This window comes from Peromyscus leucopus, chromosome 11 (assembly GCF_004664715.2).
Source record: "Peromyscus leucopus breed LL Stock chromosome 11, UCI_PerLeu_2.1, whole genome shotgun sequence".
Classification (NCBI taxonomy): Eukaryota; Metazoa; Chordata; class Mammalia; order Rodentia; family Cricetidae; genus Peromyscus; species Peromyscus leucopus.
The window spans coordinates 49,679,268-49,801,163 of NC_051072.1; the positions used below are offsets into that span (position 1 = coordinate 49,679,268).

A 121,896-nucleotide genomic window follows, 5' to 3' on the forward strand; every position below is an offset into this window, starting at 1 on the left:
AGTCCAATGCTGTTGTTTGATTGTACTCCCTTGGGGGGCCCACCACCAAGCTCCCAAATAAATCACACACAGAGGATATTCTTTTTTTTATGATTTGATTTTATTTTATGTGCACTGGTGTCTTTCCTTCATGTATGTCTGTGTGAAGGTGTGAGATCCCCTGGAAATGGAGTTATAGACAGTTGTGAGCTGCCATGTGGATGCTGGGAATTGAACCTGGGTCCTCTGGGATAACAGCTGGTGCTCTTAACCACTTGGCCATCTCTCCAGCCCCCAGAGGCTTATTCTTAATTATGAATTCCTGGCCTTAGCTTGACTTGTTTCTTGCCAGCTTTCCTTATCTTTAAATTATCCCGTCTACCTTTTGCCTCTGGGCTTTTTCTGTTCTCTTCTATAAATCTTACTCTTATTCTCACTCTGTGACTTGCTGTGTAGCTGGGTGGCTGGCCCTTGGGTCCTCCTCCTTCTCTGGCTGCTGCTTTCTTCTCTCCCAGATTTCTCCTTCTATTTATTCTCTCTGCCTGCCAGCCCTGCCTATTTCTCCTGCTCATTATTGGCCATTCAGCTCTTTATTAGACAGCCACAGTAACACAGCCTCACAGAATTAAACTAATACAACATAAACAAAAGTAACACACCTTAAAATAACATTCTACCACAGTCGTACATCTTGCAGGCAACAGGAAGTCAACTGGGACCCTCGGCAATATCCTGAGCATAGGAAATCCCAAAGCCCACCTCCACAGTGACACATTTCCTCTAACAAGGCCATACCCAACCTCCTAATAGGGCAGATTCCCTATGAGCTTATGGGGGCCAATTACATTCAAACTACCACACCAATGTAATTATGCACTACAATGATCAGAGCATACTCCGAGAAAGAACACAAATTATTTGAACAAGAATGAAAGCTTTCCTTCTTTCTGTTTGGTCCTCAGGAAACACCAGCCACTTGCCTTTAATGGGCACTGTGGAACGGTGACAGGGTTTTCATGCCTCAAATTCCACTTCTCTCGCTGTTCAGTGACCACCAATATGAGCAAAGCCAATCTAAATGACCACTCCCACTTTGGGGCAGCTAGAGGCGAATTTGGTCTCCATTTAGAGTCCTTTCAATCTTCCCTGACAGAAGAGCCCGGGAAAGCATGGCATACATGAGTCACAAGTTGGTCCTTTGACAAACTGCCAATCTACTGACTCCTAAAGAAAGAACAACAGTGAATACTAAGAACAACAAGACTGGCAGCTGAGAAATGTGTAGCTAGAGTTTTCCTGCCTTGCCCACAGTCAGGACAAATCTCTGTCACCCACCAGTCCCACAGCCGCTCAGACCCAACCAAGTAAACACAGAGACTTATATTGCTTACAAACTGTATGGCCGTGGCAGGCTTCTTGTTAACTGTTCTTATAGCTTAAATTAATCCATTTCCATAAATCTATACCTTGCCACGTGGCTGGTGGCTTACCAGCATCTTCACATGCTGCTGGTCATAGCAGCGGCTGGCAGTGACTCTCTGCCTCAGTCTTCTGCTTCCCAGAACTCTCCTCTCTCCTTGTCCCACCTACTTCCTGCCTGGCCACTGGCCAATCAGTGTTTTATTTATTGACCAATCAGAGCAATTTGACATACAGACCATCCCACAGCAGAAATGTGTGGAAAACCAGGCTAAAAATGCAAGGACACACTCGGAGGCAGGCGGATCTCTGTGAGTTCGAGGCCAGCCTGGGATACAGAGCAAGTTCCAGGACAGGCTCCAAAGTTACACAGAGAAACCCTGTCTCAAAAAAAAAAAAAAAAAAAAAAAAAAAAAAAAAAAAAAAAGCGGGGACAAAGCAGGGAATGTGGGTGCACATCTTTAATCCTGGCACCCGAGGAGTGGAGCAAGTGGATCGCTGAGAATCCTGTCTCTTTCTCAACCCCTCCAGACTCCACACACACATAGCATGAAAGAAAAGGAGGGGTGACCCGAGTTATATGCACTTTAGCACCCCAAGGGAAAATTTCACAAAGGAACATTTAATCTCTTTAAAAGTTTTGACAGTTTTGGATACGTGTAGTTACAGCAGCAAGGCCTCGTGGTTCGGTGGAATCGTGTGGGATGCTTGATTATCGGGCCGAATTTCTGGCGGAAACTCCAAACTTTCCTATGACCTGTGCTTGCTCTCTACCAAAACTCAGATTCATTTGAACTACTATACCTGTAGGTAGCTTCATTTAAAAAAAAAAAAAAAATCTGTAAATTTTGCCATCATAATCTCATTTAAAAAATATAAACTTTTCTAGTTAGGCATGGTGTAACACACCTTTAATCCCAGCCCTTCGAGGAGAATCAGGCAAAACTCTGTGAGTTCCAGGCTACAGAGTGAGGACACACACACACATGAACATACACACATGCACACACACATACCTTTCTGGGTAGAATGTCTCCGATCTGTGAATGCTTCTGTTTCATTTATAATTAATTTTGTGCAGAATTATCAGAAGAAGAGGGGCTGGAGAGATGGCTCACGGGTTAAGAGCACTGGCTGCTCTCCCAGAGGCCCTGGAATTCCAGAGGTTCAATTCTCAGCACCCACATGGTGGCTCACAACTATAACTACAGTCCCAGGGGACCTGACATCCTCTTCAGGCCTCGACAGGCACTGCACGCATGTGGTATACAGATAAATATCAAGCAAACAAATAGACACATAAAGTATAAAACAAAACTTTTTAAACATGAACAAATACGGTAATTTATAGATCAATTATATTAAAATCATAAAAAAATGACTTCGATATCCATGGAATTAATTTTAAATTTAATTTTAAAATATTTTATTCCAATGTGAATCTGGTAACTCAAAATTATATGCATCAAAATGCTTTTTTTTTGTCTTAGTCAAACTGAAAAAATGAAACTGTGGCCAAAACCTCACCTTATAGCTTCTGTAAATAGAGTCAAAAATTCAGTTCTAGGAACTGAGAGAGGTGGCCCATGAGCCTTTCATCCCAGAACTTGGGAAGAGAGGCAGGTGGATGTCTGTGAATTTGAGACCAGACTGGTCTACATACCAAGTTCCAGACAGCCAGAGCTACATAATAGTGAGGCCGTGTCTCAAAGAGAGAGAAAAAAAAAATCAATCCTAGGAATTGGAGAGATGGCTTAGCAGTTCCACGAAGAGCACTTAGTGATCTCAAAGAGGACCTGAGTTGGCTTCTAGACCCCACGGGTGGCTCACAGCCATCTGTAACCCTAGGTACAAGAAATCTGAAGCCTTCTTCTGACCGCCTCGGCACCAGGCACACAAGATACACACATGGTATATATACATGCACACATAAAATAAAAAAAATTTTTAAAAAGTTTGCAAAAAAATTCGGGCGGCGGCGGCGGCGGCGGCGCACGCCTTTAATCCCAGCACTCGGGAGGCAGAGGCAGGCGGATCTCTGTGAGTTCGAGTTCCAGGAAAGGCGCAAAGCTACACAGAGAAACCCTGTCTTGAAAAAAAAAAAAAAAAAAAAAAAAGCAAAAACAAAATTCAGTTCTAAGACTAGCAAGACTGCTCATCTGGTAAAGGTGCTTGCCACCAAACCTGACAACTGAATCTGTTCCTGGCCCCACGCGAGTTTGACCCAGTTCTCACGAGTTGTTCTCTGACCTCCAAGACTACAGATGCCCACAGAGACACACTGAATAAGTGTTGTGTCAAAATAGCTTTAGTTCAGTTATATACATTATATGCCTATTCATATAGTAATTGATATATTAAATTAATATATATGAAATATATGTAAAAAGTATTAGATTTACATATTGTATTAAATATATATATAAAAGTATTAGATTTATATATTTAGTTATGTTATATTTTATATATAACATATTGGCATAATATTTATATATTATATTAAATATATAAATCTAACATTTTCTTATATCTTAGTCAAACTAAAAATGAAATGATGGGTCAAGGTGGCACTGAAGGCGAAGAAGTTTCCTGCCCCTCCCAAGGCTGTTGCCAAAGCAAAGGCCTTGAAAGCCAAGTGCTGCTGAGAGCCGTCCACAGCCACAGGAAGAAGATCCACATGTCACCCACCTTCCAGAGACCCAAGACCCCAAAAGAGGCTCCGGAGGCAGCACAAATGCCCTTGAAAGAGAGCCCAGGAGAAACACACTTGAGCACTATGCTGTCGTCAGATTGCCCCAGACCACTAGGTCAGCCATGAAGAAGACAAAAGACAACAAACACACTGTGTTCGTTGTGAATGTCAAGGTCAACAAGCACCAGCGTACGCAGGCTGTGGAGGAACTCCATGACACTGATGTGGCCCAAGTCAATACCCTAACAAGGCCTGCCAGGGAGAAGGAGGCCCGTGTTTGGCAGGCTCCTGATTATGATGCTCTGGATGTTGCCAAGAAAACTGGGATCGTCTAAACTGAGTCCGGCTGGCTAATTCTAAATACCTATGTTTCCACCATAGGAAGGAAGGGAGGGAGAGAGGGAGGGAGGAAGGGAGGGAGGGAGGGAGAAAGGAAGGAAGGAAGAAAGGAAGGAAGGAAGGAAGGAAGGAAGGAAGGAAGGAAGGAAGGAAGGAAGGAAGGAAAAAGAAAGAAAGAAAGAAAGAAAGAAAGAAAGAAAGAAAGAAAGAAAGAAAGAAAGAAAGAAAGAAAGAAAGAAAGAAAGAAAGTTTATTAGTATCAAAAATTCTGGCTTAACCTGCTAGGCATATTAGAAAATCAGAAGTCTCTGAAAAATGATAGTAAGGGCATTTTTTAAAAGGTATAAGTAAGTCTACAGATGAAAAAAGACCTGGAGAATACTGCTGACAAGGAACGCTGAAGAAAAGAATCTGCATGCCTCCACATCTACTGTTAGTCATGTTAGAAATGGCGTCATCTTCAACTGGTGAGTCAGCACCCATTCCAGGCGTAAGAATAATTGCAGGCATTTATCAAGTGACAGTCCCTTTTCAAGCACAGCCTCACCTAATCCTCTCAGCACCACAGGTGAGTATCACTACTGCTCTCACAGTACGGAGGAGGAAACCAAGGTTTTCTAAAGGTGATCGGCACCTCTAAGAAGGCAAAGCTAGGATTCAGTCTACATAGATATTTCTCCAAAGGTGATTGACAATGATCAATAAGAACACAAAAAGAGGTCTGGAAAGATGGCTCAGTGGTTAAGAGGGTGTACTGCTCTTTCAGAGGACCTGAGTTCAATTCCCTGCTCATACATGAGTGCAGCTCACAACAGCCTGTAACTCCAGCTCAAGGACCAACGCCCTCTTCTTGCTCTGGCCTCCACGGGTCCCTGTACATGTACAAATCATGCCATTTTTTCTTTTTCTTTTTTCTTTTCCTGATGCTTATATATTTACTACCAGACATTTCCAGTAGGTATGTGGTGACAAGCCATTTGATTTCATGTGCATTCAACTAATCATTCGTGATATCAGCTGGTTTTCATTATTGAACAGGCCATGAAAACCTAGATAAATCGGCCTTGATCATAGTGTGTAACTCATTTACATGCTATTGAATTCTGTTTGCTAATAATTTGGTAAGAATTTCTGAGCTAATTTTCTTGAGAAAGGGTTGATCCGTAGTTCTCATTTTTGTACTTTGATCCTGGCAACAGAAGAGCAGCTATCTGAAGTGAGTTATGTTTACACTTTCCAGGAGGTGACTGTGTGATGATTGTGCTAATTCTCAAGACTAGAAGGAATCTCCAGTGAAACTACCTGAGAGTTAAGATTTCTTTCCAAAGAGTTTTCAAATTGTGATTTCAATTTCCTTAATAGTTTCAGGCTCTTCAAGATATCTACTTTCTGTTGGGAGGATTATAGTCATTTTTATTGTACGACTGCTTTTACCCATGTTTTGCTTAATGCAACAGTTCTCAACCTTTAGAGGTCACATATTAAATATCCTGCATGTCAGGTATTTACATTATGATTCATAACAGTATCAAAATTACAGTTATAAAATAGCTGGAGCAATGAAATAATTTTATGGTTGGGGGTCACCACAGCAGAGGAACTAATGTATTAAAAGGTCACAGCATTAAGAAGGTTGAGAACTAGCCGGGCGGTGGTGGCGCACGCCTTTAATCCCAGCACTCGGGAGGCAGAGCCAGGTGGATCTCTGTGAGTTCGAGGCCAGCCTGGGCTACCAAGTGAATTCCAGGAAAAGGCGCAAAGCTACACAGAGAAACCCTGTCTCGAAAAACCAAAAAAAAAAAAAAAAAAAAAAAAAAAAAAAAAAAAAAAAAGGTTGAGAACCATTGGCTTAATGTCTTTCTTGGATCCCGTGGTTCCTGTAATCCTTCTTTTACAATTTCCTCTTTAGAGAACGCCATTTAACTTTTTTTTCCCCCCCAGGGTGCTCTTGAGGAGGGTGAAGTGAGAACTATTTAGACAGAAGGATAGAGGGGAGAGACAGATGCACCCACACGGGATGGCTCAGGAGGGCCTGGGTCCTTATCCACCCGGCGCTCCTGTCTCTTCTAAAGGGCTATGTAGAGGAATGCCAAGGGGTGGGCAAAGACCTTTCCCTAGCTCAGCCAAGTGCAGACCCTTCCAATCACCTAGTAACCACGCACATGGTCAAGCAATCCTCTAACGCAGCCCTGCTGGGTAAAGCAAGCTCAGATCTCACTAGGAAACCTCTGTGGGCCCCCACACCACTGGTGACAAATATGTTTTAGTTTCATCTAAGAATGTCTTCACTCATCCCTCCTTCTAAGGACTCTTCTGCTGGTTTTGGGATTTGACTGGTAGGGTTTTTCCTTTTGAGTGAGTTTTTTGGTTTATTTTTCTTTTCTGCACGTGGCAAGATGTGGCATGCCTTCTTTGCGCCTCTAGGGTGGCTGAAACCCCTGTCATTTGGATTCTTCTCCCCTGTGGGGAAGGTGCCATTGCCTGCTGCTTTCCAGATTTCTTTGTTTTTAATTCTCAGAAGTTGAATGATAAGATGTCTTGACATAGATTTCTTTGCATTTATGTAACTTAGGTTGTGTGTGCTTTTTAAAAAAAAATAATAGCTTTATTGAGATATCATTTGTATACCATAAAATTTAGTCTGTTAAAATGTACAATTCAGTAGCTCTTGGTATATTTACAGGGTTGTGAAAACTTCACTATCTAATTTTAGAACTTTCACCACCTCAGAAAGAAACCCTATACTTACGACCTGTCGCTTCATCAACCCGCCTACACCCTTAGCAACCACTAATGTACCTTCTGTTTCTATACTGTTGTCCATGCCAGACATTTCACATAAATACAATCATTCAGTATGTGGTTTTTTTTAAACTGGCTTCCTTTACCTAGCAGCTTTTCAAGTTTCATTCATATTATAACACATTCATATTTAACGTTAATAAAAGTACTTTATTCCTTTTTCAGGGCCAGATAATAGTTGGTTGTATGGAATATATTGTTTACTCACTAGTCAGTTGATAGATTTTTTTTTTCTTTTTCTTTTTTATTTTCTTTCGGAGCTGAGGACCAAACTCAGGGCCTTGCCAGCAAGCGCTCTACCACTGAGCTAAATCCCCAACCCTGGGTTGATAGATACTTCTATTGTTCTATTTTTGAAGTACTTATAGCCACAAGTAATGCTGCTATGAACATTTATGCACAGTTTTTGGGTAGACTATTCTCATGTCAGCTATGAGAATGCTGAGAGACAGAGAGACTGTGCGTTTTTTTAAGGAACTGCTAGACTGTTTCCCAAAGCGACCGCAGCATTTGATAACCCTACTAGCAAGGCCTGGGGGTGCCATCTCCCCCTGTGCTTCCCAATAACATGTGAATTATCATGGTTATCCTACTGGGTATCACGTGGTACCTCCATGTTTTGACTAATAGCTACTGATGCAGAGCTTCTTATCATATTGTTTTACTTCATTTTATTTTTAAAAATTGGGGCTGGGGAGATGGCTCAGAGGTTAAGAGCACTGGCTGTTCTTCCAGAGGTCCTGAGTTCAATTCCCAGCAACCCTGTGGTGGCTCACAACCATCTGTAATGGGATCTGATGCCCTCTTCTGGTATAAGTGAAAATAAAGTATTCATATGCATAAAATAAATAAATATTTTTAAAAATGTATTTCTTGACTAGGTTTGGTGGGAATCACCTTCAGTCTCAGGACTCCTGAGGCATAGGCGTGTGAATCTCTGTGAGTTCGAGGCCAGCCTTGGTCTATAGAGCTAGTTCCAGGACAGCCAGGGTTACACAGAGAAACCCTGTCTCAAAAAACAAAAAAGGAAAAAAGGAAGGAAGGGAGGAAGGGAGGAATAGAGGGAGGGAGGGAGGGAGGAAGGGAGGAAGGAAGGAAGGAAGGAAATGCTCAATTTTCAGCACTTGCAATAGCTCTATGACCAGTTTGGGGTGACTTTTTATACACTATACGATGTACAGAATCAACTGGACTCCTTGGCATCCGTTTACTCAATCACTACAGCACTATTCTTTCAAAAGGCTATTGTGCCTCCATTTAACTATGTCGAGAGCTTTGTTCAAATGTGCTTGCTCAGCTTCTTGAATTATAGGTCTCTATCTTTCAACAGATCTCAGACACTTTCTGCTATTATTTCTTAGAATTTTTTTTATCCTTATCCTTCATTCCTTCCTGAAGTCTGATGATTCCACTATTGGACCATTATTGCGGTCACCCAGTTCCATGACACTGTTTGTTTTGCAGGGTGTTCTTTGTTAGACTGGATAATTTCTTTACCAAGGTCTTTTTTCTTTTTTCTTTTCCCCATCTGTCTCCTCTCTTCTGTAGTTAAATTTGGCCCCATATATTTAGCATGACAATTTCATTTTTCAGCTCTAAAAATTCACTTTAATTTTCTTTATATTTTTCTATTTCTTCATCAAGGCTCTCTCTTTCTCTTTTTATGTTGTTTGGAGACAGTGTCTGACTGGGTAGCCTTGGCTGGCCTCGAACTCACGGAGTTCTACCTGCCTCTGTCTCCTGAGTGCTGGGATTAAATGTGTGGGCCACTCTGCCAGGCTTCTTGTCAGATAATTCTAACATCACTGTATTCTTTTTTAGATAAATCTATTTGTTTTATTTTGTGTATATAAGTGTTTTGCCTGCACGTATGTCTGTGCACCACTTATATACTTGGTGCCCATGGAGGTTAGAAGAAGGTATCAGATCCCCTGAAACAGAAATTATGGGTGGTTGTTAGCCACCAAGTGGGTGCTGGGAATCAAACCTGAGTCCTCTGCAAGAGCAGACGGAGCTCTTAACTGCTGAGTCAGCCCACCGGTGCCACCTCTGTGTTCCTGGCTTGTCATCTATCACCCTCCCTCTCGCCCTGCTTGAGATCCTCTTAGTCCTTGGTGAATATTTTTCTGCTGTATCCACGGTATTTGGGGCATTACACTCCAAGATTTAGGATATTTTAATCTCTCTTTTACCTAGCTTTTTCTGAGAGAGTGTTGGCAAGATGGGGGGGGGGCAGACACTGCATACTACTATCCACCTAAGAGTAGTAATCTAGGCTCTCTTGTTAGGTCTCTGTTGCCATGGCAAAGGGGTGGAAGGTGTGTTAGGTTGGGTTTCTATTGTTATGAAGAGACACCATGACCATGGCAACTCTTATAAAGGAAAACTTTATTTATTTATTTATTTATTTATTTATTTATTTATTTATTTTGGGTTTTTTTTTTGAGACAGGGTTTCTCTGTGTAGCTTTGCGCCTTTCCTGGAACTCACTTTGGAGACCAGGCTGGCCTCGAACTCACAGAAATCCGCCTGCCTCTGCCTCCCAAGTGCTGGGATTAAAGGCGTGTGCCACCACCGCCCAGCATAAAAGAAAACTTTAATTGGGGTGGCTTACAGTTTCAGAGGTTCAGTCTATTATCATCATGACAGGAAGCATGGCGGCGTGCAGGCAGACGTGATGCTGGAGAGGTAGCTAGAGACCTACATCTTGCAGGCAACAAGAAGTCAACTGAGACACTGGATGGTATCCTGAGCACAGGAAACCTCAAAGCCCGCCTCCACAGTGACACACTTCCTCCAACAAGGCCACACCCACTCCAACAAAGCCACACCTCCTAATAGTGCCACTCCTTATGAGATTATGGGGACCAATTACATTCAAACTACCACAGAAGGTATCATAATTTTCTTTGATTTTTGCTGACTTAACCAGTTTTTTCCAAAAGTTTTCTGTATTCTGTGCTGTCCCTTCAGCTGGAGAGAGCAGTGTTTTGATGGAACTTTTCTGTTGTTTTGTGTTTTGGTCTGAGCCATTGGTATTTCTAGCTTGTTGAGTCTTCAGTAAGACCAAAGAAAACCCAGAATTCATCATTATGTCATTCCTTGAGTCCCAAGGTCCCGCTTAGTTTGTTTGTTTTCTACCAGAAGCTGCTGCTTCTGTTTGTTTTCTACGTCATGCCCGGGACTCTCAGATGTACTGAAAAGAGCAGTGAACAGTGTCTGCTTCATCTTCCCAGAAACAGGAGTCGGCGGTGTAGGCCCTTTTTATAAATAGAATTGTATTTTAATTACTAGGAGTTATTAATAGCTCAAAGAACTTTGAAGTTAATCCTTTCCTGCTTAATAATAACTCCTTAATTTATTATTTTTATAAATTAAAGCCTTATATAAGGGTTTGCTTTAAGTAAGAAATACCTATAGATTATTTACATATTCCTAAATGGACTGTAACTGTTCCCTTTCAATACTTTTAAATTCTCCTAAATTATTAGTTAGAAAAGATTTTCCTTAATGTTAACCTGGAGATGTTTCAAAGCAGAAGACAATTCCTTAAGCTGTCTAGTGTTAAATAATGAGGAGTTAAGAAGGGGAGTGGGTACAGGGTCAGATGACAGTATCTTCCCAAAGTATACCTGGAAAAATGGTTCTCAGAAGTATCCTATTTTAAAGCTTGCCTACCTGAAACATTACTTCAGCTCTCTTAGTGAGTTTCTGTATAATACAAGCAATTATTAATTACTAAAGTAAAATAATTTAATAATGTTAATAAAATAATGAATTAGTAATAATTCATTAATAAAATAATTCAAGATAATTCAAATAATTCAAAATAAAATAATGTATTAGTAATAATTGCCTATTAAAGACATTTAGCAAGTTTTGGGCTTCCAGGTCTATTTTTTCCAAAATCACCCCCCACAGGTAAACATGGTCTTTTCATTGACTGATGCCCACCAATATTTTTATCTATTGCCTCATCACGGCCCAGCTACTGCTGTTGAACTCCTCATAGGCTTCATCCTGACTAAGACAGAGAAAGCGCAGCTCGGAGAGCCAGACTAAAAGCATGCAGGAGTGGTAAAGCTGGCTTCTGGAGGCAGGTCGTGGCCTCCTGAGTGTCACAGGTTTTTGATGATGCTGTATTTGACGCAGTAAGCAACTCTTCTTTCCCGAGTGTCTGGTTTCTCACTGTGGTGCCATTTTGTAACTGTTAATGTTCTCCACTTTTACCTTTGTCAACGTTTTCTCCTTAGACAAAAAATAATATAGAAATTAAAGAATATAAAGGTTTTGAGGTTAAAAACGTTTATATACCATCTTAAATTTCAAAGTATGTCATTGAGAAATATCAACAATTCTGCAGTTTTAACACACGAAATGTCAAGAGAAAACATCACTGAGTAGCCATTATCATATGCACAAAGGAAAACCAAAATGACAGGAAAGAAAAATTAAATAAGCCATGTTAATAAGACTTTAATGATGAGTAAGAGTTATTATTTAAAACAGATATTTTTAATTTGTACTAGAGGATAGAGACAATGGCCACCTAGATAAACATCTCTACCCAGAACCATTTTACAGTAACATTTCCATTTCAAGGTTATAAAAGAATAAATTCTTGATTTACCTCATCTCAATTTTATAACATCTGAGAACCAAGTATTTTTTTAAAAGATTTCGAGGGAATAAATCCTTTTACACATACTAATTAATACTCAACCAGTCCCTCCTCCCTTCCAATTAACTTCATTTATTCCCAAAGTACTATTTAGGTGAATTCATATTAATTGCTTAATAGGTCTTATAACTGTCATTAATAGCTAATCTTTCTGATTAGTTTTTTATGTATATGAGTGTTTTGCTGATGTGTATCTGTACACTATGTGTGTGCCTGGTGTCTGAGGAGGTCAGAAGAGGACATTGGATCCCTTGGAACTGGAATTATGAATAGTTATGATCTTCCATGTGGGTTCAGGAATAGAACACAGGTCTTCTGCAAAAACAAAGGCTCTTACCATCTGAACCATCTCTCCAGCCCCTAATCTTTTAGATTTTTAACAATATTGTATTTTTTTTAAAACTCCAGCATTGTAAGATTCAGGTACCACAATCCTGATTTATACAAGTCCCTACTCTACAATGCAATCTTTTAAGTACAAAAATATGACCTGTTTGTATTTTCCTTGCAACAAATTTCCTTGCAGACACACCAAACAGCTCTGGAGAAGGGTTTACATTAAATTGTTTTTCTTAGGAATTGTTTTCTTATTCTTTAAATAAGCCGTCTTAAATATTTAGCATTTCCTAGAATTAGGTACTATAATTTTATATATAAAGTGATGAAGAGCAATCAATAACTGCCTAAACAAAAAGTCTGAGACACTAAGTACTGATGTGAGGATAATTCTCACTGGCAACTCACCTTAGGAAATAAGGAGCACCTTGCTGTGCACATTTACAGTATTCATACCTTTGCAAAAGAAAAAAAAAAGAAACCACCTTTGCAAAAAAAAAAAAGAAAAAAAAAGAAACCACCTTTGCAAGAACACTACTCTATCCAACTTCTATTAAGTTAACATTATAAAATGTTGATATGTATATTTTAGTGGTTTTTGTTTTGTTTTGTTTTTTTGAGACAAGGTTTCTGTGTGTGCTCTTTGCTGTCCTGGAACTCTCTCTGAAGACCAGCCTGTCCTGGAACTCAGCAATAGGCCTGCTTCTGCCTCCCAAGTGCTGGGATTAAAGGGGTGCACCATCACGCCCGGCCACATTTTAATTATTTTAAATACTTTGCATTTCTATGCTCAACTTTCTGATAATAAAAATGATCTTTTAGTCTCAAACTTTGAGCTAAACTAATTGTAATACTAATGAGTATTACAAGAGAAGATTCTTAAGTTCTCAATAAATAAGCCGTCTTAAATATTTAGCATTTCCTAAAATTAGGTACTATAATTTTATATATAAAGTGATGAAGAGCAATCAATAACTGCCTAAACAAAAAGTCTGAGACACTAAGTACTGATGTGAGGATAATTCTCACTGGCAACTCACCTTAGGAAATAAGGAGCACCTTGCTGTGCACATTTACAGTATTCATACAGAGTAAATTTGTACAAAAATAATCGGGTGGGGGAAGGAGAACAATTTGTATCTATTCATTCCCATCATGGCAACTGGGTTTAAAAATGTCTCCCTCTCCCATTTTAAAACATTTTTTTCAGCTTGACATGACAGGACTTTTCTCACGGTGGCTGTCTCAGGCGAGGAGAGCTCATTATTTCCAAGCTCAAGAAACTAGTTTGACATTAGATACCTACCGAGAGAAGTCAACTGAATTTTCTAAATCATTTGGTTGGGTTTATCTAGTGCTAGATCGGCACATCTCCTAAGCCCGTCTGGTACCAAGCGGGCAGCGGGGTCGACCGCCCACATCCATCTGCCTCCCTCGTACCGCGGAAGCTGCAACTGTTCGACTGTGGGTTAGGCGGCCTGTTTGGCTCCGGGGGCTCGGCTGTCACTCGGGGGCGAGAGCAGGGGACACGAGTGTGGCCGGGGCACGTCCCCTCCCTGCCATCTAGGCATTCACACTTCCAGGCCGGGCAGCGGCGGCCGCGGCAGCGACCGAGCCCTAGGCCGGGCCTGCGGGGCCGCGAGGTGGGCGCGGGATCGAGACCGCGGGGTCCGGGCTCGGGGAAACCGCTGCCGTGCGCCGCCCGACGCAGGCCGGCGAGGCCCAGGCCGCAGTGTGTTCCCAGCCCCGCCGCCGTTGCCAAGGCGACCGCCGCCGAAGATTCCCGCGCCGGGCTCCGCCCCCCGGCCAATCGGACCGGCGCTCGCCCGAGCCCAGATTCTCTTTGTTCCGCAGCCATTTCAGGCCCCGGACGGGAGGCAGCGCCGCTTCGGCAGAAGGCCCGAGCGCCGGAGGCCTCTGGGATGGTGTGGGACCGGGTAGGTGGCGTGAGGGTGTGCGTGGCCGGGGCGGAGGGGCGGAAGCGGCCGAGCGAGCTCCGACCCGCCGCCGTGCCGAGGGGGGACCGCGCTCGCCTTGCCGGCTCCCCCGGACCCGGCCCGGCCGTTTGGAGCCCGCCGGCCACGGCGCGGTTCTAAGCCCAACAGCTGCCGCCCCGGGCGCCCTGCGGGACCGGGACGGGACCGGGACGGAGCGGGTGGCGCCCCGGGGGAGGGCGGGAGGGCGGCCCTAGGGCGGGAGGGCGGCTGCCGGAGCGGGCTGGTGCGGTTGCCTGTCAGGCCGCACCGTGCTAGGGCCCGAGAGGTCGCCGGTCTTTGTCCCGGAGCTCACACAACCTCAGCGTCTGCAGCCGGCTGATCCGTCTCCTCCCCCCACCCCCCCCCGAGGGCCTGCTGGCCCCGCGACGTGTTTCCATCGTTTTAATGTTTGTGACTGCGGGTTTTGCTTAGGTGTGTGGGTTTTGCACGTCTCCCCCTTGTCCTGTCCGTACACGCCGCAGGGGACGGCCGCCGAGGAACAGACCCGCCACCGCGATCAAACTGGTTTTAGAAAGGCGGCTTTCTTCCTCTTAGAAATGATCTCGCGTTGTTTAAATTTTTCTTTAATCACGTGGGTTTTGCAGGGATTGTTTACAGTTTCACTTTGTTATGCCAGTCGCAAATCGGCTGCTGTAACTGTAGAAACGAAGTTGGAGGCTGTCCACTAATTGGGAAGGTTGTATGAAGAGGCTTAGTTTGTCCTGCTAAACAGTAATGGCTTCAATGACTAGGAAGCCGTGCTTTTCTCCCTAAAGATGGTTCTTACGTGCAAAATGTCTGGTAAAAATCGGATCGGTGTTTGGAACTGGCTTGTCTGGAATATGCCCATTCAGATGTGTTCATCTTTAGGCTACCAAAAATACCTGCTGGATTTTAAGTCTCCCTGTCGATTTTTTTCATTTAAAAGTGAAAAGAAAGTGTCCTTTAATGAAGTAGCGGAGGATTTGGGCGTTGGGGAGGGGTTATGGTTTCTGTCGTCCCCTTCCTTACCCTGCGTCCCAGTTGTTCTAGAGAATGGCTGTCCCGGGTGAAAACTTGGAACTGCAAAGGGAAAATACTAGTTGAGAGGTTCGGATTTCTTTTAAGATCCTTGATACATACATGGGTGTGGGTGAATAGTGGTTTGGCAATACTGTTTTCACTTGAGTCAGTATAAGCCTATTGCGGTCTGAGTGTTTCGTTTTCCTTTTCTGGAAAGGGGCCTCTGCCTTCCAACAGCCTTCATGTACTTCCATCATCACCCAAGTCAGGACACAGAATTCCTCCCTCTGAAAGACCTGTAACAAATAGTGTTTGTACTTCTACCTCCATTCCTAAAAGCTTTTTGTCGTTACATAATACGAGCAGACTAGATTTTTGGGTAAAAAAAACACATCCTAACTGTGACTATTTCCAGTATCAATATTTGTTATATTCATTGTTTTCATGACTGATTTTTTTCCCTTACTAATATAATGTTAAAGTGATTGTGTGCATTCAGTTTTCTTAAAAAACTAAATGGATTGTGTTGAAATGTGAACAGGTAATATTTAGAGCAATTTCTTGTATTTGTTAACCATATTGGGTTTTGCAGACATTTTTTAGGAAGAGAAATGAGGTTATAAGGAAGCCAAATGAAGTTAGACATGAAAGTGAATTTAACCAGTGTAAACAGAAGAGAGGAACGCAGAGATAGTGGGGACTTCTTTTTCTTTGCCAGGTATACAGAATGTGGTACACAGGGCCCTGGTGGTGCTCATCCCTATTCCCAGCACTTGGGAGGCAGAGGCAGGTGGATTGCTGAGTTCTAGGACAGCCAGGGCAAAACAGAATAAACCTGTCTCAAAAAAAAGTGGTAGATGGTTCCAGAAAGACTTAATCCCTCCTCTCTCTCCCTCTCTTCCACCCTTCCCTACACTGGCTTCCTTGCAAAGGCTGAGGAAGCTGAACTAGTGTGAGTAACTGATGAGGTTTTCAAAATCATGGGGACAGTGCCCCTTCGAAATAGGAAGGGTTGGGTGAGTGCAGTGTTCAGAAGATGAGGTTTTACTCAGCAGTTGTTAGCAAGGGTCTGGCAGGTCAGAGAGGGAGAGGATTCACACTGGGATAGATGGCCTTTAGAGTGGGTCATTTGTGATGGAGCAGGTAGAGCCTAGTGAAGGGAAGTTCTAAGAGTGACTTTGATTGGGTGGTTCTGAGACTTCTAATAGTGTTCTTGAAAGTATTCAGTTGGAGTAATAAGGAAGAATGTTAGCTTTTAATCATCTCCAAGGTCAAATGAAATATTGAAACAGGAAATGAGGGTGAAGATTTCTCTTGGAATTTTTTGTTTGATTTTGTTTGTCTTTTGAGACAAGGTCTCACTGCGTTGCCTTGGCTGTCCTGGAACTCACTTTGTAGACCAAGCTGGCCTCAAACCCACAGAGACCCACCACCTCTGCCCCTACCTCCCACCCCCCAGTGCTGGGATTAAAAGCACACTCCATCACACGTGGCTGTCTTCAAATTTTTTCGTACCAGATCATATGGATAAATTCTCTACCAGATAGGTGGCCACATCTGATTTCCAAAAGACAGTCAGTGACTATGGAACTCCTCACTCAGCACCCAAAGGAAACGTTGCTGTTTTGTGAAGAGCATACGGTTGGAGTCGATAGGTGCCTTTCTAATGATTTGCTCTATGACCTAAGATAAAGCTGTCCTGTGTGGTGGGGACATCAGGAGCAGACACTTTAAGCCAGGCCCTTTGTAATTATCAGTGTAACCTGAAGCAAGTTACAGTGTCTCAGTGTTTTGTCTGATGAGTTATTTTTGAGAACTGAGTTAGGAGAGTAAGCAGTCTTACCCAGCCTGCATGGAGTGAGTGCCCCACGGATCTCCTCTGTTCTCAGCATTGTCATTACCGTGGGGGATTATTTTAGAAAACTAAGAAGTAAACACCAGTCTCAGGACCCTATAACGATTTCTATAAGCCCTTTGGTATATTTCCTTCCAAAATGGGTTTTTGTTTTTGTTTTCCTACAATTGAGATTTTATTACATAAGTAATTTTCTGCTTTTTTAAAAAATTGGTATAAACATTTCTTAAGCTATTTTGTTATTTTGTCTGTTTTTTTAATGATTATATAATGTTTGTGTGAATTTCTCCAAAAGTGTTTCTAATCTCTTATAGTTATATAAGAAACACTGCAATGAACATCTTTGTTCATAAAACAATTACTGCATTTTCTGTATTTCATTATGATACTGAGTGTCATCCCAAGTTCTGGATCTTTTGCTTAAAGCAAGTGTTTTCATGCTAGTGTTTTGAGACAGGGTCCATCACTGTAGCTCTGGCCATCTTGAAACACCCTATGTAGATCAGGCTGGCTTCAGACTCACAGAGATCTGCCTGCCTCTGCCTTCTGAGTGCTGGGATTAAAGGTGTGGGCTACTGTGCCTGGCTCTTGGTGGTGTTTTGACTATATTGTGGCTGTTTGTGTGAGTGCTGATGGGGTTGAACTCACGACCTCATGCAGGCTACACATATTGAAAAAGGATTCAGTTATGCAGGCTGGCCTTGAACTCACTCCAGTCCAGGAAGCCCTTAATCTTAATCCTTTTGTCTTAGCATGTGCTTATAAACCTCTACTATTAGGCCTGCTGGTTTGTTTGTTTTGTCTTAAGACAATTTCTCTTTGTTGCTCAGGTTTAGCCTGTTTGTATCCTTCTGACACCATTATCCTAGTGCTGAGATAAGAGATGTTCACTACTGTGCTAGGCTTGCTTGAGGGAATTTAATAACGGTCCTAAAATAAATAGAAGCAACCTAACATTAATGCACCTACTAATGTGAAATAGAAAGGGGAAGAAAGACTGAACGAATCCCTTTTTCCATTGTTGTATGTCAGGAGTTACCTGTAGACATCTGGTATAGAGTACTTCTTTTACATAATTCTCATCATCATAGTCCTGTTTTATACATGAAAATTACTTCCCTTTAATTGATGCGAGGAGATGAATACACATTTTGCCCAAGGGCTAGATGTACAAGCCTGACCCTGAATCTAGGTCTGCCTAAGTAAAAGATGATATTATTTGTACATTTCTATGTAATAGATATTTTCAAAATGTTATGTATTTAACTACCTGTAGACCATAGGCCACACTGTTAAAATAGTTAGCTGAGTTGAAAGTAATGAATGGTTAAGTTACAAAATTAAACCAGACAGAGCTTAACTTTCCACATTTTAGAAAATGAAAAAAGCAATCTTTCCCTGGATGAACTACAGTATCTATAGATGTGTAGGTAGGTGTGTAGATGCGTAGGTGTCTGAAGTGTAAAGTGAAGGCCAAAAGCATGTGGGGCTCAGCATGCTTACGAATGGTCTCAAACAGATGGGAAAGGGGAACCAAAGAAACCCCAAAGTTGATGAAATTGAGTGACTAAGAGAAGTTTAAAGGCCCATTAAGTAATTGAATTGAAAAATGCACTTGATGAAGCCCATTATGGTGAAATAAATGATAGTTTTAATGGAAAAATAAGCCAGAAAGACTAGAGCTGTTTAACATAAAGAGAATAGAAGATTTTATGCTGGAAGTGAAAGGAACAACCACACACACACACACACACACACACACACACACACACACGTGCTCTTAGTTGCGTTTTTACAGCTGATTAAAACATTAGTAAAATAGTGACGTTACATCCCCTTTATTCCAGGTGCACAGATCACTCCCACTGACACGATCCTTTAGATCTTCTTGTCTTTACTAACGAAAGAAACTATAGGAGAGAAATAATTGAATATTCCAAATTCATGTAGCATTTATGCAAACAAATGCTTAGTAATAGATGGTGCCAACCAAATCCTAAAAAATGAACATAAAGTTACAGAGCCACTATCATTCATGTTTCCATTAGGAATTAACATTTTTTTGAGAAATACCTGAGCTGAGGAGATGGTTCAGTGGGTCAGGTGCTTGCCACGAAAGTGTGAGGGGCTGGGCTTGGATCCCGAGAACACATGTAAAGCCACGTATGGTAGCCTGCATCTGTAATCACCTCTCGGTCCAGAGACAAGGGAGGCAGAGACGGAGACTGCCCAGAACCTTGTTGGCCAGCCGAGTGTACTCAGCAGTGAACAAGGTAGAAGGGGGGGGGGGGGATTGAACCACAGGGTGTCCTCTGATCGTCACACCTGCCCCACCCCAATATTTAAAAAGAGAAGGAAAAATACTTAGTAAACTAAAAATAAGCTGTTTGGCTAGGACATAGGAGAACACGCAAGTTTTGGAAGTCAGTTGATGCAGTAAGCCCTTAGAAGGAGGCTCCCTGGGCTGTGTGCTCAGTTCTAGGACTGGCTATTGTTCGTTGTGTGGAGAACTGTGTACACAGAGAAGTGCCACAGCACAGTTACAGGGTTTCAGGTTTTATGGCATAAACCTGTGCTGACCTCAGGGGCGACTGGCAGGGTCCGTGGAGCGTGGAGAAGGGCTTGAGCTGGGGGAAGTTGGCCTATCCCAGCCTGGGCATTGCCAAGTGCGAAGCAGCTCCAGACATAAAGCTACTAACTGGTGTGACCAGATTTGCCTCAAGGGTTTTGATTGGACAACCGGTCCAACTGAACCCAGGTCTTGAATTGCACTAGAAAGAATGAGATTTTAAAGTGAAAAATGCGGCCAGCCGGGCGGTGGTGTCGCACGCCTTTAATCCCAGCACTGGGGAGGCAGAGGCAGGCGGATCTCTGTGAGTTCAAGCCCAGCCTGGGCTACAGAGTGAGTTCCAGGAAAGGTGCAAAGCTACACAAAGAAACCCTGTCTCGGAAAACCAAAAGAAAAGAAAAATGCTTATTACTTGTGTAAATCATCAAGAACAGAATGGGTTTTTTTTTTTTTTTAAATTATGAAGTACTTAAAAAGGAAAACAATTCAGTTCCTTCCTTTTCTTTCTTCCTCCCTCCCTCTCTACCTTCCTTCCCTCCTTCTCTCTTTTCTCTCTCTCTCTGTGTAGCCCTGGCTTGCCTAGAACTAACTATATAGCCCAGGCTGGCCTTGAACTCACAGAGATCCTCCTGCTCCTGCCTCCCGAGTGCTGGAGTAAAGGTATGTGCCACTCTACCTGGCCCAAGTCCGTTTTTTAGAGGAGGAAACACAGCTGTGTTAGTGAGCAGGGTGGCCTGTCTTACTAAAAGGGACATGGCCAGTGAGTCGGTAAAGTCCCCGTCACACTGGCAGAAGAGCACACAGCGTCTGCAGAAGGCGTCTAGCAGAATTCACACACGGCTAAAGCAGCACGGGTATTTTATTTATTTGTTTACTTACGTATTTTTAGGCAGGGTCTCACTATGTAACCCAGGCCCCAGCCTCAAACACCTCCACATGCCAGAGTGCTGGGGTTAAAGGCGTGAGCTACCACACCCGAAGCAGGTATTTTAAAGCGAAGCCACTTTTGTCCTAGTAGCTTCCATTTTAACAGGGTGGGTAAGTCAGGTGTTGGGACATCTTTGTCAGTAACTGCAGAACCTCCAGGGTCCTTGTCTCCCTTTGTCTTCTGTGTTCCATTCATAAAACTCTAACACAGCTCCACCCCCCCTCCCCGTCCTAACTCTTCTTACCCTTATATTATGCCCTCTGGGACTTACTGTATCTACCAAAAAAAGTTTTAGCATATTCATATTTCTAAGTGTTATTTCTTTTACTTTATGTGTATGAGTGCTTTGCCTGCATGTATGTGTGTGCATGCCCAGCGGAGTGACAGAAGGGTGTGATCCGCCACGTGGGTGCTGGGAATCGAACCTCGGTCCTCTGCAAGAGCAACACAAGCTCTTAATTGTGACGGCAGTTCTCCAGCCCCTCAGTATATTCAGGAACATTCCCTTCTCTCCTTTCACTGTCATCCCGTCCTACCGTCCGCTTCCCTGGCCCCCTCATTTTTCAGGGTCCCCGGTGTATCTCAGGCTGGTCGCAGACGAGGTTCCACTTCCGCCTCTGTGTGCCACCATGGCTGGTGTTTGTTTCCTGTCTTGCTGGGAACTTCCTGCGTTAGTGGGTGGGTTTTGCATGCTCTCCCATAATGTTTCCTAGAAGTGGGAACAGCACCTGGGAGTTCGTTTCTGCTTTTGGGCCCCTCCCTCCAGTCCCCCGCCTCGGGTTCTCTCATGAAGGCCTGCATTCCTGTTTGTTTATGGTGCTGCCTGGTTTTTGTGTGAAGTTGACACAGTGGGTTGGTTGTTCAGCGCCCTGGTGCCTCTTCCGGAGTCTTTTTACCTACACCGGATCAGCCAGTGTGTGCACTTGAGTAGTTCCTGTGCCGTGGTCTGCTAGCCTGTGACCACCACAGCCTGGCTTTGTATTGACCCCCAGGCCCTCACCCCTGCCCGCTGCTGGCTCCAGTGCGCTCTCCGACACCTGTCACGGCCTGCCTGCCAACGCTGTCTTGTTTTCACTCTTTTCCGTTGGAGTTCACTCAGCTTAAATTCCAGGGTTAGCCGTTTGAACCCTCCTTTGGATCCCTTCCTTGTTCTTGGCTTGTTTGGCACAACCAGAGTCCTAAGTTGTGTGCTTCTGCATTTTGTTCACACGCAACCACAAATGACCACAAATCTCAGTCAGGTCGTGGGTGATGCCTGGTGTTCCTCCTTGATTTCCTGCTACTAAATGAGTAGTTCGTGACTTCTCTTACAAACCCGTGTCTCTTTGCCCATCCTCACTCTGAGCCCAGCACCTTGCTGCCTGCTTTCCTAAGACAACTGAAGTAACGTGAAGAGAATTTCCACAGACTCCTGCCGCCACCATGATCCTCCAAGCATCAGGGTTAGTGTGTCCCGTCTCCTGCCTGGGACCTCAGAGTACCCACTACTGTCCACCACGATCCTCCAGACATCAGTGTTAGTGTGTCCCGTTTCCTGCCTGGAACCTCAGAGTACCCATTGCTATTGTCTGCCTTTGTCCTAGATCCGTCATCTTCTGTTTGCTCAAGAACATACATCTTTAGCTTCTCTCCTATAGCATACATTTTGTTCTTTTTTTTTTTTTTTTGGGAAACAGGGTCTTAGTGTAGTCCCCTGGCTAGCCTGGAACTCACTGTGTAGACCAGGCTGACCCTGAACTCACAGAGATCTTTCTGCCTCTGCTTCCCGAGTGCTGGGATTAAAAGTGTGCACCACTATGTCTGGCCCATTTTATTTTCATTAGGGAATCATTTCTCTTAGAAAACAGACGTGTGATTGAAGTCATCTCTCAGTGTTCCTGAAGGATTGTTTCCAGGACACCCCTCCTCCCCCACCAGGATACCAGAGTTCACAGATACACAAATCTCTTTTATAATGTGGCCGAGTATTTGCATAGAACCTACACATACACTCCCATCTTCTTTTAACTATCCTTAGATGACTTGTAATACTGTATGTAAATCCTGTGTAAATGGCTGTTACACTTACTGTCTTGTTTAGGAAATAAGAAAAGTCTGTGTTAGGTTTAGTGGACACAGGTTTTATTTGCCTTCACATCTTCAGTCGGTCTTGGTTGAGTCCATGAATGGAGCTCTCTTGTGTACAGAGGGACATTGTATTGCTCTCTTCGGAAGAACTTGACCCACTTCAACACTTGCTTCTCCGATTTCATTTCCTTGTGGTAGGATCCTTCAGCAGATTGTCTACTACACTTGCTATTACCAAATTTGTTCCTCCAACATTCTACCCATCTCTCTGCTGTCAGGTCGCTGCCTCCGCCAAGTTGGCCGGAGGCTCCTTTGGTATGCCAGTGGTGTTTGCCCTCACTCTCAAGTGTGTGGGCTTTTGTCTCAGCCGTCTCCTCCCCTTTGTCTGGAAACCCTGGCTTCTTTTGTTCCAGGTACCACGCTCCTCGGTGCTCAGTGCCCAGGTACCACGCTCCTCGGTGCTCAGTGCCCAGGTACCACGCTCCTCGGTGCTCAGTGCCCAGGTACCACGCTCCTCGGTGCTCAGTGCCCAGGTACCACGCTTCTCGGTGCTCAGTGCCCGGTGCTCGCTCTGTGATTCTTCCCTGCCCTTTTTCTCACCGATGTCTACTGCCAAGAAGTTATGGCAGGCCGCACTTGTCCATCCGCATTTCTTCTTTCTAGTCTCATGGTTGGAAATGTCTCCTAGATATCAACAATGCCCACATACATGTCTTCAGCTTCTGTTCTGTTTATGTAGCTGTCTGTTCATCATATCTGCCTGAGTGTCTGAGGACAGCTGTTAAACTCGACACGGTCAAGCTCAGCTCCTAAGCTTTCTGCCCAGTGCTGCTCTCCACGGACTTCCTTTTTTTTTTTTTTTTTTTTTTTTTTTTTTTACAAAAAGTAACTGCATCTTCTGAAATTTTGATGTTCTGGACTTCACTTTTTTCTTTCACTCTTCAAATCTGTTCTTTTAGGTCAGTCTGTTTTCTGAATCTTCAAAATACCATGGACGATCTACCCATGCTTCCTCCCACCACCCCCACCCTGGTCCCAGCCACTGCCGCGGTAACCTGCTCACTGACTGCCGTGTGTTACCTCGTAGTCTGCCCTTTCTTCCTGGGCTCTCCTGGCTGTTTTCCAGTTCATTAGCAAAGGAAGGCTGCTGCAGATCATTTCTGCCCTTGCTACTTTTCCATTGTATCTGTGGTAGCTTCTGCTGTGGTCTGAAAAACACATGTGCTTCCAAAACTCATGTAGAGATCCTGACTCCCAAGTGAGTATTCAGAAATGAGGACTTTAGAGGTTAAATTAGGTGAGTCAGGTCTTCATGAATAGGCATAGTGCCCATTATAAAAGAGGCCTGACAGAAAGGTGCCTCTTGTCCCTTTGAGGATACAGCAAAACTGTCTGTGAGCCAGAAAAAAGGCCCTGATAAGATTCCAGCTGTACCTTGATTGTTCACTGCTGAGAGATTGCTACTGTTTTTAAGTTAGCTAATTTAGGATATTTTGTTATAGCAGCCTGTACATACTAAACCATTCCTGACTGACTCTCAGAGCAAAGCTAATCCTCACACTGACCTGTGAAGTTCTGCCTGCCTGATCTGCTCAACCCGTTCCTTTTTCTTCCCCTTACGCCTTCGCTTCACTTCCTACGGCCGCTTTCCCTCCATCCCGCCTGTTAGGTCTCCAGTGTCTGCAGCCTCTCAAATACCTGCTTGGCTGGGTGACTTCACCCCAAGGCTTTGTTCAGATCTTTCTAAAGGGTTGTAAAACAAAGAGCATTCAAGGCATACGGGGCCTGTGATGCCTACAGTTTCTTCGTTTTCTTGATATTGATGGTAGTTCTATTTTCTGATGTGCTGGGCAGTGAAGCCAGGGTCTGGCACGTGATAGGTAAGCAAGCATTCTGTCACTGAGCTATGGTCCCAGCCCTTCAATTGCTCTGTCCCTTTCGGGCCTCTTTTAAAATACATGGCTGTAGGAATCCTAGAATGTGTAGGTACCTAGTAAAATAGCTAAGTGAATAGGTGACTTGCAGTGATTCAAAACTGTTAATAGGTTAAGTGTTTATCGATGAACTAGACTGCATTCATCAATCTATATACAATGACTGGGGAACCTAACGCGCGCTTTGAATGTGTTAACGCACAGAAATAAAGTGCTTCATTATTTCTACATATTTAGATGCACAGAAAAGAACTTTACAAGGATAATACAAAAGTACATTATGATGGTTTTAGGGACTTTGAATTTCATATTGTCTTCTTTTCCTGACAATGAAAAGAGTCATTAATTTTTCATCCCAGGCTATTTTTTTAACAAAGTAAAAGGGAAATAATGAAATAGACACTTCAAAGAATGAAGCAGTGAGAAGAAATAGATTAATAGGCTGGAGAGGAGGGCTGAGGACATTGCCTTCGAAAATGTCACAGTGGTCAGAAATCTGACCGAGAGAAGGAGCCGCCAGCGTGGCAAGGGAACCACAAGAGAACAGATGTGACTAAAACATGGCGAACAAGGTGGACCGTAGTGCCCTTGGAGAAATGCGGCCCGGGTTAGATAACCGCTTTGAAGGCTGTGATAGGAGTGTAAGCCTGTCCATGACTAATTACAGGCTTCACCAGGTCATCATTACTGCTTTATCTCAAGCAGCTATACGGGAGCAAAACGGAGGCCTGGGGATTGCTGTAGCAGGTCATGTTCTTAGAAAGCACCATGTCTGGACCTCCCTGGTAGAGGACTGGGCAGTCTGATTCCGAGCACATTTGAAGGTATATTTGGACAGCCCTGGGGGATTTTAGATGTGGGACAAACAGAAAATCAAGAATGACCTTTTACTATTTTGATCTGAACAACTGGGCAAAAACTAGTGACATTTAGTGATAATAGACAGGAGTGGGAGTAGATTTGAATGGGTTGGAGAAGGAAATCAAGAGTTCTTTTTCAGTCTAGTTTAGAGTGGTAGGTCTCATAGGCAGATTGCAAGGTCCAAGACACTGGAGCTACAAGACTGTCCAAACAGTGCTGCGTATGAGATGGCTATCTAACAGACAAATGGGTATGTCTTACATTGGACATTGGAGTCTAGAATTCAAGTGCTCCTTAATGGCACAGACTGCATGGATTCAATGGACATGGAGCAAAGAAGACAACCTACCGTGTTTGGGGGTAGTGAGCCATCAAAGGAGACCAGCAGGGCAGCCAGCAGGGTAGAAGGGAAACCATGGGGACGTGACGTCACAACTCAGGGAGAACATGGTCACTTCTCTTCTGCACTGTGCTGGAAGGGAGGCCAGAAGTCACCCAGGAATTCTGCCTCAGGAGTGGAGTAAAGAAGGGAGGATGACACTAGGTCACCTTGGAGCATTTCTGCAAATAGAAGGGAGTAGGAAACTTGGGTATGCGTAGGGGTGGGCAGTCTCTTTGTAGTCGTTAGATATTGCATGAAGGAATTATAAATGCACAGGAAAGTTGGTTGCTTATTCCAGTAATATCCTGTACACCACTTGTGGTTTTTCTCCTGTTGATACACAGTCCAGTCCAGACGTTTGTGTTATAGCTAACTGTTAGCACTTTTTAGACAAGAGGAGTTTTTATCTTCTCTTGTCTTGTTTTAAGACAGAACTTTGAGCCAGGTGGTGATGACACATGCCTTTAATCCCAGTACTTGGGAGGCAGAGGCAGTCAGAGCTCTCAGTTCGAGGCCAGCCTGGGCTACAGAGCTAGTTCCAGGACAGCCAGGGCTACATAGAGAAACCCTGTCTCAGAAAACTAAAAGGACAGACAGACACAGAACTTTGGCATTTTACTCTTAAACAGCCCCCATGAGATGTAGGTAGTACTATTAGCTATCTCATTTTATTCTTAGACTTAATCCTACAGTCATTATTTTTCCACAACTGATAAGTGATAGAGTCAGAACTCAGAGCCAAGCAGAGGGAGTGCAGTGTGCGTTTGAGCTCTGTACTGCAATCTTCTCAGACAGTACACAGAAAAAGATGAAAGTCGTTATTGGAAGTGGACAAGGAAATCAAATGTATAGATCAAAGTCAGTGATACTTTAAAAATTTCTAGATCAGGCTGGCGCACGCCTTTAATCCCAGCACTCAGGAGGCAGAGCCAGATCCCTGTGAGTTCAAGGCCAGCCTGGTCTAGAGAGTGAGTTCCAGGAAAGGCTCCAAAGCTACACAGAGAAACCCTGTCTCAAAAAACAAAACAAACAAACAAAATTCTAGATCAGGACCTGGAGAAATGGTTCAGTGGTTAAGAGCCCTGGCTGTGGGTTGGGGAGGCCCTGGATTCGATCCTCATCTCAAAAAAAAAAAAAAAAGCACTGGCTGCTGTTGCAGAGGACCCAGGTTCGGTTCCCAGCATGAGTGGGAGCTCACAACCAGATGTAACTTTAGTTTCAGGATGTCTGACCCCCTCTCTGAACTCTGTGGGCACAGGCATGCATAGACATACATGCAGCCAGAACTCCCATATAAATAAATAAAATAATAAAATTTACATTTCTAGACCTTTAGTGTATTGCTTCTATTTTTAACTTTTTAAAAGATGTATCATTTTTGTTATGTGTTTGAGTGTTTTACCTGCATTATGTCTATTCACTGTGTGTGCCTAGTGCCTACCGAGGTCAGAAGAGGGTGTCCGATCTCCTAGAACTGGAGTTAGGGAAGGGTCCTCTGCAAGAGCCGAGCTAAGTGCTCTTCACCTGTGAGCCATTGCTCCAGCACAGTGCTTCTAATAGAAGACAGTTTACTGTTTCATGCTGTTGAGTTGTGTCAGGCAGGACAGAAGAAACAGCAAGAAAAGTGAAGGTAGTTAAGTTTTGTGTCAGAATATCACATTTTAGCATAAATGATACTTTTCAGTTGTTGATACTAATTGTTTGCTTGGTTTTTGTTTGTTTGTTTTTCGTGCCCTCACGCGCGCGTGTTCTGTGTAACAGTCCAGGTTGTCCTGGAACTGGCTTTGTAGACCAGGCTGGCCTCGAACTTACAGAGATCCACCTGCCTCTGCCTCCTGGGATTAAAGGTGTATACCTTTAAAAGGTGTGTACCAAGAAATTTCTGTAAAATAAAATACTTAGAGTACTCCTCTTGTGCTAAAAGTCAGTTAGTATAGGAACACAATTAAAATCCTGCATCTGAGCCAGGCCTAATGATGCACTCAGGAGGCAGAGACAGGCAGACTGAGTTCCAGGACAGCATGGGCTACGTAGAGAGAATCTGTGTCTAGAAAAAACAAACAAACTAAAACCAAACCAGTAAGCAAAAAACATTTGCTCTGTTGCAATTTGTTTGAGCTCCCAAAGTGCTTTTTGTCTTTGAAGCTGCATCTCAATGTAGAGGCCTGGCTGCCCTATAACTCACTGTGTAGACCAAGCTGGTCTCAAATTCACCATGTGGACTAGTCTGGCCTACATTTCACAGAGATCCTCCTGCTTCGGCTTCCCCTGTCTGGGATTAAAACCGTGAGCCACCATGCCCAGCTCAGCATGACTTTTCCTACTGAATGTGACTTGATTAAGAAATGACCCAAGGCAAGCATAGCCCTGTACCTTTCACAGGAGAACCAAGTTACAGGTAGCTCTCAGTCTTCCCAGAGCATCACTTGCATGACTGAATTAAATAGCAGGTTCTGGAAGGTAGGAGAGGCTTGGAGAATTGCAGTAGCTTGAAGGAACAAAAATGAGGCCAGTTTGGTACATGAATTATAACCATGTTCATTATTTACACCCAGCAAAATATTTTACTTCTAGAAGCTGAAAGGAATATGGTGTTTGGCTACTTTTCAGGTAAAGAAATAAGGCACAAGAGTTAAAATCATTTGTGTAGCATTGCCCCACATTTATTATCAGTGCAGAGAATTGAGAGAGGAGCCTGGAAATGCTAATGCCCTTGCCTTTTTAGATTTTTATTTTTTTTTTTATTTTTTTTTTTTTTTTTTTTTTTTTTTTTTGGTAAACTCTTCACGGCACAGAAGACTTACAGACTGGTGGAGGGAGGCCGTTTGGGTTGAGTCTGGCTGTTGACTCTAGCTCCAGACAGGCTATAGCTGTGAGTTTGGATCACCTTGCCAAATACCATCCCTTTGGCCCAAATCCTTTGCTCAAACAAATAAAGGATGTGGAACAGTGGAGGCCCTGTAAAGGTAGCGGATTTTTCTGGAATCTCGTTTTAGCCTAAACAGTACTGAATCGAGGACCAGCAGAGTGGATGTCAGAGTTTAACTGAGAGGGTGAACGAGGGGCAGGATTAAAAAAAGGAGAGCGCTCCAGAGAAGCCTGCCTTACCTCGTAGGGAACTTTGAGTGTGTATTAACCCAGGCCAAGCACAGTTGCTGCATGTGCCCGCTGCCCCCGGAGGTCATGAATGAGCCTTTGAGTTTGAGGCCAGCCTGGGCAACATGGTGAGATAGCAAGACCTCATCTCCAAAATCCCTATAACCAGGAGTTAAAAAAGATGGCTGCATTTTGCTGACTGCAAGTGTGTGGATCACTTGTTACCTACAGTTACTATTTAAACTAAAGGATTGCTTCATGATGACTTAAGGAGAGATTTGTTGTCCATGCCCCACCCTTCTCTAGGGAGAAGTTTAGGAATTTATTTCGTAAGAAGTGCATTTCTGACTCTAAGAATCAGTTTAGGGTAGTAGAAACAGTGAGTCCTTTGGAGGCCTCTCACTGGACTCAGTGTGTCTACATCTGGGTGTGTAGGCTCCAGTGCTATCTGCCTGCAAGGTGGCAGAGACACCAGGGCTGTGCCCTGGATTCTAAACCAGGGAAAGCACTTGCATGCGCTCCCATCTGTCCTTCTTACCAACGGGCTTCCTTGAGCAGGATCCATCGGCCGCCCTGTTTAAATTGTGAGCGGTTCTCACTTGCTCTTTCGTGAGGTGTTTCTAGTGTCTCAGTGCTCTGGGAACCTCTGCCTTCACAAATGCAACACCGCCAGCTCCTCTTTAGTTAGTTGAAGCTGTAACCTCTGGTTTCTTGTGGTTCATAACTATGTATGTAACGTTTTCTTTAGGATTTATAGTTAGGACTTTTTGGAAAGCTGTTGTAGTTACTCTTACAGAAGTCTCAAAAAACCATTGTAGAATTACAGGCTTTCTCTTCTGGGTGGATTTGTTTGTTTGTTTTGTTTTTAGCTTTCACCTTTTAAGATTTTTCTGTTGGTTCTGTCCGTGTTGTTTGAGTTATCTCTGGGTGTTTTCCTGCATGGCATTTTCACAATTATGCGTCAGTGTCTTGAAAAATTAGGAAATGACTAAAAGATGCTTTTGAAATTCAGTGAAATTGTGGCATTGGTTCTTATGTTAAATTTTGAGCAGTGTTACTATGTCTCTGTGTCTTTACATTTAAGTTGGTCTGAATAGTAATCTCTTCCTGTGATAATATTGTTAAAGTTGGCTCCACACAGCGTTAGAGTGGTTATCACAAGTGAGCTTTTTTTGTTCTCTAAGGAAAAAATAAAGTTTCTGTCCTTTGATGTTGAGACCAGCCCTTCGAGACTTATTTGTTTTATCAATGTTTTGTATGCGTGTGTACTGCTGGTGTGCCTGGCACCTGTAAAGGTCGGAAGAAGGCGGCACCAGATCCCCTAGAACTGGAGTTAGGGATGGCTGTGAGCCACAATGTGAGTTCTGGGAATCGAACCCAGGACAGCTGAGCTATCTCTCTCACTAGCCCCAAAGACTGGACTCTTTAAAGTGTGATAACCTTAAACATTTTTTCACAAAAAACTTAGTAGACTGTATTTCATGCTTTTGTGCCTTTTAAAAAGTTTTATGTTGTCTTTTAGAAATTATTTTTAATTTTTGTTCCAATTTTATTTTTATTTTTCTGTGTCTGGTGTTTTGCCTGCCTATGTGTCTGTGTACCATGTGCGTGCCTGGTGGTGGGGGAGGCCAGAAGAGGGTGTTGGATCCCTGGAACTGAGTCACACACGGAAGGGGCTGAGTGCCACCTGAGTGCTGGCACTCACACCCTGGCTCTCCGGCTCCACCTCCACCTCTGCCTTCCTAACACATTTTCAAAGTGTAACTGAAGCTCCATGACTTAAGTCGCAACTTTGAATGGCAGCATTGTATCATGAGCCAAGGACATTCTCTGGGGTCCCTGCTCTTATATGATTTCCAGTGACTACACTGAGGGAAGATGGATTTTTCACCGCGACCGTTATAAACTCACAATATTAAAAGGTTTTATGGAGAGATAAAGACCTAAAGCTCCTATAACATAACCACTTTGATAATTACTAACTTTTTGTTGTTTCTGTCCTGTCTTTTTCGTGTGTGTGTGTGTGTGTGTGTGTGTGTGTGTGTGTGAGAGAGAGAGAGAGAGAGAGAGACAGAGAGACAGAGAGACAGAGAGACTGGAGTTTCTCTTGTGAACTTTCTTTTACGTCCTGTCTTTGGTTCTAAATGAGTTTTCCAGATAGTTATTTGCGTATTACTCTTATGAGAACATACCAGTTTGTACTGATGGACCATTGCTGGAGACCCTTTCACAGTTTCCCAAATAAGGCATGTGTTTGTCTACCAACTTCACACAGTGCTACCCCGTGGAAGTACAGGAGACGTGAAGGATCCTGAGAAACAAGCAGTGTCCTAGAACGGGCGCGGTAGGGAGAAGCGCCACTGACCTCTCCCTCACCTGGATAAAGTGTTAACGAAGTGAACGTTAGGAGGTCATTGCCCTTCTTCAACACAAAAGTAGAGGGCTTGCCCTTAAATGACTTGGATCTCCAGAACCGGCTTTGAAAACCCGTGCTAGACTGCCGAGGCAAAGACAGGCGGATCCCTGGGGTGCTCTGGCCAGCCAGCCTAGCAGATTGGGCAAGTTCTGGTCACTGAGAGTCTATTTAAAATATATACACAGTAAAGATGGATGGTTCATGAGGAACATTCAAGGTTGTCCAATGGCCTTCATACATTCTTGCAAATATTCATTACACAGGCACATCCATCCATACAAACCGAAGGAAGGAAGAAAGAAAAGTGGATAACAAAGGAATTTTTAGTAGAGGAGGTGCATGCCTTTACTGGCTGCTATCATAATTCTACTCAGTTTCCTCTCTACCTTCTGGATGTATTCATTATACCCAGTACCTCTCGGGGACTTTGATGCTCACTTGCAAATTCACGTTGGTGTACAAGCTAAGGAAATGCATTCCCAAGATGCTCGTGAGCTACCTTGTACCAACTCAACAAACAGGTCCCAGAGAACTGCAAATACTCAGGTGAAGCAAAATCATTTGGGAAAGTTTGTTGCTCATAGTGTTGTATAATCACATGATGAATATGATTTTTTTTTTTTTTTTTTTTTTTTTTCGAGACAGGGTTTCTCTGTGTAGCTTTGCGCCTTTTCTGGAGCTCACTTGGTAGCCCAGGCTGGCCTCGAACTCACAGAGATCCGCCTGGCTCTGCCTCCCGAGTGCTGGGATTAAAGGCGTGCGCCACCACGCCCGGCTTATGAATATGATTATATGATGGATATTTGAATAGTTATTTAGTATTTCTTTCAAGCTAAACTTTTTTTTTCTTTTCAATTGTTTTTGTTTGTTTGTTTTGAGACAGGGTCTCTATGCAGTTCTAACTGTCCTGGAGCAGTCTATGTAGACCAGGCTGGCCTTAAACTCTCAGAGATCCTACCTTCAGTGTGCTGGGATTAAAGACATACGCCTCCATGCCTGCCTCTGGCTATACATTTTTCAAGGAAAAGAAACACATTCCATTAGTTTGAAATCCAGGGTGGGATCTATTTAAGTCAGTCATAGGTTAGAATTACAAAGTAATCAGGAAGCAAGGCATTCCACATGCTCTTGCTCCGTACTTTACATCCCTCTGTGCTGATCCATTCTCTCTGCTTAGACTTTCTGATCTTTGTCATTTTATCTTGGGTGTGGCTACCTCCCTACAAGTTGTGACCTTTTAGCTTAAAACTTTTAGAACTGGCAAGTAGGGCTGGAGAGATGGCTCAGAGGTTAAGAGCACTGGCTGTTCTTCCAGAGGTCCTGAGTTCAATTCCCAGCAACCACATGGTGGCTCACAACCATCTATAATGAGATCTGTTGCCATCTTCTGGCCTGCAGGGACACATGCAAGCAGAACACTGTATACATAATAAATAAATAAATCTTTAAAAAAAAAAAAAAAGCCAGGCGGTGGTGGCACACGCCTTTAATCCCAGCACTCGGGAGGCAGAGGCAGGCAGATCTCTGTGAGTTCGAGGCCAGCCTGGTCTCCAGATCGAGTTCCAGGAAAGGCACAAAGCTACACAGAGAAACTCTGTCTCAGAAAAAAAAAAAAGAACTGGCAAGTGGTTTTAAATCTCTTAGTACTGCCTGATCATCTTCCCAGGAAAGAAAGTTGAATAGAGCTCATCTTTTGTACTAGGATTCATCACATGGAAGGTCATTGTCTGAAGTTTCATCAATTGTGTTTAGGAAATGAGGTCACACAGTAAACTTGGCCATGATTCTCTTCCCTGAGACATGGGCTATAGACTGCTAATTCCTTGAGGAAGGGGCCCATGGCTTTCTGGAGGTGCTTATCAGATGTCAGTGTACCATTCAAACATAAAGGTAGAAAAGGTCACCTAAAACTGCATGTTTTAAAGTCAGAAATAAAATTCTTCCTCTTAATTTGTAATTTTGATTTCTGAGCCTTATTTTTTAAATAAAAGGATTGGCCATGTGTAGGGCTCTTTTTTTTTTTCCCCCTCTCATGGTTAATGTGGTTATTTCAGTTAGATTTTAATTGTTGAATCCAAGTGGGATGAGGGGGATGAATGAGATGTTAAAACAGCCTCTCTACTTGTGAAAGAAACTTCAGTAAGGGTTAGTATTAGGACAATATTCATTTTTTAGAGTCATATACTTATAACCAAATACTTTCTAAGTACTTAGGGTTACTAATTAGGCCAGTATTCAGTTTAGAGTTACACACTCACATTTGGTTAGCATTATCCTGTGTTCAACAGTCTCAAATTTCCTCATATTTTACTCTTTTAGTTTATTAATTTTGGTGGGGGGTTAGAGACAGGGTTTCTCTGCATAGTCCTGGCTGTCCTGAAACTTGCTCTATAGACCTAGCTGTCCTTGAACTCGGAGATCTGCCTGCCTCTGCGTCCCTAGTGTTGGGATTAAAGTGTTCATTACCATACCTGGCCTTAGTTTATTAGCCTTATATTTCTCGTTAAGCTTCATTGTTGTTTTGTTATAGTAAAAGGAAAACAGACTGTCTTAGTTCATGGTCCCAAGTTCTCAGTGACATTAGTCAACGTTGGGTTTACTATTTATGCCCCAGCAACAGGAAAACTCCTGTGATTCCCTGCTGTCCTCCATGCCATTTAGGTGTGCTGCAAATCAGTCTAACAGCAGTTAGGAGGGAATGTCTTCACAGGATGGAACACAAGAGAGAACACAGGAAACAAAGCCAAACTTTCTTTTTTTTTTTTTTTTTTTTGGTTTTTCGAGCCAGGGTTTCTCTGCGTAGCTTTGCGCCTTTCCTGGAGCTCACTTGGTAGCCCAGGCTGGCCTCGAACTCACAGAGATCCGCCTGGCTCTGCCTCCCGAGTGCTGGGATTAAAGGCGTGCGCCACCACCGCCCGGCCAAAGCCAAACTTTCAAGCAAAGTGTTGGCACATCATAAAAATAGGGATGTGTGAACCACTGTATAGTGAGTGATAGAAGTGTGTGTGTTTTACTTTGACAAATTAATAATGTTAAAATAATGTTCAATGTAATTTTTTTTAAAGATTTACTTATTATGTACACAGAAAAAAGGTGCCAGACCTCATTACAGATGGTTGTGAGCCACCATGTGGTTGCTGGGAATTGAACTCAGGTCCTCTGGAAGAGCAGTCAGTGCTCTTAACCTCTGAGCCATCTCTCCAGCCCCAATATAATTTTTTTTAAAAAAGAAAACATATTTGAACACTCGGACTATATAGTACCGCTTTTTGTACTAAAACTTCTAGTTAGGTGGTAACATCTTTTGTTTGATTATATTTTCTGCACATTTCCCCCACTTTTTGACTTTAAAGTTTTCTTGTGATGTATTTTATCTGTCTCTGCAGACTATGAAGATCACCATCAACCAAACCCTGTCTTTTTCTCTTAATTTTTTCAGGCATATTAAACTCCTATCTGATTTAATATTCATCACTTGGTTTCCATGTCTCTGTTTGTTTCTCCTATTCCTCTGCTGTTTTCTCAGTTTTTCTGGTTCTCCGGTATCACCTGTGTGAGCCTGCTGACCCCACTGTAGCAGAAGACTGGGTGGAGCCCTTCCTGGTTTTTTGCTGTGTCTTCATGTGGTTATGGCATGCGGCGGAGTAAGAATGGAAGGGCCAGCAATCCACCTCGACCCTCTCCTAAGCCCTTTTCACCTTCCAAAGACTCGCTCTTGACTGTCCTCTGGAAAGTGGGTTTCAGTGTACATTCAAACCCCAGCAGGGCTCCTCCCCTTTAGATGACAAGTGAAACAGCACGCTCTGTTGAATGTCCTCTGATAACACAAAACTGATGCACATCCTCTTCATCTTACTGTTGCCGATGGTGTAGGTTGGCTTGGGAAATCTTGAGTTTTACTGACAGTTTCAGTAGGCAGTGTAGTGTGAAGCAATGAATGCAGCTGTGGCTCTTTATATCCTTATTTCATCTTTTCATTGGCTCACTTTGCAGATCATTAACTGTGCTCAGAAAGATTCCTGAAAAAGTAAAATCGAGAGAACTGGGGTTATACTCATAGCAGTTAAAGTGTGTGTGTGTGTGTGTGTGTGTGTGTGTGTGTGTGTGTGTGTGTAAATAAGATTCAGCTTAGGAACTAAAACTACAAAACTTGATTTCTGGGCCGGGCGTGGGAGATGGGTCAGCCGTTACCGGTGCTTGCTGCTCTTGTGGAGCCACAGGAGCCCTGGCGTTCAGTCCCCAGACCCACCTGGGGCCTCACAGCTGTAGCTGCAGTTCCAGGGGACCTGATACCCTCTTCTGATCTCGGTGGGCACCAGGCACATGTGTGGGGTACGTACATACAAGCAGATAAAAATCCATATACACAAAAATTAAATAAGTGTGAAAAAGCTTTTAAAGTTAATTTCCTTTGCTGTGTTTTTCTGCTGTGTCTGTCCTGGAGCTGAACATTACTGAGATGCACCCCGTTACGAGTGAGTGTGCCGTTCGTTAGTGAACAGGTGGAAGATTAGGTAAACACCGCTGCTAATCGCATCTCTAACCGCTTACTGTGTTTTAACCATTACTCTTCACACTGCTCTGGCCATTTTCTAATTTAATCCTTGAGAGTGAACACAGCCCTGGGCTCCTTTTTCTGTTTCCTTTGAGATGGTAAGATATGCACCGAATCGATGCACTGTACTTCAGGATAGTTGGGAGATGAGTGCGAACTAGCCAGGCTGTCTGAGAACTTGAGAGCAGTCGAGCAGTGAAGTGGCGTGCTGTCCTCAAGACGGTATGTGGTGGTTAGTTAGCCCATGGGCTGTCTAGTGTTTTCCTAGAGTCAGCTAGTTTTCTGTTTTAGTCTCAGGCATGGCTCACTTGATAAATATGTACAATAGCACCTGTAAAGTATTGGACCCTTCCTTATATTGACTTAACAATTTCAGACGTTTCATGGGAAGAAGAATTGGCCTTTTTTTAAAAATCCTCCTCCTCTTACTAACTCTTACATTTAGTAAGAGCAGTAGCTTACATGATGCTGGTGTGGTTTCATTCGCTCGGTACCAGCACTTTACCAGGCACTATCACTGTCTCTGGCATTTATGCGTGCCAGCATCAAAACCAGTGAGTTAAAATCCAGCAACAGAGGAACGTTTCTTTAAGACAGGCTACCGTTTTTTTTTTTTTTGTTGTTGTTGATTGTACTTACATAATTACCTATGAACCAAAGCAGTATAGTAGAAACATTGAACTCAGAATAGGAAGACATTCCAGCCTGATTCTTTTTTAATATTTATTTTTATTTATGTGCATGAGTGTCCTGACTGAATGCTTGGATGCACATGACATGTGCCTGATACTCTTAAGAGGGTGCTGGAGCGCCTGGAGTTAACAGTTGGGAGCCTCCATGTGACTTTTGGGCACCAAACCCCAATCTTCTGCGAGAGCAGCAAGTGCTCTTAACCATAGAACCTCTCTCTGGCCTCCCAGCTCTGTTCTTTTTTTTTTTTTTCTCTCCGTTTTTTGAGACAGGGTTTCTCTGTGTAGCTTTGCGCCTTTCCTGGAACTCACTTGGTAGCCCAGGCTGGCCTCGAACTCACAGAGATCCGCCTGGCTCTGCCTCCTGAGTGCTGGTATTAAAGGCGTGCGCCACCACCCGGCCCAGCTCAGTTAACACTTAGTAGCTAAGTGACTTTTAGTGAGTTTTAATTTAACATCACTAAGACTAGCTCCTCAATTCAAGTGAGAATTTTGAACAAATCAAATACAAAAGCATTTTGAAATTATTAAAACCTCTTGGCAATAATCAATGTTCTAAAATAAAATTTATAATCATGTTGTTGTAATAGAGGAGAATTTAAAGAAGCTTTTCCCTTAACTCCGTGTCCCAGGGCCTGTGTCCTGTGTCTCATTACAGTAAGCAGTGGCACTAATTCTGTTTAGAGAAACAGCCCTGTGATGTCGCCATGGACGAGCACCGGTACACCCTAGTGACAGACACTGCAGTGCTGGAGGCCTGGAACCCACTCTTTCCTTCTGGTGTCGCGGCCAGGATCGGGGTTACTCACAGGGTGGACTGCCAATCAAGGGCCGTCATTTTGACTTTGGTTGGTTTTACTTGGAATTTGTTAGAAATAAGTACTTTTGTTCTTCCACCCAAAACTGAACTCTTCTAGGTTTCCTTTTCTGCCATTGGGCCTAAGTGCAATTCCTTACCCAGTCTCTGTCACCATTAAATGACAAAGCCTCTGGTATGTCTGCGCTGAAAAGTACAAATTACTTCTTAAGATTTAGTCTCTCCTTCTTCCTCTCCCTTCCCTCTCCTTCCCTCCGTGTGTGTGTGTGTGTGTGTGTGTGTGTGTGTGTGTGTGTGTGTGTGTCTCCACATGTGTGCACAAAGGTTTAGGTGCCTGGGAGGCCAGAAGGCATAGGATCCTCCTGAGCTGGAGTCACAGGTGGTTGTGAGCCACCTGATGTTGGTCCTGGGAGTGGAACCGAGGTCCGCTGCAAGAACAGCACTGTTAACCACTGAACCATCTCTCCAGCTCTGTGGTACAAATTCTTCAGTAACTGAACAGTATGCTCTTAAGTTTTAGTTTCGTTAGCCTTCTGACCGCTAGGTTTCCATATTAACCAGTTAAACCTGCGTCTGTTCTTTTCTTCTGTTTTTGTCCTTTTAGTTCAGAAATCGCTCACTAGAGTAAGAAGCACTGAGCGTTTCCAGAGGTAGACATACTGAGGTCGACTGCTTCTCATCCAGTTGCAAGTCTCTAGTGATTATATGATTGGAGTTCAGAAATCATTGGCTTAAGTTACACAACGATACATGGAGACGGAGACCCACTATGATGGTTATATTTGTTATAGAACTCAACAAGGAACTGCTGTTTTTTTTTTGCAAATGACAAGTATTATCAAAAGTTAAATATAAAGAGACACCAGTCCTATCAGCCTTTTGTTTTGATTAAAGATTAAAAGGTTAAACTCTAAAAAATGAGGCCGATGGGATAGCTCTGTTGGTAAAGTGCCTTACTCTGCAAGCATAAAGACGTGCTTGATCTCCAACACACACACACACACACACACACACACACACACACACACACACACACACACACACACACAGGCAAAAAGCCAGGCATAGGTTACATGCTAACAATCCCGGCACTGGGGAGGCAGAGTGAGTCCCAGGTGGCCGGCCATCCTTGTCTAATTGGTGACAGACCTTGTTTCCTAAAGTGGACAGACAGTCCCTGAGGATGGCCTTCACACACAGAGAAAGGAGCTCTAGACACAAGGTACAGTCCTCAGACCTGAAGTGACTGAACTGGAGAGGGTAGCTTCAGGAGGGCTGCCGAGTTCTCGGTGATAGGTAGGATGGGGAAAGTGTCCCCAGGAGTGTCCACTGCTTGCCCACTGTTAAGTTCTGACGAGTCACACGTGTGGAGTGCCACAGGCAACGGGGTAGGGTGTGTGCTGGCCCTGGTCAGGCAGACCTTGGAATCCTGGCTTTTTGTTTATACTGTCTGTGGCTGGACACACTGCTTTCGTTCTCTTCCGTCCCATCCTCCTGGAAAGTAGAGATAATAATAGTATATATGCATGGAATTAAACACATTTAAACAGCAGTATAAAGCCTGGCACGTGGATTACTGTTATTACTCAGCTCTGTACAGACTTGGGGAGTCATAATTTGGTGTTGAGTAACTCCCTCTGTCCCATATAAATTAAACAGGCTGCATAACCTCTCCCAGCTTCTACCCCTATGTGGTGGATTAGTGCCTGTCTCCTCACACTGTGGTGAATTGGATAAGCGGGAGTCTAAGAAGTGCTTGTGTAGAGATCGGATTGAATTTGGGGGTCAGGCTTTTCTCCCTTGTCACTCAGTCACTGAGACACACCTTTTCATGTCGGTGGCATTTCTAGTGGTCAAAGGTCTTCTGCATGCTGAGAATACATTTATTTAAAGTTCTCTCTCTTCTGCCTATCTTCCAGCACTTTGGCACCAATTAAGTTTGTGCTGCTGGGAAATGAAGATTTTAACTTCTTAGCATGTTTCTTCCAAGTGGCTAATTGAACCATTTATCCTAAGCAGTCAACCAGTCAAGAGTGTTTTAAAACTCATGTGTCTAATACCATGTTAAATAGACTGTCTGGCTGGGAGTGTAGCTCAGTGGTTACAGTACTTGCCTAGGATGCTTGAGGCCCCAGGTTCAGCCTCCCTGACCTCCACCACTGCCCTCTTTGCTGCTTTCCAGTCTAATTGAGCTCAGTTCCTGAACTGGGTTAGATTCGTCCTGAGTTTGGCCTCACCCCCCCGCCCTTCCACCCAGTGGATGTTCTTTTTCCGTCCCATGGATATCTGTTTCCCCTTCCTCCTTGCTCATCATAGCATCCCCCTTCCCCTCCAGGGAAAAGCCAAAGTAAGAGACGTTTACTGCGGGAGTCTATGTCTTAAATTTTTATTCTGCAAATGATTCAGCACGACTCTTAAGCTCTGCTTTGATTCACATGCTTTTTAATGAAAGTAATACATGGTATGCATGTACAACAAGGGGACTTAGTGAAGACTTAGATCTAGAACATTTTTAACTCAGCGATGTCAAAATATCTCCCTTAGACTGATTTTTGAGGTCTGTTCGGATTTTTAACGTAGTAAAGAATGGCTTTACTTTTTCACCTCACACAGAGGCATACAGTATATTATTGTGTGGACTCGTGTGTTTTACAATTGGTTTCCCAGGTCACAGATTGAATTTCTGTTGGAAAGGGCAGCATATCAGGACCTGGACCCTGATTTGATACCAGAGTCCCTTCATGGGTGGTCTTTGTTTAATGTTTGGAGACAGGGATTTGAACTTGTGACCTCCTCCCTCTCCTCAGAACTGGGGTTACAGCACCACCACTCCAGTTTGGGTAGAGTCATAGCCTCGCCATCTCCTTGCTGAGTAACCTTAGGCAAGTGACTTCCCCGTGAGTCAATTTGCTTATCCGTTGCATGTGGTTACTATCAGTACCGTGTCATGAAGTTGTGAAATTTAATTAGTTATCATATGGAAGCACTTAGAAAACTGCTTGGCTCTCAAAAAAAATGTTAGCCACCGCTGTTATTGACACAGTACTCTATTGGGTTTTTGTTGTTTTAGATAGGCTAGCTTTGAACTCACTTGGTGCAGGCTCTGCCTCTGCCTCCTGAATGCTGGGAATAAAGACCAGTACCACCATGACCCACATGTATAGAACAGTGCTTAAGTCTTCTACAGTTCAAGGCCCAAACTTGAACTTCTAGTGGAACATGACTACCCTTCTGACACTGGAACTCCAGGTGAAGTTTGGACAGTTAGGTTTCCTGTGGCTTCTCCTGCTGTCAGCTGTGGCCTGAGGGGTTTGCAAAATCCCTGTGAACATTAGCCAAACAGCATGGAAGTCCAGAGCAGAAGATGGGCATCTTCTTGGTAGGAGGAGCTTTCCGTGAGTTTGCCTTTCCCCGCCTCACGACGCGGCTACAGGCCGTGGGTCCTTAAAGTCCCCCCTCCCCACCCCCCCACCACTGCCAGTCTCCACCCTCCTCACATTTGCTTTGGCTCTTGGTCTGTTAGATCTTAAGTGAAAAATCAGTTCTTGACGGAAGTTCTTTCCCGACCTCACAGCTGGATTAGTATTCTGCTGTCTTAGTCTCGTACTCTTTCCTTGCTGTAGACTTTCCTCACTGACTCGATGCTGCTGACGGGGAATGACGTCATGACTAAGAGATACTCTTCATTTATAGGGTAAGACAGAGTGGTGTTGGATGTTCACTGGGAAGAACTGCCCTAAGCCATCCTGTATGATTGTGAATGTTCTACTAGAACGTCTCATAGAGGTGAAACAAAAATGTGTTTATAGTTTTCAGAGACAATAGCCTTACTCTTATTTACATATACACATGGAACTCTTGGCAAGGTTATTATGTGTACACATAGACACATACTTTTCTAGGAGTAAAACTCAGTGTTGCAGTAGACACACACGTTCCAGTACACACACACACACACACACACACACACACACACACACACACACACACACACACTTTTCTAGGAGTAAAACTGCAGTGTTCCATCCACTAGGGTGATGATGCCATGTTTCCTTTGGAACGCTACCACTACCACACCTTATTTACCTTTGGGGAAGTCCTGTCACTGATGGCCACATGTATCACTTCATGGTGACGCAACATGTAGGTGGGAACTTGTGACTGTTTGGCAAACAGTTGTTTGCATTTTATTGAAATGGAGGAAGAGCTTTGAAGCGATGAGGGAAACATTTCTCTTTCCTAGCAGAATGTATTTGCCTGTTTCCCTTAGCACTCCTTAGTGGACAGTTTGTCCATCTCTCTCATTGAGAACTGTATTTTACTTACCTTTGAGTCTCCAGTGCTCACCATGCATGAGATAATTGCTCAACTTCATGTTTATTCAGTTGAATGAGTAGCAACACAGTAGTATCTAACAAATATTTGTTCACTCAACTTAATGCACCACATGGGTGCTCGGTGCCTGCAGAGGCCAGAAGAGGGCACTGGAGCCCGAGGGACTGGATTTACAGATGGTTTTGAACTGCCATGTGGGTGCTGGGATTCCATTCTTGTTCCTCTAGAAGAGCAGCCAGTGCTCTTAACCAGCCCTATTGGTTAACTTTTTTCCCCCCTTTTTTTGGGATTTTTTTGAGACAGAGTCTCACTATGTAGCTTGTCTTAGAACTCACTATATAGACCAGGCTGGCCTTGAACTCACAGAGATCCATCTGCTCTGCCTCCTGAATGCTGGGATTAAGGCGTGCTATGCCCGGCTATCTGTCTGTCTGTCTGTCTGTCTCTCTCTCTCTCTCTTTCTGTGTGTTGGGGTTTTGCCTTCATGTGTCAATGCACCACTGCATATGAGTGTTGCCTGTGGAGGCCAGAAGACATCAGATTTCTCCAGAACTGGAGGGACAGGCAGTTGTGAGCTGCCATGTGGGTGCTGGGAATGGCGCCTGGATATTTTGGAAGAGTAGCCAGTGCTCTTAACCACTGAGCCATCTCTCCAGCCCCTTGGTTAACTCTGATAACTACTTTTTTTCAAGTCGTTGAGAGTCTGTGCTGAGCATCATCTGTCTATAATCTAATTGAAGTTGGTATACTCCCATTCAGTAGTTGGGAAACTAAGGCTCCGAGGAGTGATTGACTTGCCTAGGTTTCCACAGCATCTTAGTCTTCCTCTCTCAACTAGTTGATTTGTTTATTCATGCTTTTTGGGACAGAGTCTCACTCTGAAGCCTTGACTGGCCTGGAACTCATATGCAAAGCAGACTAACCTTCAGACTGCTTGACTCTAGGTGGCTCTCCAAGAGCTGCCTTTTGGGTTTTTATTTACCATTGGATGTTACTTTTTTTGACACATTTAGGTGTGAGTCTTCAACTATGAAAAAAGTAAGTCATCCAGTAATTATTTAAATGTTAGAAGAAAATCTTTATTACTTTTGATATTCTATTGAATTAACATAAATGTTCTTTAAATAATAAGTGGTTTCTACCTCATGTAAAGCTGGTATGCTTGGTTATCTTGTTATCTAATTGACTCTGAAATGGCTCTGCCTACTCTGAGATATGACTTTGATTTGATCGCTGGTAAACTGAGGTAAGCTCTAGAGATGACAGTGGCAGCTGTGACCCAGTAATGAGAATGAACTTGACGCTGCGACTGCACACTAAGAATGGCTGAAGTGGAAAATTTTACCTGTTTATAATTGCAGTGGTATGCTTTATTATGTTTTGGCAGGTTCTAGTTAGGTAGCCTAGGCTGGCTTTGAACTCTTGATCCTTTTGACTAACCCTCCTGAGTGCTGAGATTATAGGCACAGGCCACCATGCTTTGCTTTGCCACACTTATTAAAAAGTGTTGTAAATCAAATATTTTTGAGAGCCTTTTGTTATAGATAACTTTGATATGGTATTGGAGATCACTTATCAGCGTTGTCTGGTCAAATTAGATATTAATTAGATTTTTTTTGGGGGGGGGGGATGTTTCCCTGTTTAGTGCTGACTGTGCTTGCTCTCACTCTGCAGACCAGGCTGGCCTCTAACTCAGAAGATCTGCCTGCCACTGCCTCCTTAGTGCTGAGATTCAAGTCATGTGCCACCAAACCCAGCTCAAATTAGGGTTTCTCTGTGTAGTTTTGGTGCCTTTCCTGGCTCTCGCTCTGTAGACCAGGCCAGCCTTGAACTCACAGAGATCCGACTGGCTCTGCCTCCCGAGTGCTGGGATTAAAGGCATGTGCCACTACCACTTGGCCAAATTAGATATTCTTTTTTTTTTTTTTTTTTTTTTTTTTGAGACAAGGTTTCTCTGTGTAGCTTTGCGCCTTTCCTGGAACTCACTCTGTAGCCCAGGCTGGCCTCTAACTCACAGAGATCTGCCTGGCTTTGCCTTCCAAGTGCTGGGAATAAAGGTATGCACGACCACCTCCCTGCTAGATATTCTTAATACTAAACTGTTTGGGAAAAAAAATAAAGAGCCATGCATAATGGAGCACATCTTTGAGCCCATCACTCAGGCAGAGAGAGGCAGGCAATCTTTGAGCCAGCCTGGTCTACATAGTGAGTTCTAGGACAGCCAGGCCTACATAGTGAGACCCTGACTCTAAATAAATAAATATCCTGTTTATTTGAATGAAGTGTGGTAATATTCTGATAATGTAGTACATCTTTTGGGAACCACCTTTAGAATGGGTGTGATGACTGCTTTTCTGACTGGGTGACTATTAGCCCCTGGATTTAGTTTTTCATTGAAGAGGCCCTGAGGGAATAAGTAGGCTATTTCATCAGGTGCTAACTACACGCACTGGCCTGGAGTTATGATTGGTGCTATATTATATATGAAAGGTTGTAGAGTTAGTACTAGCGTAGCATGGAGTATTATCTAACAAAGAAGGACTATATGCCTTAGTTATTTTTTTTTCTCGTTGTTGTGATACATTTTCTGATAGAAGCAATATAAAGAAGCAAAGTTGATTTGGTGGAGATAGTCTATTATGGCAGAAAGCCATCCATCATGGTGGGCAAGCATGTCGTCCTGTTGCTCCATAGACTAGGAACGTTCAAAGGAACAGGGAGCAGAGACTAAACAGGAGTCTAAAGGTGGGCGTAAAACCTCTATGCCCACCCCCCACCCCCCCAGTGACCCATTTCCTCCAGAGAAGTGATGCCTCCTAAAGACTTCCAGCACATTCCTCGATAGTATACCATCTGAAATCAAGGGTTCAGACACGTGAGCCTGGGGCCATGTCATATTTCAGCCATAACACTGTATGTAGTAACTGAGACTAGAGAACAGTGGAAAAATAGATCAAATTTAGTATCATTGTCTCAGAGGTAAGCTTGGTGGTGGGAAGAATCAACTTTACTTGTGTGACCATGTTATTTTAGTATAATGTAGTTCTTGCAATTTAATAAAAGCTTTTGAAGTTAGAAAAAAAGCATAGTTTATGATAGAAATTATACTAGGGCTTATTGTGCTAACCAGCATGAGAGACCTCCATCTTGACTGGGTGTGGATCGAGTAGTTGTGTTCACTTGTAGAAGTCCATCTGGTTATATGCTTACAATTTGTACTGTTTTGTGACTTTCAATTAAAAGTTTAAAAAATTTACAGCACAGCAATATAATGGAACACTATATGTTTTAAAATATTTTCTTAAATTAAGTAATATTTAAAGCCAGGGAAGAAATGAGAATTCCTATTACATAATGTAAAAAAAAAAAATACAATGTACGTATTGTAAAACATTACAGTATCAACAGATACTAGGAAAACTGGAATACAAACCTTACTACATCAGTATTTGTTATGTCCGGATGAGTTGTGGGTTGTGGGTTTGGTGTAGTTAGTTGTTTTTGTTGTTGCTGTTCCTTTGGAAGAACAATTGATTTTGTTTGCCCTGTTTAGGAAGCCAATGGAAGATGTTGAGCAATGTCATGTTACAGATAAGAAGCACAAAACAGTGAAGGAGAGAAGGGGAAAACATTTTTTAAAAATGAAGGAAAGGACAAGGTCAGTTAGAGGATTTTAGTACCATCGGGGAAAAATTAACCTGCTAGGACGTGGCTTTACTAACTAAAGTTGTTAAACCATTAATCTAGTAGTAGAGTCGATGAGAATCCTCTCCTTCACCAAGCCTTTCATAGGTTTGCTTATTAAAATTAATTAAGTTAATGCTTTAGTTTTATTGGTTTTGTTCGAGAATTTAATTGTAATGAAACTGTGCCATTGATAACAGTCGCCTCAGTTTGCTGTAGCAGATGCAGCTCACACTTTAATTCCCGGTCTCCACCGATTAACCTTTGCAGTGATGTGCTCAGCTTTAGTGAGGGCAAATAATACACCTCACTAGGTTTTAGAATCAAGTGGAGGGGTGACCGGTGAGAATACTTTACCAGAATTAAACACTACCCCATTGTAAACTACATGATTTTTCTTGTTTTTCCTTCTTCCCACAGCCCTTTGTGGAAGGCAGTTATTTTGTGATGGAATTTATTTCACTTACTGAGTTCCTAAGTTGAGGTGTATGAAAGGATGCATGTTTTCCATCGACGTTCTTCAAAGGTTGCATTTAATGTTTTTGAGGTGTGGTTATGATTGCAAAGCACCCTTAATATTTTATTTGAACGACTAATATAGTTTTTATATTAAGTTGAAGTGCAAGTGCTTTTCTTTTCACTGTTGAGCTGTCAGGGGAGTTACCGGCGTCTCCCCCAGTCCAGTCGCTGTCGTTATTCCACCACGCTTATTTAAAATAACGAGCCGAGTCCGATTTCTACAGGGGCTGCTTTCGCAAGGCTTGCTTTGGAGTAGCCTTCAGTGTACCTAGCCTGGCTGAATGAGTTGGGCTGGACTGAGAGCGCTCCGTGGCACTAGGACCCAGGGGGCTCCCGTGAGCGGATCTTGGGGCCAGATTGCAAATTCGCGGTGACTCAGTCTGGTCGGCTCCTGGCGCTCGAGGCGGCCGCGGCGGCACAGGCACAGCGGACGTTGGCGCGGAGCTGCGGAGCGGTCCGGCCGGGCATCGGGTCCGAGCCTCGGTTGGGGCCGGGGCTGGGCGGCGGCGGCGGCGGGCGGGTGCGCGCGTGGACGCGCGGCGGGCCTGTGCGCGGGACTAACATCTGCTCGTCTCTTCCTGTGTCTGGCTTTATTTGCAGCAAACCAAGATGGAGTATGAGTGGAAACCCGACGAGCAAGGGCTTCAGCAGATCCTGCAGCTGCTCAAGGAGTCCCAGTCTCCAGACACCACCATCCAGAGGACCGTGCAACAAGTATCCTTGCCGTGCGGGGCCTCGCGCCGCCGCCCGCCGCCCCTCCCGCCCGCCCGCCCGCGGCCCCCGCCCGGCCTCGCGCACGCGGCCGCAGCCCGCCAGGCCCGCCGCCGCCTCCGCCGCCGCCGCGTGGGGCTCGGCCGCTGCTTCCGGGCCGCCGCCGGGGAGGCCACACGTGCCGGGCCGCCACGTCCCCGCCGCCGAGCGGGAGCGGCCGGGCCCACACAATGCACGGCGGGGCGGGGGCGCCGGGCCTGCGCGGGGCTGAGCGGCGCGGCGCGGCGCGGCCGGGGGTGGAGCTGGCGCGGGGTTTGAACTGTCGGGAGGGCCCGGGGCTTTCTCCAGCCGCGCCCGAAAGCCTGGCGGCTCGGGAGTGCTCCCGTTACCACCTGTTGCAGGCTTCCCGGCGCTCCAGTGGGGTTTGCGGGGTAAAGCTTTGGCCCAAGGCTGGACTACAGTTACCCCAGGCAGGGCTTACTGTGTGCTGAGTGCCGGGGTAGCGGTCCTATTGCCACAGTTGCAGGGGGAAGGATAGTGCATTTACAGGTGTGCACGGGTGGAGAGCTCCCGCAGGCTCCAGAAAGAAGGAACTCCCAGATCTCAACCAGTTAACCCCTGTTAAGCCCAATCAAGTTAATTCTTTAAGAACTTAAGTCTCCAGTGTTCGCAGCAAATTCTCCTGTTACTGTTTTTAGTAAGCAGCAAAATCACCTAATGGGGAACTTAGTAAATAAAAGCTCCTGGTGTTCGAGCTTATTTCATTTTAAAACACCATAGAGGTGAAGATACTAGAGGATTTCAAAGAAGCACTGCGTTGCTGTAACCTCAGCTCTCCAGTAGATGACTGCTTATGACACGACCCGATTAAAAATGGATGGGATAGTGACTTAGATCTACTTGGATTGTTTCAAAAGACATTTTGTTTGAATGCCTTTGAGACTAGGGAAAATAGTAGTTTGGAGTATAGTGGAGCTTTTATCTGAACCACGATGTAGATTAAGTCTTAATTTGTGTTATCATTAGAAGTTGAAAAATGTCGGTATTGTTATACAAAATAATTGGTTTCTAAAATTAACCAAGTCCAGAATTGCATTGTAATTTCTGTAGGACTAAGTATTTTAATTTCTTGTTTTAAATACCTATTGTATACCAAGTATGGTGCTTGGACCAGTCCAGTAGTCAGTATACAGTTTATACTTTATATTCAGAGCGTATTATGTTCTCTGAGTAAGAACAAATTAATCAAGCATGGTCCTGCCACCTCTGTAACCCCAGCACTTGGGAGACTGAAGGGATTTTAGAGTGCTATCGGTGGCCTGTTCTTTCTGTCTGCTTAGCATAGAGATTTATTCTGTATAGGCTTGAGCACTTTCTGAAAGACTGTTACTTATACAGATACATGGATGTATATATGTGTGTGTTAAGTTGTATGGGAATAAGTCTTTTCAGAAAAATATAGATAAAATTTATTAACATCAGCACACTAAAACAAATAATCCTTGTTTTGCAGAAAGTAGTTAGATTTTGGAGTTTCACTAAGGTATATTTTGCTAGAATTTACATCCTGACCCTAGGCATTTTGAGGCCATTTCTGATGTGTAAAAAGCTTACTTAGTGTACTAGTGTATTGGATGATGGAGATTTCTGTGGTGAAAACACTTTAATCTCTCGGTGCAGTAGAACACTGTAGGCAAGCACATACGTCACTGTCACCTGCCAGTTTATGTCCTCACCTGTCCTCCTGGGATGGAAGAGAATTGATATGACTAACTTTGTAAAGAATTGGTGTGGAGACATGGCCACAAATGGCATTTGGTCCTTTTTAAATTCTAAAGAACTAATGAGTCAAAAAAAAAAAAGAAAGAAAGAAAGAAAAGAAAAGGCTATCTTGCTAATTTCCTCAAAAGCTCTTGAGCTCATTTATTTCTTTAGGATGTTTTCATTATTTTGTCTTTTGTGCTTAAATACTTACTAGGTTAGGATGTTTTAAAGTTATCAACTCTGTTTTTGAAAATGCATTGATTTATTGGGCGTGCATAAGCTTACCTTCACTTATGTCTCATTGAATATATTTGATGCAGTATTTTAGCCATAAGGAACTCAAAGGTTTTGTTTTTTTAACAAGTACTAGTGTGTCGTAAATACCATCAAGTTTGATTTAATAAGTAAATATTCTTAAAAAAAGTGGAAGCCTAAAAATACTGTAAAAAGGATTTTTGATTGTTAGATTTAAAAATGCTTAATTTCTTTCTTTGATTATACAGAGAAGTTTCCTTAACTACTGTTTGTTCTAGAAACTGGAACAACTCAATCAATATCCAGATTTTAACAACTACTTGATTTTTGTTCTTACAAAATTAAAATCTGAAGGTAAGTAGAGCTTGTGTAGCTAATTAACAAAAAGCATCTTTTATCACTATTAAGATCTACATACTGTGAATCATTAATTTCAAAGGATTTCATTTTGCCATCCCATTGATGGATGTCAGATGTCCCGCCTAGAGAGTTTTTACCATTCCAATATTTAGATGGGTAATAAGCATGCTCCTTCTGATTGGGTACTGATAAGTCCCTTCATTATTTGCAGTTGGGAAATGTGTTGTACAGTCTGTCTTGGTGTTTTGATTCATTGTTTGTATATGAGTATAGCAAAGGTTGACTTCTAATAGTATGCAGATTGAATGTAGGGTTTAAAAATTACCTGACTATAGGTGTATATTCATTATAGAAAAAATCCTGAAAACACTTCATCCAATTATTGTCTCTGAACTTTATTCTAATTTATAATTATATACTTTTTTAAAGTTATTAACAACTGGAGTCATTAACTATTACAGTTTTCCTTTTAAGTTATTCCTACATTACTTTAAAACTAACTAGTCTGTTTTTTAAATGACATGGTCTTTGACTGTTCCTAATACATGTCATATGTCCTTCTGGACTTTATTACACAAATTATTTGTTAGCACTGCTTCTTTGTCAGACAATTTACAGGCCGTGGGAAATAAATACGAATAAAACAAATACTGATCATTGCCCTCACTGAGCTCATATTATAGTGAGGCGTGTTCTTTATAACACTGAGTGTTGAATGTCCCTTCCTGGAACACTGCAGACACCTAGATAAGCATTGACCGTTTTCTGGCCTCTGAGTGAGGGCGCTGTCGCTTGTTTGGCAGTGGGTGTTTCAGAAACCATAGTCAAAACAGTGCTTGGGCTGTAGAGGAAGCTGTTGGACTCTGACACTAAGGCAGTTAGCCTGTCCTGCTTCTTTCAGCTGGAAATGCCTGATGGACACCCAGATCCTATAAGATCTCAGCTCTGGTTTCTAGCCCATTACGGAAGTAAAGATTTGATAATTCATTCACACTTTAGTGATTCTTTTGATTTGTTCTCAGATTTCCTAGTTACTTTTGTGGCTTTTGTGATTGAGGGACATAGTAAAAAAGTTAAAACTAAATCTAGGTTTTAAACTAGAAATTGCTTTAGTTAATTTTTAAAATCAGTGATTACTATTCTGCTTTGGTAAATACTTGGGAATATACTTTTTTTCTTAGTATAGAAAAATCAGTTTGTGATCAATAACCGCTTGGCTACAGGTGTAGAGGTGTAGTTCATTTGTAGAGCAGCAACCCCCACACCCCCTCCCACCCCCCTCAGTGCAGGGTTTCTCTGTGTAGCCCTGGCTGTTCTGGAAATCTGTAGACCAGGCTGGCCTCGAACTCAGATTCATCTGCCTCTGCCTCTGCCTCTGCCTCCTAAGTCCTGGGATTAAAGATGTGCTTCGCCTAGCTAAAACACACTTTTTTGTTGTTGTTGATGTTGTTTTGTTTTTCGAGACAGGGTTTCTCTGTGTAGCTTTGCGCCATTCCTGGAACTCACTTGGTAGCCCAGGCTGGCCTCGAACTCACAGAGATCCGCCTGGCTCTGCCTCCCGAGTGTTGGGATTAAAGGTGTGCACCACCACCGCCTGGCGTAAAACACACTTTTTTTTTTTTTTTTTTTTTTTTTAAGATTTATTTATTTATTTATTATGTATACAGCATGTATGACTGCAGGCCAGAAGAGGGCACCAGATCTCATTACAGGTGGTTGTGAGCCACCATGTGGTTGCTGGGAATTGAACTCAGGACCTCCGGAAGAACAGTCAGTGCTCTTAACCTCTGAGCCATCTCTCCAGCCCAAAACACACTTTTTTTAAAGAGCTAAAATATTTATAAATGAGATTCTGCTCTGTAATAATTTTATTTTAAGAATTTAACCTATTTGTGCTCTGTCCTCTATCCTTTCTTACTCTAATCACAAATGAGTTGTTGTAGTATTACATTTTTTTATTTGTTAAGAATTTCTTGGCATACAAAGATACTTTTAAGAAAATACATAATTCAAATAACAGGAAGAAATTAAATTTTAGAGACAGCTAACCCCCCCAACACACACACACACACACACACACACACACACACACACACACACACACACACACACATAGACCTATTAAATTATAAACCCACAAGATACTCACATTTTTTTTTTAATCTAAAGTTTATTTTGGCTATTTCTTAGGCACTCTCTTCAAAGGATATAGTGGGAGTTTTGTATTTGTGTAAAGAATACTTTTTTTTATTTCTTCTTTTGCCACTGATAAATTTATCTCCTTTCAGCCCAGAAGAATGCTATACCTACATTTTCTAAGAAAACCAGCTAGCCTCTACTGGCATTATGGCCACCCACTTTAGAGAAGGAACATAACTTTGTCTTTCAATGAAAATGCTTACTCTTTTTTTTAATGTGTAGCCCAGGCTGGCCTTGAACTTGTGATCCTCCTGGCTCCGCCTCCTTCAGCAAATACTACCGGCAGAAAATGCTTACTCTTTAAAAGATTTATTTTTATGTATGGAGTGTTTTGCCTGCATGTGTGTAGGTATACCACATGCATGTGGTGCTTCTAGAGATCAGAATCCCCCGAAACTGTAGTTACAGATGGTTGTGAGCCCCCATGTGGGTGCTGGGAAATGAGCACAGGTCCTCTTAAGGAGCAGCAGGTGCTCTTAACTGCCATCTCTCCAGCTCCATTATTTAGTAATTTTGTTGTTGAATCATTAAATAAAATTTTTGTTTGTTGAGCTTTCTTTTAAATTATTTGTTGTAGAGGTAGGGTCTCACTCTGTAGCCCTGGAACTCACTGTGTAGATCAGGCTGGCCTCGAACTCAGAAGAGGTGCCTCTGCCTCTATGGTGTTATCTGACCTGAGTAAGATGTTTAGGTTCAGAAGAGGCCTCGGAGATGAGCTAGTCTATTTCTTTACTTTACAGATGAGCAAATCAAGGCCTGATGGTGTAAAGTCCTATTTTAAAGGGTTGGAAGCAATTCATTGGTAGCTTTTTAAATGGAATTTGGACCCAGGAAGTATACTTTAAATGGTTTTGCCTTATGGTTTATTAAAACTCTCCATCTTGTCATACTTAATGTAAAAAACAATACATTTCCTATGAGTAAATAGATACCACTTAAACTAATTATTACTAAATTATTCAGCTGTGGTATTTTCCTTGAGAAAGTTAGATATCTGTTCATTTATTTCATATTACCTTTTCTTTTTGAAACTGGATCTAACTCTAGACAAAGATGATGTTCAGTGAAGTTTTAAACTTAGGATTTAATGTTTTAAGTCGCTCACTGAAGTGCATGCTAACTGGAAATGGAAAGGTGTTTTTAGGCGTTGCCGGAGTGCTCTCAGTTCATGCAGCTGTGGTGATGTGGATAGGCTGTGTGCCACGGAACTGCTTTAGTCCTGAAGATTTTCCTAGTCAGGATTGGGGTGCACCCTGACCGGAACAGTGAGTGACGGGAGCCAAACAGTTGTGCCGCGGTAGCATTTTAATGTGGGCTTTACCCCTTTTTCTTATTTGTGTGTGTTCCTGGCTGCCTGGGTCAGTGTACGCTGTGTATGTGTGGGTGCCTCGATATGTCTCCTGGAGATGGAGTTACAAGTGCTTGTGAGCCGTCCTATGTGACGAGTACCCGTTTTTTGTTTTTTGTTTTTGGTTTTTCGAGACAGGGTTTCTCTGTGTAGCTTTTCACCTTTTCCTGGATCTCAGCACTTGGATCCCAGCACTTGGGAGGCAGAGCCAGGCGGATCTGTGTGAGTTCGAGGCCAGCCTGGTCTCCATAGCGAGTTCCAGGAAAGGCACAAAGCTACACAGAGAAACCCTGTCTCAAAAAACAAAAAAAAAAAAAAAAAAATTGAATACAGTAATGCTTGTGCTAGTGTGGGTGCATTGTGAGCTTTTAGAAGAGGGTAGGTAGCCTGGTATCATCTGTTAGCATTAGCAGTGAATGAAGAGAAGTATGAGCCTCGAACGGCTGAGCTGTCTCTCTTACTCTATCTTGAACGTTTTTGAAAGTCAGTTTATTTTAAATGGTTTGGAAGATTTTTGCTTTACTGTTTCCTCCCAAATAGACAGGTTAAAAAGCATAGCAGTCGTGTTGTGTGAAAGTGATCCTATATATCTTATACATTTGCTCCCTCCCCACTTCTCCCACAACGTGGAAGAATTTTTGAGATTCTCAGGAGTCGTTTTCTTTCAAGGAGACTTTTAGCGTTATCTGAAACATTTCAGATTGCCATGCCTGAATAGTGACATCTGTGACATTGCAGTAATGCCACTAAGCATCTTAAAATGGACTAAACAGTGCCCTACTCCAAAGAATTACTCTGAAAATGTCAGTCGGGCCAAAGTTGAGAAACCCTGAACCATAAATCATAGAGCTGATTTTTGACAATTTGTGATTTTTAAAACAAACTATAATGAAAAGAAGTTGGAATGTTGGAATCAATCCTTGACTATAAATGCTTTTAAAGTGATTGCTATTGGTACATTTTGCAATAAGGATTCTTTTAGAACTCAGTACTGTTGCTGCTCCTTACAGATGAGCCCACAAGATCACTGAGCGGTCTGATCTTGAAGAACAATGTGAAGGCTCATTTCCAGAACTTCCCAAACGGTGTAACGGACTTTATCAAAAGTGAATGTCTAAATAATATTGGTGACTCCTCTCCACTGATCAGAGCCACTGTTGGTAAGTTCTGTTACAGAAAGTTTGTATCCGTTTTGGAATCTTTTAGGAATGGGATGCTCTTTTTGCAGGAATTTTTGTTTATGCGTTTTAAATCCTTATGTCATGTTCACCATTGCAGTCAAAGCTCTGCAACCCCGGGAAGCCAAGGCCGGTGGTGTTGGTGAATCAGTTGGTTAGAGTGGGGTATCAGGGCTGGAATTGGGATGCTGCCGTTTATGCAGGTTATGTGCACTGACATCCCTGTTGTCTGCAATGCCTTGGGTCATTTCTAGTGTCGCTCTGCAGGGACAGAAAGCCTTGTTTCATAGCAACAATAAGTATAGGATTCTAAAGTTTTACTATTGAACTCTAGTTTTACTGGCCGCCTTTGTGTCTGCTCCAACAGCAGGGTTTGGTTTCTTTGCTTTTTAAGTCTTTTCCGTGTTCAGCTTGGTTTCAGCGATTGAAAAACCATTTATGTAGTAGTAAATTAAGATAATTCTAATAGCTGGCATGAGTCACTTTGGGAGCACACCACTGACCGTTCGGTCTGTACACATGTCGGCGGCTCACCACAGAAGTGGCAGCTGCGTGTACTTCATAGAAACCTCCACTGCCGCCGCCTGCCGTGGGTGTAAGAAGCTGTCTTTGACCAGGACCTGGAATGCTGTTGATCTAGCAGGTTGTTTAAATGAACGTCTGTGAAATAGACTCATTTAGTGTTTCTTGTTCTCGGGGGCCCTTAGGTTTATAGTTTGTCTTTTAGGTTTGAGAAGTACTGTTTGTGTTTGTGAGGCTCTTAACTCTCACCAGACATTTCCGTGTTAGAGAGTACCATTATTCTGACTTCGGTTTAAGGAGTATGGTCCATTTGTAATTTGGGGTACAGACTAAGGCTCCGTAGGTCATTCTCATGTGCATCACCAGCTCTTGGCAGTGGTTAAAAAGAGTGGAGCATGCGGTGATTTCTATGTAAAACCTCGGAAGGAAATCCATATACATGTAGTAAAATGGGATTTCAGAAGAAAAGCAGGTTAGTTGGAAGGAAAGGGTGAGATCCAGAAATTCAGTGTGAGATTGTTGGTTCCCTAAGCTCTCGTATCATAACCCTGCCTTTAGTATGTAGTCCAGACTGTAGAATTTGGTATACTAACCTTGGAAGGTTGGAAGTACTGGGGCAGAAGAGTTGCCTTTCAGTGAGTGAAGACTGGATTTCCTTTGCCAACAGCTTTTGACAGTGTTTGGGACCAGGGTTTATTTTAGGATTGATCCCGTGAGGTTCTAGGAATTGAACCCATGGCCTTAGATGCGATAGCCACACACTGCCCTGAGCCTTGTCAAGCTTAGAATTAATTAAATATTACCTTTTGTTTTCTTATTTCAGAATAGAAATACTGTTGATGTCTGTTAATCTGTATTTCTTGATATCATTTCATAAAGTATGTCTGGTTCTTGGGTTTTAGGTCTAGTTTTTATTATGTACTTTGGTATTCAGATTGTGAAAGGCCATTGAAGTTTTTTGCTGCAATCAACAGTTTTTTCATCTAACTTCAGGTGTAACTGCAGTATGTTTCCAAGTGATGTCTAGAATATGATAAAGTAATTATGAGTTCAAAGGTGGGTGTGGGTAGAATAGCTAAGGCAATGATTGGCATGTGTTAAAGACTATGGCAGAAATGGTAATGCGTACGTTTAATTTAGTTCATTGTATTTCTTTACTTTTACAGCTTAAATATTCTTGGGGTTTTGGAATGTTTACATAACGTTTTGTCAGTTGGGCAACCCTTACCAGAATTCACAATGCTATGAAATCTGAGTGTTCTGAGGTAGTCTCACTCCACCTCTGGCTGGCATGGAACTAACTCACTAGATCTCCTTATTTTTGCCCCCTGACTGCTGAGATTGAAGGTGTGGGCCACACCTGGCTAAAAATTTTCAATAATTTAAAAATCTGAAACATTAACTACATAAAGCTATCAACTTGAAATAGATTAGCCAGTTAAATTATCTGCTTTGTGTTATTAATTAAAAATAAAAGACCAGTGAGTGGCGCTTAAAAACATGCAGAGATTTACAGCTGCTCGTGGTGCTGAGGATGAGGATGAGAGATGGTTCAGTCCTCGGCCCAAATAACACAGCTCTGCCACCCTCTCTAAGTTCAGGACACATCACAGGAGAAGCGGGTAGGAAGAAGGGAAGCACTGGAAGCTAGTGAGAAGGGCTTTGAAATGCCATCTTCTGGGCATAGATGGACATCGAATTCACCTGTCCTGGGCCTGCACTAGACTGGCCCTGTGAACAGTTCGTCTTGGGGTCTTGGGTGGAGGAGGGAGGGGTTCATGAGGTCCTACTACCTGCTGGCTTCTGAAGGACTCTGGGAGAGGCGTAGTCATTGTCCTCATTGGTGTGAGCGCTGGTGAATCCACCAAGCTCCAGTGAATAATCTCAAAGGATGGATCGAAAAACAAAGCCCTGAATGTGGAGAAGGAATTGTAGGAAGAAAGAGGGTGTTGAAGAGAATGAGCAATAAGAGGGTGAGGGTGCCAGTAACTAGGGTGTATGAATTGTAAAGAACAACTTTAATAAAAAGAAAAAACCTTCCTCCATTCTCCTCCTGTTTTGTTGGAGAATAAAGGAAGCAGAAGAGTAGGAGGGACTTGAAGAGAGAAGTTACTGGGCGGAACACAGTGTTACAATCACTTAATTGTCCACCGTCCCATGAAGCATTGCCTAGAATTGGGATTTCCTTTTTTATTTGTTTGTTTTCTCAAGTTTTTTTTGCTTCAGGAAAATAAATATGAGCATGTTGTAAAACATCGGTTTCCAAGAAATCTGGGAAAAATTTTTATTATTTCTTAAATTAGTTAATCTTAGTTCACATGAGAAAAGATTTAAAGTACTTTTGGGAACATGTTTTGTAAGTAAAATAGTTTATCTGAAAGGCATTTCTAAGAATCGAAGACCAGATCTTCACTCATCCCCTTGACAGAGAATTCTTGAGGTATGTATAATGGCATACTACATTATCAGTGTATAGGATTTTTATCTAGACAAGCAGTTTCTAACCTCAACTCTTGACATTTTTGGCTAGGTAGTTTTTGGGGTAGAGCTCTTCTGTGGACTGTAAGATGGTAGTCAGCATCTCCAGCTTCCCTTAGGATGCCAGAGCTGCAGAACGCGCTGCTGTGCCCATCCAGTCTTGCCACATTGCCAAATGACCGAGCCTCCTGAGGGCAAGGACCGTTGGCTAATTTTAGATTTCTTGTCACCCAGTACAGTATTATACCGTATTAAGAACTTAGTAAACATTTTAGTTAAAGATTTCTTGCAACTTGAGGCTTACATTTTTTTAAGTTGATGTTGCGATGGGACTTGCCTTCCTTCACTCTCCTGGCTGTAGTGCAGGCATGTGCTCACCGCATCCCAGTTGTCATTTCTTCCTCCTCTTCCTGTTTCTCTAAAGTATTTGTGAAGCTTGTCAAGAAAACGTCTTCGGAAGCTACTTCATTTTAATGATTGTGTGCTGTCTTTCCAGGTATTTTAATTACAACCATAGCCTCCAAGGGAGAACTGCAGAATTGGCCTGATCTCTTACCGAAGCTCTGCAGCCTGCTGGATTCTGAGGATTACAACACCTGTGAGGTAACCCTGCTTGCTTCTTCGGTCTGTCTTTCCATACCACGTGTGAGCCTTCAGGAAACACTTCTGAATTAGACCGCGTCAGAACTCAGAGGCCTAGAGTTAGCTTTGTATTTTGTATTTGTTACCTTTTGGGGGTTTGTTTTGTCTTGTTTGTTTTTCGAGACAGGTTTTTCTCTATGTAGCCCTGGTTGTCCTGGATCTCACTCTGTAGACCAGGCTGGCCTTGAACTCACAGACATCCGCCTGCCTCTGCCTCCCGAGTGCTGGGGTTAAAGGTGTGCGCCACCACCGCCCGGCTATTTGTTACCTTTTCCTGGTTTTCTGGAAATAATATGACAAAAATCTTCACTATGTTTCCTGTAAGGAAATGCTTTGTCTCTCTAAAGTTATTCTTAAATGTTATATGCATGTGATCAGCAGTTGTTTTTACATTTAATCAATTTTTTAAATTTGAATTTTACTTTTTAATTTTATGGGTGGGAGTGTTTTGCCTGCATGTATGAATGTGTGCTGCATGTGTGCCTCGTGCTCTCAAGGTCAGAAGAAGTCCTCAGATTCCCCCATAACGGGTTACAGGTGGTTTTGAACTACTGTGTGGGTGCTCAGAAGCAAGCCTGGGTTCTCTGCAAGAGTGACAGATATTTTTACCTTACTGGTAAGCCTCTCTCCTGCCCCGAAGTTTACCGCACTACCAGACTGTAAATTGTTCTTAGTTTCTCTAAATGACATCCATAAAAGGCACAGACAGTTTTATAGTTCAGTTGGGAGCCTAGCCTTTAACAGCTCAGCCTTCGCTCCAGCCTGCCACAAACATGTTTTAATTATATGTTAATTCTAATCTCTTGATTTTATGTTTTAGTTTCTTAGGTTTTGCATTGTGTGTGTGTGTTGTTACTGTTTTAATTATTTATATGTTGTCACTGTAAAACTTACATTTGGGATAATGAAGAGTATGTTTGGATTTGTGTTTTGAGGCAGTCTCATTGTGACCTTGAACTCTTCTGGTCCTCCTACCTCCCGAAGGCTAGGATTGCAGACATGAGCCACTGTGCCCAGATGCAATTCCTTTCTTATAGTCTCTCAGTGTCGATGAGCACTGTGATATTTGATTTATAGCAAGCAGAATTTACTTATGTATTTGAGACAGTATAGCTCTGGGTGGCCTAGAACTCCTAGAGATCCATCTACCTTTGCTTCTGAGTGATAGGATGAAAGCTGTACTGCCACGTGGGCAGAAACCCATTCTAGATGCTTCAACAGCACACGTCTTGGAGGTGTAAATGAACAAGATGGCGTCAGGTGGTTTTATGACTAGCCTGGTCTGTCTCAAATGGGAGTGACCCTGGAGAGAAGAAAGGGGAACTTGAGAGAGTAGTCTCTTAAGTCACTCTTAAAAATATACCGTCTCAGGCTGGAGAGATGGCTCAGAGATTAAGAGCACTGACTGATCTTCCAAAGGTCCTGAGTTCAATTCCCAGCAACCACATGGTGGCTCACAGCCATCTGTAATGAGATGTGGCGCCCTCTTCTGGCCTGCAGGCACTCTGTATACATAATAAATAAATACATCTTTTTTTTTTTTTTATCTCGGTGTGCTGAAACCCTGGGAACATGCTGACACAGTGTAAACTGTAAAATTGTAAGATGATGTGCTAAAGATGTAGGCTTTCTAGATCATCACACAATAATTCCTAAATGTTTGCTCTTAATGGAAATTTGTTGGTTTGTTGTTTTTGTCTTTTTTGAAAATTTATTCTTCTGCCTGGTGATGGTAGTGGTGCACGCCTTTTAATCCCAGCACTTGGGAGGCAGAAGCAGGTGGATCTCCCAAGGCCAGCCAGAGCTACCCAGAGAAATCCACCCCACCTCCAAAAAAATTTATTATTCTTTATTATTATTTTGGTAGCCAGTTAGTTGAAAATTTTATTGATTGCCACAACAGGAAACAAGTGTACATTTGACTTCAATCATTGGCTTTTAGAAATACAACTTGTTTGTAAAACCTGAATATTCAAATATAGCTATTTTAACATAGCTAAAACCTATAGTAGCTAATACATAAGATTGGTTTTATTTTGTTTTTGGTAAAATTTTAAGTTTGAATTTCAAAATTTAATTTTTGATACATTATAAATTCTAAGAAGAATTTTAGAGCAATTACCTTAAAAGACTCTCTTAGTGTTATTGCTGTGAAGAGACACCATGACCACAGCAACTCTTATAAAGGAAACACTTAATTGGGGTGGCTGGCTTACAGTTTCAGAGGTTCAGTCCATTGTCATCATGGTGGGACATGGCAGCGTGAAGGCAGACATGGTGCTGGAGCTGAGAGTGTTACGTCATGCTGGCAGCAGGAAGTGGACTGAGACACTGGGTGGTGTCCTGAGCATAGGAAACTGAAAGCCCGCCCCCACGGTGACACACTTCCTCTAACAAGGCCACACCTACTCCAACAAAGCCACACCTCCTAATAGTGCCACTTCCTATGAGATTATGGGGCCAGTTACATTCCAAGTACCATAGACACTGTACCTTTTGTTAGCACTTCCATAAACCAAGCGTATTGCAGCCGTGTGTCAAGTTGTTGGTGATGAAAGCAGAAGGAGTAATTAATTGACCTCCTTAGTACATTATAGTATGTGCAAGAATTCTGCATTATCCTCTTCATAAGAAAAATGATTCTGGGAAATAGTCAAGTTGAATCTCCTGTCCTGTTACTATATTATGTTGCCAGGGTCCCAGTATATGGCTTGCATATGATCGTTTTAAAAGTTATTGGTAAGATATTCAAAATGAATGCACTTATAGTGGTTAAATACATTTCTATGAGAATTTATTTTAGCATTTAATAAGATAATTTTAATATGGACTTGATAAAAATATTTCAGTGGAATTAGATATTTCAGATGCTATTTATTACATTCCAGCTAACCAAAAATATTTTCCAATTTTTACTTACTTAATGCTAAGATTTAAATGTATCATTATGGTGATATTTTGATACTCTGAATTAATTTGTTTTAAAGTTTTATAAAGCATGTGGGCTAAGAACATAAATTTGTCTAAATTAGTTGGTAGTCCACACATCTTTGCTTGTTTTGCTTTGTTCCAGTCTTTCTTTGAGGTGAGGTCTTGTATCGTCTAGCCTGGTTTCAAACCAGTGGTTTCCTGTCTCCACCTCTCAAGTGCTAGGATCGCAGAGAAGGTGCTACCTCATCTTCCATTTGTGGTTGTTTTCCATGAATTCTAATATTACAAATGTCTTCCACAGGGAGCCTTTGGTGCCCTTCAGAAGATATGTGAAGACTCTGCGGAGATTTTAGACAGCGATGTTTTAGATCGCCCTCTCAACATCATGATCCCCAAATTTTTACAGTTTTTCAAGCACAGTAGTCCCAAAATAAGGTGTGTATATAGCATGTTTGTGTATAAGCTGATACAAGCCTGACAGACCGTTTAAGACCAAATGTAGTTTGGGAAAATTGTTTAAGTTTTCTGCCCTGTCACATCCAGATACCTTCATCTGTAGCTGGATAATTACAGTTCTTGTAGTGACACGTTGACGTGCCCACGGCCATCGAGGTGAACAGGGTTAGCTGATGTTCTTTGAACTTTTCACCAAGATATCCTCCTCCTTGCCTGCTCCTGTTTCCAAGTTCAGTTCTGTCCTCTCCTTTTCCTTCTCATCCTGTGATAGGTAAACCGACTAAATTGTAATGAAAACCTGCTTTCATGGAGTTGTTAACTCTGTTATTTTAAAGGTTTTATTTACATCTAATTAGAGTCGTTTCAGCACAGCCCCAGAACCTTTCCCTCTGCCCTGAACTGGCACAGCAGGCCTCCCTGGAGGCTCCTGGGTTAGACTGGGCTCGCTCTTCACCTCTGCCATCGCACTTTCTAAGATGACGCCACCATGTGGAGGTCCAATACCATACAAGACGAATTAGCCTTGAGAAAGCTGATGCCATCCGTTCCCCAGCAAGTTAGAAGTGCAGTGTGTTGATGGAAGTATGTGACGTCTCCTCCATTTCCCCGAGCTGTTAAACTTTCTTTGTGGGTGGGTGGTTGATTTCCCTAACTTGTTACTTTGGAAGATGTTGCTGTTTCTGCTGTCAGTTCCTTCAGATTGTTGTTGTTAGTGCTCCTTGTATTTCTATAGAATGAACAGATGTATTGGCATGTAAGTAGGATCCTTGCCTAGAAATAATTGATCACTCAAGGGCAATGGACATCAGTGCCGACTATAGCTGTTAGTTGGGCCTCAGTATTCCATCCCACGGACTGGCTTCAGCTGTGTGACCAGACATGAATTTATTGATTAACTTCTCTGTTGTACAGCTCAGTTTCACTTCAGGCACTTTTTCATCTTGCACTGTATTGGTTTGTGTTGTGCTTGGTGGAAACTTTTCAGTAGCTGTTTGTGGGATAGTGTCACAGGAAGTGCCCCTGTAGAAATAGATGTCACCCTCTGATTTCTGCAAGGACCAGAAAGGACATTGGTGTAGAGGACATCCGCCACCATGAGTTCCGGTACGTTGCCGAAACCCCAGATGCGTGGTCTTCTGGCCAAGCGCCTGCGGGTTCACATTGTTGGCGCGTTCGTTATAGCCCTGGGAGTTGCCGCTTCCTATAAGTTTGGTGTGGCTAAACCCGGAAAGAAGGCATATGCAGATTTCTACAGGCATTATGACTCCATGAAGGACTTTGAAGAGATGAGGAGGGCTGGTATCTTCCAGAGTGCGAAGTGACTTCAGAATGTACAGAATATTTGGATTGCACTCGATAGAAGTTCATTGCTGACCTGTGTTCCTGAACAATGAAACATGAATATGTGGGCTAAGGAGTGGGTTACCTCAATAAACAATTAACAATTATATGGACAGTTAAAAAAAAAAAAGTCACCCTCCATGCGTGTTTACTAGGTAGGGTTTATCCTCTACGGACTCTTCCCTGTTAACACTGTCGCCAGGTGATTGGAGTGCTTATTTATATGCCTCACTTCTAGAAATCTGTTTATATTTGCTCTGCACAGCCTTGACTGACCTGGAGCTCCATGTTTAGACCAGGCTGGCTAGAACTCAAAGAGATCTACCTGCCTCTGCCTCCTGACTGGGATTAAAGGTGTGTGCCACCACGCCTGGCCAGTTTAATTAACAATCTTAATTAAATTTTTTTATTATATATATATATATACCGTGCTTACACTTGACTGCATTTGGTTCCCTTTCTACCGTGTGGTTCCTGAGGATCAAACTCAGATTGTCAGGCTTGGCAGCAGGCACCACTGACTCACCTGTCCCAGAAAACAAGGAGAAACCCATAGAAGTATTTCTTCACTTAGTTTTGTCCATGTTCATTTGATTAAAATTTTAGGTAAAATTCAGCAGCAGAGAAATGTTCCTTTGGTGAATCTTTATTATTAGCCACTTCAAATTGTTTTCAAACTGTTTGCTTTCTTATGTATTTTTTGGGTAAATGAACTTGTCAATTATGTATTTTAGTTGTTTCAAAAATCATCTTTCTAAATATTTGTGTATCGTACTTACAACATCTTACATAGTTTTAACTAGTTCTCTACTCTTTTTCATTTGTTTGTTTGTTTGCATCAATGAACATGGATATGAAAGTATTTGACTTAAAATCTTTTGTGTGTGTGTGTGTACCCAGGAATGGTACAGCTAGCTTATATGGTAGTTTTATTTTTAGTTGTTTGAGGAAACTGTGCTGATTTCCATGGTTGCTGTTCCCATCATCAGCAAAAGCAGTTCCTCTTTCTTGGTATCCTTGCCTGCATTTGTTAGATCTTTTTTTTTTTTTTTTTTAATAGCCATTCCTATGGGTATAAGATGAAATCTCAGTGGACTTTTAACTTACATTTCAGTAAAGTAATGCCTAAAGATGTGGAACACTTTCACATACTGATCATTTTATATTTCTCTGAGAACTTTCTATTCAGTTCATTATCCCATTTAGTGATGGGTTTTTTATTGTTGTTATTTAGTTTTGTGAGTTCTTCATAGATTCTGCACACTGACTTTTGTGTAGTTGTCAGAGATTTTCTCCTTCCTCTCTGTGCTGTGTTCCTCTAGAAGTTTCAGTTTGCAGGTTTTACATTAAGGACTTTGATCCTTTTTTTTCTGTTTTTGTTTTTTTTTTTTTAACGTAAGGTGTGGGTCTATCTAGTTGGTTGTTAGTGTGCAGATACCCAGGTTACAGTGTATGTTTGGGGACCTTGGGTAGCCACAGACAAGCGAGCTGATTTCCAGGCCTGTGTTGTGTTCTGTGGGTGTGGGTGTGGGTGTGTTACTGTGATTCTCGTGTGATTGAGATCAGGTGCTGTGATGCCCCAGCACTGCCGTGTCTGGGGTTGTGTGACTGTCCGCTGTCTTGTGGTTCTGAGTCTGAAGTGTTGGTAAGGTGGTGCCTTTCCTGAGAACTTCCCCTGCTGCTTTCTTGTTTTGTGCCAACACTTGGACCAGCGTGTGTTGTATGAACAAGTTATTGGTGTCAATGCGAGCATTGTAAGTGGCTTTTCTGTTTGGATGTCTGTTTCTAGGTTTAAGGTTTTTTTTTTCTGCTATGATTTTATTGATCGGGTTCTCTCCTGTAAATTTTTGGGTTTGGTTTCTTGGTGGTATTTTGGGGTTCTTGAACATTGTAGTCAGGCTTAGTTTGTTTTTGTTTTTCCTTTGAAAAAAACTTTTCTGTTTGAGTGTAGTGTTTCCTTGACCTTGTCTTTTCCCTTTCTTATTTTAAATAAGATTTATTTTTATTTTACATGCCTGAGTGTTTTGCCTGCATGTATGTCTGTGTGCCGTATGCATGCAGTGCCTGTGGAGACCAGGAGGTCTTGGCTCCCGGACCTGGAGCCATACACAGCTGGGAAGAAGTCCGGGTCTCTGGGAGAGCAGCCAGTGCTCCTGGCCACTCCTTGACCCTTTTCCTACATACCTGATAATTCTTTGTTCTGCTTTGCTGAGTCTTTTGCTAATACTTCCTACTTTTCTTTTTAATTTAGTTTATATGAAACTTTCATTTTCAGAATCTCAGTTGACTTACTGAATTTCTCTTTGGTTTTGCCTTTTTAGCTGCTATATGGCTGAGACTTGCTTACTTCCTCTTCTGCTGCCGGCTCTCCTCTAGATGCTGGTTTGATTTCTTCCTTATGTCACCCGTGTGTTTAGACCCTTGTTGAGGACATTGATCACTTTTTTGCTATTTAACTTTGAGGTCATCTGGCTTCCCGCCCACTCAGTCTAAATTCATTAGTGGAGGTCGGGTCTTTGAGGGAGTCTTGTTGCCTTGCCCTTCCACGTTTCTTGTGTTTCTGTGTTTCAATATGTGCGACTCTTGGTTTAGATACTTCTCCCCGTTTCATTTAGGGATCTTGTTAGGAGGTAGCTTACTTTGGTGGACTCAATCAATTTCCAGTTCCATTTAGTGAGAAGCAAATAAGCTGGGTTTTGTGGTGGTGGTTTTCTTGTTTGTTTATTTTTTCCAGACAGTGTTTCACTGTGTAGTCCTGGCTGTCCTAGAACTTGGTGTGAAGACCAGGCTGACCTCGAACTCACAGAGATCCACCTGTCTCTGCCTCCTGAGTGCTGTATGAAAGGCGTGGAAATAGGAAATTCATTAATGTAGTATGCGTTTCTTGAAAATAAAGAACTAGAATAAGCGTGGAAATGGTCAGGGCATCAGATGGAGGAGGCGAGGACTTGGGAGGTGAGTAAGTAGACAGAAGGGAGAGAGAAGAGCATGGAGATTGTGAAGGGGAAGAGAAAAGAACAGGTAGTTAAAAAAGGAAAAGGATTCTCCAGTAATGAGAAAATATGTGGACAAGAAAGATGAAAGTAAGAAGGGGAATAAAAGAAAACAAAAGCTCTTTCAAAACTACAAAAAGAAGCTGAGTGTGGCAGCACATGCCTTTAATTCCAGCCTCCAAAGAGGCAGAGGCAGGTGAATCTTTGAGTTCAAGGCCATCTGCTCTACATAGGGAATTCCAGGACAGCCAGGGATATACAGAGAAGTCTTCTCTTGCATACAAAGTTTATGAAGATAAACTCACTGGTGTTGGAGAGATGGCTCAGCAGTTAAGAGATTGCACTATATTACAGAGGCCCTGGGTCAAGTCCCCAGGACCAGAAGTTAAGAGCACTCGCTCTGGCAGAGGACCCAGGTTTGGCTCCTAACACTTCTGTGGTGGCTCACAACTCCAGTCTCAGAGGCTCTGATGCCCTTTTCCAACCCCTGCAGGCCTGCACACACATGGTACAGGTACATATGCACGCAGAACATCCATTTGTATAATACAGAGAATTTTTAAAATCTTTAAAACATTCAAAATTTTACTAGAAAAGAAGCAGAGGCTTTAAAAGGATTGCCTGTTGTTGATGGAAATGCTTAAACAAATACATTAAAGATAGTAAAAAATATGAAAAAGTAAAACTACTAAATACAAAAAAGCAAAGGAAGAGCAATAGTGAGGCACTGGTGTGGAGTCTCACTGAGTCTTTGGAAATTGGGGCGTGCCTGGGGTGTGCAGGTTGTGAGAAGGTCAGTTGTGCAGGGGCTCTTGGCTTCCTTACAGTTTATTCTGGTCTGAAGCTTGTGTGAGTGTCTTCACTTTGGTACATTCACTTCGTTGTGTGCCAGGGTCCTGTGCTGGCCACACTTTGCTTTGTAGACTGCACTGAGTGGTTCTCCTGTCTTCCTGAGAGTGTGGGAAACAACCCTGGTGCTGAGATCTGTGCGAGTGGAACTCTTTCCTACTTACACGTCCTGCTAAGTATTACTCACCGTACTGGTGGGGTGGAGCTGTGGGTGTTAGGTAGTCCTCTGGAGCTCTGGCCTTCTGAGTCCATGACAGACAGTTGGCTCCAAAAGTGGTAGGGCACCAAGGGTTAGATTGCCTTTCTCTGTGTTCGTCTCGGCCTGCACTGAGATCTGCTACCTTGACTTGTCGGCATTTGACTGTCAGCTCTCTAAAATTTGACTCCCAGGATTGTCCCTCATTCTGGGGCGATAGCAGGTTGAATTTAGGTTCGTGATTCGTCCCCCCTCCCCCCCACTTCAGTTCTTAAACAGTAGGATGTAGCATCCCTCTCAGGATGCCACTGGGCCTCAGTCCTCTGAGCCATTGGAAACTCCTTCCTACTGCCCATCTGTCCTGGCATAGAGGACATGGTCCTAGCAGGGTCTGTGACTGGGTTTGAGGTTTGCAAGACGCTGGTCCTGTGGGTAGGACTCACCTTTAGGTGCTTTCCCTCTGTCTGCCATAGGCATCATGTGACTGGAGCTGTGTTTGGCTTTATCACACATTTCTAATTACTTTTATTTTTTGAAGTTAGAGTATGATCATATCATTTCCCCCTTCCTTTTTCTCCCTCCAAATCTTCCCATGTATCCCTCCTTGCAGACTTTGAAATTTCATGGCCTCTATTTTTTTTTTTTAATTAATTACTGTTACAGTCTTGTTGGTGAGACATAGGTGTAGCTTCTGATATTCCCAGGAGACACAATCAGCAAACTCCCCAATTCTCTGGCTTTTACAACCTTTCTGCCCCACCTCCTCTTCCAAAAAGTTCCTTGAGCCTTAGGTTATAGGAGTTGCTTATTGATGTATCCCTTGAGATTGGGCTCCACAGCTCTGCATTTTCATTGGTTGTGGTTTTCTGTATGGTCTGTGTCAGTTGAAAAGAGAAGTTTTCCTTGACGAGAGTGAAGACTGCATTTGTCTGTGGGTATAAGGACAAATATTCAGAATGTAGTAGGGTTTATGCTGCCTTAGTAAAGTGGTGGATATAGGTTCTTTCTCAAGATCCGTGAATTCACTAGCCCTAGGTGCACTTGACTGGGTTTCTTCTGGTAAGTACCAGGCATGATTCCCATCTTGTTGACCAGGTCTTAAGTCCAATTAAAGAGCTGTTGGTTACTGCCAAGGTGTGTACCACTACTGCACCCTTAGTAAGGTTGTTGTGCCATGCTGGTTGTTGATAGGCGTCATAGCTGGATAGAACTGTTGGTGGCTTCTCTCCTTTGAAAGCTTGCCTGGTGCCTTCTGGTACCATGAAAACTAGTCCTTCAGAAGACGGTATATGGATCAGTTCCAGCTCAGGGACCTCTGGACCCTGTGTCTGAAATGCATGCTGTTTTCAGCAGCAGGGACTGACTCTCTCCTCTGGGAGCCGCCCACGGGCTCTAGCACTAGCCTGTAATGTGTTACTTGACCTTCTTCTTTCCTTGTCTCTAGTTCTCTCCCTCTCCCTCTATTGTTCCCAGCAGCAGTCGCTTTCTGCTTCCCTGGTCTCTGCGGGAACTCCAGGATATGTGCTCACATCTGAAGATTGGGAGCTAGGAACCTCTGACGGGAGAGAACATGTCACATTTTTCTTTCTGGGTCTGGGTTACCTTACTCAATGTGATCATATTGTAGTCTTTCAAACAGTTCCACTCCCTGGTAACTACATTCAGTTATGTGAGCCTGTGGGCACCGTTCTCGTTCAAACCACCACACAAGCACATTCACTGAACTAATCTCTTCCCTTCCCCAGCATGGTGGCACACACCTTTGATTTCCAAAGGCAGCTAGATCTCTTGAGTTTGAGGCCAACTGTGGCTATACAGTGACACACTGTCTCAAAAAAAAATAGAGTTCCCACTTTGGTTTAAGAATGTCGCCTGTCCGGTGTGAAGTCCATGTGTCTGTCAGTTGGTTTTTTGGGCCCTTGTTTAATGACCATAATGTCATACTGGATTCTAGTCTGTTTCAAAAGTTTGAACTTTTAGCAAATTGCAGTCATTTAAAATGTAGCTTATAAAAGACAGTGGGGAGTGATCACTGTCAACAAGGAGAGTTAGTTAGCCATTGGAAGCCCGTAGGAACACAGGTTTTTACTGCAGTAGTGTAGCAGCTACTGATAGGAGCAGAGTGATCCCAGCGAGGCCAGCTGCCAGCTGGGGAAGATGGTGACTGAAATAATGGAAACTTCATTGCAGAGTTCTAGCTACTCAAAGTGTGGACTAAAGAAAGACTAAATGGTACTTGGCCTAAACTATACAGGCATTCCAAAATGGAACTTGGAATTGAAATATATTTTACTTAGCTTAGGTTTGCTCTGTGCTTACTAAATACTCAAATGCTTCTAAAGCAAGCACTTTTACTTTTTCTTCAATTTAAAAGTATTGTGTTCTGTGGAAGAGAAACTGCACTGTAAAAAAAAAAAAGGTAGTATTTGGGTAAGTGCGGTTTACATACTGTCAAGCAGAACAGTTCAGAAAGTGTGTGGCTGTGTGCCGGGACTGTTGTGCCATCGCTGTGTGATGGCTCCCCGGCTTTGGTTTGTACTGACCGTGTCGTTGACAGTCTCTGGTGATCCCCTCACATCTCCAGAGATGCACGTCAGAGCTCTGACTGCGGGAGCCCGCCTTAACTGTACGCTTGCTTTCTAGGTCGCATGCTGTTGCCTGTGTCAATCAGTTCATCATCAGTCGGACTCAGGCCCTTATGCTGCACATCGATTCCTTCATTGAGGTAAGATTCATCACTGCCCACGTAAGGACTGCCCTGGTGCTGTGGGTTCATTATATAACTAGTTAGTAATTCACAATAGGAAAGTAGTTATTATTGCTGCTGGCGTGAAAATTGGGCACAGTGTGATGAGTTTTTCCTAGCTGGAAATAAAAGCACCCTTTGTGTGATAGGACATTGGAGTGGGGCTGCAGTGCTGCTCATGGGGACATCTGTAGTTCTGTTTACCAGCATGACTACAAGGAATCCTTCCTCAATGGACCATTCAGATTGTATGTGCAAATTGTTTTTCCCAGCTTGTGAGTAATGTTTGAAGCAAGTAAACAAAACAGTAAGACTGGATGAAGTTAACAACCCAGACGACAGACTAGAGGAACCGCTGTGTAATGGTTGACCTTGCTGCAGCCTGCCCATTGCACAGTTGGGGTCTTCAGTGCCCAGACCATTTAGGCTAACTTTCTGTTCCCTTGTAAATGTAGAGGTAGCAAGAGGACTATTAATACTAACTCTTAAATACCAAGTACCATCTTAGTGGGATAAATGCAGAGAGAATAAGATCGTAATATCTGGCCATGATCCATAAACAGTTCCTTTTCAGAACCTCTTGCCTGATAACAGCAACTATAAAAACGGAAATTGCAAGAAGGGGGGGGTCATTTTATGTTTTTTAATAGTTTCTTTGCACACCTGCCTCTGCCACCTTTAATCCCAGCATTTGGGAGGCAGAGGCAGGTGGATCTCTGAGAGTTCCAGGACAGCCAGCAATATACAGAGAGATTCAGTCTCAGAAAATCAAAAGGGAAAAAAAATAGATCTTTGTTTTTGTTTTTAATCTTTATATCACAGTCGTGGTCTTTGGTGGCTGCCACTTCACAGTTTATTTTTTGTTTTATCATCACTTGTTTGTGAGGCAGTTCTGGGGTTGGCGGGATGTTTGTTTGGTTTGGTTTTTTTGAACAAAGTCTTAGGTATCCCGTTCTGGCCTTCAGCTGTCAAGTGCTATACATCAAGCTTTAATTCAGTCTTCAGGTACTCGGTTACCTTAGCATTTCTATTAAAACATTGGGCATTTTAAAGTTGGGGTGAAAATGTGTTTCTTCTCCAACAGAACCTCTTTGCACTGGCTGGTGATGAGGAAGCGGAGGTGAGGAAGAATGTGTGCCGGGCGCTTGTGATGCTGCTTGAAGTCCGGATGGATCGCCTGCTTCCTCATATGCATAACATAGTCGAGGTAACCTGAGCAACGCAAAGCCTCGTGTCTTCCTTCCCCCAAGAGAAATACTTGGCACAAAATGTATAATGTAAAGATAGAGTTTTCTAATTTATAGAACACCTTCCAGGGGAGGGGCATAAAATAGATGGGGTGGTTTTTAAATTGTCAATCCTCTTGGTGGTTTGTCTTTTGTGAGATTTAAGATGTTATAGGAGGAGTTTTAAACATAGAGATAGGTTTTAAGTTTTTTAAACATAGAGATCGGTTTTAATCATGGTATCTAGGAAATTCTCATTAAACATGGTATAGATCAAATTATGGATGTTTGGGGAATATTAGGTGACATATTCTTGAATTGTTGGAGAATAAAACTAAAGATTTGAATTTGTTCTCTTCACATTATCAACAAGATTCGTCTGATTCAGGCTGTATTCAGTACTGCTAGAGGCAAGCTTTCCCATCTGATTTCATATTGCTGAGTGTAGTCATATTCATTTATTACATGGCTTTCCAGGTGCTTTAAGCCTGTGAAGTATATTGTCGAGAGACTCTGGAGAGATGGCACGGTAGTTAGGAGTGCCCTCCGCTCTTGAAGGTGGAGCCTCCACGAACCCTCACCCTTGGAGGCGCACAGCTGCTTGTCATTCCGGGTCAGAGAGGTCCACCCCATCTTCTGGCTTCTGGGTACTTTGTATACGAGGGGCACACTTACAGAGAAGCAGGAGCCCACAAAAATACAAATATGAAATCAACAAATAATGTTTTTAAAGATGTGTTAGAGAAAACCCTGGCATCCACCGTGTGTAGCATCTTCTGTTGTCAGAAGTATAGAAGTGGGCCGGGCAGTGGTGGCTCACGCCTTTATTCCCAGCACTCGGGAGGCAGAGGCAGGCGGATCTTTGTGAGTTCGAGGCCAGCCTGGGCTACCAAGTGAGTTCCAGGAAAGGCGCAAAGCTACACAGAGAAACCCTGTCTCAAAAAACCAAAAAAAAAAAAAAAAAAAAAAGAAGAAGAAGTATAGAAGTGGTGTCTGGAGTCTGTTTTGTTTATGAAGTCAGCTATGATTGGTTGAAAGGTTAGGGTTTGAAGTTAATCAGAAAGTTTAAAATTTTATCACTTGGTGTAGGTCACAGGTGGGGAGCCTAATTTATATCGTTATGTAGTATTTTTTCAGCAATACTCGAAGCCTAGTAATTGATATATAGCGGAGTAGAACAGGTCTATGACAGTTGCTGTATTTTGCCATGCAGTGTGTTTTAGTCCAGAAGAGAGAGTGTATTAGAAATTTGTTGATTGATTTTGATTCCAGTCCCAGGTATACTAGGAAATTCCATGAGTGAATTCAACTTCGTGTGTTCAGAGCACATGATAGATAAAACACCTTGATGAAACTACAAATTGTAGTTAAGGAATGTTAGAGCTAGGTGTGGTGATGCACACCTATAATTCCCTCACTTAGGAGACAGGAGGAGGATCCTAAGTGTGAGGCCGTATGGGCTACATGGTGAGCTCCAGGCTGGCCTAGGATCCATGCTCATCTGCCCTGTCTCCAGAAGATAAAAACAAGGTGGAAAGAAATATAACTTTTTTTCCCAAATTAAAAAAGATTGACTTCTATCACTTTGCATATGGAGAAAAGTATCTACAAGAGACAACTTGCTATTTTAAAATTCATTTTAAGGAAGACATACAGAATTATTTTTGTTTTTCTCTGATTAACATTGACATGTCAGAAAATCCAGCAGTTTCCCATACCCCTGCACAGAAGCAGATCAGTAATGCATACAAATCAGAACTTCATTCTTAAGCAGTGGTTCTTAAGTTTTAGTCTTGTTTAAAAGGCACATGGCTTTAAGAGAGAGAGAGAGAGAGAGAGAGAGAGAGAGAGAGAGAGAGAGAGAGAGAGAGAGAGAGAGAAGTACAGGTTGGAAACCACGATTACAGAGTGTAGGATCAGGACTAAATTACCGTGTACTATCCAGGATAAACTGATGAGTACTATGGATTTCCTTCACAGTACATGCTGCAAAGGACCCAAGACCAAGATGAGAACGTGGCTTTGGAGGCCTGTGAATTCTGGCTGACGTTGGCTGAACAGCCAATTTGCAAAGATGTACTTGTAAGGCATCTGCCTAAGTAAGTGTCAAGTGCTGTTTGTCCTCAGCACACTCCTACTCGCCGTGGAGGGAGCTTCTGAAGAAGTCGGATTTCATTATTGATATGAATAGATTTTCAAGATTACCTTTTCTTAAACTACATGAAAATAGTTTATTCGTGTGTTGGAGGTGGATGCCCAGTTGCCAGAACAGGCATGTGGAGGTCAGAGGATGAACCCTACCTAGACAGAGAAGCATAATTGCAGTGTTTAGTTACTGTTGTAATATTGGAACTTGAGATGAAGGTTTGACTGACCAATATCTCTTAGACCTGTCCCATTCATATTCCTTGAGGTAATAGGAGCAGCAATGTATCACTGGATATGCTCAAAGACTATATTGCCACTGTTATTGGTTTAATTAGCCTACATAAGGTTGTTAAGACAACTTAAAATTCTGTGGGTCTTTAGATCTTTGTTTCATTAATTCTCTCTAGGTTGATTCCTGTGTTAGTGAATGGCATGAAGTACTCAGATATAGACATCATCCTGCTTAAGGTAAGGAAACAGTTCTCTCATTAGGGAGCATAACATCTGTATTGGTGATAAAGCTTTGAATGTGATCACTAGGACATTTATTTAAGGTAGAGCCTGTGGGGTGGAGAGATGGCTCAGAGGTTAAGAGCACTTATTGTTCTTCCAGAGGTCCCGAGTTCAATTCCCAACAACCACATAGTGGCTCACAACCGTCTGTACTGAGATCTGGTGTCCTCTTCTGGCCTGCAATATGTGTATATGTATATAATAAATAAATCTTTAAAAAATTAAAGCTAGACCCTGTGTAAAGACTTCCTGTTACCTGTAATAGGCTACAGATGTTCAAAGTGGAACAAGCATGATCAATTTTTATGGTAGTAAGTTGTACCTTAATTGGTAGTGACATTGGGGTTTTCCTTAATTTACCTTTGACCAAAGCTGTTTGGGGTTTATTTTACTTTTAGTTTGTAATTTATTTTATTTGTTAAGACCATCTTACTCTCTGGGTTTATTTTAAATCTGCTGATCTGAACTTGATATGGGTTATTATTATTGCACCAGCTAGTAGCTGAAAGGGCCTGGGACCTCGCACGTGTCATATACTCTGTTGCCCCTTTCACAGAGACCTCTTTACTGCGGAGGAAGTGGTTTTCTCCCAGGAAGCACACTCCAGAATGCTGTGCATGACCTGTACGGTGTTCTGCTTCCTTCACGTATGTAGGTATGAATAGCTTCAAATGAAGTAGCCACTGAAGGTTTCTGTTTCCATGACAACAGGGTGACGTGGAAGAAGATGAGACAATTCCTGATAGTGAGCAGGACATAAGGCCACGGTTTCATCGCTCCAGGACAGTGGCTCAGCAGCATGAAGAGGATGGAATTGAAGAGGAAGATGACGACGACGATGAGATTGATGATGATGATACCATTTCTGACTGGAATCTGAGTAAGTCGGATGGGGGAAGGAAGCACAGTTCTCACTTGGATAAACTGTTGCTGGTGTGTAATCCATTTCTTGGGAAGCTTGAAGTCAGCCTGAACTAAGTGGTGAGACCTGGTCAAGAAAAGCGTGTAGTAATGTAGTGCGTTTGATCTGTAAATCTGTCCAGTCATCACCGTGTGCGTTAATGTGGATATTTCTGTTACCCCATCCCCACTAGCCATCAGTCTGCCTGTCTAAGGATTGCTGCTCATGAATGGCCCTTCCTGACCAGCTGTGACTTGGCCGCCATGTTGTAGCATGTGCCCATAGTTTTTTCCTGTACCACATATTTTTTCTTTCATCAGTTGGTGGATATGTGTGCAGGTTTTTGTGTGGTCGTGTTTTCAGATCTGTTGGCCAGAGTATCCAGCACATGGTTTGTTGGGTCATGGTGCTCTAACCAGCAGCATGTTTCACCTGGTGGCTGCACATTTTCCCCTCTGCCCCCAGCGGTATCAGCATCTGTTTCTCATTCATCTCTTGTTCTGTTGCCAGTCTAGTGAATGTGACTAGGAATCTTTGATTTTTATTTCCCTTAGAGCATGCTCTGGTGTTTAATAATCATCATATTCATCTTGTTTGTTGGGGTCCCCCCCATTCAGAGTCTCACTATGTAGCCCTGGAGCTTGCTGAATAGACCAGGCTGACCTCGAAATTTCATCACTCCATCTGCCTCTGCTTCCTGAGTATGGAGATTACAGTCATGCACCATTACTATGTCCTGTGCGTTATTACATTCCTTAGAAGGCTTTTCCTGTTTTCCCAATAAGCTTTTATATGTTTGATGTAATTGTCATTAACAATAGGGATCTTCTCCATCATATTCAAAACTTAGAATTGTATTTTAAAGTCCATTGATTTTTTTTTTTCTTCCTCCTCTTACCCATCACCTATGGAACTGGCATTCTAACCTATGTTCTTTTTCATTTTAAGTTTTTATTATTGTTGGCTTGGCTGTTCTCCCTTGTTCTGCCGTTATATCAAGTGACTGGTCCTCTGATGTAGCAAAGTAATTGGATCTACATATCAAGGAAGGCTGCATGCCACTGCCTTGACTTTAGGGTACCACTGTGCCGTTTATTTCCTTGATACAAAGATGCCCTTAGCACCACGGTGTGGTTCCCATGTAGCAAGACTTCAGGACCTTGGCACGTGGCTCTCCTGTTTTGTTTTTGCTTGCTAGCTGGTTTTTAACCTCTGCCCTAGCTCAGGGTTATAATATGCTGATGATGTGCACACAAGTTATGACAATTAGCAGTGTCTCCATACTTTGTTAGATGCCCCTTGCCACAGAAACATCCTGGTAAGGACCTAGCCCTTCTTATTTTCCAAGTGTTGGGATTTCTAATAACTGTATGATTGTCTTGCAATCTCTGTCATTCTGGAGCACATAATTGCTATTCTGCATGTCTAATTTGCTGTGCACTATGCCAAAGGCTTTGTATGCATCTCACATTTAGTCATTCAACAACCTTCCTAGGAAGAGGATTGATAGGTTGGCTTAGATAGATGTTACTGACAATAGGTTTCGTTCAACAATTGCTCACATCCATTTACCTTTACCCTGCCACATGGAAAATCCTATGAGCCTTTTAGGGCTAAAGCCAGATTTCCCAAAAACACCAGATTGTGTATACTTGCTGTTCTTCAGGGTAGCTTCAGCACAGAATTTTTTTTTTGCTCTTTGCCACTGTGCTATTCAGTTGTACAAATTTACCGTGTGTATAATAACTAAGACTTTTTTTAATAGATGAAGTGTTTCTTGTGGGCAACGTAACAGCTTTTATTGTTGTACAAATTTTTGCTATTGACTGAAGTTTGTAATCAACTATTTGCTATCTCTAGTTTACATTGGAAAAAAGTATACGTTATATCTTTGTTATTTTAATTTGATTATCTTGTTAATGAAATCTTAGTTGGTTTATAGTTCCATAGTTACATAAAGAATTTTTCTAAAATATTTTATGTGGTAATGATTTTGTTCCAATTTATGTGGCTAGCTTCCATATAAATGATATGCTTATTGAGCCCAGAAGTGGTGGTGCACTCCTTTAATCCCAGCACTTGGAAGGCCAAGGCAGGCAGATCTCTGTAAGTTCTAGTCCAGCCTGGTCAGCAGAGTTGAGTTTCAGGATAGCCAGGGTTATACACAAAAAAACTTATCTTGAAAAAAAAGGAAGAAGTAGACTTGATTCTAAATTATCTACTGTTAGAGGTGTTAGAGGGCTAGAGAGGTACTATTAGAAGTGTTAAATAGAGGGCTCAGAGGACCTGAGTTCAGTTCCCAGCAACCACATGACAGCTCACAACCATCTGTAATGAGATCTGATGCCCTCTTCTGGCATGCAGGCAGAACACTGTATACATAATAAGTAAATAAATCAGAAAGAAAGAAGGGAAGAAGGAAGAAAGAAGAAAGAAAAAGAAAGAAAGAAATGTTAATTAAACTAAGCTGGTATTTTGTTGTTTTGTTTTTGAGATGGGGGTCTCATGTAGCCCTCTCTGGCCTGGAACTCAGTGTCAAGCAGGCTGGCCTCTGAGAGATGTGCCACTGTAGGCCTGGCCCTGAGTAGAACGCTGTTTTAAGTGTGACTTTATTTTCATCTGTTTGCTTTAAAGTAAGCACATTTTGCCACATACCTTTTACAATAACTGTGACATTCTGGAAGCATTGGATTGTGTAGAACATAAGATTTTTCCACAAAGATAGAAGAATTTGTAATCAAGTACAGAACAAAGTATCTTAATCAAATGTATTTCCTTAGGAAAATGTTCTGCTGCTGCTCTAGACGTTCTCGCGAATGTTTATCGTGATGAGCTCTTGCCACACATTTTACCGCTTCTGAAAGAACTGCTTTTCCATCACGAGTGGGTTGTTAAAGAATCAGGCATCTTGGTTTTAGGAGCAATTGCTGAAGGTAAGTCCAGTTTGAATTACAAAGTTCTTAATAGATACTAATAAGGCTAGGTTATTTAAGGAATTGTTAACTTAGTAAGCGGAAACTTCACTCTGAATTCACATACTACATGCCTCTGCTTTGCAAGACTAATATGTGGTAGACAAGACTATGATCCATTCTGAACTTAAAAGAGATGATTGAATTCAGAAGCCACCTTAATGTAAATCCCTACTAGGTACCACTTATTCTTACAAACAATGACAGACTCACTTCTAATCCCAGCCATATGCTCTACAGATGTTTTTGTTACAGTAAAGGAAACTAAAAGGTAGAAATCTGATGTGTGAAGGCTGTTACTTGGGAAATAGCTTTATTCCCCAGGTAAATCTAGGAAACTTGGTAAAACAAATGTCATTACCCTCTAGAAAGGATTGTTCTTTTGTCCTGTCTTAGCTGTAAATATCTATTCCAAAACATTTTATAGGCATCTTTGAAAAACAGTATTTTCATGACAAAATTTATAATAAAATGTAATTTTAACCTTGTATAAGATACCTAGGAACAATTAACTCTGGTTTGTTATTTTAAATAATTCAGTATCAACTTTTCTGTTTGTAGCACTGGAAATTACTAAATTTTTCTTTATGGATGCTTGTGTCCTTTCTGTATACAGTTGAATTTAGCACTTCTTTTAAAGATTGCTCTTCTCTCCTAGGTTGCATGCAAGGCATGATTCCATACTTGCCCGAGCTCATTCCTCACCTCATTCAGTGCCTCTCTGATAAAAAGGCTCTTGTGCGTTCCATCACCTGCTGGACTCTTAGCCGCTATGCACACTGGGTAGTCAGCCAGCCCCCAGATACATACCTGAAGCCATTAATGACAGAATTGCTGAAGCGTATCCTGGATAGCAACAAGAGAGTACAAGAAGCCGCTTGCAGGTGCGACAATTTGTAACATGGTGTTGATTGTTAAAGTGAGCCTGGTCTTGAACCAGTAGTAGTGTATTGACATCTAACCATCAGTGGAGTGCTTATAACACACAGTGTCGCAGTTATGATGGGAAATTTACTTTTCCTGGGTTCAGTTTTAATAGGACTGATTTGTACCTCTGGGGTCTTTGCACATTATCATATTTTACTTTTTTTTTTTTTTTTTTTTTTTTTTTTTGGCTAAGAAATATTTTTTACTCATGGTTTTGTTGAACAAAATGTGACTTTTAGCTAGACACAAGCCTTTGCTTTCTTATTCTGTCAACTGAAGTGTTCATGGATTCTCAAAGGAATAACAACATTCTAGATAATTCTTCAGTCTATAGTTCCCCTGACTAAGAGGCGTTCAGTCATAATCCCACAGATGGTAGCTTCGCCCCATTGGCTCCTCAGCCAAGCATGTCCTGCAGAATGTCCTGCAGACTTTTGGTGTATCCACAGTGACATTGTGTGCTTGGTGAATCTGTGCCAGTAGCTCTTCTCTTGGATTTAGGGCATTCTTCTCACATCAAAACTATTTGCTTTCATTTCTGCTAGTGTCTGTTTCCTGGAGCAAGGGTGCCTACCATTAAATTTTTAACTCTAAATTCCTTTTATCACTGACCCTTATGTGGGTTTAGGGATCAAACCTCAGATACACATGCCAGGCAAGCACCTGGCCATTGACCTGCCATGTCAGCTTATCAGTAAGTGTTCTGTATGCGTATGTTCACGTGTTTGAGACAGCATCTTTCATTAGCCTACGACTTGCACACTAGGCTTGGCTGGCTTACCAAGTGCCTTCCCAGCTCTGGAATACAAGCAATCACTAATACACTTGGTTTTGTTTTTTATTTTAAATCTAGGTTCTGGAGCTTACACTCCAGATTGCTGCATCCCCAGCACTCTAACGGTACGAATAGTAAACACCAAATAAACTTGATGAGTGGATAAATACAAGGACCAGAAGTCTTAATAGTTTTAGATCTCACCATTGTAGCATGTTAAGGAAGGGGGAGCCAGGCAGTGGTGGTGCACGTTGATCCCAGAGGCAGAGCTCTGAATTTGAGGACAGCCAGGGCTGTTACACAAAAACCCTGTCTCAAAAAAAAAATTTTTTTTTTTAAAGGAAGAGGGCGAGCTGGAGATAAGGCTCAGCGCTTAAGAACACTTAAGGTTCAGTTCCCAGCAGCACATGACAGTTCACCATCATCTGTAACTCCATTTCAGGGGATGAGATACTTAATATTATCCTCAAGAACTCCTTCATGCATGTGGGGCACATACAGACCCAGGCATATACACATAAAAGAATTTATGAGAGAAATGAAAAATATTAAAAACCATTGTAAGCATGTAGACTGAGGCAAGGAGACACACGTGGTGTACTGTATAATGTTGTATGAACAGGAGACTTCATTTCCTGTGTTTCTCTTTTTCATTGTAGTGCCTTTGCAACATTAGAAGAGGAGGCTTGTACAGAGCTTGTCCCATACCTTGCTTACATACTCGATACCCTGGTCTTCGCCTTCAGTAAATACCAGCATAAGAACCTGCTCATCCTGTACGATGCCATAGGGACGCTAGCAGATTCAGTGGGACATCATTTAAACAAGCCAGTAAGCTCTGATGATGACTGCTGGGGGGACATTACAATAAGCTGTGAAAAATACATAGTGTGTATTTCAAAGTGAAGAGACGGAGAAGTGGGAACAGTTAGGTTTTGCTCCTTTGAGAATCTCTTAGGAAAGAGGAAGCAATGGAAAAAGTTGATGGTTAGTGTAGACATTAGCAATAGCATCGCGTCTGGAGGAAAGGGATAAAGACTTCGTACTCTGGGTTTCTACATTTACTTAGTGCCACTTAAGCACTACTTAGCGCTGGCTTCAAAGCTGCTGCGTCTGGACATTGTGCTTTCTTTCCAGAGCACAGCAGGCATTAGGAGTCTACCATGTAAGAGTTAGAATGGGAGTGGTGGATTGAAAATGCCGAAGAGCAGTGCAGAGTGTCTTGTCTGTCTCGGTGTAGACTATGAGGGGAGGCTAAAAGACTTTGAACACAGCTCAGTGCCCCTGCTGACAGCCACTTGATGAGATACGTGGTTCCTGTGGGGAGAGCCTTAACTCACCTGTGTTTTTAAGTTCCCCTCCACGTTGAAGCCAGTCTGTAGGTCTGCTTTGGTGTTGAGGGATAGGTTGTGCTTTATAGCCAGTACCTCTTGTGTGGCTATTGTGAGCACACTGTAAGACAACAGTCACTATAGCATAGGCCACAGCCAGGCCTTCCAACCCCCAAATAGTCTTGGGATTAAAACCTGTGATTTAACAAGTTGTGAATTGTGCTAGATGTGGTGAAACACACTTTTAGTCCCAGCACTTGGAAGGCAGAGGCAAATGGATCTCTGGCTTTGAGGCCAGCTTGGATTACACAGTGAATTCCAGGCCAGCTAGGACTATATAGTGAGACTGTCCTAAAAATAAAAAGAGGAAAAGAAACCCAAGTAATAGATTTTAATGGAATGAGATACTTATACACATTTTCTTTTAGAAAATAAATATGATTACTTTCAATCAGGGTCATATGAATTCAAAAGTGGAAATAGAGTAGAAAAATTTTAAGGAAACTATAAAGTGAAGAATGGGTCTTAAAAGTAGGTTTGTAAAAGTTTAGCACAGTTGCTCCAAATGGGTCCTAATTTTCATGAACTCAAAATGAACTAACTTGTTGACAGAGGACAGTGAAGTTCTGTGTTTTTCATTGTGTAAACAGGAATATATCCAGATGCTGATGCCTCCTCTGATCCAGAAATGGAACATGTTAAAGGATGAAGACAAAGATCTCTTCCCTTTACTTGAGGTATGCTGAGCTGATGATGTTCTATTATTCCAACAGTATAATTCCATCACAGACATGTTCTGAACCAAAATGTGTGTATGTGATATGATAAAGTGTCAATCGTTTCTCAGAACAAATCTCTATCACCGGCCAGTCCCACAGCCACTCAGACTCAACCAAGTAAACACAGAGACTTATATTGTTTAAACTGTTCAGCCTAATGGCTCAGGCTTCTAGCTATCTAGTTCTTACATCTTAAATTAATCCATTTCTATAAATCTATACCTTGCCTCGTGGCTCACTGGCATCTTCACATGCTGCTTGTCATGGCGGCGGCTGGCAGTGACTCCCTCTGCCTTCCTGTTCTCTCCTTCCTCCTCTCTGTTAGTCCCGCCTATACTTCCTGCCTGGCCACTGGCCAATCAGTGTTTTATTTATTGATCAATCAGAGCAATTTGACATATAGACCATCCCACAGCACAGAACAGTTTCCATCGAAATGCTGAGTAGGCACATAACTTGTGTTTTGCAGAATTTTAAAATTTGTTCTTTGGCAATTTCATACATGTATAGAATGTATCTTGGTCGTATTTTACCTAAATTTTCTCTCCCACTCCTAAAACTGCATCCCTGTGCGTCTCTCCCACTTAAATGACCTTTGTTTTGTTTTAAGATGAGGGCTCACTGTGTAGCCCTGGCTGTCCTAAAACTCATTATATACACCAAGCTGGCCTTGAACTCATGGAGATCCCCCTGCTTCTGTCTCCCAGGTGCTGGAATTAAAGGAGTACATTACCATACCTGGTTTTTTGTCTGTTTTGTTTTTGTTTTCTTTTTAAATAACCTATTTAGCCCAATTAATATTGTCTGTATGTATGTCCATGAGTATGGGGCCATCTGCCAGAGCACCGTGCCAGCAGGTATACCCCAAAAGAAAAATTCCTATTCTGTAGTTCAGCAGCCATCAGTAGCTGCTCAATTAGGGGTGGCCTTCATGAGCCCCTCTCCCATCTGTTCTGGAATGTTGACCAGCTTGATCTTGTGCCACTGTGAGGTATGAGTGCAGTGGCCTTGTCGTATCCAGAAGACAGCATTTCAGAGCACTCCTCTGCATCCTCCAGCTCTGTGTTCTCTTTAACCCCTCCTCCATGGTATCGTTCCCTGAACTTGGGGAAGAGGGTATATAGATGTCTCATTTAGGGCTGAACATTCAAAAGTCAGTTATTCTCAGCCCTTGACTGCTTCTCAATGCAAAAAGGTGCTTCTTTGACCAAGGTGAAGCTTAAGGTTAATCTGACTGTAAGTGGAAATAGTTAGGTGTTTTGACAACATATCCACTTAGCAAAAAACAACAGTAGTTTCACTCCGGAGGTCTTTGACCATTTTAACCATGACCATTTGACCAGATATACAGTCTCAAATACAAATTTTCTCCTGTGGAACAAGGCTTTGATTAAATGACAAAGTGGTTGGTTACTCCATGATAGTCATGCCACTGCTGTACCATAGGCACAGTAGTCTGCCTGGCATACTCACTTCCTCACACTCCAAAATCTGTTTTCATGCTCAAGGTGTATGTCATGTTTGTGTATAATTTATACATACCCTATATTCCCTCTGTATAAATCACATCTAGACTGCTTATAATACCTGATGTAATATAAGGTTAATTGTTTTCTGATTGGCTGACAAATTGACAACAAATGAGGTTTGAAAGGATAAACCTGCTGTGATAGCATCATAGAACAGATGCATAAATGACAGACTTTTTAAAATCTGAAAACTTAGTATGTGTGCTTGATTCTTTCTAGTGCCTCTCATCCGTTGCCACAGCCTTGCAGTCTGGTTTCCTTCCGTATTGTGAGCCTGTGTATCAGCGCTGTGTAAACCTAGTACAGAAGACTCTAGCACAAGCCATGGTATATATATATATATCCTTTTTTTTTATTCCTTTTTCTTCCTGTCATAATTTTAGAGATATGTATAATATGTACCCACTTTTTCAGTGTGCAACAACAAAGACGATGTGTTTAATTTCAGCTAAACAATGCTCAACCAGAACAATATGAAGCTCCAGATAAAGATTTTATGATTGTGGCTCTCGACTTACTCAGTGGCCTGGCTGAAGGGCTGGGAGGCAACATCGAGCAGCTGGTAGCCCGAAGTAACATCCTGACATTAATGTATCAGTGCATGCAGGTAAGATTTGGAAGAGTGAGTGAGTTGGAGCCTGCTTCTCTGTGTTACAAGAAGTTAATTTCTTCTTATTTCTCGTAGGATAAAATGCCCGAAGTTCGGCAGAGTTCTTTCGCCTTACTAGGTGATCTGACTAAAGCTTGCTTTCAGCATGTTAAGCCTTGTATAGGTATGAATGTTTTCTGCTTTGGGTGTGTGGGGTATCATATCTGTCCTAATTGTTGTATATTTATTAAAAACAAATTTCACCAAACTACAATTTAACAATCTAATTTGACAGAAATATGTCCCCCCCCCTTTTTTTTCTGTCTCATTGTGTAGCTTTGACTGGCCTAGAGTGAGATCCACCTGCCTCTGCCTCCCAGTGCTGGGATTAAAGGTGTGTGCCACTGCACACAGTAGGAATATGCTTTTAAATCAACTATTTCTGGACTTTAAATAATGTCAACTATAGTATGTTAAGTCATTATGGTTTTAGTTTAATGCTTTCTTATATATAAGTATATATTTTGTTTTGTTTTTCAAGACAGGATTTCTCTGTGTAACAGCTCTAGCTGTTCTGGAACTCTCTCTATAAGCCAAGCCAGATCTCCCTTCCTCTGATCTTCTCCTGAGTGCTAGGATTAAATGCATGCAACACAACTTCCCAGCTTCTAAATTATAAAACTTATTTTTAGGGTTTATTTATTAATCATGTATACATTGTTCTGCCTGCATATATCCCTGCAGGCCAGAAGAGGGCACCAGATCTCATTACAGGTGGTTGTGAGCCATCATGTGGTTGCTGGGAATTTAACTCAGGTCATCTAGAAGAATAGTCAGTGCTTTTAACGGCTGAGCCATCTCTCCAGCCCCTGTAAAACACTCTTAGGAGAAGCTGCTCATGCAAGTGTGTAACAAAGCTCTGTTGTCAGTACATGTTAAACCATGTTTCCCATGTGTTACTGTCCATAGACAAAACGAGTACGGGTATTTTTTAACTCAGTATTTCAGAACTTACCTCTAAAATCTTTCTTGTCATTGTTTTTCATTGTTAAAAAGATCCAGGGTTTTGTCTTGAACTTACTGACATTCTTAGTGTACTGACCGAACCTCTGGTGTTATTTAATAAGCACACCACTGTAGCTAGAGTTTTCCTGCCTTGCCCACAGTCAGGACAAATCTTTATCACTCGCCAGTCCCACAGCCGCTCAGACCCAACCAAGTAAACACAGAGACTTGTATTGCATACAAACTGTATGGCCGTGGCAGGCTTCTTGCTAACTGTTCTTATAGCTTAAATTAATCCATTTCCATGAATCTATCTCATGGCTCGTCGCTTACTGGCATCTTCACATGTAGCTTATCATGGTGGCGGCTGGCAGTGTCTCTGACTCAGCCTTCCACTTCCCAGAATTCTTCTCCTCCTTGTCCCACCTATACTTCCTCCTGCCTGACTACTGGCCAATCAGTGTTTTATTTACTAACCAATCAGAGCAACACATTTTCCATACAGAACATCCCACAGCACACCACCATTCACTATTTGTGAGAAATTAGCAATTAGATCAAGAAACTAAGCTTCCATTCAGTTCCAGGGTTTGGAGTGCAGATTTGTGGGTTCTTCGTTTTAGAGATGGATTTGTGCGCTTTTTTTTTTTTTTTTTTTTTTTTTTATTTAGAGTATTTGTGTTATGTTCATGTGTATGCCGTTATGCATTAAGTGCACTGTGTGCATACACATCCAGGGAGGTCAGAGGACATCGGGATTTCCTGTAGCTAGAGTTAGACAGTTCGAGCCACGTAATGTGGCTGCTGGGAACTGAATATGGGTCCTCTGGAAGAGTAGCAATTGCTTTAAACTGCTTAGCTGTCTCTCTGTCCCAAGTTTTGTACACTTTTTCAGAAGGTACCTGGAAACTAGTTGTCCCTCTTTTTGGTAATGCTACCAACCATGATGGTTACTAAGTAGATAGTGGTTCTCACCCTGGGTCAGTTTTGCTGTCTGGGAATGTTAACAGTATCTAGGGCACAGATACTTGGCACAGGTTAGGTTAGTATTACTGATGTTTGTGTGTATAGACACATACATTCAGGCAAAACACTCCTACACATATAAGATAAAAATAAATGTGGTGGGGAGCTGCTATCTGAATTATGCTTAAGCCTCGTATGAAAGTTCAGTAGCCAGATATTATCTATGTAATTTAAAAAAAATATTACCAACTTTTAAAAAAATTGCATATTTTTATCAATTTTAGAATTGAAACTGTAACATTTGTTTTATGATTAAACAAATTTTTGCCTGGATTTCAGTTTCTATCTAGTAGATTCCTTTAAAAGTGAGAAGTCTGGTGGGGCTGGAGAGATGGCTCAGATTTTAAGAGCACTGGCTGCTCTTCCAGAGGTCCTGAGTTCAATTCTCAGCAACCACATGGTGGCTCACAACCATCTATGATGGGATCTGGTGCCCTCTTCTGGCATGCAGGGATACATGCAGGCAGAACACTGTATACATAATAAATTAATTAACTAGTTAATTAGATTTTTTTTTTTTTTTAGTTAGAAGTCTGCTCTTGACAAATTTACTACATAGCCTTATTTTATTACTTTGTTGTTCTTTTTGTTTTTCCTAGCTGATTTCATGCCAATATTGGGAACAAATCTAAATCCAGAGTTTATTTCAGTCTGCAACAATGCCACCTGGGCAATTGGGGAAATATCAATTCAAATGGGTAAGGTTATTTTACCTCTGAACTATATGTATTTGTAGGTGCCTTGATGATTTTCTCCACTGCTCTATTTTGGTTTGTTTTTAATTTTTTAAGATTCGGAGAGAGTGGGGGGAGGAAGACAACTTGTGTCGTAGTTAGGAAGGAAAAACTGTTTTGTGATGCTGTCTTAACGTTCTCTTCTTGTTCTCTCTTTCTGTGGTGTGACCTAGGTATAGAGATGCAGCCTTACATCCCTATGGTGTTACACCAGCTTGTAGAAATCATTAACAGACCCAACACACCAAAGACGCTGTTAGAGAACACAGGTACCACGTGACTGAAATGTTATGGTGAAGAGAGAATGATTTGCTTCTTAAGTTTACATCGAGATGTGCAGAGAAACCAAAGCAAAGCTCGCTTTGTCAATCCAGCCACTTAGTGTTGTCATGGGTTTTAGTTCTTAGAACAGTGTCTTAGTTTAGCTGTGTTCAGTTGCCAGTTTGTAGGGACATTGGAAAAAGAGTTTTCTACGTATTCTCAAATTCACTGCCCTCTAATATATATATTCTTGCTAAGCTAATCGTTGGGTCATATGATTTTTTTTTTAAATTTTAAATTCAGAAAGGTACTGAGAAAAGTAATGACTTTAAATATATATTTACATATGGCCAAAAACAGTATAATTCAGCAACTAATTGGCTCAAAATGTCATATGTATTTTGTATTTTATCCTAAACTCTTGTTATATCAGGAACGTAAGCAGTTCCTGGTGGGGTTTTTCTTTTTGAGCTGTTCCCCTCCTGCATTTATGTAAAGCATGTTGATGTTAAAGAGTGCCTTCCATACAATAGCACACAGAGGGTGATTGTGTCTCTTTTCCTCCCACCCTCTCTGACAGTTCCAATGAATATTACGTTTGGTCTTTGTTCAGGCACGTCTCTTTTCTTTATATATTGAGGTAATAATTCTAGTAGTTTCTTCATAGTTGAAGTGAGTCCTACCACTCTAACTGGAAAAAGATTAAAATAAGGTTTTCCAAATATGAAAGTTTTCAGAGGCATTTTAATTTGGTATTTTTAAATTATACAGTTTTACTCTCATGAACTGAAGTTTATACTGTTTATTGGTATGGAAGGAAATCTTTTAATTATGGAACAGTTATCTGGCTGATTGGCTGTATGGGTACTGTTTACTTCAAAGTAAATTAGATTTTCTTGTTGAAAAATGTAACAGTCTGTGTAGAATGGTTTCAAAATGTTGGCAGATGTTTTTATCTTCTTAGAATGCAGTACCTATACATGACATTCAGAATGGAATCACTTGGCTATTATAAGAATATTGTTGAACCGAAGGAAACATTCCTATTTATCTTTAAATGTGAATGCATAACTGCAAATAAATGTTGAGTGTAATGTATATTGAAGTTTCTTGTGGGATATCAGCTGGTGGATGTCTTATACTTCCTTCAACAAATTGGCTTTGTTTATCAGATTATACTCCTGGCATGATCATTCCTCAGTAATAATAAAACAGTTGATAATGCCATACAAGTTGATGGACTGAATCAGTATGAGAACCACACGGGACTCATTCAGTTACTTTTGCCCCAAGTGGCTACATACATTACTGACTTCGTTCCTTACCCCAAAGAATGGGCTTTAAACTATTAAAATCACCATGTTTTAGCAATTTACTCTGTTTTCAATATTCCCTGAGGCCAAACCTTAGTCTGCTGTATTTGCTTTTTCCAACTAGTATATCCTACACTGAACTTTTTCAATGGACCATCATCTGCTTTCTCGCATGTTTCATTGGATTGTTCATACTTGCCTGTTTAATGAGAATGTTGCATAGTTTTGTGTCTTTCGAACATAGGTTTTCTTTCTCTTGCTTCATATGAATCTGCTGAATTTTAGTATTATCTGTGTAGTTTGCTTCAAGTAATCCTTAAACATTTTCTTTACCCTCCCAAACCCACCCTTTTTTATGAAAGGTTAACCTGTAAGTTGTTGAGAGAACACCATTAAAGCACCTCGGGGTTTGTTTTCTGTTTGTGTACTTACCGTTGTGTGTAAATGTATTTATATGTATGTACCTTCGAATTGCAAGGTGCAGTTCTGAGTTGCAGCTCCTTCAGCTCTTTGTACATGTCAGGAATTCCTGAATTTTGATGGAGCATGTTTACCCACTTCATTTTTTAATTCTTTTTTAAATTAAATAATGTTCTAGTGCTATGCTATTACCTATTTTGTGTTAGGCCTTTTGTAGCAAAGATTGTTTTTTTCCTATAGTCCATATCACCTGTAATTACAGCGGACTATCTAAATTTCCTCCACTAGAATTTTATCTCGTGGCTAGTGCTGTTAGCCGAGTCATTGGAGGTTTGTCAGAATGGAGTTGGATACACCGGGACAGTGGTTCAGCCCGTTCATCGGGTGTCCGCCTGGCACTTCATGTCTGACCAGGGATTTTGACACCAGCAACAAAGCCCCACTAATTGAGAAAAGTTAACTTAAAAGCTACCAAAATTTGGGTTAAATATCCGTAGGTGATTTTTAAAGGTTGTAAGTACTTATAAAAAGTTGAGAAATTTTGAATTAATGCAGCTCCAGAGATTGGTGTTTGAATGAACTTCATAAATGTAATCACATTTACTGATAATTCTTGGGGAAAGATTTCATATTCTGAAGTTTGGATTGGCTTTGAAGGAAGGTTCTGTAAGCCCACTCACGTTAACCGCTCATCTCTTACCAATCCTGACATTTGGGTGAGCGAGAAACGCACTTGATGGTTTTTGGTGTTCTCTCAATCCTTAGTCCCTTTAATTCCTTTGTTTTCCTTTTTCCAAGAGTATGCTCTATATGTTGCTGCCCCTTCCATCGGGGGTGGTAATGAACAGCACTGGTGAGATCTTATGTTTATTATCATACACAGATTCTGTTGGTTTGTTTCTGAGTTATTTGTTGTTTTCTTTATTTTCTCCTCCCCTTCATTTGCTCATGTCTTGGTTGGCGTTTGGTGGTGTATAACCGTGATTGCGTTACCTTAGCAATAACAATTGGTCGTCTTGGTTACGTTTGTCCTCAAGAGGTGGCCCCCATGCTACAGCAGTTTATAAGACCCTGGTGTGTATTATTCAATCTTTTTTTTTAATTCATTTTTCTTCACTCTTTCTTTCTCTATCTCACTTTTAGATATATTTTCAGTTGGTTACAAAAAAAAAATCACAATCCTTAATCATTGCCAACCATGTGACTAATCTTGTCCTATCAGGTTTGTGAGGTTTTTCAGTAGCATCGTCATGTATATTTATTTTATGTTGTGGCTAACGACTAATTGATGCATGGGATAAGATTGTCACATGCTTGCTGTGTTTAAAAAGCTTGATTATACATAAAAGCATTTAAATATCCACCAGAAAAATTAAGATGCATGCAAATTTTATAAATTTAGGTTCTTGCATTACGTTTCTTTTTTAGAATTAATTTGGATAACTTGAATTGCATTAAATACATGTTTAAATTTGTTCCGTACAAACTCTTACTTGCTTGTTAATGTCAGAGTTACACATCTATACCATAAGTGTATAGTAATAGTTTATAATGTGACAGTACAGCCTGTGTTCTGCTTCTTTCAACTGATAATCTTTCAACTCAAATCATTTTTAGTAGTGTTTAATGGAATACAAGTCATAAAAGAATTTTAAAAAATTAATTTGATAATATACTCTCTTTGGCTCAGGCTGATTAATAGTTTAAGTAAAAAAAACAGCTGTCTATTTTTATAGATTCAGTCTATTAAGAAAATGTGAATTTCACTGTTAGCACTATTGAAATAAGATGGGTGAGACATACAGGAATATGAGAAACTTAAAAGTCAAGCTTTCTGAAAATGTATTATAATCACTATATCTATTGTGGTGCCTATTCCATTAAATACTGTCTATTAGCATTGTGTTGAATCTGCTTTTTACTTTGAATACTAAACTCAGTTCTGTAATTCAATAGGTGTACCTCTCTGAGAAACATAAGAGACAATGAAGAAAAAGATTCAGCATTCCGCGGGATTTGTACCATGATCAGTGTGAATCCCAGTGGCGTAATCCAAGTAAGGTGTTCACAGGGCTTTGTTTTTAATGTACTATGTGCTAAATAACAGATTTGTAATGGAAGACTTTGTAGGCTTTAATTACTGTTTCTTGTGAGTGAACACACACGTACCGTGGCACACTTGGGAAAGTCTGGACAACCTATAGAAGTCAGTTCTCTCCCTCCAGCAGGTCTTAAGGCATGGCAGCACACCTGCTGTTTTTCTCAAGCCTTACTTCATTAAGTTAGATAGTAATGGCAGGCTGGGAGAGGAAGGTTGTATTGTTGTCTTCCGCTGGACCAAGCCTTTTCAGGCACATATAGACCCCATTTATTTACTTTGTACATGCTTTCTGTCTATGGATATCAGTTTACTGAGTTTGAACTTTAAAATAGAATATTGAGTTATTCTTTGAAATTGGTTTGAAAACTTATTTTTATTTTATTTCCTAAGTTTGTGTTATCTTTAAACATTTTTAAAATTATAGTTATAATTTTTAAATATGTATGGATGTTTTGCCTGCATTTATGTTTGTACACCTTGTGTGTGTGTGCCTGATGCCCGTGGAAGCCAGAAGTGGATGTCAGATCCCTTGGAACTGGAGTTACACGTAATTATGAGTGACTGTGTGGGTTCTAGGAATCAACCCCGGGTCCTCTGGAAGAGCAGCCAGTGCTCTCTTAACTGTTGAGCCATCTCTCCAGCCCCTCTCTAGACATTTAATTATTTAGTGACAAGTTTTACATATGGGAGTTCAGTAAAGCTGACAGTTGGCCAGACATAACACAGAAGAGACCATTGAATTCTATACCACAGGCTCGAAATAAAAAACGCATGTGTGGAACCCTAAATTAAATACTCAGTGTTCATTTGTTTGGTTGATTGGTTGGGGTTTTGGTTAATTGGCCGACTCCAAGATCAACTGAGCTCTTAACCCTAAGACCTCTCTCCAGACCCTGGTTGGTTGTTTTGAAATAGGTTCTCACTGTATATGACCTGTGGGTGCTGAGATCTGAATTGAGGTCCTCTTCCAGGCAGCCAGTGCCCTTAACTGCTGGGCCTTCTCTTCAGCCATGAACTTAAAGTTTTAACGTCAAATGTAGATGTTTGGATGACATGAAGGCTCCTAATTTGAATAGAATGAGCTTCATGCAAAAGATGTTTTATTTGTTTACTATTTCAAGATGGTTGTTAAATTTAATTCCCTTTATCTATTTCAAACTAGCATGTAGTATAAATTTAGGTGATTTCAGGTTGTTTACAATCTAATCAGAAGTGTGTTACTGTTGACTTTATCTGGTACTTTCAGACCATTTCTGATGGGTTTGCTTTTGTTTTGTATATTCCAATTTGATATAAGTTACTAGAAGATAATGAGTTAATAGAAATATTAAATAATCACTTCTAATTCCTTAGTGGTCCTAGTTGATTTTAAATGTTTCAGATTTAGCTAAGTCTGTCATGACAAGCTCTGAAGTTTACATAAGTATTTTTACTGAATTTTGTAAATATAGTAGCAACCTAAAATGCCTCTTGCTTGTTACAGGATTTTATATTTTTTTGTGATGCTGTTGCATCATGGATTAACCCAAAAGATGATCTCAGAGACATGTTCTGTAAGGTAACTAATCAGCATTTATGACTGTTAATTCTGAGTTGAAACACTAAAGTTCCTCTTAATTTTGAATTTAGCTTCTTTGGAGCAGTATTGGTTGACTGTGTGACCTAAATTCTTAGCAAAGGATCTGGCTTGATCTTAAGATATGGAACTAGCCGTGCCCATGCCCGTATTCTTCCAATTAATAATACTGGTTCATGTTGTCTCATTGCAATTGTGAAAAATGGCATGAAGTTCTCCAGGTAAATTTGGAATGTAAATTAAAACTTGAACAGAGTAAACCTTCACAGGTGCCCTTCACAGGGATTGAGCCTATGGTGCCTTGTTAGTACTCCCTTCTGATTAATTATAGTTTGTACTTAGCTGTAACAGAGTAAGAAATACAATACTGTTAGATGCTTGAATCACTTGAAATTAGTGACTATATTTACAGTCAGAAACCCAAAGCTTGTACATTTCTAAGTTGAAATAACCCAACATTTTAAAAATAATTATCCATTAGATAGGTTTGACTTTTTAATTTGATATCAGAGATCTCTGGAGTACATCGTGTTGCTAAAGACATTTAGCTTAAAGCATGGAGGTAGTTTTGGTCATCACAAGGTCTAGAGCTTACTTAACAAAGTTTGAGACTTAGTACTTTGAAATGGAAATCATAATTAGCATCAGTAATGCTTGATTTCTAAAGTTATACAGATCTGAGTTTTGTCTTTATTCGTAAGTTAATAGTTTTCATTCTTTGCAGATCCTTCATGGATTTAAAAACCAAGTTGGGGATGAGAATTGGAGGCGGTTCTCCGACCAGTTTCCTCTTCCCTTGAAAGAGCGACTTGCAGCTTTTTATGGTGTTTAATCTAATACACTGAAGCTGCAGTCCCAGAATTAGGGGTAAGTTACAAATTGTAGACATTTTTAGAGTGAAAGTATTTAATGAATACTACAGTCAAATAAATACTACAGTCAAATAATGTCACACACACACACACACACACACACACACACACACACCACCCCACCCCAACCTCCCAGAACCTTAGATAAACAGAATCCTAGTTGGTACACTGGTTTGATTTCTATTTTATCCCCCTTGTTTTGTTTGTTTTCTTTTGCCCTACATGGGCAGCATTCACAGTGGGGGTCTGAAGTGGTTCAGCTTTTTGTGTGTGTGTGTGTGTCCTGGAGCTAAGGACCAAACCCAGGGCCTTGCACTTGCTAGGTAAGCACTCTACCACTGAGCTAAATCCCCAACCCCATGGTTCAGTTTTGATGCCTTACTTTAACAAGAGGCTTTGTGTGTTGTGACCTTTAAGGAAACAAATTTAGAAAATTCTAGAAGTAGACAACATTTAACATCCATTTGTTAAACACCTAGCAGCTACCCAGAATTCTTTGAGCGTTGTTCCTAGCTTTCTCTGGGTTTGAGGAACTAGAGGGCCAAGTGCTTGGGTCCCCATTCTTGATTTCTCCATTCTCAGTGTGGGATTAGCAGTGGTGTTCACTTAGCTCCAGCTCCCTCGTGGTGTTATGTTGAGGATTAAACAGAGTGTGGTATATAGTCACAGAACTTCCTGTGTTTGCCTTGCACACAAAATTGGCTCACTGTTTGGACCAGTATGGTGAGCTAGTATAAATTCTTCAGGTTTTGAGCACGACTTGAGACCTACCTAATGCCAGCCATAGGCCACAGTAAATGTGTAGAAATGTGTCCTATACCAGATTGAAGTTCCCTTCACATCACAAGGAGTTGGAGTGGTTTCTTTTTATTTTTGCTAGCTGTTTGTTTAATCTGAGCATGAAAGACTTCCTTATCCAAGTACCTACCCTAGGAGGGAGTAGAGCTGAGTTTATAGCTGCAGGCTGTCTAGGCCTCTCTGTCTGTTGTTGCACTTGAGTTAGGACTTCTCAGCTTCCGCATTTGAGAAGTGTTGGGTTTCCTTTCTTAGGCCATGAGAATGCAGTAGAGGAGAGTGACTTAGCTTTGAAGAGTCAGCACTGAGCTAGGAAGTCCTAAGTCCTTTGCCAGTCTTTGGGTTCATCACCAAGTAAGAGTTAACTGTGATGATCCCACTTCTGGGATGGGGTAGGAAAGAATTGTCTTCTAGTTAGATTTGAAAGTGGGTCTGCACCTTTTCTTCTTGCTTCTTTGTGCTCACGTGCAGAAGCAGGAGAAAGGAGTTGGTCATACTTCACTGATGGGTCAGTTAACCTCTGAATTCATACGAACATTTACAAGTGTCCACAGTTTGGCCTGAGTGGCTAGTAGTGGTTTTGTAATAGGACCACTATCAGACATTGGATTAACTGTTGCGGTAATCTTACTTGATTTCTTATGTCTGTTTTAACAATTAACAAGTCACATCAGTAAAAATACAATCACCTGAGAATATAGGAAATGACCAGTAAGGTTGAAAGAATGACTAATTACTAACATCAAGAAGATGGGGTGTCAGGAGGCTGGAGAGATGGCTCAGTGGTTAAGAGCACTGGTTGCTCTTCCAGAGGTCCAGAGTTCAATTCCCAACCACAACATCTATAGTGGGATCTGATGCCCTCTTCTGGCATAAAGGTGTACATACAGATAGAGCACTCATACATAAAATAAACAAACAAATCTTTAAAAAAAAAAAAAAAGAAGAAGAAGAAGGAGGGTGTTAAGTTCTATTTTTGGACATTACTGAATATTCTGACCCCAGTAGGGTAAAATTAGAATTTGTTTCCTTAAACATTGGATATATTAGAAAAGTAAGTGATCCTTTAATTCTCTGTAAGGAAAGTGACTATCTTAAATTGTGATGTCACTTTTAAGAAAGTAAAGTGACATTATGCAGGAAATGTTCAGTTTGCATGAGACCCATTCTGCTAAAAGAGGTAAAGATAATAATAACATTACGCAAGGCAGAATTCACCATATGAAGCATTGTACACTGAATGTCCCCAATGTACGTTCACTTTCATATCCAATGCAGGTAACTGTTCAGGCTCAAAAGAAGATACCATGACCTTTGGCAATTTGTCCAATTTCCTATTTTCTTTATAGGTAAAGATAGAATTGTTATTTGACTGGTTTTATGCTCTGTTGGCTCTGAAGGAGAGGCAGGTATTAAAGATAAAACTGGTTTTGTTTTTTGCAGGTCCATCAGTCTTGGAGACTATAAGGGAGCCTCTGCACCCAGGGAAAATGTTACCCTTTACAGGGGGGAAGGGTAAACCAGTAGGGAATACAGTACAATCCCAACCCTACTGGGAGGGGCGGGAGGGAGGTGTTGCCGTCACTGTATTAAGTCGATGTTGGGAAATGTTTTAACATCTGGAGCCTTTGTGGGTGGAAATCTGTCTCCAATTACAACTCTGCACTGGATGTGAAGAAGCAAAAACTATTCAGTCTACTCACAGAACAGTACTTTCTGGAATATTATGGGGAATTGTACCAAAACAAGAACCACATAAACAATGCGTAGGGATAAGGAGGAGGAAAAGCCCATGGTCCACAACAAAGAAACCTAAGAGTGGGACGCTACAGCAGTAAGGAAGCTTTTGCAGTAAAGGTTTTTATATATAAATGTTCCCACATTACGGGGCCTTGTTTTGCATGCTGATGAAGAACTACACAAAACTAAGTTAAAATCAGCTTGCCTCCCCTAGTAGAAGCAGGTTCTTGGAAGTTACAATTGAAGGTACCCCCAAAAAGTTGGAAATAAAACGAAACAAATTTGAACAATGAAGCACCCTGTGAGATGCCAACGAGTCACTCCTTTTACCTTTGCGGGCTGGGCAGGGAGGGAGGAATAAATGGGGTCGGGGTATCAAACTAAAGGTGACATCTAATTTTACATTAAAACGTTAGTGGATATGATTTCATGGTTGTACTTCTTAGATTTAATTTCTAGGCCAACACGTTATCTTAAGGTGCAGTTTAAGGTTCAGGCATGCGCTCTGGCTCATAGTGATTGACAGTGATGTAAATTAGTGGGACCGTAGCATGCTTGCATCACATAGAGTGCAGTTGGTATTCATTGACCTAGGTTGCGCCAGTTTGGGTTGCAGTTTACCAATTCAATAGCCCTGCATTTAAAATTACTTTAAGATTTGTGGATTTTATTTTTATTAAGAATAGAGATATATAAAGTACTGTAGTTTACAGCTAGGCCTTGAAATATCTTTTTAGGATCTGTTAGGAATAAGATTGATATTGTATTGTGTGTAACCTGCACAATGTGGAAAGCTGATATACCTGTGCAAAATCTTTGCCTCTGTGCTGTCAGTGTGGTGTGCTTTCTGCATGGTTATATACTACTAGTGATTTTATCAACTTTCAAATTACATGGTAAAAGATCTGTAAAAGGCTGCATAAATGTTAGTTGGCACATAAAGACAATTGTAGAAGTTGAAACATGATTGCTATATTTCAATGTTTATTCCCACTCAACATATTGCCTCTAAGCTTTCCTTTTTTTTGTTCAAAGCATGATCTTAAAGATATGTTTAAGTTAATGGATGTAATGCAGGGTTCCTACACTGTATTGGCGCATGTTGGTGGCCCTTTGTGCCCTAAGTATATGCACACAGGGTGCAAGTTCAAAGCTACAGAGTGAGAGTTGGTTTGGATCCTCTTCATTTCATTTGTTTGTTTGGCTTTTCTGTTATTTTTTTTTTCCCTCTACTCACATGTATTCCTGTGAATAAATCCTTGTTAAGTTAACCCTTTACTTTTCCTTCCATGTGTATTTTCTTATATACTGTGAATGTGAAGACCCTAACTGGTACACTTGATCTTATGTCCATATGAAAGTGCAAGTCTTTATTAATTTGGATTGCCTAAGCAGTTGTATCCCATGATGATGAAGGAAAATGGAGAGATTTTTCTTTTTAGCTCTGCTGGTCAGAGATAAAGCCACACCTTTCCATTTTTCAATGCTGCATTTTTAATCTGCAACAAAATGTTAAGCCATAACAGCCTTTTTACATTTTAATTTGTCACCTTTGCATTGCAGAATAAATACCGAATAACCATTTTTATAAGCAGTTGCTCCTCTTTGCATGGTTCTGTTCTCTAAAAGTGTTCACTGATACGGCCATTGCACTGAAGTGTGAGCTGTGTGCGTGTGACTTTATAAATACAGTTTCCAAACATTTCACATGCATGGTAGCATGCAAAAAGGTTTTAGTTGTTGTGGATATGTTTGTTTTAACATACTCTTTTACCTTTTTTCTTCTATTTTGGCTTTGCAAATTTCAGTCTATAGAGCCTGAAATAAAACCATCTACAATACCCCCCAATCTTTATTTTAATTTCAAGCTAGACTCAAGGGTGTGTGGCATTTCACCTTTTAGTACAGTTACCTTACTGGGAGCTCAAAATTTGCTACTTGAGTTGGCTTTAAAGCCAGAGCAGAATAGCTGTTTGCTCCTTGGGCTGCAGTGTGCCCTGTAGTGCTTCAGATGCTTTCCAAAGCTTCACATCGGAGATCATAAAAAAGAAACAGCCAGATCCGTCTCTTAACACACATAAGAAAACAAATATAAAAGATTTCAGTCCAGTTACATTGACCCATGGTCCACAATTCTGTATTAGTAAAAGTGGTACTGTCACCTGTCTGATTCAGAATATCTTTTCCATTTGGCAGTTACGCAGCACAAAAACAAACACTATTTAGTTTTATAGTAAGTGGATTTGTTTCTAAATTGAAAAACTATAATAGAAAATTAAGTAAATATGACTGACAACCTAGGGTTAGGGGTATTTTCTTTTCTAATGTAGTTTTATTGTTTCTTCCTAATTTACAGTATATTTCAGACAACATAATATAGCACAGGAATTTGCAGAAGCCATTTAAGTTGGGGTTGTTTTGTTTTGTTTTCTTGAGGTAAACGCTGAGTTAGCATTTGTTGTTTTGATGAAACATAACACATCATGGGATATATAAATATATATAAAAAGCAACCTAATTCTTGTGGTGCAGTCTTGATAGCTTTGAATGTTGACTGAGTGTCTGTGAGAGTGTGAGTCTGTCATTGTTACATTCCAGTGTTTCTGCCTCTTGGCATGCTTAAAGCGCGGCTTCCTCCGCCTGCTCCTTTCACACTAAGATGCGTTAGTGTGCTCAGCTCCAGAGAGAGCCGCCGCTGAGTGATGTAGATTTTCTACTTGAATATTTTTATGTTGTAGGAACCTCAGGAGGTCAGTGTTTACTGTTTTATATATATGCCTTCTTTTCCTGTTTGAGCTTCTCTCTTTGAAGGATTCTAACAGAACAAAAGCTGCTGATCAACCTAAGTTGGAAACAGAAAGTGTGTTTAGTATCATTTAATGCGTACTTGGCGGTCCATGTTACAGCCCATGAATTAGTAAGTGAGCGTAGTGCCACAGCTGTTCATTTATTCAGGAAATACTTTCGCTTTCTGTATTGTCTAATCTTTAATGACTTCATACTGTGTGAGAAAAATCACTTTTGTATTGTTTGTTGGTTATTTCCAAAATAATCAACTTGTAAATATCCTTAGAGCCAGTTCTGATGCTTACATTATTGCTACTTGATTTTGTTATGCAACTTAGATTTCAGATCTTAAAACACTTAACCAAGCCATTACATCTTAAAACAAAACAAGTAGCATACATTTTGTAATTAACATTGATAAACACTGTGATTTTTTTGGTTAAGACTTTTTCATTGATCTGAATTGCTTAAATTGCATATATTGTAAAATAGTCAGATGTATATTTTAAAATAATTTCAACTGACTTTCCTCTTACTGCTTTGTCTACTCAGTTATGAATATTCAGATACAAGTTTTATCTCAGGTGAATATCCTTGTATCATTTTGCTTTGGTGACATGTTTATAAAGAAAGATCATCATACATAATAGTCTTTGGAGGTTTGTGAGTTGTTTTTGTTGTTGTTTTTTTATGTATTTTATTGAGAATCTTCCCAGTTAGTCTGGTATTTTCCCCCCTCCAATTATTCTATCAGACTGGAGGGATACAGAACGCTCTCCACATTTGGTATGCAGATTTATCTGAAAATGAGTCAAGTTTGGTCCTCCCCTTTTCCAGACCCTCAAAATACGAAAGTGGAACCTTTTCTCCCTCCATAAAATTCTGCATAGTTGAAGTGCCAGAGTTAGATTATGTCCTAAACTCTTGTCTCGATTTAACACCTTTGCAGTGAAGGAATGGTTTGCTTCATTTAGTTAATTATGTTCATATTGAATGTATTAACAGATGCCAGAGCAAAAGCATTCTTCCCAAGAGAAGAGTGTGTCCTGCATCCTGCACCCCTAAGTCCTTCCCCTGTTAGTTCTTCGGGTACACTCAGCTTTGCTTATAGAGTTCCTTTTGCAAATATTAAAGGCAGGGAGACACTAATTGTTGCTGCTAGTACTGTTTAATAAAGTGGGCATTGGGATCTCTGAGAAGACGAGGGTAGTGTGGTTACCAGCCTGGCATAATTGAGATGGAAAAGGAGCAGTGTGACCTGTGTTGGTAACAATATTATCTAGTGCTGATACCATGCAGTAGCATTGTATATCCATAGTGCACTTCATAGTGTATTAAATATGGCAGTGCTTCTAAGGCCTCTTTAACGTTAAGTTTCACTTGAAAGTTAGTTTCTCTTACCTGTGTGCTTTCTAGGTGACTGGAAATTAACTTCAGGCTTGATACAGATCTTTTCCCTGTTGGTATTACATATATGTAGATAATTCTCAATGCCTAATTATTATACAGTTGTAAGGTATAAGCTTAATTACAGCAACTGCTTTTGTGGTTTGTATCCCAGAGTGTATTGTGTTGAAATAAAAAGATGCATAGCAGCTGAATGTATGCATGACTTAGAGGGAAGTTAAAACTGGTTTTCTTTTCCCCACCTCTGTACTTTAAAAACTAAGCCAAATCTATTTGCCAATAGTAGATCACTAGTTACAAAGCTAAGGAGTTTTCCTTTTAGTAGGAGTTTTTTTTTTTTTCCGTAACTCACTCCTGCTGTGGCTTGGTACTATGCAGGATTTTCTCTTTACAGGTATAGTCATCTGCTAAACGCCTGCTCTAACACGGTTAGCCTGTAAGGCAATGTCCCCCAGTGTCCACCTCATAAAGGGGTTCCACTATATTTCCCTCCTATCTTTTTGTCACTGCTTTACTATGTGGATATATAACCAAACTGAACTTCATTGATTTTTTTTTATGAAGATTATAATTAGATAATACTATGTAATTAATTTTACTCAATAGATATCATCTTAAGAGATGCTTAAACGTGGTAAATCACTTCATATTATGAACGTTTGACACTTAATATTCATGTTAACATTGGGTGCAATAACTTAATAGTACTTGCTTAGTTATAAATAACTGGATCTTTCTGCTGACAACTTAGGTTGTATGAGTTATGCTTCAAAGCTTTAAATCTGATGTTTCCTCACCTGCCACACTATGTTAGAATGTGTCCTTCAAACATCCTCCCGCAACTTCTCAAACTGTACTAAATTGATATTTCTCGAAGTCTAACTCTGTGCTAACAGATCTTCATTTTAAATAGAATACGGTTTTAATTTTTGATAAGCTGCTGAATTTTAAAGAGAGTTTTTTGGGGCCACCAAATATTTTGGATCATGCAGAGAATATATATTGTACTGTAGTAATTTTGTATTTACATTTGTATGATGTGACATAATAGATGTGAATGTTAACCACTGCTTGACTATGTTAATAAAGTTGTTTGACTATAGACGTTGCACTCTGATTTTTAATGGAAAGAAGTTGTCTTTCTTTGTCCTCTTCTATTTTGTGTCCTAATAGGTTGGGGTGGGGGGTTGGGAGGATTAAAGTGTTGTGTGGCTTTTGTTGTGTTTTGGTTTTGTTTTTCTTTAGCTTACACATTAGTGACCTGTTGTTATCCGAGCAATGTTTTTTTTTTTCTTGGTCATGTACTACAGTAAAAAGAAACTTTTGCATAAATTTTAACTTCACTACTATTAATGCTTTTCAACTCAAGCTAACTGCTTTGCTAAAGGAAATGAATAAAGGTGCCGGAAGCTGTGACGTAAGGAGCTGATGATAGAGAAGACAGTGTGAGTGTCCTGTGGAGGAACTGAGGCTTGTGGTTTGGGAAGTTAACACTTTCGAGTCAGTTCCTCTTCAGGTTTTAATCAGCTAACAGAGTTTTGTGTTGCCAATTAAAATTTAAATATATTGATGCATTCTAGAATTATGTGCATACAAAGCTGTCAAGTGGTCTTTTTAACTCAAGATACAGAACATTTTAGAACAAGAAAGGGCCCGGGGTGAGTCACTGCAGCCCAGAAACTAAAGAAGTGAAGCCTGAGTTTCTTGGCTTTTGTTAAAAATTTTTGAGGTAACACAATTATGTTGACGAGAATGAATTGGAGCTGAGATATAGTGTTCTCTGAAATACCTTGCAGAAGGAGTCCAGGCTTAGGGAGAAAGGATTGTAGGAGCCAGAAGAGTCAAAGACATCACAATCACAAGAAATCGCAGAATCAACTAACCTGGGCTCATAGGAGCTCACAGAGACTGAACCAGGGGGCCTGCATGGGACTGGCCTAGGCCCTCTGCATATATCTTACAGTTGTGTAGCTTGGTCTCTTGTAGGACTCCTAACACCTAGCAGCAGGGCCTGTCTCCGGCTCTTTTACAGGCTTTTGGGACCCTACTCATACTGGGTCACTTTGCCCAGCCTTAATACATGGGGAGGTGCTTAGCCTTACTGAAACTTGATAAGCCATGTTTTGTTGATACTCAGGGGATATAAAAATAAATAAATTGATTAAAGTTTAAAAAAAAAAAGGGGCTCAGGGTGTGGGATTTGGTTGTTGGAGACATCATTTAAATCTACATGATCATTAGTTCAGGATTCTGATTTGCCTCCTAAAGAAATTGTTCCTGGAGATGAAATCTTGACATTTTAGTGAAACTACAGTCTTATCAGTTTTATTCAAATGATTTTGTTGCTCAGTTCATGTGATAGCCATATTGGTAAGTGAGTAAATGAGTCCATTTCTCAGCTGGTGTTTTTGTAATGCATTTATAATCTGACAAAAAAAATTCATGTTATTATTTAGGGCTTGTGGTTAAAATGGCAGTGGAACCGTACAGGTCTTGGCTGGATTTCTGTATTGTGCAGTTGACAGTGGACGCTCCTCTCCCTGCATGTCACTTGGGGTCCTTTATCTCTGCGTCTTGTGTTGGTAAAACTGTAATGACTTCCTGAAATGTCTCTGGATTTACTGCAGCTTGCAGGTCACAGTCTGAAGTTGAATAAACCTCAGGCCTCGGACATTGGTGTGAAGATGGCTACAGTGGCCATCTGGATTTTTGTCCCAGCCACTCAGAGTTCACTCTATACATGTTAGAGCGGTGACCATTTCAGGTATTCCTCTTCGTCATTGTATTGGTGAGTAAGAAGTACAACACACCTGCACTCAGGAGACAGAGGCAGGAGGATCTCTATGAGTTCAAGGCCAGCCAAGTTCCAAGACAGCCAGGACTACATAGAGAGACCCTTTCTCAAGAAAAGAAAAATCCAAATGAGTTTATCAGTAATTTGCTGTTCATACTTTTGAGTACATATAAGTGTGGAGAGTTTCTGTGTTGTTTCTAGGCAGTGTTACATGTATCCAGACTTGTCAGTTGAGGAATGCACGTTAATGTAGCAAATAACACCTGACCTAGTTTACAATTTCTACAGCTGTCCTACTGATGTGCATTCAGATGTTTTTTCTGAGTGAAACGGTGGTGGGTGTTTAGATGCTTGAACACTTAGCATACTTTCACAGTCATCTTTTCGTGAAATTGTTAGGCCCAGAAGTAGCTGTTATAACAAGGTTAGGCTTCAGTTATGATCTGCAGGTCTTCCCAGCCGCAGCACCTTGTGTAGTGTAAAGTTGTGCTAATGGCCTGGGTTTCTAGCTTCAGGAAGCTCTGTGTGTGAAGTGTGCTTTCATAGTGCAGATTTCACAGGTCCTGAGTCTTACGTGTAAAATAGTGGTGGACTGTGCTAGCAAGTGCTAGTGTAAGTGAGGAGCACAGGTGAGGGAGGACTGTGTGGTCATTGGAGCAAAAGTCTGCAAGAGTGAGGCTGTTGATTCTTGGGGAGCTTCTCTCAGGTCAGAGAACAGACAGAGATCTGTGTGATTGATTATGTTTGGATCTCACTTAGTGTCTAGAGCAAGGAGAATGAGAGGAGATCTGAAAAGGAACAGCCAAATGGGAAGAAAACCATAGAACACATTAAAAATGTCCTAGGAAGCTAAGGTGGAAGCAGGTTCGGCGGATGCTGTTGTGGTCAAGGGAGAGTTTGATGAATCAGGATAGTGATGGGGAAGGTGGAAAGTGATTGGATACCTGGGTGTACCTGACGGGGTCATTGGGATTTGACAGTACACTGAATGTGTTGTGGAGGGGAAATCACAAATGGCTCTGCCGACCTTGGCGTGGCAAACAGCCGAAAGGGTGAAACTGCACTTCACTGGAATAGGTTCAAGGTGTCCATGAGAAGTAGAAGGCATTTTTAATGACTGGCTGAAGATGAGCTGGAAATTGGTTTGTAAATGGCAGTTCAAACCATAAAGCTGAAAAACACCTGAGAATGGCAAAGTGGTGGGGGGCTGGGGGGGTGGATGAGATGCCAGATGAAGCATTCCAGCACTGAAGCCCAGAGGTGAGTAAAGAAAACCAGAGAAGGGCTGGAGAGCTGGCTCAGAAGTCAGCACTGGCTGCTCTTCGGAGGTTCTGAGTTCAATTCCCAGCTCTCAGATGGCGGCTCACAACCATCTCTGATGCCATCTTCTGGCACACACACGTAGACAAAACTCAAACATTAAATACATAAATAAGTCTTTAGAACAAAAAAACAGAAGCATGGTTCCTGAAGTGTGGGTGGGGTCAAGTGAGCACACTCACTCAAGAGTATGGAAGGCATTCGTTTTGGCGGGGGTTTTTAGCAGCTATGGAAAAAAGGATACTACCTCCGTCCGGGGATTCTAAGAGACCTTGGCTTTCCATTTTCTCAAGGTCAGATTGGCAAGTGAAGTCTGATTTTCTGAAACTAAATTTAACAATTTAGAAGCTTGTGAAAAGCAAGTTGAAGTAGCCTGAGAACTTTTAACACCATCCTCAGGAGATGTACAATTTTTTAAATCTAAATAAAGTTATTTGAACTGGTGAAGGCAGGCAGAAAGTAAAGGTTACAAGGGTAGAACAACCTTATTTCAGATCTGTGGTAAAGGGATTACTGTTGTGAATCAGTAACTTCACAGAACTGAATCCAGAAACATCGGAACATGAAACTAGTGTACTTCAATCCAATGAATAAAATGGATGATTTGACAAGCTTAGAGCAAAGAAGTTGGGTTCATAATTTCATACGCCACCAGAATTCCAGATAACTCAAAGATTTGAAGATAAGGTACTAAACTTCTTTGGTTTTTCGAGACAGGGTTTCTCTATGTAGTTTTGGTTCCTGTCCTGGACCTCACTCTGTAGACCAAGCTGGCCTCAACTCGGAGAGATCCGCCTGGCTCTGACTGCTGGGATTAAAGACGTGAGCCACCACCACCTGACTTGTACTAAACTTGTCTCTTTTTTTTTTTTTTTTTTTTTTCCCAGAGCTGAGGACCGAACCCAGGGCCTTGCGCTTGCTAGGCAAGCGCTCTACCACTGAGCTAAATCCCCAGCCCCAAATGTGGTTTGGTTTTTGTTTTGTTTTTGTTATTGTTTTTTCAAGACAGGGTTTTTCTGTGTAGCTTTGCACCTTTCCTAGATCTCGCTCTGTAGACCAGGCTGGCCTTGAACTCAGAGATCTGCCTGGTTCTGCCTCCCGAGTGCTGGGATTAAAGGCGAGCGCCACCACTGCCCTGTACTAGACTTTTTAAGTGATTTATTTAAGAAATGATTTATTTTCATATTATGAGTTTTGCCTGTGTGTAACTACACCATGTGGGAGAAGTGCCCTCTAAGGCTAGAGGACAGCATCAGATCCCCTGGATGGGAGTTATGGGTGGCTGTGAGCCACCAAGTGGGTGCTGGGAACTGAACCCTTGGTCCTCTGCAAGGACAGCCAGTATTGTTAGCCGCTGAGCCATCTCAACCGGATATGTTTGTTTAAAATATAATCATAATGTAATTGGCATCTGAGACAACCCTCCCTAAATAGTTGATTTTAGGTATTCTAGTTCTAGGCCAGGCAGTGGTGGTGCACGCCTTTAATTCCAACACTCTGAGTTCGAGGCCAACCTGGCCTACAGAACGAGATCAGGACAGCCAAGGCTACACAGAGAAGCCGTCTCAGAAAAGAAAAAAATTACAGTTCTCGGTGTAAATGCTATGTATGTAACAGTGTTGAGGAAGTAAAGACAAATGTGTTTGTAGATGTTGAATTCAGATGCAGTGCCCATCATCAACCTTCCCCCCCCTTTCCAACTGTACTCTCGTATCCCTGGTAACTCCTCTTTCCCTCACAGATCTCTTGTGTTACCCACCCCACCTCCCTTAAAGCCTCTTTTCCCACACTACCCCACTAAATACTACATACTTGACATCAGAAGCTGGGATCCACCCATAGAAAAAGAATGGAGTTGGGCCTGGATTACCTCACTGTGTATTAAAGAGTTTTCGGCTGTGTATCTTGGGATGATTGTCGAGTTTATTTTCCTTACTGACTGAAGGGGAATTATTGCTTGGGTACTTAATATGCAAGCGGGAGAGTACTGAGTATCTTCACATTCTCTAAATGATAAAAAGAACTTGGCATGCATTGTTAAAGGCATTGTGGGCAGAGCTGAAGCATCCGGTGCTGATGAGGTACCACTGCAGTGGAAGAGGGTCTGCCTTTACTCAGGAGGGCGGAACACTTGGATCCACCAAAGGTGACGCACAAACCTGCTGGAAAACATCATTTCTCTAGAATGCCTACCAAAAACAGCTGCTGCTGTGGATATTGTTCTATATAAATAAAACACTGGTGGCCAATGACCAGGCAGGAGGTAGGTGGGACAAGGAGAGAGGAGAATTCTGGGAAGCGGAAAGCTGGGAGAGAGAGACTGCAGCCACCGCCAGGAGAAGAGCATGTAGAGATGCCGGTAAGCCACCAGCCACATGGCAAGCTATAGATTTATAAAAATGGGTTAATTTAAGATAAAAGAACAGTTAGCAAGAAGCCTGCCACGGCCATACAGTTTATAAGTGATATAAGCGTCTGAGTGATTATTTTATAAGTGGATTGTGGGACTGCGGGGCTTGGGGAACCTGGAGAGAAGCCCTCCAGCTACAAGCTGCATATATATAACCTAAAACAAGACAGGAATTGGAAAATAGGGGGCAGTGTCCTAGTATATAAATTCAACTTCAAAGATAACTTTGAATAGCCATGCATATTTAATACCATGTACTTGCATAGTAAGCTTAAAAACGTTGATGCTTTATAATAAAAACAGACCTACAAGCAGGCAAGTTTATGAAATAATGTGTTAAAATTAGTCAACCCTGCCAGGCAGAGATGATTCATACCTTTAATCCCAGAAAAGGCAGAGGCAGGCAGATCTCCGGAGTTCAAGGCCTGCCTGGTCTACAGCATTAGTCAACTAAATGCTCGTGGAAGTTAAAGAGCATAAAACTGTGTCTAGTTTATTGTTTGTCCACATTTGTTTCCATCCATGGCAAACGAAAATATTTAGCACTTGGTTCTAGACCCACTCTGAAAAGGAAATGGTTGAGGGTTGCTAACTAACTTTTTCTTTTTAATGTATGTGCACTCAAGTACCCAAGGAAGGTCAGAAGAGCTGGAGTGAAGGCAGCTATGCACTGCCAAGTGTAGGTGCTGGGAACTGAACTCGGTCCTCAGCAAGAGCAGTACCGAACTCAGCTGCTGAGTCGTCGTCGTCTTTCCAGCTCCCAAGCAGTTCCATTGGTGGGTTTCTTAATGACCTCGTTTGTTTGTTTGTTTGTTTTTGAGACAAGGTTTCTCTGTGTAACAACCCTAGCTGTCCTGGATCTCACTTTGTAGACCAGGCTGGCCTCCAACTCACAGATCTGCCTGCCTCTGCCTCCCCCTGTCCTGAGATTAAAGGCAATCGCCTCCATGGCCCAGGTACATTATGTTTTAAAGTGACAGCCTTTTAAATGTGTTTGCTTATGGAAGTTCTTAAATTGTAATGCCTTTTGAGACAGGTCCTCACTTTGTAGCCCTGGCTGATCTGTGTAAACCAGGCTGGCCTCAAATTCACAGAGTTCTACCTGCCTCTGCCTCCTGAGTGTTGGGATGAAAGGGTACACCATCACAAGTGGCATTAATAACCCCACATACACACACTATGTATATGGGTATTTTGCCTACATCTATGTGTACCATACCATTTGTGTACTGGGTACCTGTGGAGGCCAGAAGAGGGCATCAGATCCTTGGGCCTGGAGTTAGATGGTTGTGAGCTGTCATGTGGGTGCTGGAAACGGAACCTAGGTCCCCTGGAATAGCAACCAATACCGTCTCTCCAGCCACCATCACCCTCCACACACACACATTAATGCCATTCATGATGTGGGAACTTTGAAGGTGTTTAAGTTCTATTACAGGGTTTCCAATCTCTGATCTAGGCAAGGAAAGCACCTCGGGTAAGATTTCTGGCTGAAGTGTGTCTAACAGTCTCAGGTGCTGCCTTGCTGCTAAGTTGTGGAGCTGACTGAGAGGATCTGACAAAGAAGTAACACACAGCGCCCCACAAGAGAGAAGCATGGATAGTGCTCTGGATGGCTCCTGGAGCATCGTGTATCATAAAATAGTTGCTGAACGAGAGGAAGGACAGGGTGTGAGTGCTTTTTGCATAAGAGCTTGCTTAAGTTTGACAGCTGCACTTCTGTTTCACAGAAGGCAAGCCACCATGGGGCACCAGGATTGGAAGCCACATGATGGAACTTAGCAAAAAAAAAAAAAAAAAAAAAAAAAAAAAAAACGCCATACTGCCACTTGCTCTTAAGTAACCTGTCACCCAAAAAGAGTTCAAGATTCTGTTGGCAAAGGCAATTCTTTTCCTGGTATGCTATAGCCATTTCTAAGCTCTTAACCCTGTCAGGTAGCGGGGCTCGTGACCCAAGGGGAGGACCGCACACAGTATGGAGGTCACTGGGCACCCACTTTCTGACTAGGTCTCAGATTGGGGATTGGGAAGGAAGCTCCGAGGCTGAGTGTCACCTACCAGCCGTCCCCACTGTGTGATAAAGTCTTAGAGGGTCGTCAGCCAAGGGAAGCAACAATGTGATCTCAAGTGGGAGCTGTGTGAATGTATCTTGGCGACTAGCCAAGTGGCATCCGATCATCTTCCTATCAGGTGCCTTGTGAGGCCAGGGAGAGCATGTGGCTCCCTGTTGGTGGTGTCATCCCTGTTATACTGGCGTGTGTTTTAAGTTTTATTTTTACCTCACCTTTCTAGTCTCCTAAAGCTGTCATTTGGTCTTATTTACAAATCTGGTAAAGAGGGGCTGGAGAGATGGCTCAGAGGTTAAGAGCACTGGCTGCTCTTCCAGAGGACCCGGGTTCAATTCCCAGCACCCTCATAGCAGCTCACAACTGTCTGAAACTCCAGTTACAGGGGATCTGACACCTTCACACAAAAGCATGTAAAAAATAATAATCTGGAGGGGTGGAGAGATGGCTCAGAGGTTAGGAGCGCTGGCTGCTTTTCCAGAGGTCTAAACCACACGGTGGCTCACAACCACCTGTAATGAGATCTGGTGCCCTCTTCTGGCCTGCAGGGATACATGCAGGCAGAACACTATATACATAATAAATAAATACATCTTTTTTTAAAAAAAAATCTGGTAAAGAGGAGATAGCGACTTGAAATTTTCTAATGTGCTGGAAGTCCTGATATAATTTTAAGAGCAATATGATGTCCCATTAATAAAGTTTATTTACTACATTTTGCTAAAATAAGATTCTGTTTTATGTGCCTTGTGGTTAAATTCCCGGAGGGGTAGTTGTAGCTTAGCATTACATTGTGTGTATGTTATGTACAAGTCCCTGGGTTCAGCTTCCAGCCCATGGAAGATTTATAGCTCTGTATTGACACTGAGTTATTTCCTGGCACTACATTGTGTCTGTTTCCACCACCACGAGAATCAGCTACTTCTTCAAGGACCCTGAGTTGTTTTTTGTTCATTCATTTGTCTTTTATCTCAACAATTTTAGTAGATTTTATTTATAGGAGAAAACAAGAGCTGGGCAGTGGTGACACTGGCCTTTATTTAAACCAGCATGTGGGAGGCAGAAGCAGGCGGATCTCTGGGTTCGAGGCCAGCCTGGTCTACAGAGTGAGTTCCAGGACAGTCAGGGCTACACAGAGAAACCGTCTTGAAAAAACAAAAGGGGGGGGGGCAAGCTGTGAATCTTAGCAGCTGCCAGGAAAGGAAAATGCAGAGAAAGTCACAGTGGAGGCTGACGGTGAAAAGATCCGGATGTAAGGGAAAAAACATTCTTAGCCTCTGGCCAATACCTAAAAAAGGGGGAAAAGAAATGAAGAGTTGCTTTACTTCATGAGCAGGGTGGTGGCATGCAGAATGTCACAGTGCTTCCTGATGGAAATGTCTGCACTGAGAGAGGCTTCTCCTCACTTTTTTCTTTTTTAGGAAATTGGCATTTAGGTAGTGTTGAGTGTGTTCACTGTTACTGCCATAATTGTTTCTCAGTGGGGAGAAAGGAATTGCATGTACACTGTCTACTGACTGTGAATGTCTACATTTGGCTCTGTGTTACTATATTAAACATAAGCTTCAGGTTGATGTCTTCACCTGTGATCCCTTCTTGTAGCTGGAAGTTTTCCTGTGTCCGTCCGGTCCCACAGCCGCTCAGACCCAAGTAAACACACAGAGGCTTATATTACTTACAAACTATGGTCTAATGGCTCAGGCTTCTCACTAGCTAGCGCTTATAACTTAAATTAACCCATTTCCATTCATCTTTGTTTTGCCATGTGTTCCGTGGCTTACCAGTCTGCTGGCATGTTGTTCTTGGGTCTCTTCTCTGCCTCTCCTTTCTTCTTTCCCTATCTCTCTTGGATCTTCCTGCCTGGCTCTATCCTGCCCTGCCATAGGCCAGTGCAGCTTTATTTATTAGCCAATTGGAGTAACACATTCACAGCTTGCAAAGAGACATCCCACAGCACCTTCTCGTCCTCCTGCTGAATACTGATGGCATTTCTCTGCAAATAATAAACTGGCTCATTATCACCAATGTGTCGTATTATTTATACCACCCTAACAAGAATCTAGTTTTAGACTTGGTTACTATGATGAGCAAACTTACCAACTAAATTACTGTGTTTTCAGACAGTACTTTCTGGACTGAGCCTCCTGATCTCCAGCTGGAGCACCATCTCCCAAGGACCCTTAGGCCTCTCAGCTGCTTTTCACAACATTCTAGTTTATGATGTGTACTTGGAATATATAAACTCATTTGAGTCTGCATTTCATACGTGGATCCCACCTCTCTTGGCTTCCTGATTTTAAAAACCTACAGAGCCAGGCAGTGGTAATGCATGCCTTTTTTTTATCCCAGCACTTGGCAGGCAGAGGTAGGCAGATCTCTGAGTTTGAAGCCAGCCTGGTCTACACAGTGAGTTTCAGGGCAGTCAGGGCTATACAGAGAAACCCTGTCTCAAAAAACAAACAACAACAACAACAAAGAACCGATGTTGCTAGAGTTTTCCTGCCTTGCCCACAGTCAGGACAAATCCCTGTCACCCGCCAGTCCCACAGCCGCTCAGACCCAACCAAGTAAACACAGAGACTTATATTGCTTACAAACTGTATGGCCGTGGCAGGCTTCTTGCTAACTGTTCTTATATCTTAAAGTAACCCATTTCTAGAAATCTATACCTTGCCACGTGGCTCGTGGCTTACCAGCATCTTCACATGCTTCTTGTGCTGGCGGCATCTGGCAGTCAGTCCTTCTGCCTTCCTGTCCTTTTATTTCTCATCTCTGTTAGTCCCGCCTATCCTTCCTGCCTAGCCACAGCCGATCAGGTTTTATTTATTGATCAATCAGAACAACTTGACATACAGACCATCCCCCAGCACAGCCAAGTGCAGACCATCTCAGACACCTGCACTCAGGCCCATGGTCCTAATCATCCTCTATGCGGACCTGCTGGGTAACGCCACAAAGAACCCAAGAAGGGCTCCCACAGGACATACAGAACATCCCACAGCAAACCGATACAGTAAAAGTTCTGATTTTAATTAGGCCAAAACCTCCCAAAATAGTTCCATTACCCAAAATATTCCCCCATATAAGCAATCTCCCCTCGTCCACTGATACCGTGGGCTGTTTTCCACCCTACAGATTGCCTTTGCTAATGTATAGCCAGAATCATATAATAAGTAGCTGTTTAAGTCTGGCTTTCCCTTAACAAAAAACATTTAAGATTTTTCTGTGCTGGTTCTCGGAATCAATGGCTCGTTCCTTTACTGCTAAGTGGTATTCCAGTGTATGAATACACTTCGCCATGATAAAGTACATCTTGGTGGTTTGGGCATCATGAATCAAGCTTCAATAAACCTTTTTGTGTGGCTGAGTTCATTTTAATAAATATTAGTGTGAATATTGTCTTTTAAATGGTTTTTTTTTTTTTTTATGGACAAGTAGATAAGACTTCCTGGACCGTCTGAGGGTAAGTTGGAAGCGCCTCTTTACCAGTAAGTACCTCAGCATGTATGTCCTGACACTGCCGCTTATGTAAACAGAAAAATAAAGCCAAGATCTGATGGGGTATGTCACTCAGAACTGAGGCAGGAGGATTCCAAGCTCTAAGCTGTCTTGGGCTATATATACACTAAGTAATCTCAAAAATTAAAAAGATCAAATTTACAATATTTTCAGGGTTTACTAAGTATCCCTAATATCACAGCAAAAGGAAGCCCCTGGCCACTCACTTGGGTGGCTCTTTCTACTTGCTTTCATATGGAAAGGCTCCTTGGTCTTTCACAGCATTGGCATTTTTTAAAAGGATAAACTCATTACTATATACAACGTAGTGCCATTACAGTTAATTCTTTTCCTTACTGGGTCCAAAAATGTGCATTTGGTGTAGAAAGCATTCTATGAGGAGAACCGGGTGAGTGGACCAGTTAGTAACACCAGCTTTATGCTGCTGACCACGTTTCTCAGATTTGGAATTAACAAGTGTCTTTTAGATTGTACGGATGTCCTGCTTCTTGTCATATTTCCAGGAGTTTGGGGCATTTTTTTGCTTATCATGGCCTGGGATGATTATTGGTGTGTGGATTACCAAAGCATGCTTTTCTACGTATGTTTTTGGTTGATCGCAAAAAGGGGAGGAAGAGAAAACTCAAGATGTACGTTAATATCAAAGCAAGGAACCATCGTGAGCAGCTGCTATAGTCTTGGGGGAAGTGGGTTTTTGTTGTCGAGACAGGATCTCTATAACCCTACTCCTGACTGACTAGCCTCCTGCTCAAAGGGATCTGCCTGCTTCTGCTTCCAGCATGCCTTCATGTGCCACCATCCCTGGCCTGGTTGGCTCTGGCAAAGGAGGACTTCCCAGATATTAGATCCAAATGGCTTCAACAGCTCGTGTGAGATCTGTGGCTGCCCACCTCCATGGGCTTGCTAAACGAGCCTGGGAGGCTCCTCCTTTGACCTGTACGATCATGCCCATTTGGATCCTTGTACTACTGATCACCTTAGACCCTTGCCCCCCAGAACCCTACCTGTTCTCTAGCCCAGGCACCTATGGGCTGTTGCGCTCTAGCCAGTGTGCATGGCCACCCTAAGCCGAACAGTGTATCCCCCAGTTGGAGCTTAGATGGAGCATTCAATAACCTCAATCGAACTATCAGAGTTTCCTCAGAAACATCTTGGCAGCCTTCGGTGGCCCTTCTCAGTTAAAGCATCTTTCAAGATAATGAGCTCTCAGGAAAGCCACTGGTCATGGGAGAGGAGTGACCTCCCGAGACAGAAGGGGAAGTGACTTCTGAAGAAAACAAGTTCAGGCACGCACTAGGACTCCCTTTTGCATTTCCTTCTCTGAATTACATTGAAATCACAGATTTTCTATATATAACAGCACAGAAAAACCAGAAAGAGTACTTCCAGCAAAGAAACGTAAGACAGTTTTGAAAAAAGTACAGAACATGAGAACTGATAGAAAATTCTAGCAGAGCAGGACTTAAACCATGAAACAGAACAGGACAGTTGGTGAAGTAGCTGAAGCCAGCGTCCGTCAGAACCTGGGGCTGCAGAAACTAGCTCCCCTACCAGGCACAGAACAGTAGTTGCTCAGCAGATCTGACTGGGGAGAGGGAGGGAAGCCAGGCCCTTCCTATTCATGTCAGACCTGGCCAGGGGGAAGGAGAGAGGGAGGGAGGGAGGGAGGGAGGGAGGGAGGGAGGCCAGGCTCTTCCCATCCATGTCAGACCTGACCAGTGGGAGGGAGGGAAAGAGGGAGGGAAGGAGGCCAGCCTCTTCCTATCCATGTCAGACCTGACCAGGGGGAAGGAGGGAGGGAGGGAGGCCAGGCTCTTCCCACCCATGCCATTCCGTGATACTGTATGGCTCCGAGGGGAGAGTTCACCTTGTATGGAAATTGGGAAATGCTGCAAACCAGGATGAACCCTCACCCCCAAGCCGGTCATTAAACATTGACCAAACGCCACAGCTCCAGAGCAAACTATGATTGGAGGACAAGGACAATGCCCTGGGCGGTCAGGGAGGACAGACCAAGAAGTCAAGTCACCTACAGCCTGTCCCTCCCCTGACCAAAACTCTGTATTCATAACTGGGTAAACAGTTCCCATTTGAAGTGAGGGTTTCCTGCACCTACAAACAGGGACAGGAAGTAAGGAATCAACAGGCTGGGGGAAGACAGGAGCTTAAAAAAAGAGTACCGAATTCAGGAGCAGTGCAGGGCCACCCTCACATATCAAAAGTTCATGGGAACTGGCACGAACTTTGCATGAAGTACAGCTAAGACCCTGAGGACCACAGAGACCCCGGCACTTGCGTGTTAACTGCACACTGTTCACAACAGCCATGCTGTGGGGCTTAGGCTTGATGCCCATTATCCGCGGATGGACACAGAAAATGTGGCCACAAGGAAGAATTAAAACTATGCCATCTGGAGGGAGATGAGTGGAGAGAACACGTTAAGTGACCCAGATAAGCATGTTTTCTCATGAAATCTATTTAAATCTAGACTTAAGTACATGCATGTATATGTATGCACACGTATATGGTATGAAAGTGTACGGGGCCATAGGGGAGGAAGAAAGCCAGGTGGAGCGGAGAGGAGAGAGGACAATCGGTGCCCGTTTTCTTACGTGCAGAAGTTACACATGACGCAGAAGCAGGAGGGGAACCATTTGGCAGGGAGGACAGGTACCAGCAAGATGGGGGAGGATTGAGAGGGCGGGGCCGAGGGCCAAACGTGAGCAACACACGATGCTGTTATAATGAAAATGTGATCACGGAACCCCTGATTTGCACCCTAACTAAACCTTTTTTTTTTTTAAGCACAAAGCTATCCAAATATTAACAAGACAAAAGAAAAGTTACGTTGTTTCTGCCTCTCAGAAACTAAAGGCCACAAGAATGAGAAGCCAGAAAGCCAGTTTCTTATCTGTAAAAACCTAAGTGGACGGGAGGGCTGCTGACTGGTCACAGACACTGGAAGACCTAAGCTTAGCTGTGGGACTGAGAAGCAGAGTGCAGAGCCAGAAATGAAAAACCAATAGTCTCAGCCCAGCATGGTGGCGCATGCCTTTAATCCCACACTCAGGAGGCAGGGGCAGGCAGATCTCTGTGAGTTCGAGGACAGCCTGGTCTACAGAGTGAGTTCCAGGACAGCCAGGGCTGCATAGAAAGACCCTGTCTTAAACAAACAAACAGAGACCAATGGTCCCATTCTCACACTAGCAGTATGAGGTGTTAGTGGTCAAGACTGTTTGGAGCTAACAAGAAGCTGAGGGAGTAGATTTGAGCAAGAAATAACGCAGATTAATTCTGATTTTTCCAGGAAGTAGCATGCTGTTGATGAGAGAAGAGGAAGGCTGTACTGTGACACATTTGGGTTAACCTCAGAAGCTGCTGAGAAGACAGTCTAACAGAGATGATTCACACAGAGATATGCTGTGAGAAGGAGAATTTCTGCTGAATGGAATCCAACCCTCGCCTCTCTCACAGAACCCCAGAAAACAAATAAGAATGTACCTTCATTTAAATTGCTTTTCAGAATCATAGGAAATACGAAACAATTATTTTTAAAGTGTGTTTTGAGGGGTGAAAAAAAAAGTTCTGGCCCAGTAAATGCCAGACAACACAGGCTCACTGTACAGCAGGTTAAAAAAAGGGCCAAATTGTCATGAATTATTTTTATGAATTAACTTTTTTTTGAGGTTTTTGTTGTTGTTGTTGTTGTTATTTGTTTTTTGTTTTTTGTTTTTTTTTTTTTGTTTTTTTGTTTTTTTTTTTTTTTTGAGACAGGATCTCACTATGTAACCCTAGCTGTCCTGGAATTCACTATGTAGACCAGGCTGGCCTCAAACTCGAAGAGATCTGCCTGCATCTGCCACCCAATTGCTAGGATTAAAGGCATGTACCACACATCTGGTTTATTGATTAACTAGGCCTTAGGTGGTGGCACAGGCCTTGAATCCTAGCACTCATGAAGTAGAAGCAGGTTCTGTGAGTTTGAGGCTACCCTGGTCTACATAGCAACTTCTAGGCTGGCCAGAGCTATTGAGTGAGACCTGTCTCAAAAAACAAAAATAAAATAAACTAGTCTCCATAAAATTCAATTCCATTGAATGAGCACAAAACATGGAGGATTATAATCATGGAGACCAGCCAAATATGTCAGCACATGCTGGTAATCTCAGCACTCAAGAAGCTGAGACTGTTGAATTGTGAGTTCAAGACCAGCCTGGGGTACAAACAAGACCCTGTTTGATAAAAGGGGAGTAGATAAAACATGAAGTCATATTTCTCTCTCTCTCTCTCTTTTTTTTTAAATTAATTAATTTATTATGTATACAGTGTTCTGCCTGTATATATGTCTGTAGGCCAGAAGAGGGCACCAGATCTCATTACAGATGGTTGTGAGCCACCATGTGGTTGCTGGGAATTGAACTCAGGTCCTCTGGAAGAGCAGCCAGTGCTCTTAACCTCTGAGCCATCTCTCCAGCGCCCCCCCCCCATCTCTTTCTTTATTTTTGTTGTTGTTGTTGTTGTTGTTTTCAAGACAGGGTTTCTCTGTGTAGCCTTGGCTGTTCTGAAACTCCCTCTGTAGACCAGGTTGGCCTCGAACTCACAGAGATGGGCCTGCCTCTGCCTCCCAAGTGCTGGGATTAAAGGCGTGCTCCACTACTGCCCAGCTTCATATTTTTCTTTACGTTGATGAAACACGAGGTATCAGAGCCCAGGGAAAACTGGAAAGAAAACGTAAATTTACCAGTGTTAACCAGTGGGACGTCATAGAAAGCAGTGTAGAAATTGTACACAGGTACATAGTCTATAACTTTAAAACATGAAAAACTGTACAAGTTAAAAAAGATTGGAAATAGTTTTTATGAAAGATAAGTTCAGGGGCTGGAGAGATGGCTCAGTGGATAAGAGCACTGATTGTTGCTCTTCCAGAGGACCCAGGTTCAATTCCCAGCACCCACATGGCAGCTCACAACTGTCTCTAACTCCAAGATCTGACGCCCTCACACAGACACATATGCAGGCAAAATACCAATGCAAATTTAAAAAAAAAAAAAAAGATAAGTTCATGAATGCATGATTGGTATCTTTCAATATAAGCAGTTAAGAATACTTAAGATATTCACTTGTTGCCCAGTGGTACTGGTGCATGCCTTTACCCAGCACTGGGGAGGCAGAGGCAGGCAGATCTCTATGAGTTCAAGGCCAGCTTGGTCTACAGAGCTAGTTCTAGAACAGCCAAGGCTACACAAAGAAACCTTGTCTCAGAAAAAAAAAAGATATTCACTTGCTAATTTAAATAAATATAGAATTCAGAAGAACAGTCCAGAAATAAAGACATTGGCTTTATTTCATCATTGACAAACATCTCCTTACCAGAAACAAAAGTCCACACTTCTAAAAGCAGAATAAATGACTAAGTGTCCTTGAATCTCTATGTAGACAGAAGACATCTTACTTGGAATTCCTGCCTTAGCCCTTTACCTTAGGGAGACATCGGCTTCCGTTATCTTAGTACCACTTTGGGGGTGTACCAGGATGGTTTAGTCTACCTTAGCTTGTACAGTGTCACACAATAAAGCATGTGAAACATCTTTAAAAGAGCAGATTTTAATAAATGTTGTTGACTCTTAAGAAAATAGACCAGGAGCTGTAGAGCTGACTCGGTAGTTAAGAGCACTTCTTGTTCTTGCAGAAGGACCCAGGTTCGGTTCTCAGCACACACATGGTGTCTCACAACCATCTTTAACTCTAGCACCAGGAGATCTGACGCCCTGTTCTGACCCTCATTGGCACTGGGCACACATGTGGCACACATACATGCATGTAGGCAAAACATTCACACCTAAATCTTTTAAAATTTCTTTTAAAAAAATAGATAATCTTTTAGTCAGGAAGGTTTATAAGTTAAAAACAATTCAGGCTGGAATGTAAGGATTTGACATTTGAATTATGTATTTTTGTAAGTCTCTGTGTGCATTTATATGGACACAAGAGAAAAGTGCCTGCAAAGGCCAAAAGAGGGTGTCGGGTCCCTTGGAGCTTGAAGTACAATGATTGTGAGCTGCTGGACTCGGGTACTAGGACCCTAACTTGGGTCTTCTGAAAGAGCATTATGTGTCCTTAATCACTAAGTCATCTATCCTAGGCTGGAGTTTAGTAGAAGTCATATGTATTTACTGCTTGGAATAGTAGACTGCTACTAAAATTGAGGATAAAGTATTAAATAATAATTTTTACACAATTGATAACAGCCAAATTGTCATTGAAGTAAAAAAATCAAAATGAAAAAAAAAACTTTTTGTTTGTTTTTAGTGTTCAGAACTGAACCTAGGGTCTTGCGCTTGCTTGGCAAGCTCTACCACTGAGCTACATCCCTAGCCCAGGAAAACATTTTCATTTTAGTTTATTTTCATCATATATCATATACTCATCACCTCACTAGTGATACTTGCATTTTTCATATCAAGCATCCAAACCAGACTCATATGTTTGGTTACACCACTAACCTTTAACCCCAGGGCTACCACCATTTTTTTTTTAACATCCGGGTAAAATTTCCCCTTTAAATGTTAAAGCTCATCTGTTTCTAACTTTGTAGTACATTGACACAAAGCAAAACTTAGAAGGCACAAGAGTCAATCTCCTTTTTTAGACTGTGTAGCCCACTGTGAGACTGGGTCTCACTGTGTAGCTCTGGCTACTGTGGAACTCACTGTGTACGCCAGGCTGGTTTTGAACTTACAGAGAACTATCCATCTGCTTCTGCCTCTTGAGCGCTGGGATTAAAGGCCTGTCACACCCCACCTGACAAAGACTTCAAAAATTTTTTTAATTCTGTATATATGTGGAGTCCAGAAGAGTGCATCAGATCTGGAGCAGGAGTTATAAGGTGCTATGAGCCACTTGCTGTGTGTGCTGGGAACCACACCCCAGTCCAGTGGAAGAGCAGCACACACTCTTAACCACCGAGCCATCTCTCCAGCCCCTCGTGTAGTCCTGGCTGTCCTGGAACTCACTCTGTAGCCCAGGCTGGCCTCGAACTCACAGAGATCTGCCTGCCTTTGTCTCCCTAGTGCTGGGATCAAAGGTGTGTGCCACCGCGCTCAGCCTGCCATGGTTTTCCTACTGAAGATGTGGCGCATCTTGAATCTAGTGGTGTGCTGGGGATGTTTAACGCCCTGCCATCATGTACTCCTATAACCTATTTTTCACATCACAGCAAGATGGACCTTCTAAGCATTCGGTCATGACATTCCTTTACTGAAAACCCTCTGATGACCAAGGCTCTTGGAGCCTTATCAGAAGAGTTCTTCCAGGCCCTCGGTCCTCTAACCCCGGCCTTATTCTCTGCCTCATTCGCTCTAACTTACACTTGCTTTTCTGCCTGGCAGGTTCTTACAGACCCCACAAACTCTCTCCTCCTCTCTCTTCCTATAGGTTCCACATGGACACACTCTCGGAAACGGCTCCCTTGTTCCCTGTTCTTAACAGTGTTAACTGCTTTCATCGATGTGTTGATTACAATGCAGGTACCATTCTCAGAGTTTTACATGTTTTGATTCATTATAGCAACTCTTTGAAGTAGGTACTATTATCCCTACTTTACAGCTGAGCAACTTGAGTCAGACACGTGGTTAAGCAATCCTCCTAAGGTCAGAGAGCTCGTAAATGGCAGCCTGGATATTAACCCCGGGCAGTTTCATTTTAGAACCATTCCGATATGGTCCCTCATTTGTCCTTTAAAAAACAAAACAAAGCAAAAGCTTATCATTGCAGCGAAGGGGGCTAAACTGAGGTCCTCACATGTACTAGGCATGTGCTCTACCACTGACCCCATTACAAAACCCCCCAACCCCCCCCCACACCCCAACACCCTTTTGGAGGCAGGTCTGCACTAGGGAGACAGAGGCAGGCAGATCTCTGAGTTCGGGGTCAACCTGCTCTGCAGAGAGAGTTCCAGGACAGCCAGGGCTACACATAAACCCTGTCTTTTAAAACAAAACAAAACAAAACAACAACAAAAAAGGAAGGAAGGAAGGAAGGAAGGAAGGAAGGAAGGAAGGAAGGAAGGAAGGAAGGAAGGAAGGAAGGAAGGAAGGAAGGAAGGAAAAGAAAAAGGGTGCACAACATTCCTGGCCTACATTACTTTTTATTTGAAAATTATATATTTATCATAGATGTACAGTGTGGAAAGACTAACATGCATTATCTCACATACTTATTTTCATGTGTGTAGGAAGAACAATTAAAATCTATTCCTGGGCTTGGGAGTTGTAGCACACTTGCCTAACGTGAGCTAGGCTCTGAGTTAGATCCTCAGCCCTGAAAACAAAAGGTTCCGTGATTTTGAAAAGTACAATATATTGTTATCAACTGTATCCACCCTGTATGGACTATTTCACTACAACACTAGACTGCTGTTTCAACATCTGCTTATGTTTTAACATTGCACTTATCTATCAGCCTCCTGGGCATCTACTCACAGACATTATACTGTGTATTCTCTTGTCTAGTCCTTCTGGCTGTTAAGAACTCATAACAGGATTCATCTGTTCTCTGCACACACCCAAGATAGGCCAGCACACAACAGGGACGTAAGAAATGTTTGTGGAATGAATGGGCAGAGGGGGCTGCAGATTCTTATCGTCCAGCCCAAATATGGAAGCCAGGCACAAAGTGAAAAGTTCTAGTTGTTGCATTTTTGTTTTGTTTTTTAATTATTTTTATTTCATGTTCATTGGTGTTTTGCCTGCATGTGTCAGTTACCCTGGAACTGGAGTTACAGACAGTTGGGAGCTGTCATATGGGTGCTAAGGATTGAACTCTGGTCCTCTGGAAGAGCAGCCAGTGCTCTTTATCACTCAGCCCTGAGGTGTTGCATTTTGTTGCTGCTGTTGTTGTTTATCGAGACAGGGTCTCGCTGTGTAGCTTTGGAGCCTTTCCTGTAACTTGCTTTGTAGACCAGGCTGGCCTCGAACTCACAGAGATCCACCTGCCTCTGCCTCCCGAGGGCTGGGATTGAAGGCGTGCGGCGCCGCTGGTGCTGGCACCGCTGCCGCCGCCGCCGCCACCACCACCACCTGGCTCATGTTGCCTTTTTAAGGAGAGAAGAAACAAGAACTCACCTGCTTCCTCATCAACAGACACACAGGAACACTGGTCAAATGCACATACCTGCAAGGCAAGAGGAAAAAAGATGTTATAAACAAAGGATATGGCTCTTGTCTCAGCTCTAGAGTACTCCACCGAAAGGCTGCATCCATCAGCCGCATGCAGAGAAAAGAAACAGAAGGGACATTATAGCAAGAATAATGTTTCAGTGACATTCTTTTCTTGGAAGGCATATTTGAAGACAACTTTGAATAAAGGAAAGAAATGTTTTTAGCTGGCATGTGGGAGGTAGGAATAAAAAAAAATAAAAAAAAAACAACAACCTATATTTATGGGCCTAAATGAGGAAGAAAGAAGGAAAAAAAAAAACAGTTGGTGACAGTGTATGTTCTTGAAACACAGTAAAGAAAAAAATATATATAAAGGCAGATGTCATCCAATAGGATTTTAAACCAGGACCCAAAATGTCAATGTCATTTTCTTACTTTTCATGGTGTGTGTGTGTGTGTGTGTGTGTGTGTGTGTGTCTGTGTGTCTGTGTCTGTGTCTGTGTGCGTGTGCACATACATGCTCGATAGATGCTCTTGACACTAAGCTAAGTAACCCTCGGCTTACTTCCCGCATTTGAATCTAGTCTGGTTGACTCTGCGTGCCCCCCCACCCCCCCAAAGGGTTCTGTAGACAATGTGGGGTTGTCCTTAAGGGTTCTGATGGGCAGCGGTAGACACATTTATAGGCTGACTTGATTTTCTGTTTCCTCCTACCTATAAAAAGGCTTTTTCTATTTCCTTCCTCAGTGCTTTGGACTGAACCCTCACCCCCACTTCCCCGCCTTACCCATGCTAAGCATATGCTTTACCATGGAGCTGCATCTTCGACCCAGAGGGCCCAGTTTTTAATACAATGTCCTCAACCCAGAGGGACCAGTTTTTATTATTATTATTATTATTTTATTTTATTTATTTTACAATACCATTCAGTTCTACATATCAGCCACGGTTTCCCCTATTCTCCCCCCTCTGGGACCAGTTTTTAATACAATAGCCAGATGTCCTGTTTAGGGTGGGTCAGCCCTATCTTTTTATTAGACTTTGAGTTTTTGAACAATTACACTTTAGAGCTGACAGTAAGGAGACAAAAAACCTTTTTAAACAGGATGTTGTAAATAAATGTCTTTAAATTTGTATGGGATCTTTATTAACATTTATATCCACATCATATCAAATCATATCATACCTACATTTAGGGAGAAGGAAGCCAAAGAAAAGATCTATTTATGGAGATAATGTAAAAACTGGTGAACACAGACCCCGCCAGTTTAAAACACACACACACACACACACACACACACACACACACACACACACACACACTGAAAACCAGAAATTAAAATCCTGGCTACATGTTTAACTTTCTCCTTAATGCTCCCTCTTTCAGCATGTCTTGTGCTCAAGGACTCACTTCCCTCAGTAACACTTTTGTGTGTTCATGTTGGGGAAGTGGGGGGCAGGGTAGAGGTCAACCTTGGGTGTCCTTCCTTGGGCCACGTCAGTGCTGGGATTATGAACTACAGCGTCGAACATGGCTCTTTGTGTGTGGGTTCTGGGGATCAAAGTGTGGTCCTGTGTTCCAACAGCAGGCGTTCACTGACAGGACCACCTTCCCAGCCCGTTCCATTCCTTCTGCACGTGGCTACGTTTACCATAGCTCCCCTGGCCCCATTTACTTGTTTTGAGACCTTAGACAACTCTTCATTTCCTGGAGCATATTTTCTCAGTACAGGAAGCATCTGAAGTGACATGCCAATATGAATTCTTGCCTCTCCCAAGGAAGGAAATAGACATGAAGATACCCCCAGAAAGGTGCACACGTTTATAGACAGTATTCTAGTGGTGTTCACCTCAAGTAAATCATTAAAACACGAATACACAATTTTCATACTGAAGCTTAAGTTGTACGCCAAAGGTCTTCTTCTTTTGTGGGTAGAAATTTGGGTTATAATACTGAGGAAAATGGGTCTGTGGAGACAAAGGCAAAGAAACTCCAGGAG

General features: G+C 42.0%; 2 protein-coding genes across 4 annotated transcripts; both read left to right on the forward strand.

Moving 5' to 3' along the window:
• Nucleotides 1-14,057: 14,057 nt before the first annotated feature.
• Tnpo1 (transportin 1) lies at nt 14,058-99,731 on the forward strand. 3 transcript variants are annotated; one of them, XM_028871709.1, is made up of 25 exons: nt 14,058-14,185; nt 46,534-46,647; nt 48,942-49,017; nt 53,581-53,730; nt 57,245-57,351; nt 60,623-60,756; nt 68,800-68,881; nt 69,987-70,109; nt 72,109-72,227; nt 72,684-72,744; nt 73,501-73,669; nt 76,471-76,623; nt 77,321-77,546; nt 79,024-79,195; nt 80,346-80,432; nt 82,223-82,330; nt 82,452-82,610; nt 82,689-82,776; nt 85,223-85,321; nt 85,531-85,626; nt 88,350-88,425; nt 89,308-89,407; nt 90,936-91,010; nt 91,753-91,895; nt 94,139-99,731. In XM_028871709.1, the coding sequence occupies exons 1-24, from the start codon at nt 14,171-14,173 to the stop codon at nt 91,858-91,860; spliced, it is 2,697 nt and encodes an 898-aa protein (XP_028727542.1). In that variant the 5' UTR covers nt 14,058-14,170; the 3' UTR covers nt 91,861-91,895; nt 94,139-99,731. The 3 variants fall into 3 exon arrangements, with proteins under 3 accessions (XP_028727542.1, XP_028727544.1, XP_028727543.1); XM_028871710.2 differs by lacking the exon at nt 14,058-14,185 and adding an exon at nt 46,184-46,404; XM_028871711.2 differs by lacking the exons at nt 88,350-88,425; nt 90,936-91,010; nt 91,753-91,895; nt 94,139-99,731 and having other exon boundaries at nt 14,069-14,185.
• LOC114694673 (cytochrome c oxidase subunit 6C-2-like) lies at nt 60,894-62,235 on the forward strand. Its single transcript, XM_037209478.1, has one exon. The coding sequence runs from the start codon at nt 61,872-61,874 to the stop codon at nt 62,097-62,099; it is 228 nt and encodes a 75-aa protein (XP_037065373.1). The 5' UTR covers nt 60,894-61,871; the 3' UTR covers nt 62,100-62,235.
• Nucleotides 99,732-121,896: the final 22,165 nt, after the last annotated feature.

Excerpts from the sequence above, each read along its gene's own strand:
- LOC114694673 (XM_037209478.1), top strand. The coding sequence starts at position 61,872 with ATGAGTTCCGGTACGTTGCCGAAACCCCAGATGCGTGGTCTTCTGGCC.
- Tnpo1 (XM_028871709.1), top strand. Across the intron at positions 57,352-60,622 it reads AGGATTACAACACCTGTGAG|GGAGCCTTTGGTGCCCTTCA; the intron begins GTAACCCTGCTT and ends TGTCTTCCACAG. Across the intron at positions 85,627-88,349 it reads GACGCTGTTAGAGAACACAG|CAATAACAATTGGTCGTCTT; the intron begins GTACCACGTGAC and ends GCGTTACCTTAG.